The sequence below is a fragment of the Varanus komodoensis genome, unplaced genomic scaffold, assembly GCF_004798865.1.
Source record: "Varanus komodoensis strain SLA01 unplaced genomic scaffold, ASM479886v1 scaffold8, whole genome shotgun sequence".
Lineage (NCBI taxonomy): Eukaryota > Metazoa > Chordata > Lepidosauria > Squamata > Varanidae > Varanus > Varanus komodoensis.
This window is the reverse complement of record NW_025336481.1, coordinates 4,340,445-4,484,623: the sequence shown is the minus strand read 5'-3', so window position 1 is coordinate 4,484,623 and position 144,179 is coordinate 4,340,445. Positions and strand designations below refer to the sequence as shown.

The 144,179-nt window shown below is 47.1% G+C and overlaps 2 protein-coding genes and 1 pseudogene across 3 annotated transcripts; 1 reads left to right on the top strand and 2 right to left on the bottom strand.

Annotated features, from left to right (window-relative positions):
* The first annotated feature begins 61,006 nt into the window (after positions 1–61,006).
* NPBWR2 (neuropeptides B and W receptor 2) lies at positions 61,007–62,313 on the top strand. Its single transcript, XM_044455499.1, has one exon. The coding sequence runs from the start codon at positions 61,184–61,186 to the stop codon at positions 62,180–62,182; it is 999 nt and encodes a 332-aa protein (XP_044311434.1). The 5' UTR covers positions 61,007–61,183; the 3' UTR covers positions 62,183–62,313.
* A 36,246-nt stretch (positions 62,314–98,559) lies between these two features.
* OPRL1 (opioid related nociceptin receptor 1) lies at positions 98,560–135,089 on the bottom strand. Of its 2 annotated transcripts, none has more exons than XM_044455315.1 (3): positions 134,869–135,089; positions 105,023–105,378; positions 98,560–99,083 (listed from the first exon to the last, which is right to left on the bottom strand). In XM_044455315.1, exons 1-3 carry the CDS (start codon positions 135,087–135,089, stop codon positions 98,560–98,562), a joined length of 1,101 nt encoding a protein of 366 aa, XP_044311250.1. The 2 variants fall into 2 exon arrangements, with proteins under 2 accessions (XP_044311250.1, XP_044311251.1); XM_044455316.1 differs by having other exon boundaries at positions 134,884–134,966.
* Positions 100,967–101,085, bottom strand: LOC123036525 (annotated as a pseudogene).
* Positions 135,090–144,179: the final 9,090 nt, after the last annotated feature.

Here is a 144,179-nt window from a genome sequence, read left to right as displayed (position 1 = left end):
CTGGTTTGTTCAGGTCTGTGCATCTCCATCAGATTCTTTCAGTACAGACTTTATATAAACACCTCAATGCCCGCCCCCACAAAACCACCAATTTGTGATTAATAATATGTCTCCTGCCCCATTACTCAGTATTATTTGACACTTAAACCTGTCCCCCTACCAAAAAAAACCAACTTAAAATCACCTGTAGATGTATAAAAGCCTTTAGATTTGCATTCACAGCTAATAGCAGCTTTCCAACACCTTTCTAATTGCACGTGCATTATGTATGCATTATTCCCACACAGTATTTATTTACGAGCAAAGTGGATGTATGGACAGGATTGCTAATTAGAAAAATTACTGTTTTTGCTGATTGTGCTGTTCCTCAAATTACCGCTGCTTGAAACAAGTCGCTTTCAAACTTGACTTCTGCATGGGCGGAATTTCCATTTAAGTGCTCGATTGTGTCACAGAAAGCCAGCAGGTTCTCTGCAGGTGGGGAAAATTTCATAGATGCGCAAGGCGGCAAAGATGTTTGGCTTTGTTACAGCGTATTTCAGGTTGGGTGGATCAATCAGTCTATTTGCAGCTTGGGTCGGTTTCCCCTACTTTTAAGCATAGCTGCTGTGTACGTTTTGTCCACACCAATCTGCACTTTTAAAAACACACGTACACGCACATGCAGGCATACTCAAAATCTGCAATTTTATAAATATAAAATTTTGGCTGAAATACACAATTAAATTTTTAAAAAGATGGCCATGCTGATCTGTGAGAAAAAAAAAATCTAAAATCTACAAACAGAAATACCTTTGTTAGGTCCTCTAAAATATATTGCAAAATGTTGGATTTTCCATTTTTATGTCATTCTCCCTAAAATACACATTTCCCTATATAGAAATTTCCACCCATCCCTCAGATCAAATATTCGAAGAATTGTGCCTCCCAGTAAACACTCCAAATGAAGAGGCATATGCAGCTCAACCACAGGGCTTCCTTCACATGACAGACAGTCAAGTCACAGGCATGCAAAGAAATGAGAGTTTGGCTAAATTTGGCCAATTTATTTACAGAATTACGTTACAGAAACGAATGATGCACAGGCTTCTTTGCTTTCACCACTGGTTGCATTCCCTTTACAATGACATATTAAAATTAAAGTTGAATTACAAGTATAAAATGAAATAATAATTTTAATATGAGTTTGTAGGAACAACTCAGAAAATATTACTTATTTAATCAATTAAGCCACTATTTAAACTGTTAATCACTTAAAGGAAGCTGAATTCAAAACCGCTCCTTTGTAAGAGGATCCCACTTGTATTTGGCATATGGAAGGTGAAAGAAGATGAGATCATTCTGGGGATGTCTGGGCAGGTGTCCTATTGACATAGCAAATCCCTTTATGCTGCAAACTGCTTGGAGATGTCTTCTTCGGATCTCGTTAAGTGCCTTACAAATCAGTTGAATAAATAATAGTACAACCAGGGAACTAAACAGCTGTTCCTGTGGATCTTCCAGGTACAGAACACAGAAGTAGGCAGAGAACTTCTCTGCTTTGATCCTTTTCTCTCCTTGAATCCGGAGTCCTGATCCAGATGCTATCATTGCTTTCTTCCCTCCCTCTCATCCTGGTTCTGCAGCATTACCAAGCAGTGGTAGTTTGGGGAGGAAAACCAACAATTCTGGCAATGAATAACCTTGCATATCCATCACTTTTCGCCACAGGTAAGGACTTGGCCCATGAGTGCATTCCCAATCATTCTGTATAAGTGTGAAAGTTGAACAGCAAAGAAAGCTGACAGGAAAACAACAGATATATTTGAAACATGGTGCTAGAGGAGAGCTTTGCAGAAGACAAATCAAGCCAGAACTTTCCCTAGAAGCAAAAATGTTGAAACTGGGGCAGAACATGAGAAAGCAAAGCTCTCTGGAGAAGTTAATCATGCTAGTAGAAGTTGAAGGCAGAAGAGGAAGGCGAACAATGAAAACATGCAGGAAGCCACAGCTTTGAGCAGAGCCTTCTCAAGAGCTGAGAAGGGTTGTCATAGATAAGACATAGTGGAGGGCTTTCATTCATGGGGTCACCACAACTTGGGGATGACTTGATGGAACAAACCGACAAGGACTTTGTCATAAACTGCACGAGCATTCAGCTATTGATAGAGCTGGAATGAATGTTATGGACATTTGTCAACCGGTTTTCCAGTTACACACAGTTTTCAACCAAGTTTCCAGTTGTCCTTTGGTATGTCTTCTGGGTCACCTCACAGGACCATCACACCTGCTTTCCACAAAGAGTCCACTAGCATTCCTGGGCATTTTAGCTTTGATCTTAGCTTGGTTCACTTCTGTCCAGGACCAAGCATGGGAAAGAAATTGGGTGGGCACAAAAGAGCCAGATCCCGGGCTCATCTTCACTTCCCTTGCCAGGATGTACGTCCAGAGCGAGCAAAGTTGCCACGGGAATTCATGAAAAGTAAGGTCAAGGGGGCAGGGCTGCTTCTACAGGCAGAAGATTGCGACCCTGCTCACAGCCCCCTAGGAGTGGATCCCATTGTTTCTGAGTAGACCAGTCCATGACTGCACTGCAAAACTCATTTTAAAAAGCCCGTCACTTGCGTGGGCTATAGATTTTAATCAATAGCCAACCAAACTCATACTTTGTTCTTGAGGAGTGAGATTAACCAGGCATCTTACTGTGCTGAGCCTGGCCCTGCCTCAGGATGAGAACAGAGAAAGCTTTCTTAAAGTACCCTATAAATTCTCCAGCGTCAACATCTGGAGCCATTAACACGTTAATAAGCTGACGCTCCAACTGAATGTGCAGTAAGAGTATAACAATTACTACTGTTTCTCCTGTAATCTTACAAAAGAGCTGTCTAATGAATGGCTTAATAAAGGGAATTTTAAAACAGCCTTTCCTTTAGATGCATTCCTCCTCCTCCTCCTCCTCCTCCTCCTCCTCCTCCTCCTCCTCCTCCTCCTCCAGGGTGTGTGTTTACATTTTCCACTCTCAATTGGCAAAAGCTGCCAATTGGCCTCTTTCATTCATTTGATTCCTTTGTCACAAATTGCCAATGGTGTCCTCGTCTGGATTTTTATACCATTAGCACACCACTTACTTGGGTTTCTTTCTGATAAAGCATTTCACTCGGCCCTTTACTGAAGCATTTCTTCCATTTTCTTTGCAGGAGGTTACAACATCCCTCACATGAGGATTCCCCCCGGCCCTGGCAGTCCCTTTAGTTGGCTGACCCATCTCTCTGGGTGGCACATCATGGGGTCAAGAGTCATACCAGGCTTGGCCGGCTGCTGAAGCTCTTCTCCTTTGCCCCCTCCCTGCTGCTGTAGATTCTGGCTATTCTCAGAGTCCACCTGGACCCCTGGGGAAGGAGACCTTGAGATAAGTTCCTCTGCTTCTTCCATTTCAACATCTGAGGATGCCGGCTCCCAGGACTACTCCTCATCTGACGGTCCAAATCTGCCTGAGCTTGGAACATACATCAAGAATAACAGCCCCTTTCATTTCCAACTCAAGCGAAAAGGAAAGTGCTCTCCCCTGCCGTTAACATCCTTGAGCTTTTGTCACTGGTCTTTGAAACGGGGTATTATTTGCCATTCTCTGGGCTAACCCTTTGATCCAATTCATTATAAGTCTCCAAAGCACCTCTGCATTTGTTCCCTAACAGCCATGAGTCTCAGCTCTGACAGCACCAATTTTCTCTTCAGCGGGCAAAGAGATAGATATGCTTCCCTGTTGGTGCACAAATCTAAAAGCAGAACACCAAATAGTGTTCAGAGGTTCAGAGTTCCTCCCATCAAGTATTTATTTGCTACATGTGGATGCTTTGTTGCTGACAGCCATTCCTCCAGTTTGCTGGGCTAAGAATCAGGCCGTGGTGATTGAATTGTTCTGGTTATGCGCTATCGAGCCATCTCCATCGCATGGCAACTCTATGACTGAGTTTCCACCAAAGTCCTTGATGTAGCTTCCTTGATGGAGCCATCCATCTCATCTTTGGCCTTCCCTTTTGTCTTTCGCCTTTGACTTTCCCTAAGATGAGGGTCTTCTCCAGTGACTCTTGCTTTCTCAGGGAGTGACTCAAGTATGACAGCCCCAGTTTTGTTCTGTTTTGTTTCTAGGGAAAGCTCTGGCTTGATTTGATCTAGGACCCACAAGATCACCTTCCGGTTGGTCTAGGGTATTCACAAAGCCCTCCTCTAGCACCACGCTTTGAATGTCTCAATTTTCTTCCTGTCAGCCTTTTTCACTGTCCAGTTTTTGCACCCATACGGACTGATCAGGAGTGCTATAGTGTGGGTGATCCTGGCCTTGGTCTCCTGTGAAAGTCCTCACACTCTAGTTCCTTCACGGCTTCCCTTCCAAGTCTCAGTCTTCTTCAAATTTCGTGGCTGCAGTTTCCTTTGAGCCAAGGTATGTGACACCTTCCACAATTTCAGTGTCTAAGAGCCTCTTCACACAACACAAAGATAGGTGTCATAATGAACTTGGGAGCTCAGTCCCATCTTGGGGATCTCCCCTGCCAGGACTCCTGACCCACGCATGCCTTCTGGAGGGTCTGAGAGGGAACGGGGATGTGCGAACAGTTGTGTGCGTGTTGGCTCTTGCATGCAATTGTGCACAGCTCCTGAGGATACGAGCTCAGTGTATGCACAAAATGCTCCATTTGGATGTGCCACCAGAGTTGTAGACTGCAGAGGTGGGAAGACAATTCACCTTGAGAGCTGCTCTCTCCAGCAGTGGCTAGTGGCTACCGTGCCACTGGGCAGGGTAGCCACTCTTCATTGACTCCCCATCCTTACTCTAAGCACTTATGGAGAACCTTGGTCTTAATTTTTTTAAAAAAAGATCACCCTGAACGTTGCATTTTGCTTCAGTCCGAAGGTGGCAGCCAAGGCCGCTTGTGTACCCATGGAGCCCCCCACTAAGACACTGCAGGGCTATTATTGTTATTATTCCATTGCTTTTATACCCTGCCTTTCCCTTTTGTGAGGAACTCCAGGCAGCTGTGAGGTAGGTCAGCCTGGGAGCAAGTGCCTGGCCCAAAGTCATCCAGGGAGCTCCATGGCTGAGGGTGGACTAGAATCCGGATCTTTCAGGACCCAGCCCAAGGCTCTCACCATCACACCACACTGGAGAGCAGGTGTAAGTCATTTCTCAAATGGAGCAGGTCCATGGACCTTGCAGAAGGAAAGTCTGCTGACCTGTCTCAGTCCAGAAACAGGCATTTCAGCTTTTTTATTTATTTAGGCTTTTTTATTTAGACAAAAAAGACATTTTCTTGGAGAAATTTCCTTCATTCTCCTCTTCTTGATCCCATTCTTATCCCCACAACAACAACCCTGTGAGGTTGGTTGGGCTGAGAGTCTGTGACTGGCCCAACATCACGCAGCTGGCCCCGTGGCTGAGCAGGGACTTGAACCCAGATCGCCTGAGTCCCAGTCCTGCACTCTTAACCACTGCACCACACTGGCTCCCCAAAGGTTGCTTTTAGGACTGCTAGATTTCTGTTGTATGGATGATGGACCCCCCAGCCCCACATGGGACAGGTGTGTGACACCAATGCTGTCCACAGTCCTTTGTTCTCCCACAGCTGGTTGTGAATGTTTGACAAAATGCCATTTTAGAGAAACTCTCCAAAGCACAGTCCAGTACTGAGCGGTCAAAGGTGAAAGAGCACTGAGGATCAAAAGTACCAGCATATTTGAGCTGAAAACTTCGACTTGAAGTACCTGAGCCTTTGGAGAAACAATCCACCCTTTTAGAATGGGGAAAGCTGCACAAAAGCTGGGAGACTGCTGAACAATTTGTTGCTAGTGGAGATAGACAATGAAAATCTGTGAGAAAGTGCTTGCAACATTAGACTCCACTTTCAGGTGGGAAGGAGAATTGGGATGGAGGCAGAAGAAGCTGCATCTGCCCACACCACAAAACAGGGGTACTCACTCCTGAGCTTTCAGACTTCCACTTACCTGCAGCAAGCTCCATCATGATTAAACATGCTCAAGATTCCTCTGCCAGGTAGGGGTTTGTTTTAGGGATGTCACACATTTTGCGATTTGTTTGTTGGTCAAAACACATGCATTTGAAATACTTCCCTTTGCAGCCAGCCTGGAGCACTGATTTATGGATTCACCACCAAGTGCTGAATTGACTGCGAGTGTTGGAACACATGCAGTAAAGGAGTACAGATCCTCTTCCTACATTTTCATTTTTTTTACCACCTAGATGCTGCCTCATAATTTATTTCAAGCAGTTTTAGCTCAGAGGAGTCAAAATCTAAGAGTTCTCCGTTAGAACATTTTCAGTGGTGAGCAAACGGCGCATCATGTCTTCACACAGCTGGGTGAGGGGGCACATGACATAGCAGGACACGACATCATGTTGCGCTGTGTGGTTCTGACCCGCAGATCCCCTGATGCACGTCGATATCCTGAATATGCAAAAATTCATACCTGCAGGGTGAGATTTTGTGCTTAAAACGTGTGCTAAAAGAGAGCCAGTCAGGTGTGGGAGACAGAGTGTTGGACTAGGACTGACAAGATCTGGGTTTGAATCCCCACTCAGCCCTGAAGTGCACCGTGTGACATTGAGGGTGAAACTCTTAGCCTAACCTACCTTGCAGGGTTGTTGTGAGGGTGAAATGGGTTGAGTGCCTTACAAGAGGAAGATAGGCCAGGTATAAATGTAAGGCAATAAAAGATATAATAATTGTAACAACTCCCATGTAAGCTCAGATGGATGACTTTGTTACTTTCCAAATAGATAATCAAAAGCTTGGGCAAGTTTGCTCGTCATGACCTATCTTACCCCTCCACTTATCATGATGCACAAAGGGAGACTAAATAATTTCCCAAGTACGGTGGAGATGGAACAATGCGCTTGGCTAAGGAAGAAGATCTTTGGCCCTCTTAGATCCTCTTTGAGAGCATGAGTGAACATGGTTATTGTCAGACTGAGCGTGGAAGAAATATGTTTTTTGTTTTCACATCCAGGTACAAATTGTTTGGTTTATTACACTGGTTTGGTTCATTCTCATAGACGAGGGATAAATCGCCAGCATTGAACTTTAGCAACCTGATTTGAGATTTGATTAATCTCAGCTTTATTAAGGGGTGCAAAAAAACCTTGAATAACATCTTGAGTAAAGTGGCATAAATCACAGCAGAAAACAAATGAAGCTAGATGCATAGATGGTTAATGCTCTGTGCCGCGTTTCATTAGCTGCCTATTAATTTTTCCTTTATAATTGAACTATTGAAAGTAACTTTCCTGCAGCTTATGTACACTAGTAGTGGAACAAACGGTGCTGATTTCTCTTTGCAAGCCCAATATAAAAATTAAATACAAATACGTTCTATCAGGCCTCAATCAAAGAAGTATTCACAGTCATCAAAGGTCTCCAAGTATTTTAGAAGTATTAGGGGTTTTTTTTAAAGCTTTGTAAAGAACAGACGACAATGATGAGGATGATCAGAAGAAACAGTGCTCCAGGTTGGTAATTACATTCAGAGCCTCAACCTTCCACTTCCTTCTATATGCTGAATCTTTTTCAATTGCCATTATTTGTGGGCATCAGTCCTGTTGAGAGAAAGTTATTAGACAATATTAAAAATGTCGCCTCTTTTCTGCCAGCAACCCATCTTCTGGAAGCCCTTGAGGCAGAAGCATTTGATTAAGAATCAAACCCAACTCCAGGAAGATATATGCTGGAATACAATAACGCAGACATGAACATTGCATGCATCTCCTTGCTAGAGAAAAAATCACCCCCCTCTGCTTTTATGGCCTTTAAATAGGGCTGTGCAACAGGGCAAGGGAGCCTCAGACCATGTCTAGTTTTACTGAAAAGGAATTTTTCGGATTCATAGGATTCCACATTTTTAGCTTCTGGAACTACAGAGGCCTCCATAGATGTTGGTCATTGTAATTATCCCTAATAAAGGGGAGAAGAAATTACATGGAAATGGGACAGAAAGGGAAACATCTGCATTTCATCTTAATGGGAAAGAGAAAAGGGCTCCATGGATCTGAGCAACAGCTGAAGATACAAAGAGCTGCCTTTGGCCAGTCTGGGAAAAAGAAAGCTAGTCTGAAGCGGAGTCAGAAAATGGGGTGTTCATAGTGAAGAAAGCATCTCCCAGGCTGGCTTAAAGATCAACACATTTCATGTTAGAAGCCAGATGTGGCAAGCGAATGACAATTGTCTGTGATTGGCAATCAGGTGTTCTCATTCTTAATTCTCCTCTTTGATCAGCTGGGCCCAGGATCACAATCCTTGCTTTGTGATGGTCACAGGCATAGCCCCTTTGTTTATCTCTAGTTGTCTCGTCAGAGGTCCTACTAGTCAATGGAACAAGACCCTATTAGCTCGGTGTGCAAAGACCCAGCCAAAAGCTGCCTCTGTAGTGTTTCTGAACTTCTTTCCTGTACTCGGCCCAGGGCCGTCTGAACAGCATGATGGGCCCCGGGCAAAGCAGTGTGCTGGGGCCCCTGCGACAACTACAACTACTGTTAATTTTGGAAGTTTTCCAATTTTCCAAGGGTTACCATACACAGATTTCTCAGTATGGGGCCCAGGGGCAAGTGCCCATCAGGCCCACGCGTTCAGACGGCCCTGACTCGGCCCTGGCTTAGGACGTGTGTTGAGCTGAGATCAGGCCCGTGAACGCCTGGGAATGCAAGCGGACCTCCTCTTTGCACGGAAATATTCTTGCACAAAGTCAGGTGTGTGAAGCGGAGCTCCACTCGCCCAGCAGGACATGGGCACTGGACGGTGTGTGTGAAGCCAGCCCTGCAGACTGGCCTGGGCCCACTTCCTGCCAGATGCCCATGTGGATGGTCAGGGCAGGTTGGGCTCAGGGCAAAAGCAGAATGGGCCTCAACTTGGGGAGCTGGGCTGGGCAAATCTGGTGGATTCCTGCCCCCAAATTAAATTCCTCACCCTTCACTGCTGCTAACTTATCTGCACATTGCAGGTTAAAAAGGAATCCCGCCAAGTCCAGAGGAACCAAAAGGATGAGCTGCGGTGCATTCCTCGCCAGCTGGAATGCTAGAAATTGCAAGGAAGTAAGGTTTTACTCTACACAAAGGGAGAGAATATCGAGTGGTCCAAAATTATACAGTCCACCTAGACAAAACCGCGGCTGAAATTGTGCCTCTCCTGAAGAGAGGGTTTAATTTCTGCTACCCTTCTGTTCTGCTATTGGGTGCAGCTCGTGGTTTTACTGCTCGGCTCCAGTCATGGTCTTTCAAGGCAAGGGCATTTTGATATGACAAGAAGATTTGGAGTCCCGGAAACGTCTGCCCTGTGGCCTCCCCTCCATGTGGTGCAACAACCCAGTTCCTTTGCATTGTGCTTGTTGGTGTCAGGACAAAAGCTCTGCCAGAAAATGCGCAAAAGCTTTGCTGCAATGCAGCTGCTAAAAACCCAACACTGTGAGAATAGCTTTAGACTTAAGGTGGGGTTCCTGAGCTGATCAGAAACCCTCCTTGCAAGTTTTGTTTCCCAAGTACAGCTTAGGAATGCTAATATCCCAGTCCTGAAAGGCCTGTCCTTTGGGGCACACCTTAGATATGCTAATGTCTGCTTTCCCTTCTCTTTGTATCATGTGCATCTCCATTGTTTTATTCTCAGGTGCCTCTAGAATACTGCCTGCCTCCTGCCTCATGTATTTCTGTATGAGCTGTAAATGTTCTTTTGATCCCACACCCCCAGTGGACTTTGGACGGGTGTTTTCTTCACTCTTGTCATTGGCAAGGAACGGAAAGGGATTTCTCATAGGAAAACACGCCGGAAACTGCTTCATTGTTGGTGTTAGCAGTGGGAAGAGCTGAGGGAGAAGTAGCCACAAGGAAGCTCAACCTGTGCCTGAACAAGCAATTGCTCACAATCGAAGGCTGGCGTCGGTAGCCAGACAGGGCCAGCTGGAAGCCCTGCACCACTTTGCTGTGTTATTTGTTTCTCTCCTAAGTTGATCTGTGCAAGGACAGCTGTTAGCCACCTACAGTAGAGCTGATAGAAGCTGTTCCAGCCAGTAGCTTCCAAATTTGGCAGGCTGCCACTCGATGAAAAGGAGTATCGTTCCTGCTGCATGCATCCTTAAACTCCCAGTGCCTTCTAGCAGGTTTCGGATAGATCCTTTATATCTCTGGGATTAGTGCTTCATAAAAGCGAACTTCCTTGCTGCAGAATTAGAGACATGTGTCCTTGCATTATTGAGAGCTACATATTTGCTTACTTTAACAGGACAGAATCTGTAATGATCATGACACTGAATTGGATGCTCGATATAGAGATGTAGGGAATAGCTGCAATTGTCAGTTTCACTTTTCCCTGTGTCCTGAGAGGGAGAGAGCAAATGAGAGAGAGAGAGTGTGCTTCAGACATAATCTTGGTGGATTCCTTTAACAATTAACTGATCTGAAATATTCCCCCAGCAGCATTGGCAAGAGCGAACTGACAACAGTCATTCTCACCATGGAGAAGAATATAGCTGGCCATATGGTTGTCAAAGATGAGGAACCTGTCAGAAAAGAGGCCAGGGCCCCAATTCTGGTTGATTACATAGGAATTCAAAGCCAACATTTTAGAAGTGGTGCACAAAGCCCTGAATAAGCTAATCCATCAGCTTTGGTTTCTCCCCAATTCTTTACCCCCCTTTTTTGTCCTGAACATGGACAGCTCTGAATTTTGTGTCAATTCACAGCTCTTTCAGTTTGGTTAGGGATGTGGAAGTTCCGTGCAGGGGCTGGGGGCCCAGAGATTCCCTGGGCTTAGCTTCCAAGACTCTGGCTCACTCTGCAGCACCCACGTTCCTGATGAGCTGCACTTGCTGAGCAAGCAAGGGCCCTCTTCTATGTCACCGATGGCACCTTCCTTCCTTATTTATGTATTTATTAAAACATTTTTATGCCGCCCCATTCGCCAAAGCCTCGGGGCAGCTCACAACATTAAGTTAAAATACAAACATTAAGTTATAACATTAAGTTAGAATGTTTGTAAAATGTAAACATTAAGTTAAAATACAAAATAACAATATAAAATAAGTCGCCCTGGCCAGATAAAATCCAATAATATTAACAATTAAAATGACACTTAAATAAAAAGGTCTTCTCCTGGCACCGAAAAACAAATAACGACGGCACCAGGTGGACCTCTCTGGGGAGCGCATTCCATAGATTGGGCGCCACCGCAGAGAAAGCCCTCCTCCGAGTACCCACCCTCCTGATTTCTTTCACGGAGGGCTCCCGGAGAAGGGCCTCTCCTGCTGATCTCAAGGGGCGGGCGGGTATATATGGATGTAAGCGCTCCTTCAGGTAACCTTGCTGCAGAAGAAGTTGCTGGTTGCACTGCATTCACTGCATGGGCATCAGCAGCCTTCTGCTCAGCTCAGCTTGCTTTCCAAGACTCGGCCAAGAAGAGAGGAACGTCTGTGAGATGAAGAGACAACTCATGGGGCTTGTCCCAACCCTAAACTTGGTTCATACTCTTTGGTGAGCAATGGGCTGGAGGTATGGTAGTAAGTAACTCCCCAGTGGCAATGCTTCTCTAGGTATTGCGAGAGTCCTTCCAAGATCCATTTCTCCTCAAAGGCCAACACTCTAAGCGAATGGCAGTTCTCAGAAATCCCCAATTTATGAAAAAGAAAATGCAGATGTTTGCAGCAGTGCTAATCCAAGATAGGAGCTCATCCAACTAATTAAGGTCTCCTGTGCACTAAACAATAAACAAAGACAGAACTTATATGAAGAAAATGAAGCAGTGGAATCAGATCAAATCCCAGTAATGCCTACATTTTCCTGTGCTAAAGAAAGAAATATAAGCACAAATTCACCCAGTTTCTGGAAAGCAGAATAAATGGTTCCCCCCTCCCCAGCTTTAGAACTGGCTAAGTGCAAAAAATGAGAAGCTAGATTTCATTCATTGCCAAAATGTTGGAACACTTGCAGCTGAAAAGATAATTGGGATGAGCGTGTCAAAAGAATGGAAAAATTATGAAATCTCTGCCTATGGAAAGGTGTGAAAGAGCAGTTGCTGTCTTTAAGGGGAAAAAGAAGTAAAGCTCAGGACGACACTTTGGGGAAATCATCTTTCGTAAGGATATCCCAGTTAAATTATTTTGCACAGCATGTAAAGCAGCTCCAAATAACCAGTTTTTCAATAATTTTGAAGATGAAATTCACTTCTCTAGTGCCTGCAGCAACATTTCAGTCCCGTACCTTGTGAAATGAGAAATAAATCAATCAAAAGAATTGTGAAGTTTGATAGCAGGAGCTCCTTCATTATTGATTAATCCAGTGCTATTAGTAAAAAATCTACATTGATTTTTAAAAAACGTGTGGGTTCTTCTCCCAGATTGTGCAATGCACTCCAGTGTGAATTTGTTTCTTAGCTTATTAGAACTAGGTGGTGTAACAGCAAAAGGAAATTTCAGCTTATTAGCCCAACATCTCTATTCTTTAGGAACGACAAAAGGGTACCAGAATGAACCTTTGATTTCTGTTGCTTGTGATGGTTCAGCTAGAGATGTGTCAAAACCCTGAGGAATCCATCCTTCTAGCATCTGCGAATTTTCTCTCATGCTTGGCCTTCACTTAAAAAGTGAGCTGAGCAGAAAGGAAGTCTGTGAATGGCTGCGGAAAGAAGGTGGTGTATCTGGCATCCTTCCATGGCATGTGCAACAGCACGAAGAAAGTCTGTGTGTGTGGCAGAAGAGCGATGCTGCTTGCCTAGCAGTTGTGCACTGGTGAACATGGTGAACATGCTGGGAGGGCTTGCCAGGGGCTGGACTCAGAGCTGCAGAAAACTGGGCCAGATTCCAGGGAGCTAATGATCCAATGGATTGCCATGGCCAGAATGGATTCCTAGCTATGTACAGTAGTGACGCTAGAGACTGTTCTGGATTGAAGAGAGTGTTGCAAGATACATTTCTCTCTGTTATTGTATCACACTGTGTTAATCATGGACCAGAATTATCATGAGTGATGCTGTACGTTGTCAAACTGGACATTTTGTACCAAGCTTCTCCAAAAAATAGCCGCGATATACATGTAAGTGCAAAGATGCTGGGACTAAAATTATTAACAGTTGGAAGTTAATAATTTAAGCACAAATTTCCCGTTTCTAATCAATGTCTCTCAGAGGGAAGAATATGAAGTCTGGGGGTTTCATTTTATTGAAGCTAAATTTGATTGCAACAGAGATAAAAAGAGAAATCCATGTATGTGGGTTTACAAAGGAAGATCTTTTTGGTCAAAATTCAGAACTGATGTGTGAATCTCTATAAGAACAATTGAAACTGATTCTAGAGTTACAAGAACATGACACGGATTTATATAAAGACAATTAAAAAGATACAAAATATTGTTCAAATGTTTAAGGACAGAAAGGAATGTCATGGACCATATTATGAAATTTATCTAACATTGTAAGCTTCAAAAGCATTGCCCTCCACAGAAAGAATTAGCAATGACCCTCCGATCTATCCAAAAGCTTCTTGTAAAAATCTGAAGGTACCTATGGCAAAGAGACTCTGGATGATTTACTGAAATAGGCCCAAATAGGCTCAGATGAGTGATCTAGAATATGCATTGCATTGTATTAGTAGTTGTCCAATATTTTAATACCCTCCATTGAAGTTTAAATGCCATCTACTCCTAGGATATGTAATCCAAGAGTTCTGGTACATTTTTCTCCAGGAAAAAGGAAAAGGAAAAAATGCACTGGATACAAGAGTAATTCATAACTTCCCAGTGCTCTTAAATAGAAGTACGCACAATACCTGCCTCTTTTTCTAGCCTTACCCAGAAATGCCAGGGATTCTCCTGGAGGTGAAACCAGTGGAGGCTCCTGGGTCTTGATAGCTTTCTGAACTTGAAAGGAGCTCTCTCTGGCATGGAAGGCTGGTCCCCACACAGGTTCAGCACCATGGATAGCTCTTTAAAGCTTTGGAATAAGACTCCTGGACTGCCCAAGACTCAGTCAAGGCACAGCCCTGTTAACTGTTGAGTCACCACCCGCCAGGGATGTGCGAGGAATCCATTTGGTGCGGAAAATCCATCAGATCCCCTGGTTTTGGCTTCCAAGACTCCCACCCACTCTGCAGCTGCCCAGAGTCCGAGTTCCTGCTGAGCGCACCCGAGGTTCATGGGGTGCTCGCCCGGATTTGAGCCCCGGGCACTGTGCAAGCAGTGCCATTTTCCTGTGCCTGCCCCTGCTGCTGGCAGGAGTGAGTGTGGAAGGAGGCTGGCTGTAGGAAAGGGCCAGGGGCAGGCCCACGCCCAGATCCCCGTATCCACACGTGCCACCGCCACGGGCAGCAGTGAGTGGGAAAGAAGGCTGGCCACCAGGAACGGCAGCTGGAGTGCCCACTCACAGCCCTTCTTTTCTCGGTCTTGAGGCAGGGGAGGTTGTTGGTTGTGCAGTCAGCACCCACAAGTATTCATGGACTCCCTCTTGGTTCGGCTCACTTTGCCAGACTGGGCCAAGCATGAGAGGAAGTCTGTGGATTCTGGAGGAGCAGATTCTGAAAGGGTTTGTCCTAGTCCTGCCACTGACCTGACTGAGGCCGCATTCTGAGTGAATCCCTGGGATAAGGTTGACTATAAAGGGAAATAAATATATCAGTATTTCTTGGAAGTGCCGTTCTTTCTTTTGCTGTGAAAAAAGGTCCATATTGGCTGCATGAAACAGCTCTCATAAGAATCGTGTGTAGGAAGAACCATTCCAATCAATACAGTGTCAGGAATAATTTGCAGATCTTACGAAGCTTGGCTGTGAAACTGGGTTAGCTTATGGGAAACTGCATGGAAAATCACCGACCAGGAGTTTAGAGCATCCAATGCTGCTCAATGTAGAGAAGTATTATGACCAGGAGATCTTGCTCTCCTTCTGATTCATTCCATCTTTGACTTAATGTATGTGCTTCAAGGTTGGGAAACCAGCATTCCCAAAATGTTTTGAACTAAATCCCAGCCAGCATGGCTGAGGGGAACAGTGGTATTGTGGGAGTGGAGGAAACACGCTAGGGAGTTTCCCCTAAGCAGCTGATTGGTCACTCTGGGAGCAGGATGCTGGGCCAGGTGGCCCTTGGCCCTTACCTTCTTAACACAGAAGACTGCTTTTCACTGGGCGGTCCCTTGGTCCAGCTAGCCAGTTCCAAGCAGGCAGGTCTAATGGGCCTTGGAGCCTGAAACACCAGGAAGTGTTCAGGTTGGGGAACGCTGGGTAGAAGTGGGAACCTCACTTCATGGGCTCAACTAACATTCAGCGAGTCATCCATGTGAGTTCCAACTTGGCCTTTCTTCAAGAGGTTTCCAGTGCTCGTTATACTTGAAAAGAGGCTCTGTGACGCCCCGGTGCCATTCAATGTGCCGTTGCATCCTTCCCCAGGAAAGCAGCTCCCAACCCAGGCTAGCGGCAACCCTGGTGTTGCAACTGGCTTTGTATGGCACTGGTGGATTTTTCAGTCCCATGCCCTCCCTCTTTCGTATTTTTTTTTTTAGTCTCAATTTCTCTCTCTCCTGAACATGAAGAACTTAGTGAATCATGGCACATCCTTAATAAAAAGGAACTGAACTGAATCCTTGCTTTCCTCTAACCTAATTCAATGGGTACAGCTATTCTCAGCATGGAGAAGACCACACTGTACCTGCCTGGCACACGTTTCTTAATGAAGAGTTGCCTGTCAGAAAAATGTTAGAGGTCGCATCCCTTATGTAGCATGAACATGACTGAATCCACAGTGAGTCAGACCCAGACTTCGAAGAGCCAAGCAGCCAAAGCCCTTGGCCTGGATGGACAAATGGTCGATTTCAGTTTCTCTCATACTGACATAAAAACAAAAAACCCTCTAGTTCTTTTTCTCCCAAATATGAAGAAATTTGCAAAGGTTGGCAAATCCTTATCAGAACAAAACTAGAAGGAAATTCTCACTCGTCTCTAGGTAAATTCTGGACACCCACTGTCATGGCCTTCAGAAAAGGTTAAGAAATCTCTCTTTCAGCGTACTGTTTAAATCCTGTTGACTGTGGTCTTGCTTCGATGTTTTAATGTTTTAATCCGAAGGGTGGCAATGCACTGGGTTTTTCCAAAGTCCCGCCTGTTCCTGGGAGATACCCTTGCGTGCTCCAGCTGGCCTGGGTCCCTCTTTCTATTGCCTGTCTCCCTGGGTGATCCAAGCCCCTCCATATGGGCATCTCCACCCACAGTGCAGAATTTGTGTTGCCCACACGACTGACCTGGAATCTTGTAGGAGAGAGGAGCGTGGCCATCAGGTCAGTGGCCAAGGTGGTTTACAATGTCTTCACAAATGCCATTGAAGTGGAACGGCGGTAGGAAGAACTAGACGTCAGCCAGCTTGGTGAGCTGGTGCACACATTCAGCTCAGCATTCAGGAGTGTGGCCAGCAGTGGCCAGTCGGACACCCATTTGAGCACCTGGTAACCCTGCCGGTTTCTATAATGCTTGAGGTCACCCTTGGAGAGATGCAAGAGAGGTAGTGGGTGGTTGTTGTATCAAGTGAGGCTCAGAAGGAGGGGAATACAGAGAGAAGTGAAAGGAGGGAGGGAAATAAAAATGAGAACCAGGTGAAAGAAGGGCAGGATGAGAGAAAATGTAAACTGTGACCCCTGGACTAGGATTGTGTGATGCTGAGAACCTACGCAGACTTTCAGTGAGAGCTGAAAGCAGCTGAGTTGGGCAGGCTACGAGTGTCACAGCTTCCACACTTGCAGTGGTCTGAGAGTTGTATTTTCCTTAATCCAGAGAAATTTGCATAGAATTCAGCTGGACTTTAAACTGGAATTTGCCAAATTACACCTGAATTTTCTGCATAGTTCCCTGGCTCTTAAAAACGCAAATGATGGCCTACTTTAGAGGCAGAGGATGCATGCCAGCTCCACTCTCAGAGCTTTGATGGATTTTTAGATGTATGATCTCATTGTCTGATTCGAGAGTTGATGTCCACCCGCTTGGTGGATTTGGGGCAAAACGGGCAGTACAGAAATACTGCTAAAGAATATATAACTTTAGGAATGCCAGGAAACTGACTGGGGGTGGGTGGGGCATTACGGGGAAGCTAATAAGGAAAAAGTGAGGAATCCAGAAGACAATTCGTCTGCAGAAGAGTAGGAACCATCTTTCCTGCAGCAAGTAAACAGAGTGTTTTACCTTGGGAAAATGTAACAGATCCTCAGATGCTGGCACAATGGGGGCTCTGTGGGGTTGAGAACCAGGAGACCCTGGGAAAGCTTCTAATGTTTCTTGCAGACCATGAGGGACAGGGCTTGGATGTGCTCCTCTCCCAGAACAGATGACTTCATCCATTCCTTACTAAATATCTGGAAGCACTGCTGCTTCGAGGGCAGAGAGAAGATCCTCAAACTTTTCCTGTGCACCAATCACAAAGTCTTGACACAAGCATCGCGTTTTCTTGCACTCCCCTCCTTAATTGGAGGGAGCGTGAAGATCATCCTGCCTGCTTCTCTCTCCAGAAGGCGGCCAGCTATCACGAGCACGACCTCTAGCACAAGATCTTGTGGAATGCGCTCCCTGGAGCGGTGCACCTGGCATCGTGTTTATATTCTTTTCGGCGCCAGGTCAAAAACCTCTTTATTTAATCACTGTTTTAAAAGCTAAAATTTCATCATTTGTCACTTTGCTTTTGTCTTTTATGTAAACTTTTATTGAATCAGGTCATTTATAAATGTGATTTTATTGTATTCCAATTTTATGTACTGTGAGCTGTCCTGAGATGCCTCGGCATAAGGGATGGCATACAGAAGTTTTAAACAAACAAACAAACAAACATCACCGCCACCCGCCCTTGTTTCAGCTTATATTAGAAGTGAGACAAACCTTCGTACTGGTGGCAACCTTTTCAATGCAGTAACTCATTCAGCAACACACTCATGGGAATGCTAATTGGATTCATAGGTGTGATTGCCTGCACAAATGCTGTAAATTATCAGCTAACTCTGGGTGCAAGAGTAACTCATCTGGAGGCCATCACAATTACGGCTAAATGACGGGATGTCACGTTGCATAAAGCAGTCTGAGAGCACGGGAAGCATCAGGTTAAATATAGCTGCTGCCATCCTGCCGGGGAGCCCTTTCTGTACATGCAGGTGATGCGGACACCTGGTTGCTGAACCAGTCTGGATGCATCTTGTGGTCCAGTAGAGAGTGCTCGTTCCCATGTGGAGTCCACTTATTATTGGGATTCATTATTATTTATTGGATTTGCTTGAAGGCCGCCCATTAGCATCTGCTCTTTAGGTGGCCATTACAATAAAATTACCAATAAGTGACATATATAATATAGTACAATTAAAATCATCATAGATAAACAAGATAAAATAGCATGTAAATAATCAAGTAGATAAATCTTACTATATTAAAAGTGGTGCAAATTACTATAAAGATAATCTAAGTGATGCCATAGGTGTGTTGGCAGAGAAAAGTTTCTGTTAGGTGCCTAAAGCTCAGCAAGGTAGGTGCCTGATGAATCTCTCATGGTAGAGCATTCCCGGAAGCCCAGTTTGGATGCCAGGAAGCGCTTCCTGCCAGTTAGGATGCCGAGGGGATGAATGGGTTTCCACGGGAGGTGGTTGAGGCCCCAGTGGATCAGTCTGCAGCTGCCCCATGTGGTGGATCCATAAACGGCAGGGGCAGTGCTCAGTGATCTGCCATCAGGCCTGGGACGGACGTGGTCCTCTCAAGCTAGCCAGTAGTCCTCCTGGGTGGGATGGAGAAGAAAAGGCTGTCGTGCTGCAGCCTGGCCTTGCTTGAGCAACCTACAGGTCACGTGAGGCCGACGTGGAGCCAGAGCTGGTACAGCTCAGAGATAAAGTATATGAAAACATGAATCCTGCCAGCTCAGACTCAGGGTCCATCTAGTCCAGCATGCTGGTTGCACAGTGGCCAGTGGCCCATGAATGCAACAGCACCCTGCTGCCCATGTTCCTCAGCATCCGATGTACACAGACAGGGTTCCACCCTCGAAGGCCCGCTGTGATGACTTTGCCAGGCATTTCAGCGAGAAAATCGCTCAGATTCGTCACGAGCTGGACTCCACTGATGAATCAGAGGTTTCTGGGGAGACACCAACGCTGCCGTCTGGTCCAGAATTATTGGATGAATTTCAGTTACTGCGGCCCGATGATGTGGACAAGGTGCTTGGACGAGTACGTCCCACCACTTGCCTACTGGACCCTTGCCCGTCTTGGTTAATAAATAATTCCAAGCACGGGATTGGGACCTGGATCTTGGAAGTGGTTAACGCTTCTCTGAGGGAGGGTCGGGTGCCTGCCCCTTTGAAGGAGGCGGTAGTCTGACCGGTCCTGAAGAAAGCGTCACTGGATCCAGAGATGGCCACTAATTATAGACCATTGGCCAACATCCCATTTCTGGGCAAGGTGTTAGAGTGGGTGGTGGCGGGACAACTCCAAGCACTCTTAGATGAAACTGATTATCTGGACCCATTTCAGTCCAGCTTCAGACCCGGGTACGGTACTGAATCTGCCTTGGTCGCCCTGTACGATGACCTGTGCAGGGAGAAGGACAAGGGGAGTGCGTCCCTGTTGGTTCTTCTGGACCTCTCAGCGGCTTTCGATACCATCGACCATGGTATCCTTCTGGATAGGCTTGCGGGATTGGGGGTCGGAGGCACTGCTTTGCAGTGGCTCTGCTCCTATCTCAATGGCCGGTTCCAGAAGGTGGTGCTGGGGGACTATGGCTCTGCGCCATGGCAGCTTTGCCATGGAGTACCGCAGGGCTCCATTTTGTCCCCTTTGCTGTTTAACATCTACATGAAACTGCTGGGAGAGGTCATCAGGAGGTGTGGGCTGCAGAATCATCAGTACGCTGATGATGCCCAGCTCTACCTCTCGTTTTCCACCAATCCAGGTGAGGCAGTGGCTGTGCTGAACCGGTGCCTGGCCGAGGTAATCGGCTGGATGTGGGCCAAAAAACTGAAGCTCAATCCAGACAAGACGGAGGTCCTGTTGGTTGGCGGATCGGGCTTCGGAGAGGGTGGATTTGACCTAGTCCTGAATGGGGTTGCACTCCCTCTTAGGGACAAGGTCCGCAGCTTGGGAGTGCTCCTCGACCCAGAGCTTTCACTGGAAGCTCAGGTGACAGCAGTGGCGAGGAGCGCTTTCCTCCAGCTTCGGCTGATCCATCAGCTGCGCCCCTACCTGGAGTACGACTGCCTGGCGACAGTGACACATGCATTGGTGACTTCCCGCCTTGACTTCTGTAACGTGCTTTACGTGGGGCTACCCTTGAAGACGGTCTGGATACTTCAATTGGTTCAAAATAGAGCTGCCAGGTTGCTGACGGGGACGGGGCGTTATGTTCACATGACTCCAGTCCTCCGTCAACTCCACTGGCTTCCCATTGAAGTCTGGGCCCAATTCAAGGTGTTGGTGATGACCTATAAAGCCCTAAACGGCTTGGGACCTGGTTACCTGAAGGAGCACTTACGTCCATATATGCCCGCCTGCCCCCTGAGATCTGCGGGAGAGGCCCTTCTCTGGGAACCCTCCATGAAAGAAATTAGGAGGGTGGGTACTCGGAGGAGGGCTTTCTCTGCGGTGGCGCCCAATCTATGGAATGTGCTCCGCAGAGAGGTCTGCCTGGCGCCGTCGCTATTTGTTTTTCGGCACCAGGCGAAGACCTTTTTATTCAAACGTCATTTTAACTGTTAATACTATTCATTTTTTTATTCTTCGGCCAGGGAGACTTATTTTATATTGTTATTTATTTTATATTGTTAATTTTATATTGTTATTTTTGTATTTTATTTTATTTTATTTTGTGTTGTGAGCCGCCCCGAGGCTTCGGCAAGGGGTGGCATAGAAATGTTATAGTAATAATAATAATAATAATAATAATAATAATAATAATAATAATAATAATAAAGCTGTCAAGATCAGTAGCCATGGATAGCCTTCTCTTCCATGACTTTGCTTGCATTGGTGTCTTCTAGGTTGCCATCCCAGGGATTCATTCTGAATGTCGGTAGCGCTGATCACATTTGCCAGAGACAGAGCAAGAGAGAGGAAAAGCAGACAGCCGCTTGAAAGGAAATTCTAATTTTGCAAGACCTGAGAGCTGGCGGTTTCTCAGATGCAGCTAATTACTCCGGGGACTGAGTGGATCAGTGTTGTTTTCTTTCTTCTGACATGTCCTTGCTCTGACAAGCAGGCTAACTCCTGGTTCTCCTCTTGTTAATTGCAGGCACTCTTAAGAGAGGATTCATGGATGAGTCCCTAAAGGTCCATTCAACTCTCCGGCTCTTCTCTCCAGCAAGCCCACTCAAGCAACAGGCTTGAATAAGCAGTATTTTGGAGATGCTTCCATACATGGAGGGAAGGGAAATCACAACTAGATATTTTTAACTCCCAAGACAGTCTCCTCCAAACTGGTGCCTTTAAGATGTGTCAGGTGACAGTTCCCATCATCTCTAGTTAGCTCAGACAAATGTCTATCCTAAGAGAAGTTTGGGGAATAAGGTTTTTTAAAATTCCTTTTATCATGGCATCCCACCCATCAACCATCCAAGCTGACTCAGATGTTCACTGGCTCTAGAATATTGTCATAAATGGTTCCCAAGTTCGCTTTTTTTCTCCTCCCTCCTATCCTTTTTCATTTGGGATCATGTCTGTAACCTAAAAGCCTGAAGGTAGGGACCTTCATCCAGTAATTTTCAAACTTAGCACTGTTTGCATTTGGGGTGATTTTGTCACCCCAGACCAAACTGCCTCAGGTCAGACAAATGCTGCCTATGGAAGATCTATGTTGGATTCTTTCCCCCTCCCTTATTCAAAGGGAGGTTTGAATAAGTAGAAGAATGGATTTCTCCTAGTATAGATAATTTAAGACTTTCTTTCCTGCAGATACATATCACAGTACATCTGCATAACAGCCCCTGACCTATTGACCTTTGATCTGCATAACAATAATTTGGCCCACAAAGTTCAGAACCATACAAAGCGCTTCTTCTCAGTGGGTTTTAGTTCTTATCTCCTAGAAGTTTTAGCTCCAACTCTTGGCTTTCAAAGAGACTGAGGTGGCCTGTAGTTCACCATCTTTGGTACTTCAAAACGTGTCCCTTGTTTGGGGTCACAAATGACCTCCTCCAGGCTATTTCTTGTGCAAACTGCTGGACATAAACTACCCCAGGAACAGCAAGGTTGCTTAGATCTGGGATTGAATTTTTACCAGCCTAAATTTTATAAGGTCCTGGTAGGACTAGATTGTAGGTAACCTTATGTGGGCACCACCCCATGAATCACAAGGAAAGAAATAGCATTTTCAGCCGACAACCGCAACTTTCCATGGCCTTCTGCAAGAGTCACACAACCCCTGCACACTTTCCCCACATGCCCAACTGTTTGTGTGTGGATCTGCTCTCAGAATCCCAGACTGCTGTAGAAGCAGGACGGGACGCGTTTATTACTGAACATGCCTAAGGCCGACCCAAGTTGTAGGCACATGATCCATCCCTATGTCTGAGCACTTGCTTTTCTGCATAAGCTCAGCACAATCTGGATGCCCGCAGGCATTTGTCCTTCGAGGCACCTTTGCAGGGGACTGAGCTGAATGGATGGACGTTGGAGGAAGGGAGGTATAATCTTGAGGTCATCAGTAAAAGTGTTCTCTGACTTCTGCCTCAGCACAGAAATGCCCCTGCATGCAAGTAGCATGTGAAATAGCTGCCTGGCATCTGGTTCTTTTATATTCTTTGCTCTCCCCTGCTTGGGAGGATGGAAAGTGTCCCACTGAGAATAAAGGAGAAATCCAGATTTTAACAGAGCTGTGATTCAGCAAGAGCACATGTCCCTTTCCTTTTGCAAACAAAAGAGGTAAAACTAGCCAGGTAGGAGTTCTGGGTGATTCAGTTATTGAATTTGCTTCCACGAGATGCAATGATTTATTTATTTATTTATTGTATTTTTCGATTTATATCCGGCCTTTTTCCTACAAAGGGCTCAAGGCAGCTGACATCATTCTCCTCCTCCATCTTGTCCCCACAACAACAACCCTGTGAGGTAGGTTGGGCTGAGAGTCTGTGACTGGCCCAAAGTCACCCAGTTGGCTCCATGGCTGAGCGGGGACACGAACCCAGATTTTCTGAGTCCCAGTCCCAGGCTCTTAACCACTACAACACACTTTGAAAGGCTTTGAAATGATGGCTTTGAAAGGAGATAGGATGAATTCCTGGAGAAGAAAGCTCTCCATGGCCTCCTTTAACAGAGGCAGCAAGTCAATGCACACCAGTTGCTGGGAAACACGGGTGGGAGGGTGCTAGTGGGCTTCCCATGGCAGCTGGGGGGGAGAAAGCTGGGCTGGATGGATCCTGGCCCTGACCCAGCAGGACGCTTCTTACATCCTTAGGGATTCCTGTTTGGTGCCTTCAATGTGAACCCAGAGAGTCAAGACATTTTTAACATATCAAGTACGGGGGGGAGTCTGCTCTCCCATCTCAGTGGTCCAATCCCGCCCCCTCCCCTTAAACCTCTGCTGTTGTGCACAGACTGGAGATCTTAAAATACCCTGTTGGGTATTCCCCTTTGGTGAAGATTCCTTAAAACAGAGCACTACCAAGATGACCTTTCTGGCCAATGGGAGACATTACTGCAGAATTGTCTTATCTCCATGTTCTCCAGTCTTGGGATTCTGGAAGGTCACCACTCTTAGGAGATTTTATTTAGTTATTTATTTAGGAGACTTCTATGCTGCCCCATTCGCCGAAGTCTCGGGGCGGCTTACATCCATAAATAAACTTCCTTAAAATAATATAAATTAACAGTATAAATTAAGTCACCCTGGCCAAAGAATAAAATGAATAAATTTCCCCTGCAGAGGAAGGCAGAACGTGCTGCAACAGAGCAAAGCTCAGGGAGCCAAGGTTCCATGTGGAGGCCAGGAAGCACTTCCTGACAGTCAGGACCCCGAGGGTGTGGAATGGGCTTCCCCGGGAGGTGGTTGAGGACCCATCAGTGGGGGTGTTCAAGGATAGGCTGGACGTGCACATGGTGGGCATGTCGTGAGCGGAGCCGGCTGGAGCCGGGGGTCAGACTAGATGGCCCAGGAGGAGACCCCTTCTGACTCGCTCTGTTTTCTATGTTCTATGTTTTCTAAATACTATTCACAATTAAAATGACATTTGAATAAATGAGATCATGGGAATGCTTGAAAAAGCAAATTATGCAGCAATCCTGTGCAAAGGGGGTAAGCTCTAATGGTCTCTGTGGGATTTCATTCTGTATAGACATAGATAGGACTGCACTGCCAGGATACAAATCCACGTAATTTTACAGACCCGGAAAATCCGGCGCATATATAAGAGCTACCCATTTTTCAAATGGTCCAGTTGAATTTCCAGACTGATAGCATCTGACCACCTGGGTTTACTATTTGGAAAATGCTAGGTACATTGATAGATAAATACAAAATGCAAGCATGCATTCATTCATACACAGCTTTCTTCTTGAAAAGAACACACTGGAGGCCATTTCTGTGTTAACTTGCTCAAAGAATCACACAGTCAGGAAAGGAAATGAAAGAGAAATGCAGGAACTTTTATGTTAGGAAAAGAGATCTATGGAAGTCAGAATTATTCAGTGGCTCTGAGATAATCACAAGAACTGAACTGAGTGACGTATTCCTTTCCCCTAAAAGAAGAACAAACATCATTAAATTACTCCCTGCTGGGGTTCTACTTCACAAGGATTTCCTATCATTAAAAGGTGTTTCATTTATCAGAGAAAGGGAGGAAATGCATCCAAAAATATCCAGTGTGTGCATTGTTTCATTAGTTTTGTAATTTTTGAGAGGAGTAAGGATTATATTAAAACACACACACACCCCAGAAGGAACTCACACAATTGTTTTATTTCTAGCCATTGCTCAAAATTAAAGCGGTAAAACACGTTTCTGCTGAGTTCTGGTGTTCATCGTGGGATCTCAGTCGTGCTTCTTTGTCACTGGGCTTTTTAAAGGGTGCTTGCAGGTGAGTGCAGTTAGTCCTAAAAATGAGGATCAGAAATGAGGCTCTGGCTGAATGTGGATGCCCCAGGCCTCACTGGATTCCCCAGGCATTCTGCTTCCTGGCTGGACTGGAAGATGTTGCTGCCTGAGGCAAAAACTTAGGATGAGGAAGCTGTTCTGTGCCGGGCTGACCCTGGGTCCTTGTAGTGCAGAGTAGCCAACACTGACCTTTCCCTGTCCCTTCGGGGATGCTGGGCACTGAACCTGGCACCTCCTCTTTGCAGAGCAGGGGCTCTGCCACTGAGCTACGCTGGTGCCCTCTCTGTGCCCCAGGCAGAATTGGACCAGACTGGTGATTGGATCCTGCTCCAGTTGTGCGGATGGGAGTCCTCTCTGACCATACTTGTGGGGAGCAAGATGGCTTAGGGAGCACAGAGCAGGTGAGCGAGGGGACTCGGGAAAGACTGTGGGGTGGAGGGGGCTGCCAAAGCCAGCCATCTGCAGGCATTGCAGGATTACCAGGGAGGGGGAAGCCCCATTTCTCTCTCTGCCATGGGGTATCGAAGGATCATCTTGCCAGTTCGACTATCAGAAGAAGAAGAGGGAGACCAACGATGAGATGAATGGAAGCTGCGGCCTTGCGTTGCGAAGAGCTGAGCAGGGCTGCCCCAGATAGGACATTTGGGAGGGCTTTCATTCCCAGGGCGGCTGCAAGTCAGGGACAACCTCACAGCACAGAGCAGCAACCAAATCCAGCTACAGGGGGTCCTGTGTCCCGGATGCTCTCCAAGCTCTTCTGGGCGATAAGCCGGCTATTCTGGTAGGCATCCTTCTCCGCAGGCAGATGGTGACATGGTTCCCTGCTGCAAAGAAGCCCTGCAGGAGCAGCTCTGAGTGTGCAGACTTCCACAGCGCTGGGACACGCGATCCTGCGGCATCCTCCTTCCGTGGAGGCCCGTGCGTGCGTAGGTGCCCCCATGCAGCTGTTTCTACGGCAGAGGCAAGGCCAGACAGAGGCAAGGCTGGCATGCACCCAGTGCAGCGGACAGAGGCTGGACCGAGCGCCTACTCCCAGGAAGAGCAGGAGCTACTATGCACACGAGGCTGGTGTCCCCAGTGCCAGAGGGCGGTGTATCCACACAGGACGTCAATAGGGACTGGCAAGGAGAACCAGGGTGGTGTCGTGGTTAAGAGCATGGAACTGGGGCTCAGGCAATCTGGGTTCGAGTCCCCACTCGGCCATGGATCCCACTGGGTGACTTTGGGCCAGTCACAGACTCTCAGCCCAACCTACCTCACAGGGTGGTTGTTGTGGGGATAAGATGGAGGAGGAGAGATGATGTAAGCTGCCTTGAGCCCTTTGTAGGAAAAAGGCAGGATATAAATCTCAATATATAAATAAATATAAAATCTCCGTGGTGCTGAACCCCAGCTGCCAAATAGGTTCAGCACCATGGTAAGTCCCCTTAAGGTTTGTCAGTGCGGCCAGCGGCTGCGGCTGCAGACACCCAGCCCTGTCCATGCTCTTGCGTGCTGCTTTGAGGGTTTTCACCACCGGTGCAGCCTTGCTGGTTATGCTGGGGCACAGATGAAAGATGGGGCTACTGCCTTAGCTCCACCAGCATAGTGGGGGATTTCCTAACAAGCCAATGCCTCTCGGTGGGATGAAGTCAAGATAAGGATTTACACTTGAAGTGAACAGCTTTAATTTTTGGAAGAAAAAGCAGCTGCTGGGACGAAAGCCACGGCTTGATCCTGGTATGTATCTGGCTCTAGCACCTGTTTCCTCCTGAACCCAATCGCCCTCTCCTAGCTGCTGCCTGCACACACACTTGTCTGGGGAGGTACAGCATTTACGAAATCTGCCCTTCCCGTGCGTTGTGCGTAGCCAGGCTGGGAGGCCGCGAAGCTCTGTGGAATCTGCTCCCCTTCCGTTCATGTATTTCCTTGCATGCTTGGCCCACACCTAGAAAGCAAATTGAGCAGAAAGGAAGCCCACAAGTGCTTGTGGAATGAAGGTTGCGCAACCAGCAACCTCCTTCCATATCACCTGCAGTAACACATAGAAACAGAGGAAGTCAGAAGGAGCCTCCCGGGCCATCTAGTCTGACCCCCGGCTCCAGCCGGCTCTGCTCACGACAGGCCCTCCATGTGCATGTCCAGCACATGTCCTTGAGCATGATTTGGACCAGGTGGTGCTTCCCCACCTTCTTTTTTTATCTGACTGATCATGCCGTAAATGGACCGTGTGCCTTTTTGAGCATCAGTTACTAGGAGCTTGGAGATGCCAATTTTAATCCGCAATCAGCCAGATTTCCCTGCGTAACTGCAAGAGGCATAGAAACATAGAAACAGCGAGTCAGAAGGGGTCTCCTGGGTCATCTAGTCTGACCCCGGCTCCAGCCGGCTCTGCTCACGATATGCCCACCATGCACATGTCTATCCTATCCTTGAACAACCTCACTGATGGGGCCTCAACCACCTCCCGTGGAAGCCCATTCCATGCCCTCGGGGTCCTAACCATCAGGAAGTATTTCCTGGCATCCAAATTGAACCTTGGTTCCCCAAGTTATGCTCCACTGGAGTGTGTCCTGCCCTCCTCCGCAGGGGAAAACAGGTCTCCACCCACCTCCCAGCTGCAGAGACATGGACTGGAACACAGTGAGAGAAGCCAGAAGCATTCAGTGGATTCCTTTCCCCTTGTTAGAGGTCACCGGGGCTCACGGCCTCCCATTTGGCATCCAGTGAGCAACCCAGGGAAAGCCAGCAGCTCAGACGGAATGGAGGAGTTCTCTTTCCCACCAAGAGGCCTCGGGGGGGTTGGGGGGGGCAATGCCTTGCCACAGAGCAGATGGAGCTTGACAAACACCTGGCCGAGGGCATAGAATGGCCAGGGATAAAGGGAGTCTAGGAGAAGGCATGGGGAGGATAGAGGTGCGTGAGCAGAGCGAAGGGCAGGCAGAGGCAGGCCAGGTGAGCAGTTGTCAGCAGCAGGAGGCGAGGAGGTGAAGGCTGGGGCTGTTTGGGTGTCTCGTGGCTGGGAAAGGGGAGCAGGGCTCCAGGCTGGAGGAGCGGGTTCTGGCTCCACAGGGAGGCGACTGCCGAGCCAGGACAACACTTTCCTCCACAAGATTTCGGAAACAATCACCAGAGCTGCTGCAGAGCCAAGAGGAGTGTTTGTCTGGGCTTCTTGCGCAAGTGGGAAGGGAACAGCAGGGACAGAGGGCAGAATGGGGCTCAGTCCTCCAGGGAGCTGGGAGGCTGGGAGGGGAAGGCCAGGGAGGTGTCACTGCCTGCCCTAGACTGGCTCCAAGGACTGTGCATGTTTGTCTCTCCTGGTAAGGCCAGTGGGCCATCTGAGCTGTCAATGGTGCTAATTGCTGACCAAGAGCTAATTCTCCAATAAGCCAAACTATTGGCAGAGCCGGAGCTGCCTTTTGGACAATGACCATGGAATGGGGCAGTGCTGAACTTCCTCTCCCTTCCCCAGATCCTACACCCCGCACACTCCTGTTGTCAGGTGTTCTGCACTCTGCTGCCTGCTTATTTACAGAGCTGGATTATTGTTCCCTTGGCTCCAGACGGCCTGAGTGCCGACGCCCCACTAGCGCCAATCTGCATTGATGCTAATGTGCATTAGTCCAAGGGCATGTTGATTGGCACTGGGCAAAACACAGGAATGCTACTGCAGAATGCAAACGCGCACGAATTGCCTCGCTGTTGTTGGTTGTCGTTGTTGCTGTTCAGTGGCAAAGTTGTGCCCGACTCTCTACAACCCCATGGACAACATTCCTCCAGGTTTTCCTATCCTCCACCATCCCCGGAGCACACCCAAGCCCACACCCACCTCTCCAGTGACCCCATCCAGCCACCTCAACCTCTGCCATCTCCTTCTCCTTTTGCCTTCAATCGTTCCCAGCATCAGGGTCTTTTCCAAAGAGTCCTTCCTTCTCATGAGGTGGCCAAAGTATTTGAGCTTCATCTTCACTATCTAGCCTTCTAAAGAGCAGTCAGAGTTGATCTCCTCCAGGACTGACCGGTTTGATCACCTTGCGGTCCAGGGGACTCGCAGGAGTCTCCTCCAGCACCACAATTCAAAGGCCTCAATCCTTCGACACTCAGCCTTCCTTATGGTCCAGCTTTCACAGCCATACATTGCAACTGGGAAAACCATCGCCTTGACTATACACACTTTTGTCGGCAGGGTGATGTCTCTGCTTTTTAGTATGCTGTCTAGATTTGCCATAGCTTTCCTCCCCAGGAGCAAGCGTCTTTTAATTTCTTGGCTGCAGTCCCCATCTGCAGTGATCTTGGAGCCCTGGAGAATAAAATCTGTCACTACCTCCATTTCTTCTCCATCTATTTGCCAGGAAGTAAGAGGACTGGATGCCATGATCTTAGTTTTCTTAATGCTGAGTCTCAAGCCAACTTTTCCACTCTCCTCTTTCACCCTCATCAAGAGGCTCTTTAGGGTCAAGGTTAGAAAATTGCCCCTAAACACTAAAAAAGTGAGACTCCATGTATTGAAGAGGAAGTGAGGGCAAAATTAATAAAACTCCAGTTACTTTGGAACCCACCACAGATCCCACTCTGGCCCATGACTCTCTTTGCTGCAAAGATCACCTGCCAGGTGAAATTCCCATCAGGGCAGCTGGATTGTCTATAGGAAACTTGCATGCAGTCTTGGTTTGAATGAGGGTTGGGGTTTGGATCAGGGTTGGGGTTGGGGTTGGGGTCGGAGTCAGGTTCCTTTTCTTTGAAATAACATTGCCCCCTTAAAGCATGCATGCAACTGCTCCCCCTCAAATAAAATCACGTGGTGTTGGATCCCAAGGGTGAGTATTGAAATTTTTTGTGTTCTTCCAGAGAGGTTGATAAAACAGAATGACTATTTGTAAGGAGATCCATTCAGAAAATGAACTGCCAATCTCCTGCCTCACTGAAAGAAAAGCAGCAATCATCTGCCTCTTGTTGCAAAGAACCTGAAATTGCTATCCATTGTCCGGTTCTGCAGCACTGCTTATCTGCCAGGTCATAATCATTGCATATGCACAGGAGGCAGGCAAATCGCAGTGGAGGGAAGAAAGTTTTTGCTAATTGCTTTGGACTATTTTCCTCCCAAGGAATGTCTGGGAAAATTATTCCTTCCCATGTGAGTGGTTTATTTAAAGAGGGGAGGCCAAAGTTTCCTTGACAGGAGACAGCTCAAAGCAAACCCAGCACTTCCTTCCACCACCCTGATTTTGCTCATTTTGCCAGTCTCCAGTGAGAATTTATGAGAGAAGTCGGGCAAATATTTGGTTGTTTATTTATTTAAAACATTTGTATGCTGCCCAATTGGGCCACAGAACCTCTGGGAGGTTCACAGTCATTAGATAAAGCTCACAATAAAAAACTAATTGCAACACTTAAAAATGATATTAATAAAATATGGATAAAAACACAAAACAAGAAGGTTGAGTGGAATAGAAGGTTGAGTATTAAAATATTTTTTTAAAAAAGAAGCTCTTTGCCTGGCGCCAAAAAGAGTATAAGATCTACAGATAAGATGCTTGTGACATTGCCCTTTTCTGTATGTGGAACGTCCTGTCTGAGACCATTTCATTTTGACCGTGGTTGCCAGATGTCAAACTTTGATGTCTCCAGGGAAGAAGTGACATCTGGGAAAGAGCAGCTAGAATGGGGAGCAGCTGGCCATTTTTTTGCTTGGCTTGCAAGTGTTTGCTGTTCACTCCACAGTGTATCCACTCTGGATTTCAGCCTGCATTTTAAAAGAGCTAAGCCTATTCTGGGAGACATCAAAGCAACCACAAGTCCAATAGTAATGAAATGTTCCAATAGCAAGCTTGTGAGGGCCTGTGTCTGGAGAGCCCTGGCAGCTTGTGACTGGCGGTATTGGATTGGCCAGAGTCAGGATAAAAACATGGGTTCTGATATCTGGACTTTGTCCGGTAGGCAGATGAGTGCCTTCCACCTCTTCTGTTCTGTCTTTTGATTTAAGCTACTGCTAGGTGGGGATGTGAGCTTCTAAGTCTAGAAGTCATCTGGTAAACATCTACAATCTGATCTACCCTTGACAATGTTCATTGAGTGAGCAAACTTACTATGACTTTCCGCCAGACCTTCCTGCAGGAACAACCTCTGCTGAGAAAGGAGAATGCCCAGAACTGGGGTGTTAATAAATCTTTCTGGAACAGCAGCGATCTGCTCAGCCACCAGCTTGCTCTCATTTGCAATACACCTAATGCACTCTGACATAATTATTTCTTGGATTTATCGCTGTCCTTGTCCCAGCGTCATGGCTTGTGCACTGTGCTTCTTGTGCATCATCCTCATCTTCATCACTTTTAACATGCCTCTCTACCCAGCCATGCAACCACCGAAGCAGTTTATAAATCTGGCCAGTGTTAGAAGAATGAAGGAACAAGTTCAAGGAAAGCTGCGCACATGTTTTTACACAAATTACCACTTCTGCCATGGCACATGCCACTGATACTGAAACTGACTGAGGGTCCCAAAATAGTAAGCTACAGAGTATTGGGAGTGGGAAGAGCAGCTACTTAGGGAAGGCAGGCAGGCAGGCAGGCAGGCAGGCAGGCAGGCAGACCACCTCACAAGGGCTTGATAGCTTCTTGGATAGTAGCACAAATTCTGACTTTTCTTCTTCTCTGCCACATGCTTCTATTTCTCAGGGAGCTGTATGGAACAGTACAGAGATAAGTCCATGAAAAAATTACAAAAGAGAGCAGCCTTGCCTAGGTTATTCCAGGGAGGTACCTGCTGCCAAACTACAGCAGTCGCTAGGTTTGGAGGTGGGAATTCATTGGATTATCTAGGCTTTGCTGTGGTCCAGAGTTCCTGGGGAGCACACCCAGCGCCCCTGTCCTGCATCCTGCTGCTGCTCCTGATGGGGAAGGTTGCCAGCTGTGCAACCTGGGGGTGAGTCTGCAAGAGTTCCAACCCTGGACATTATCCCAAAGAGGATCCAAGTACCTTTGTCACCCCCTGGGTCGGGTTTGACAGCTGTCAAAAGACAAGCTGTCAAAAGACAAACTGTTAAGCCAGGCCAAAGGTGTGAGTGATCTGTGTTCATGAAAAGGGGGTGGTGGGGTTTGCACTCCCTTCATGGGAAGGCCCTCATGGTTGTTTGTTTTTAGGACTCCTCTGTCCATTTTGGGGAGCAAGTAGAAAACTGGGAGCCCCACCAGTGCTAGCTGAGGCACACTCTTTCTTGTAAGGAAAGCTCTTTCTCAGAAGGAGTCTTATTCCTGAAGTGGGCATTTTTTTTACCTAGCCTACATCTTAAGGTGACTTCTATGACAGCTTCTGCCTCCAAATCAGAAAGGGGATTATGCCCTTTTGGAACAAGGACCCTGAGACTTGGTGTGGGTTTGGGCTCTGATCTTCATAACTAACTGAGGAAAACATAATTTCACTGTATCACCAATAGCACTAAAAGACCTAAAACCAGCCCTGCTGCATGAAAGAAAATTGTCTATTGAATCAAGTCAGTTTCTGTTGACATTTCCCTTTTTATAAGTGCCCATCAGGCAAAATGCACCTCTTTTCCTACATGTTGATTTTCCCCACTGCCTCAGATACAATTGGGTGGCGCATTCCTATTCTTTGCCCATAATTACTGGCTCTGGTGGAGCTCTAATAGAAAATTGCAGTCTGCTTAGAGCCTATTTATGCTAGAATGAAATGCGTCTCTGTTGCCCTCAAGAAGGATAGGGCTTTATGCAGGAGTTGTGCAGCACACACCACAGTGAACAAAGAAAAAACTCTTGGTCTTGGTCCTTCAGCCACTGGTGACCACGTGGCACCCTCCGAAAGATGTACAGGCAGTTTCAACCTCTAGCCAGGTGCTGGTAGCCATCTCTTCCCCCCTGATCTGCCATGAGCTAGGGTTTAATGACAAAAAAAGAAAGTGGCCACTCTCTGCCTCCTGGCAGCCTTTCTATTGTCTCATGAAAAATGCTCTGAAATCCAGAAAGGCTTTACCTGTAGTACTGTAATTTTCATACAGGTGCATTCCCAAATCAGGATACAGACACAGGAAAAAAAACCAGAAGTGCTTTTAAATGAAACTGCAAAAGGAAAAAGAAATCAGATTTGGATTATGATGTTGCAGTTTTGTTTCCAAGTTTGCTGTCTGCATTCCAGAAGGGAAGCTTGGCTGCCATAGCCAAAAGGTGTCTGTCTTTCTCACCTTGGGCTCTAACCTGTTGCCCACTTCACTGGCAGTAAGTCCCTCCGAATACATCCAAATTTCCTTTATGGACATCCCATCCAGCGCAGCAGGGAAGCACCGGGATAGGTTGCCTCTGCATTCTCCCACTTTGTGAAACACCAAATGGCCAGTGGTTTTCAAAAGCATAAACTGCAGTCAGCCATATAACTGGAAATCCATGTGCTGCCTCCACTTGCATTATATGGAGAGCCAGTGTGGTGCAGTGGTTAAGAGCATGGGACTGGGACTCAGGCGATCCGGGTTCGAGTCCCTGCTCGGCCATGGAGCCAACTGGGTGACTTTGGGCCAGTCACAGACTCTCAGCCCAACCTACCTCACAGGGTTGTTGTTGTGGGGATAAGATGGAGGAAGAGAATGATGTAAGCTGCCTTGAGCCCTTTGCAGGAAAAAGGCAGGAGATAGATTGAAAAATAAATAAAAATAAATAAATATAGCGAGTTAGTTCCAGCCCAGGGCTGACAAACCAGAATCCAGGGGAGAGGAGCATTGCGGAAATCTGTTGGATTTCAACCCTCCTATCAGATTCCTCCCGCTTTCCTAATTGGAGGAGCTGGACCGCTCGGGCTGGGGCGAGGAGGTGACTCTCCGAGGAAGCACCCTCACATGCTCTGCAGCAGCATCTTCCCCTCCCGTTGTACCAGTGGGGTGATTTCGACTGTTGGTAAGGGAGGGGCATGAGGCACTTCTTCAAATGTTCGGGGGAGTAGCTGTGCATATCTGACTTCTCATTATGTGGTGGGAGAAAGTTCCATGCCGTGTGTCTTTCATTTACGGAGTGCAGATGGCTTGTGGTGCTGCGATGCGATGCCATGTTTCCTGGGAGCTGGGCCAGGGCGTTTCTGGAAATGATGCTCTATGACAACATTGCTTGGATTCGGTGGCATTTGGAAAGCAAGAGGGAGGTTGTTTTGAAATCATTTCTCACTCCAGCTTGCGTGATACGCTTTTGTCTCGCTCCATCCAAAGCGATAGAGCAAACCTTGTTGCAAAGAGCCCAAGGAGCCACAATGTTTCTCCCCAGTCTGACTCCATTTTGCTGGACCCTGAGCTTCTTGCAAGCATCTCCACACAAACACCGATAAACACAAACACAGCACTTGTGTGCTGGAGCGCTCACTCTGTCAAGGCAGCTGCCTTGCCTAGGGACATACGAGAATATTCCCCCCCCAAAAAAATCAGATCACTTTTGGGAATATGATCACTGAATATATCCCCAAAATGCACACTTGAAAATGTGCAGCTTTCTCAATACTCATGTTTGAAATCGTTAGCACTTTTGTCTATAGGAGTAATTTATTTGTTTGCACACCTCTGGGGAGTTTCCCACTGGATAGCTGTTTGTTTGGCACAATTTTGGATTTGCACAAAATGAGCAGTGATTCAAAGGGGGGTGTGACTTGAGGAAGGATGAGAAATGAGATAATATTTGAAGAATCTGGGTGATTCTTATGTGCCCATCTTTAATATTTCCTTCTTCTCATTATAGCCTTTGAACATGGTGCCATCTTCAGTCCGCCTCAGCTTGCTTTGATCTTGCTTTCTTTTTAAAAAATCCTCTCCTTCTCATCTTAATGTTCAGCAAATCAAAGTGTGGGGTGGGGAAAAATTTTGGTCAACGCCATGAAAACGTAAATAACTCACAAGGCTGATGGGGGGTGTGGGTATGGATGGTTTTGGCAATGTTTTTCGTTTGCTTCTGCTAAGGATTTCTTTGGCATGCAGACAGCCAGGGCTTTTTTTATCATAGAACGCACCAGAACAGTGTTCTGGCACCTTTTTTTGACAGATTTTTCCAAGTGATTGTGAATCGCCCTGTTGGGCGTAGCAGGTCAGCAGCAAAAATCATTAACATAGTGCCTGCGGGTTGCTTGTGTGTCAGCGCTGATTGTGAGGGTGCTGCTCGGCTTGGGATCGGTCGTGTGGTCGCGCGCTGAGTGCTTACTGCCGGCGGCGACCATTATGTTTATGTGTGTGTGGAGTGACTGGCTACGTGCAAAAGGTAAATAAGTTCTTTATTTCAAAAAAAGTTGGTGAATTGAAAATCTTTTTTAGTGTAAAAGTGTGACCCCAAGACATGAGTTCCAGCACCTTTTTTTTTTTTTTTTTACAAAAAAAGCAGTGCAGATAGCAATTATTGCACATCAATAAAGTAGCAACCAATTAGCAGTTCTGGGATTAAAAGGGCCTAGGCTTCATATGTAGCTTCGCTTTATCCTGAAATGACAAGGCTGAGACTTAGTTGTAGGTAGGGATGTGAGAGGAATCCGCTTTGGCTGGGGATTCCCTGACCTAGGCTCCCTGAGCTCCCGGTGGCCAGCACCCAAGTTCCCGGCAAGCTTGCTCAGCATTCCACGGGCCCTTGCCAGGAGCTGAGCCCCATGCACTGCAGAAGCATTTCCCCCACGCACTGCCGCCACACTGGCAGCAATGAGTGGGGGAGCAAGGGATGGCGCCTGCCACAGCACCCCTCTTCCACACCCCACAGCTGCTCCTGACGGGGAAGGCTCCTTGTTGCACAGCTGGGGGTCTGCGACCATTCGTGGACTTCCTCTTGGCTCGCCTTGCTTTGCAGGACTGGGCCAAGCTGTGAGGTCCGTGGGTGCCAGAGAGATGTCTTCTGAAAGGATTCGTCCCAACCATGGTTGCAGGGCTTTGGAACAGTGGCCTTTGCGAGGTCCGTGGGTGCCAGAGAGATGTCTTCTGAAAGGATTCGTCCCAAACATGGTTGCAGGGCTTTGGAACAGCGGCCTTTCTCCCGGAAGGGTAGTATAGAGGTGCAAAAGACACCAAACCCGTCGAGTGCTTAAACCCAAAGGGATTGTGAGGAGCTCCAAAGGAATTTCTCCACACTGGGAAAATGGGCTTCAAAAGGGTAATTTTTTTTAAATGTTATATTGTTATTTCTTGTATTTTAATTTTATGTTGTGAGCCGCCCCGAGGCTTCGGTGAATGGGGCGGCATAGAAATGTTTTAATAAATAAATAAAATAAATAAATGCAGTTAGGGTAAACAAGCGCAAAGGGATGCATGTTGGAGGAAAAGATTCCCGTTTCGAGTGTGAGCTGCTGCGATTTGAGCGAGCTGCATCCAGACAAGACAGGGATGTTGTGGTTGCTTGGATGGCTCAGTGAAAATGTTGATCCATTGCTTCCTGCTGTCAAAAAGGCAACCTCCATTTTAGGCATAATGAGGAAAGGAATCGAAAATACAACTGCCAAGATTGCACTCCTCTGATAGAAACCTTTGGTGTGACCCTGCTTAGAGTATTATGTACAGCTCAGGTTGTCATACCTGCAAAAGAACATTATAGAGTTGGAAAAACGTAAGAGAAGGGCAGCTAAAACGATCAAGGGATTGAAGAAACTTCCATATGAGAATTGGTTACAACGGCTGAGATTGTTTAGCTTAGAAAAGTAGGAGGAGGCTTGATAGAGGTGCTTAAAATTATGCCTGGTATCAAGAAAGTGAAGATGCAGAGGTTTTTTTTCTTCCTGTCCCATAATACAAGAACCTAAGATCAGTCTGTGGCAATGATTGGCAGGAGATCCAGGATAGATAAAAGGAGGTACTTCTTCACAAAACTCATAGATAAACCATGGAATTCACACCCACAAGAAGTAGTGATAGCTGCAGTGCTTTAAAATTGGTTTGGACACATCCAAAGAGGAGAAGGCTATCTTGGCTACTAGACCTGATGGCTAGAGGCAACCGTTGGCATCAGAGGAAGTGTACTTGTATATCCCAAAGCTGCCTGAGGAAACCTGTAGCAGATGGTTTCCCACTATCTGAAGAGAAGTCTGGATTAGATGCATCAGTACTTTGATCTAATGTGGCTTTTTTTATCTTCTTAGCATAATGATATAAGAAAGAGCATTTCTTCTTCCATTTTCTCCAAACCTGCATAATTTTACACCAATCCATCAAAGTATTGCAGTCAGTAAACCCACAATTTAAGAAATATACAGTACACTAGAGCAGATTTGAAGTATAACATAAACACATTTAGAAAGCATGCTAACGATCACAGATTGGTCCTTAGTTACAGTCCTTTCAGTTTCAAATACCATGTTGTTCTTTGTGAGTTGCCAGTTGCAGATAAAAATTCAGTTACCGTTCATGACATTGCTGGAATATTATCTTCCACTGGATATTTAGTATCAAATTGTACTGACCTTCCTGGTAGTTTTATCATTAAGAGACTTTTACTGCCTAACTCCAGCACAGAAACTTACAGAACAGAACATGTTCCATGGATTTTTCCTTCTGATTATTGCAGGGGCTGTCTGCATACCTTTGACATACCTTCATATGCCTCTGTCATGGTCTCGCTCTCTCATCTCTTTTTTCCCCGAAGCCAAAACGCTGCAGAAGTCGCAACCCGCCTCTTACAGGAGACTAGCTCTACTCCTTTCATCGTTCTGGTTGTCCTTTCTGTGTTATATAGGATTGCCATGCCTTGAATTAGCTAGGTTTTCAGGCCGTGCCCCAAACACAGCAACCTCAGGGTTTGAAGGGCAGCATCAAACAGCTTAGCCTCTGTATCACTTGTGCAATGAAAAATTCTTGGGTAGCCTTGCAATAATCCCCATGAGATTGGGAAATATATTGGTTTAAGGAGGGATAAATTGAACTTTCTGTTTTGGTTTCTGCAACTTGGAAGCACAAGCTCATTCTGTCTGTTTCTACTTCAATGTCTCCCCCTTCCCTTCCCTTCCTTTATCTTTTCTTTTTTTCTTTTTAGTAAAATGCCCACACACACATTTATGCATGACTTCATATGTACTTTTCCCATTGTTTGCATTTGGTAGGGGAAAAATTGTAGAAATGCGTACGTTTAGGACAATGTATTAAAAGGAAATCGTTCTCATACAATGCATATCATACATTTAAAACCGATTTCAAAAGCTTTTTTTTCAAAAACCCCTGAAATAATTGTAGGGTGCTACCTAATCTAAACTGGGTGCCCATAACTTTCTGAACTAGGTGGAACTTGGGCATTTAATTCATCATGGAAGCAGCCCAGAACCAAAGGTTGCCGCTACACTTCTCCCATGCACCAGGCATTTAGATGACCAGACAATACTTCCAGCTTGTCTCTTGGTTCACATTTTTAAAAAGTGAGAGGAGGAGTTTTCTCTTCCATCTTTTGATCAAGTCTCCCTACCTTCCCAAGTAACAGAAGCAACATAGCCTCGCCCTTTGATACTGCACGTGATTTTCATCCATAAGAACATGAGCTTATCTATTTCCTATTTATAGATTCCACCTTTTTCTTGCAAAGAAGCCAGGGTGGCTTACAAAAGCTACCTCCTCTCCATTTTTTGGAGTTCTGGGATTCATTCCATGGCATCTTCAATTGAAAGAAGAATTAGAGACAAGATGATGAGAATGGCCTTTTCTCTTTCTTTGTCTGAGTTTTTGGAGAACAATTAAACATCGGAGTTAATGAAACAGATTAGATGGACCAGTTGGTTTGACTCACCATAAAGAGGAAGTACTTCCAGAGTAAGCAAAATGCACTTTGGTGCATCATCTCTGACAAGACAGAAAGTGCTCCTAAAATCAAGTATTTTCAAGAGCTAATAAAATGGCACATTTGCTGTAAGAAATGATAAGATTCTGTGTTTATGTAATTAGAAGCACTTAAAAACTGCTGAAATGGGTCACAGTGAGATGTATCATTTATAACTCCTCTATCTACCAACCTCTCTGGGTGTCATGGAAATAAAACACACATCCCTCAAAATCCCCTTCTCCTGAAGGTATCTTTTATAATTTCCAGACTGTGCAAGATGCTTCCTTTCCTATGAAAACAAAGCTGCTTGTATAAATAAATGAATATTGAATTGAGAGCACTAGCTATTATCTGAGCGTTCTATCAGCATGAGAGATGTACACTTTTTGCTAAATCTGTTCTGTCTATGCTTCTCAAATTATCAGACGTCTTTCATTCCATCATCCACTCATTGTGGAAATTGAATTTTTCTCAATTTCTTGAACTTGCTTTTGTGATGGACAGTGTGCATTTGCACAAATATATACATTCAGAAATGACCAGTGCAGTGTCTGATGGATTAGGGCATGGTTGACGTATCAAAAGCAGAGGGTAACTATTAGTGGGGAATCATCAGGATGGAGGTCGGTAATGAGCAGGGTCCCCCAGGGCTCAGTCCTGTTCAATCTTTTCATCCTGTTCAGTCTTTTCATCCATGACCTGGAAGAGGGGGGTGACCAGTCTGCTAATCAGATTCAGAGATGATACTAAAATGGGGCAGTGGCCACAACTGAGGAGCAGGTACTCCAGATCCAGAAGGATCTGGACAGACTGTGGAAGTGGGCAGGAGAGAACAGGATGGCGTTCAATGTGGATCAGTGCAAGGTCTTGCACTTGGGGCATAGGAATGGGTGTCATAAGAACAGGTTAGGTGACAAGTGGCTGGAGAGCAGCACTTGTGAAAGGGACCTCAGGGTGCTGGCGACTGCAGGCTGAACATGAGTCAGCCGTGTGATGCGGTGGTCAAGAGGGCGAACGCCACCCTTGGTTGCATAGCCAGAAGTGTGGCTTCTAGATCAAGAGAGGTATTGCTGCCACTCTATACGACTCTGGTGCGCCCGCAACTGTAGTGTTGTGTTCATTTCTGGGCCCCTCACAACAAGAGAGATATGGCAAGATTGGAATCAGTGCAGGAGAGGGCATGCTGGCTGGTTTGCAGGGTAGGCCAAATGAAGAGAGGCTGAGGGAGCTGGGTCTTTTCAGCCTTGAGAGGAGACTCAGAGGGGACCTGTTTGCAACATTTATTTATGTCTTTAAAGCTTCTATAGACTTTCTACCTACTGGCTTCTCGGGTTGGTTTATAACAAGCAGGTATGTGAGGGGCTGTCGTGCAGAGTTGCGACCTTTTTCCCCCTGCAGTGGAGGGCAAGACGCACTCCAATGGAACCAGGCTCAAGATTCAAGGTGGATCTCATGAAGCACTTCCTGACAGTTAGAACCCCCAGGGCATGGGATGGGCTTACACGGGAGGTGGTTGAAGGCCCATTGGTGAGGGTGTTCAAGGATAGGCTGGGCATGCACATGGTAGGCATGTCATGAGTGGAGACAGCTGGAGCCGGGGGTCAGACTAGATGGCCCTGAAGGACCCTTCTGACTCACTGTTTCGATATTTCTATGTTCCTGTGCATCCGAGTTCCTGGCAAGCATGTCCTTTATTCACAGGGTGCCCACCAGGAATCAAGTCCCATGTGCTGTGCAACCAGCGTCCCTCTTCCACTCCACCTGATGCAGAAGGTTGCAGGTTGCACAAACTTTGTTCTGTAAGCATTGGCAGATTTCAGCTCAGCTCAGCTTGCTTTGCAGGATCCGGCTGAGAATGAGAAGTTTGTGAAATTCAAGAGGAACAGAAGTTTAGTCCCAAGTCTACTTTCAGGCAGTAGTTTTGGCCTGTGATGTCTGCCAGTGATGTTGAAAATAAAAGTGAATTGATGCTTGACAGGTCTATCCCCAGCTTCTGTCTGGAAGTCAAACCTTGTTGTTCAGAAACAAGTATAACTTATTACCCAGCTTGAGGGTTTCTCCTGGATATTGGCTTTGCCGTGATCAGAAGCATCTGCTTTTATTTTATTTACTGGTTGGAATTAATTAACAATATTTCTAAGCCCGCTTCTCCCTGACAGACTCCAGAGCAGCAAATCAGCAAAGGCAGTGATACAGGTAATCACATCAGTATAATTGCAATATGGTAAAGCCACGACCATTTGAACAAACAAAGGGTAAATAGAACGCTAACAACCAGCGAGCAAGCAAAGATGACATTACCACCTAAAACGGCCTGGCAAGTATGTACAGTAAGTATGTATATATATGTATTTAAAAATATTTTTATCTTGTTCCTTAGCCAGAGCAAACAAGCAAAGCAAAGTCTTTGCTGACAGGTTTACCACTGAAGCAAAGCAGGAGACAGAGAAGGGAGAGGAGAAAATTAAGTTGACTTCCAGGAGGGCTAGGGGAATGACTCTGTCCTTCTCTGCTGCTCTCCTGGGGCATGAAGCAGGTCCAGTCCTGGGGTTTCTTTTCCTTGCTCCTGCTTCCTGTGCTCCTCTTCCTTTCCCACAGGACATACGAGCTCTGTAGAAAGGTAGTCCACCTGGAGCTGGCCCTGTGGTCTCCTTCGCTTGGTCCAGTCACCTGATGAATTAAAAAAAGGAGATACCCAATGGATGGGCACGTCATCGCCAGCTGTCCCTCTTGGAGGTTGGGACAGGTCCGAAGTCATGGCAGCACCACAGAAAACACATAAAGCACCTTCTCGCAGGAAGGTACTTGGAGAAGGGCGTCTGCAGAAAATCTTAAGACTCAGATGGGCAGGCAGGTGTGGGAAGATACCTAGGCGATATACCTGCAAACTTCTCGGGTCAAGGGAGGTAGTAGGAAAGGTTTTAGCCCACATCGGTTCTTCTTTCTAGAAGTTATTTCTTGGAACCCTATTGATTTGTAGGGTTAGGATAAATGGAGAGGAATACCTCCCAAAATGCATGCTTCTTTTAAACGGATGCATCATGGGTGGATTCTGTCTATGATCCAAGGAGGGGGCATCCAATTTTAACCCCAGAATGGTTGTGTGGAATAAGACCAATGAATGATCGATCCACTCAGTCAGCTTCACTGCCAAGTGGGGTTTTCATCACTGGCTTCTCGCTTGTCCTAGTCTGACGCCCATATGAGTGAAACAAAGAGGAAATGAGAAGGACCTAAAGACACCCACAGAATGAGTCCAAAGGACCATTCATCCAAGCATTGTGCTTCCCACAGCAGTGGGTCCCATAGGAATCCCACAAGCAGGACATGAAGGCTCGTGGGGGCACAGGTACCAGCTCAACTCGGCCCCAGAGGAGCAGGTGTTCCCTTGCACGGCAGGGGATCAGGTGAGCTGTCACGGGGAGAGTGCGCGGGGCTGGCCTGGACACACGACGATCAGAGAGCAGCTCTGCCGATGCCTCCCTGCAGGCCATCTTGAGTTCGCACGGGTCACCACAATCCACAGACACGCACGAGCTGAGGTACGGGTGTAAGGAAGCTTTTGACATCACTTCCCAAAGCAGTGGACACCCGCTCCGCCCCCATACACGACTGGACCCACTGTTTTTAAAAGACCATGGATGGCGTGGGGGTGTTTTTAGGGTAGAAAGGAATGACATCAAGACCATCATTTAAATGTTAATATTATTGAATTTTATCTGGCCAGGGCGGCTTATTTTATATTGTGTGTGTGTGTGTGTGTGTGTGTGTGTGTGTGTGTGTGTGTTTATATATTTATTTATTTATTCTAATGTATAAATTTTAATTTTTATTTATGTGAATCTAATTTATTGTTGTAAGCCGCCCCAAGGCTTCGGCAAATGGGGCGGCATAAAAATGTTTTAATAAATAAATATAAATAAATCATGTGTGCACTTTATGCACAGAGTGGAGAAAATGGAGAGGGAGGCATTTTTCTTGCTCTCACACGGCACTTGAACCCGGGGTCATCCCATGAAGCTGAGGGGTGGGAGGTTTAGGACAGACAAGAGAAAGTACTTTTCCACACAACTGTAGTTAAAAGATGGAATGCATATTCCATGCCATGGAAAGTGGTGATGGTCGCCCTTCTGGGTGGCTTGAAGAAAGGGGACTGGACAGATTCATGGAGGAGGGAGGAGGCCATCAGTAGCTACTAGCCTGGCTGGCCGTGTGCTCTCTCCTTCCCCAGGGGTGGCCTGCCTGCCTGCACACACCAATTGCTTGGGCAGGTGGAGGTCTTGCTCCCATCCTGCTGGAGGGATCCTGTGGGCAGCTGGTTCCACTGTGTGTAAGGAATGCTGGACTAGATGGTTTTGATCCAGCAGAACTTTTTCTGTTTCTAACACAAGGCACAGAATAACTGTGACTGCAGTTATTTTTTAAGATGAAGTTCTAAACATGTTTGGACAGAAAGTCCAGCAACTCCTTAGATGTCCCAGACAGCCATGGCGTGCTGAGAGGCATAGGGTTTTTTTGGTCTAAATTCTGTGCAAAGGATTGCATCTGAAAGGAAATAATACGGTATTCTGGAAGCTGAAGGCCATTTTTCTCTGACTGAATATGCACAGGGCTGAGTCTTTAGTCTCCCTGCATTTCTCTAGGCACTTAACACCCACCTTCCAAGTTCTGTTTCTTTGCTTCTTATTGAGTCAACCAACATCCTTGTTTATTCTCTCCTGGTGAATCTGCTGACGGCTGAAATATAGACATAATCCTGAATTCCTCACTTCTCAAAGGCCTTTGGACTCTCAAGGCAAGGGAGAAGACCCCCAGTGGCAACGGGTAGCAATCCACTGCTGCTGGCTTCTTTTACAAAGCAGCGCTTTTTTAAAAAAGTCAAATACGTTTGGTTTCTGTTTCCCCTACCACCTACCAACAGAGAAGGGAAGAAAGATAAATGATACTCTGGTTTCTCTTCGGATCATATAAAGATGAATACACAGGCACTGCTTGAATCTCTCAGCTCCCACCAAACTCATGCTTCAGCTGTATAACCCCTGCTGGAGACTGTGTGGGCGTCTTTGTTCGTCTTATTTTTCTCTCCACCTGAAGGGTAATTGCTGGAATGGTGCGGAGTACAGCTGGGAGGGATCAAAATCCGTAGGCCTTGTGCGTGGGAGAGAGAGAGCCTTTGTTTTTTATTTGGGAGCCAAGATATAATATACTAAGATTAAAAATTTAACAGTAGGTCTTATACGCATACATATTAGATTATCGTCATGTCAGACGATATATTCCCAGCTGTGTAACCAAGTTACTCCCCATAGAGTTCTTCTGCATCTGTCCAAGCATGGATTCATTTTCAAGAGATGGAATGAGATAGGGAGAAGAAGGTTCCCAGGGCTTAAGCGTTGGCATCCTCATGCCCATCATACCGATTGTCTCATAAAATCTCTGTCGAAGCTGCTTCTTGAGTTTGGCAGCAGCTGAAGTAAATCAGACAGTTTTGTTTTCTCTGGCATTCAAATTGTAAAACTCTCAAGCTGTTTCTCTCCTGAATAGGAAGTGGATGACCCATTTTGTAAATGATGCTCTAAAATGAATGGAAACAAAATCCTTGTCTCTCTACATCAGCCAAATTCAGTTGGTGCAGCGATTTCCAGCACGGAGGTATACCTGTCGGCTGGGAAGCTGTTAGAGATGACAAAGAAGATGTGGTGTCCCTAATTCAGCATGGATATGGTTGAACCCATGAGGATTCCCATGAGGAGCATGCTCTGATGGTTTGGGTGTCTCCTAGTCTTTCTGGAGATTTGGAGAACATGGAGAACTTTCTTAACTGTGATAAATCTATATTAAATTGGAACAAAGTCCTCAGCTAACCCTAAACAGGAGATCAGAAGAAGCTGGTCAGATGTCAAAGGGAGCATCCTTGCTGAAAGGGAAAATACGAGTCGAATGTGTCTGATGGCAGTTTTGCCCTGATGAAATGGACAGAGGCCTGCACAGCAAGTCTGCAGACTTCTGTATGGCATTTGCCATTTGGTTCCAAATCTGGATTCCATAAATACTCTGCTATTTATTCCTCTGGGTATGTCAGTGGAAATGATGGCCAATCTCTTTCCCATGGCCTTTCTGTCTCCCTGCTTTATTTCTGTTTTCTGTGAGACTGTGCTCCAAAGATCCCCCCTCCCCCGCCACCTTTTTTATCCCGAATGGAAAATGCATCCAAGATGCTGTTGGGGATTTGGCCTTGTAAACTCCAGACAAGGCCTGCCTCTAATTTTATTCACTGTAAGTCCCTTTCGTTTTGAAAGTACTTAGGGATGAGGCTGGTCATTTGGCATGCATTTCTTCTGATACAGGTGGTTGATCTTCAGTGTGTTGATGCACAATGTTCTCAGCCAAAACTGAGATTAATTCCCACTGGGAGAAGAGGGACCCAAGTGAAAACCCCCCAGGCGTATGAGACCCTCCATGTGTCCAGTGGTGCCTTCATTAGTGGTTCTGGTGAGGGCCATGATGCGCTCGCAGTCCCAAGTGCTAGGACCTCCCGTGGGTCCTCCATTTTTGGAACAACCCCCTTGCTGCTGCGTTCTCAGCACCAGGTTATGGTAGTGCTCTTTGTTGAGGCCTTTAAAGATCTCTCTGGTCATCCAGGGACCTGATGGGTTTAGCCAGGAGCCTTGCTTCTTGCTTGAGTGAGTTTTTATGGTATTTTAATGCATTTAATGGCTATTCCAATCAATTTTAAATAGTTTACATGCAATTTTGCATATTACATTTTATTGTTTTTATATCCTGTTTTGAACAACCCAGAGAGCTTTGGCTAAAGGCAGAACAGAAATGGAAATCATAATAATACTCATAATTCTCCACTCCTATATGGTACCTATTAGCAGGTGTGGTCCAAGGAGAATATGTGCAGAATTCTCCTTATGTATGTGCATTGCATCCAAAGAATGGCGAAGAGGATATTAAGGATCAAAGGCAGTGTCGTGAACCCAAGTTTCTACACCAGGTTAGTTTCTTCAAGCAATGTCACAGCCTTCTGGCCTTCAGCTTGTAAGCAACACTATTAGAGATAATTGCCTTCTTTCCCGAACATCCTGTTGATAAGGGTTGCTGTTGCTCTCAGAATGGAAATGTTTGTCTTAATGAAGCTGCTCCCAGAAAGGGAGATTAGAGCTCGTCCTCCTGATGGATGCTGCAGTGGTTTGAGAGAAGAACTTTATAAAATGCATGCACGAGATGCCTTCTTTTGCTCTCAGCCTGGGGAGAAGAATTGATACATCATTCACCCAGGCCACCTTGAGGCATCTCCTGGGCTATCCAGAGAACCAACATGGCCACAGAAAGGGGAAATGTAAGTTTTTCTCCACCATATTTCATCATCGTTTCCAAGAAACTCTAGATCACCTTTGACACAGGCTTCCTCTGAAGAGATGTCGGAAGAATCAACTTGGGCTGGGGAGTCAAAATCTGCTGCTCTGGGCTGGTTTGGCACCCACATATTCTGGCCTGTTGACCCTACACGAGCTGAGCCAGTATGCCATCTCCTGCCACTAAGGCAGGCCGTGATTTGAATATTTTTAAAGACAAATTGCTAATTTTATTGTCTGCAAATTGCAGTCATGTTTTATGCATGTTTTCCTGCCTTAAAAATGCAAATCTTGCCCTGCTTTAACTGTGTCTGCCGCAAACCTCTCCACCCAGAAGCACGAAGATCAACCTGTCCTCCGTTCTTGAGTCAGAGAGGTGAGCTGAACAGAAGGGGGGGGGGGCAGACTCTTGGGTGTCACCTGCCTCAGCTCATCAGGGTCTGCTTATACTTCAGGATGCACGCTGTGGACTTGGTTATATCACTCTCACTACTGCCACTCATGTCGGAAGGTTCTGTGCTTTTATGACAAGAATCCACACAGCCAGGGTAAGCCAACATGGCAAAATCTAGAGCCCATTGAGTTCCAGGGGGAGAAAATGAACTCAGCAACCAAAACAGGACAGAGGGAAAATAGCATTTTTTTCAGTTGATGGACAGATGTTCACCTTGGTGTGTGTGTATGTGAGAAGGGGACTGATGATGATGATCATCATCATCATCCTCACCATCATCATCAATATTAAATTGCATTTATATCCCGCCTTTTTTCATCTTGTGAGGAACCCAAGGTGATTTATGGAGCCCTATTTTATCTGCACAACAACCCTGTGAAGTAGGCTGGGCTGAGAGTAACTGCCCCAACATCATCCAGAAAGTTTCATGACAGAGGTGGGACTAGAGCCCAGACCGCCCAGGCCCAGTCCAGCATTCTAACACTGGCTCTCAGCCACCAGCTTTTGGTTTTTTGCAACTTAATTTTCTTATAGGCACAAGTGGTACCCATCCTGGCTGCATTTACTTTCTTCCAAAACACCCCAGTATTTTTCTGTAGCGCTGTAGCAGGGAGAAGGAAAATGGCAGCTCCCCCAAAATAGTAGCCTCCAGTGACTTCAAACTTCTTTTAAAGGACGGTCTCCTTTTTCCACCCACAATGTTCTGGAATAACTCTGCATTTGTTTGTTTTAAAAAATATATATAATTGATATATTTCAAAAAAATCTCAAGACAGTATACAAAAGAATTAAAAGTGTTAGAATTAGGCAACAGTGCTTGATTTAAAGTATAATAGATAAAATATATGTTAAAACTAATGTTCAAAAAACTGGGTACATAAAAAGGTTTTGGCCTGGTGCCGAAATAAGTAAAGGTCGGCACCAGACGAAACTCTCTGGGGAGTATATTCCACAATTTGGGCACTACTTATGAGCGCTATTTTTAGCGTAATTGGGGTGCTAGTTTAGGACAACTGCCCAAAAGGGGAGGGGAGGGGAGGGACAAGCAGCCCTTTGGAACCGACTGCTCCCACCAGGACCCCTAGTAGCATGCTACAGTCCTTGCATGACCCACATTCCCTCCAAATGGTAGAGGCAAAACTCAGGCTAAAGCTGGCAGATGGCTCTCAATGGGACACGCGAGAGAGCTCTCTAATAGGGAACTCGGTGAGAGAAGGCAAGAAGCTGTCCGACAAGGGCAGACTCCATGCCTCGTGAAGCCAAGCCGGAGTCCCTGCTTTCGCTGGGAAACAAAGCGTGCAGGCTGGGAATAAAACCTCTGTTTGGGGCTGGTTTGCCCATCTCATGCTCTGTCTTGCGGATGAGCCTCGGTTCAGCCTATCTCAACCAGATTCTCCTGGTCGTCTCTTTTCCTGCCCAGATGAGGCCAGGACATTTGGGGCAAGCTGGTGCAAATGTCACCTAGAATTGTGTTTTGAACGAGTCTAGACTGCAGAACAAGCTGTCTGGTTTCTGCAGTCCTAGTGGGAATACCATAATTGAGCAGCTGGCAGGATTTGTGGGAATTGGACCTGGAAGTACTGCCGGGTCCAAAAATAAGATAAGTACAGATTGGGCTGAATTCAATCCATTTGGTCCCTTGAAAAGATGCATCACGATTATCGCCATTAGCTGGTATTCATCAAGTTAAACCTAAAACCTTTACAGAACTGCTTACTGTAATGTTCAAATTCTTGCAGCTTCTATTAAGACTGGAGGAAAATGTAGGTTTCTGGACAATTACAAGAAGGAGAGAGCAGCAATTTCCATTAGGAAGGAAAAGAAGTCAATGACTAGACAAGAAGATCTTTCTTGCAATTGTTTGATGCTTTGTGGATGGATCGTTTGGTGCTACCAAATATGAAACAATTTTCATCATCTTTTCAAGAAAATTGCTGAGCTTGGTACAAGAATACCACTGCTATAGACAAGTTTTTCTGTAGTGCTGCTGGACAGCTAACACAGAAATTCAATATGTGGCTCACACAATGCAAGCAGAGGATTTTCCCCCATATGGTACCTGCTATGTTTTGGTCTTGACTTGGCCCAGGTGGTTAATTTGATGGGAAACTTTTCCACAGAAAGAAATGGTGGAAGCATAGAAAATACTTTCTGCTAAACAGAACATACCTCCTTTTCAGCAATGCCCTCATATTTCCCTTTTAACACATTTGTAGAAGTTCTATCTACTTTTCTTAGATGATGGACAGACTCCTTTTCAATGGGTTTTGAAAAGAATCCATTTTCTTTTCTTTTTTATTGAATGCCAATTTTTATTCAATGGGCTTCAGCAAAAAATGATAGCTGAAATAACATTTGTTTGTTTTCAGGTTGTTGGTGGCTCTTAATCCTACAATTGGTTATATGGTGCCCTGTTTGGAGCAGAATCCTTTTTTGCATTTGATATATTGGTGTTTCTAGGGTTGGGACAAAGCCTAGAGGAATATGTCCCTGTTTTCATGGGTTTCCTCTCTTGCTTGACCCAGTCTTCAAGCCAAGCCAAGCCAAAGTCCATGAATGCTCATGGAACAAAGGATGCACAATTTCTAGTTACAGTCGCACCAACACTCTGCATGTTCTCCAGGAACTCAGACTCAGGGCTGCTGTGTGAGAAATCTGTTTTCAGGATGGGAATCCATCAGATTTCCTGGGCTCAGCTTCCAAGAATATAGCCCACTTTCTTGTGGCTGTGAGTCCGATGTCCTGGCTTGTGCACTGACATTTTGTGTGGGAACCCACCCGAATGCACCCGTCTTCCACAGACATGGCTGGAGGCTTTTGTGTTTGTGCTAGCGTTCCGATAATGACATGCCCTTTCCACGATCTCTCACCAGTTATTAGCCTATTCGTCCCATTACTTAATGGAGTGCATTTCTTCACGTGTTCCAGTCTGGACTTTAAGAAATTCAAAGGCGGCTCCTCTTAAGGAACCATCGCCAAAAGAAGCAAAGGGGATAATGACCAGGAGAAGGGCCTTCTCTGTGGTTGCACCCCGTCTGTGAAACGCGCTCCCCAAGGAGATTCTCCTGGTGCCAACTGAGATCTCCTTCTGGCACCAGGTTAACACTTTTTGTTTTGCCAGTAATTTTAACGATGAGCTAAAGATAAGTCTTAATATTGTTTTTATTGATGTTTTCAAGCTTCTAATGTGCTATACGTTCATTCATTCATTTATTTATTTATAGCAGCTTACAAAGCAGATAAACAAATATAGAATAAACATTAAAAATCCGGAGCATCTCGGCAACACTATAAAACCAATAAATAGAAACAGCAATTAACAGTTAAAATATCATTTAAATAAAAAGGTCTTGGCCTGGTGCCGAAAAACAAATAACGATGGCGCCAGGTGGACCTCTCTGGGGAGCACATTCCATAGGTGTGGAATAAGGATAACTATTATCCTTGTTCTAGTTTTGTTGAGTCGTCAAGTCCCATGTATTCTGCCTTTACTCCTTTTATTGCTTAATATTATTTATTCTGTTTTATATTTTACACAGACCGGAGAGCCCAATGGGTTATGGGGTTGTTTACGAAGGCAATAATAAATAAATTAATAAGTCCTCCTTTGGTAGGAAGCTGCCATCTATGTGAGTGGTCCACCAGAAGATGCAGAGAACATCTCCACTGCTCCTTTGCTACTTCTTCCAGCATGGGATGTAAACACCCCTTCCATGCAAAATTCCATGTGGATGCCATAAGGATGTATTTGCAGGGGGAAGGCATATTAAAGATACTGCAGTTCACAAGGGGAATGCTGTCTGTGAACAGCTCATGGATACATATAAATTACACTTCTTACCTAGGGATGGGTGACTGAGCAATCGTCAAGGTCATCAGAGCTCTCCTTTTCCATCCCCAGTACTCACAGCAGACCCATTCCCACCTGCTGGTGTCAATGCTTTAAAATCAACAGAGAAAATGCAAACTTTTCCAAGCATCCACCCCCATTAAGCAAAGCATGAAAATGCCCATGTTAAAGTCCCATTTTTCTAAAGCAATGCATTTTGGGAACCAGATTGCAAGCTTTTTCTGGATCATGCTCTCACGTACGAGTTGGGACGTACGTTTCCATCACTTTTTTGAACAAGAATGACATTCACATCTTTACCTTGCCCTATGAAAGTGACTGCTAGAATTTCCCGAAGGCCCCAGGCAGCCCTGAAAGTTATCCAGCCGAATGCGGTGATCACATCTCATTTTGCAGCAGTCTGGATAAAGCAGTCTATTGATCTCCTCCCTGCTCTGAAATTAACTCGACTCCTTGACACCACCTAAGGCCCGTTAAGTGAAGGTGCTCTTGCTTCTCAATTACCCAGAATATGCTTGTGTCCAATAAGCAAGGCACATGTGTAGAGCTCTGTCTCACAGCATCACTTAGAACCTTTTCCAAGCTGGAGGGAAGCTGGAAATCAGACCAATCCATATTTTTATACCACCTCTGCTGCAGGAAGAAAATGGAATCCAGGGAAGCCCCATCCCCTGTCAAAAACCCAGCTCAAACTCAGCAGTTTGCAGCCAGGTAAGGCTCAGTGCAGGGGCTCAGCTGGCGAAACAAACTTCTTGCAGTCTTCTGAGCGAAGATGCCATCAAGGAATGAGTAGAACCAGTTGAATCTTCCGCACTGGAAGGTGCCAGGCCAGTCCCAAACATGTGCAGCCAAAGGCAGCGAGTACGGAGTTGGGAATTCCTCCAAAATGTTTTGCTAATTATAAAGCCTTTCTAGAAAAGTCATCCTATGATGTCTGTTTGATTCTAACGTTGCAGGTCTGCTATGATCAAACTTTCTTTCCTTTTGAAGTTTAGTGCATCTCATCGGAGTGGGTTCTTTCTTTTTCACAGAATAAACTTCTTCTGAAATCCCCATGTTTCACATAGGCATGGACCAGTTCTTCAGTAGCTAACACTCTCAACCATGACCCATCCTCCAATTTATTGCGTTCTCTTCCCTTGTGAACCAGCCTCCCTTTCGTCTTTCCATACCCACTGTGCTTTGGAGTATCTTCTGCATCTGAAACTGGACCTCTTCCATTTATGGTCTTCATCTCATGCTTGGCCCTGTCCTAGGAAGCAAGCTGAGCGGAGAATAAATCCATGAATGCTCATGGAAGTCCATTTTCACAACTGGCCAGCTTCTTCTGCATCACATGCAGCGCTGTGGATGCAAACCAGATTTGGAGAAGGGCATTGCCTGTACAACAGTTGCATAGTTCTGGTGAGCACTGCATGAATGCCCATCAGGTTCACCAGGAAGCCAGGCTCATGGCCCCAAGAAAGTAGGGCTGGAAAGTGGCCCAGAGTCCAGAGAGCAGAGCTCAGGGAATCCAGTAGATTCCCACTCCCAAAATGGATTCCTCACATATCCCAATTGTGGTGCTTACCTTATAGTGGTGAGGTGACTAAGGGTACCATGCACCTGGCTTCCTGATCTGGAAAAGGTGCATGGATAGGAATTATTTTTTATTTATTTATTTTTATTTATTAAAACATTTTTATGCCACCCCATTCGCCGAAGCCTCGGGGCGGCTCACATCATTACCTCGTGGCATCTTCCCCCAGACTCTAACTGAAGGGTGGTAAGTCATAGAGACACCCCAAATGTTAAACTGCAGCTGCCTGTTCAAAAGGTGCTTACAAAAGTCCAGATGTTAGAAGAAAGTGTGCACAGAAATGCATAGCATGTAAGACTGCATTGGGTTAGGGGAAATTGCTTGCAGAAATGGATCTATTGGGAGAAAAATGCCCAAGAATATAGAGTATCTGAGAATGTTCATGGGGGATTAATACAAGTGCACAAACTGGTGCAGATATGGAACAAAGGAAAGTTAAGATTGGAAATAAATGAGAACCAATTTTTAATGCATCTTCTTGCATATCTCACCTTTGTTCTTCTTGCAGAAAACAGATAGCTGGTTTTCTTCCTGTCCATTTTATTTGCACAGCGGCCCTGTGGAGCTAAGTGAAACTGCAAGTGAGTGACTCGCTCATAGTCTTCCAGTGATCTTTGTGGCTAAGTGGGGGCTAGAACCTGGATCAGCTGACTCCCAGCCCAGCACTCTAACCACTAGGCCACAATGGCAGGTGTCCATCCCTAGACATGACCAAAGGACTGAAGCTCAAGGCCCTGTTCCCCAGGCATTCCAAGGACCATCACACCATCTGAAATATCAGCCGTGTTTCCAACAGTGATGACATGGCTTTCACAACAGTTATTACAGGAAACTGAACTCTTCCTCATTACATTGGAAGGTGCAAACCTTCCAAAGTCAAACCAAATCTACATGGAGCACGACACACAGAAAATAGTCCTGTTGGCAGCTTCAGGCTTTGAGATGTATTTCAGGTAAATATGAGAGGGTGGGAAGGATCTAGGAACCAAACCATCTCTGGAGATCACATTGAGTTGAATCCATGTTGCCTTTTGGACTCTGTAGGGAAGAGCTAACAGACTCGCTGCATCCGTTGAAGTTGAACCAAAATGTCCCTAACCTGTCCCTTGGAAAGAAGCCCCCTGCCTCCTGCAATCATCACATCCATTTTGCAACATTAAGAATGAAGGGAACTGCAAAGTGAACTGAAGAGAACGGTTTTGCACAAGCCCAGGAAACCAAACAGAGAGAGGCACTTAATAATGAGGCTGACGCGAATGCAGGTGGCAGGGGGGAATTTAATGAGCCGTTGGCTGAAGACTGAAATCATGAGATTTTCCTCCAGACGCTCTGGAGGTCTGAAACAGATATCACCCAAATAGCCCACCCTGCCCCAACGTCATAGTGGAGTCATCAGAGATCAATGCCATTGATTCTGTAATGCCTCAGTGCCAAGCAGCCACCAGATGAACACAGGAGTTCAAGAAGAATGAGGAGATCCAGATGTTTTGCATATGGATATCACCCAACATGTCCTTGAGGGCTGTTGGAATCACATGCAAAGCTTTAGGAGATGGGTTGTCTGCTGGAACACTTTGAGAGGTTAAGATCTTCATGCTTAGACATTCACAAACTTTGCCAGAAATCTCCAGCTCTCACCAAGCCTAAGCAAAGGTTGACTTACTCTCCAGAGTGCAAAATTGCTGGATCTCTCCTTCCAACTCCATTAAGATGGGCAAGCTCTTCCTGAGGACATCACCAGTTCTTCTGTGCCTTCAGAAGACCTGATCTGGCCGACCTGTGGACTCCTGCATTTTGATCATGAAATAGGATCATGCTTTGCTGAGTCATGAAAGCCGATTGAAGAATTACACTTGCTCATTGTCAGGAGTGATCTTTGATGCAAAGGCCCACCAGCGTGGAGAGCAGACCTTTCAGTGCCATGAAGTGACCTCTTCATTGGATCGTTTGCTGCAATGGACAAAAGCTAGATGTGAAGGGCTGGGCAGATCAGGGTGACTTTGATGCTGATGGCAGCTTTAGCACAAAGCAGTCCAAACTCTAAGCGTACTCCTACTTATAGTCATACAGAAATCAGAGGTAAAAATATGCAGCTGGCTGGAGATGTGTATCCAAAGGTGATCATAAAACAGATGGCAGGGAGTTCTGTTCTTCTGTGCTCAGGGAAGCAGATAATGTTGACCTTCACTCTGATACTCGCTAATGAAAATGTATACGCAGTTGCTAGAAGAAGAGCAGCACACAGGGATAACGATCCAGGTGGCTAAGCAGTGCCATGCACCAAAACATCCTCATTAGAGGAGACAGCAGCGGACATGTTGTGGCATTCCGTGACGTTCTTGGTCCAGGGAAGAATACTTGGCAACATGCACACAAAATCTAAAGATTATTCAAACTGTAACCCAGTTCAGGTTTTCTTACATATGAGAGATTTGGAAAGAAAATGAACTGTGTTCATTTGTATTGCACCTTGAATTTCTTTTCATATTGCTAATAAAGTACTGTATGCATTGATATTTATTACTAGTAACTTGCGGTATTTTTTGCTCTATAAGATGCGCTTTTCCCCCCTCAAAAGTAAGGGGAAATGTCTGTGCATCTTATAGAGCGAATATGTTTGTGCAGTAAGTCTGTCAGATGTGCAGCCCATGGGGAAGTGATGGGGAATGTGCCTGTGATTATGTGCCCATTTGATTCAGAATATTATTTTTCTTGTTTTCCTCCTCTAAAAACTAGGTGAGTCTTATGGTCAGGCGCGCCTTATAGAGCGAAAAATACGGTAATTATATTCCCAGCGCCAAAGTAAAGTTCATGCTTTTAGAACAGCTATAATTTTGTTCTTGCTTTCACCTGTCTTTGTTCTGGCTTTCACCTACCCACAAAATATTCATCATTTATACTTCAGGTGATATATATGGGTTTCCCAGGTAATCAAAGACCAGAACTGTACAGCTTCATCAAGGAGGCTATACCAGGTGCCTTGAGAACATATCCTGGGACCTTTTTATAAGAAAAATGTACTAAATTGAGTGCAAGACAGACTTAGGGCAGAGAGAGCACTGGCCGGAGTCTGGGGAACTGAGCTGAGGAAATCCAATGGATTCCCACCCCAAACCAAATTTCCCACGTATCACGAGGGAGACATGGATCATCCCTTGTCAGAACAGAGGGCAGGTCTTGTCCTATAACACTGTGAAAGAGCACAACAGTCCTCCAGTTTTGCACCTCATTGGCTTCAGAATGTTATGGGGGAAATAATTTTTGTATGTTGATGAGTTTCAGCCCATAGTTCAGTGATCAAAACTACATTAATTAGAATGTAAAGGTCAGGAAGGGTCTCATGCTCAGGATGCCATGAGGTTCAGCAGAAGGTCTAGGGAAGAAGGGAAAAAGGTTCAGCTCAGGAAATAGGAGCAGACAACTACTCTTAAGATTGGTTTATTAATTATTATTATTACTCATTTAATGTGTATGCCACCCCATTAGTCATAGGTTGTCTGGGCAGTTGGAGCTGGGGAAAGAATTGATTGATGTTAAAAGATGTGCCAAAGGCAGAGGGCTGAGGAAAAAAAGGGAAGGAAGGAAGGAAGGAAGGAAGGAAGGAAGGAAGGAAGGAAGGAAGGAAGATCGAAGTCTTAACAGAAATTAAAAGGTAAAGTTACTGGAACTGGAGAAATGGTTGAGCAGCTAGACCACAAACTACACTGTTTGCTGGAGGGACCTAGATAAAACAGAGGCATGGTATGGTGATGTGATATGCATGAATATTGTATTGTATTGTATTGTATTGTATTGTATTGTATTGTATTGTATTGTATTCTGCACTTTACAGCGTCTCAGGCACCTGTCCCTAGAATCTGTCCCTTGCTCATACCATTTTGGTTTGTTCTATGTATTAAAACTTCTAAAAAATATTTCCCTATTGACAGTTTTTGCCACTAACAGTTTAAACTGTGTGCTTTGAAATGCTGTGGTCACTTTTGGTGGTGGCAAAACAGCTTGCCCCCACACCTGATACTCAGCTTCTGCAGTACTGTCCCTGCCACAGCTCAGAACATCACAACCTCCAATCTAATCTCCACTCCACAGAGATTAGTGTTCAGGCAACTTAATTTGGCCAAACGATGCTCCCATAAGTGTCCAGGTCTTGGGCTCTGAAAGCAAGCATCAGCACCTTGAATCGTGCATAGACATCCACCAGAATCTTCCCAGTCCTACACTCTGCATGTCCACCCCTTTCCTGGCCTACTTTTTCTTTCCAGCTCTTTGCCAGTTCTTCTTTCTGTCTGTCTGCCTTCTGTTCAGGAAGGATTCACTGCTTCTCGGTCCATTTAATCTCCCCGCCCATCATGATCCAGCTCCTCCTCATTCTTTCCCTATGTCCCCATCTTGCCCTTCTCTGTTTTCTTGTCCCCTTTCAGTCCCTGCTCTCGATCAGCCTGCCTGCCTTCCTCGCAGGCCCTTCTCCCATCCTTTGGCCCACCTATTCTCATCATTCACTGGAGGAGTCAATTGTGCTAGCGAAAGTCACAGGCAGAAAAAGAAGAGGAAGACCTTACAGGACATGGATCGATTCCAAGCAGGAAGCCACAGCCTTGCGTTTAGAAAAGCTGAGCGGGGTTGCCAGGGATGGGACTTTTGGAGGGCACTCCTTCACAGGGCCACCCCGAGTGGGACACAACATGATGCCACGTAACAACACCCCTCTCTTTCCAGTCCTGTCTCTCTGCCTGTCTCTCTCCAAAGGACATCCAGTGAGCGCAGTCACACAGAATGCATCTCTGAGCATGCACAGAGCAGTTCCTTGAATCCAAGTTAGCAACTGCTTCCAAGAGCCCTCCTTTTGAGTACCCCTGGGCCTCCTCCCTCTGGAATGGCCCCTGTGGAGGCGTGCAAACCTCTGCTCCATATACCTCTGGTTGGCCAGCCCTTCTCTCCCAATGCCATGTCAGGGGATCAAGAGTTGGCTGACACCTGGTGCTGCTGTTCCATGCTCTCTCCCAGCAGCTGCAGATCCTGGCTATTGTCAGAGTCTGCCTGAACACCTGGAGAGAAACCCCTCCACTTCCCCCATCTCTGCCAGTTCCCAGGAGCCTTCCTCCTCCTCCTCCTCCTCCTCCTCCTCCTCCTCCTCCTCCTCCTCATGAGTCCGAATCTGCCAGCCCCTGGAATGTGCACACAGAACAACTGTTCCTTTTGTTCCCAGCACTTTCACATCAAATTAAGTTCCCACAGGTGTTTTCCCTGGGTAGAATTGCTTCATCTCCCTCCCCAAATTAGCTTCCTTGTAGGTTCTGGCAGAGAACTAACACTCATGCAGAGTTTTGCTAAGTACACTGAAATTATTTTACCTCTCGTCCACATTCCTATGGGAGGTTTACCCAAGAAGAAGCTTAAGCTGGGATGAATCTGAATTCCGTCGCAGGCAGAAATTAGTATCAACATCCGTGTTGCCCATCACCTCACCCTTTGCCCGAGAACCACCAGATGGACCACCAGCCATAATCATTTACTTGTACTGTTGCCCCTTTTGCACCGAAAATGGGGATGGAAACGGTTTTCCAATTGTCTTCAATACAAGGTACATGCAGGTAAAGAGAACTGAACTTTCCTCCTGTAGGTTTAGGAAGACATGCTGGGAACCCCCAGGTGGTTCAGAACTCCTGCCTAGCTGTTACTTGGCATGTCTATGGCCCAGAGTTCAAGTTTTCAAAGCTGTGCTCTTGCTCTGGAGAGTTATTTATGCTTACCAAAATGTGTTCTTTCATTCCTTTCATTTATTACAGTCACAGACCTGCAGGATTAATCCACAAATCAAAAATAACAACAATAAAATAAAAACCCATTGAAACTAATGCTGTTAAGCAGTATCTTCTCTCAGGAAGATTAAATTTTCCCCCTAATTTACACTTGAAGTTTTAAAAAAATTGGCAACCTTTCCAGAAACATATGAAGATAGATGCCTTAAATTAGTGGATACCAAAGTTGAAAGATTATTGCCATACTGTTCTGTTATTAATGGTATAATCAATTTCTCTCTGCATTCCCTATACAAGCCACATCATAGAAGAATCTGTTTCACTGATTCTACTGCTCCAGCAGCAGAAAAAATGCCACTTACCAAATCCATAATTGTCTCCCTAACCAGGACAGAAAAAATGCTTCCCCACCCCCCAAAAATCCTTATATTTTAGACAGGGAAAAAGAACCTCTTGTGATGACTGCTGGAGAAAGCAAATCTTACAAACCTGCCCTGCTGCAAAAAGAGAGCAGTTGTGTGTTACTGGTCCCAGGAAAGATATCTTGCTGGTGTTTGAAGGAGCAGCATCTGTTTTGCTTATGGCCAAAACGAAAGGTGCTGGCTTTGACCTGCAAGGACTTAAGTGGCTTGGCTGGTGACTGAGACGGGTTGTTGTCCTTCCAGAGGCTGACCTTCCCCCGTGTGTCTGATCACTGGGAGAGACCTCAACGACTCTTGCTCCTGGTAGTCCCATCTTCTGAACTGAGCTGGGCAGTTGCAGGAAGCACAGCCTCTTTGGTCATGGTGCCACAATTGTGAAAGATCATCTCTTGTCCTCTCTCTCTCTGTGTAATTAAAGCACAATTGTTATAATGTAATTTACATGGAGGCTGAACATGTGCAATTCATGCAAGCCTTGAATTCAGTGGAGAACTTTCAGCTTTTTCTTCCTATGCATAAATGCATTCTTGCTCTCTGGTTGTTTTGTTGTTTTTACTATTTGATTCTAGATTAGGGATTTTATTTTGTTGTAAGCCAGCTCAAACACTGAGGTTGAGAGGTATATGGAAATGTGTGTGTGTGTATTAAGAGAGAGAGAGAGAGAGACAGAGACAGCACATTTTAATAAAAATTTCTAAGTTGCCTTAGCTGTTGGAAAAAAATCATTAAAACAATAAATCCTTGAAAACCCAAGAATACCAAAAAAAAAAAGTAAAATCCTTAAAACTGCATATTTTGAACAGTCAAGTTGAAAAGATGAGGTTTTCTTCCTGCCCTTTCCAAAGGCCGACTGCAGTTCTTAAGGGAGCACTTCCCATGGTTTAGGGCCACCGCTGGGGAAGGCCCTTCTATACCATGACTGCATTCACACACATCTGTCTGTGCATACACACAAGTTCCATCCATTTCAGCTCCAGAACAGTTTATTTCAGGGTGAGGTCAGGTGAAGAGCAGGGCATGGTATGACCAGGGCAAAGGAAAGCTTTGCTCCCTTTTCTGGGATCTAAAATAAAACACAGCACAACCTCACCCCCAGCCATGAGCTCAGATATCTGGGCAGCGGTGATGCGTGAGGTGCACATCTCATTTAGCCCTGAGATCGGTGGTTATCTGCTCATTAAAGGGGACAAACCCCGAAAGGCATGCTCCGCAAGGGCATAATTGTGCCCAGTGCACCAGTGTGGCATAGAGGTTAAGCGTGTGAGGATGGGACTCGGGCGATCAAGGTTCTAGTCCCCACTTGGCCATGAATCCCACTGGGTGGCTTTGGGCCAGTCTCAGCCTCACCCTCCTCGCAAGGCTGTTGTTGTGGGGATAAAATGGGGAGAAGGAGAACCTCAAAAGACGCTCTGAGTTCCTCGTGGCGAGGAAGACAGGCTGGGCAGAAATGGAATAGAATGACAACAGCCAGGACAACGGCGACAGTCCCCCCGCCCCCCGCAAATGGCAAGGGGGAGGGCTGCTGGCAATGATGCTGTACACACGTACCCTCACCTAGGCATGTTTTAAAAGGAGCGGGGAGCCTCTTGCCTTCCCTGCGCTCCTGCAGCCCTCGCTTGAAGAGGGCCCCTTGGCTGTGACTGGAGAGATGGGAGGGTGATGTCTATTCCCCCCTCATGGTGTTTTACGCTGTCCCAGGGGGCCGTTGCTTAAGTAGACTAAGCAGGTATAAATAATCGCTTCCCTTCACGGCACCGGTTCATCTATCGGGCTCGCTTGTGCAGAGACACACATGCGCACGCACACGTGTAGCTGGAATACTCCGCGTCGGTGGCGGGGGCAACCTCCTCTGCCCCCGCTTTCGGCAGCAGGCTCTGAGCCGAGCAAAGCAGCCGGGCAGCAGATGTGCCGCTCGGAGCCAGAAGTGCTGCCTCCACTGGGTAAGAGGAGCATGCAGAACTCGGGGGGGGGGGGGGGCCCGGGCGGGGGGGGGGGGGGGGCTCCCTGCCGGGACAGGCTCTTTCCTATGCAGCCCATGGAATGGGACCGGCGCCGGAGGAAGCATCCCGGCAGTTTCATAACTAAAAGCTAGCGTGGGTTTCTTTATTTTCCTTTACTCTGCCAAGCTCGGATGCCACTCCGAAGATGCTTGGAGATCCTGTTTGCCCCACGTTGACAAACTCTGCCAAACTGCAAGGAGAAACACAGGGCTTTAACAAAAGGTGAGTGGGGAATGGGGAGAGAAAGAACATGTCCTCGTTTGCTTTGGTGCTGTATGTCCTCAAATGCTTTGGTGCTGTTTCGTTGGGGGAGCTTGCTTTCTACGGCTACAGAAACATGTAAGTTCAGAGGATTGAGTATATTTTGGGTGGCTGCGGTGCTTGCATTTTGCTGTTGACAGATGACTTTTTCATCCATCAAGACAGATGAGCAAAAGATTTGGAGCACTCGGGTTTTTAAAAGCTGGATTTTTAAAAGCTTTTTCTTTTCTCCTTGTCCTCCCCCTCCCTCCTTCCTTTTTGCAGATTTTAGGAAGTGACTTGCTCCTCAGGTGTGAATGGATCTCAGGATGTGGTGGTCTAATCAGAAAGCAGTTAAAAATGCACCCCTTCTTTCACTTCTAATGCAGCAACAGGGAACAAGGGAAGACTATATGGACTAAGTTTGCTCAGGGAGTTGACAAACTTTAGTTTTGAACAGAAGAGGCTAAGGTTTAGGGACTCGGTTTACAGCTACCGACTTGTGTGTAATGCAAGCCAACTGCAATCTTGTTTTGCTCCAGCCATCCGGCAAACAGTTTCGTGGGGTGGGGCCTGCTGTGCATTAATAGGTCCAAGAAGTTTCAGAAGACCTGCCTATCACCTTTGGTTAGACCTTCTGAAAAACAGACCGGCTGCCTGGACGATGCCTTCACCACGGCCAAACTTCTGTCCACTGGCCACATAATCTGGCGTCCCCCAGTCAACACACAGAGGAGGGATGGCCAACTCCTCGGAGGATGGAGGCCCGCCTGCCACCTTCAATGGGACAAACTCTACCTGTTGCATAGGCAACACTACCAATTCCACCTCCGCCTCTGAGGAGCAGGCGCCAGACTTCTATGTTGTCCTCCCTGTGATTTACTCCATCATCTGCGCTGTGGGTCTGACGGGCAACACCGCGGTCATCTACGTGATCCTCAAGGCGCCCAAGATGAAGACCGTCACCAACATGTTCATCCTCAACCTGGCCATAGCCGACGACCTGTTCACGCTGGTCCTGCCGATTAACATCGCAGAGCATCTCCTGCATTACTGGCCGTTTGGGGAGGTCCTCTGCAAAGTCATCCTGTCCATAGACCACTACAACATTTTCTCCAGCATCTACTTCCTCACCGTGATGAGCATCGATCGGTACTTGGTGGTCCTGGCCACCGTCCGGTCCAAGCGGATGTCCCACCGTACGTACCGGGCAGCCTGCATCATCAGCTTCGGCATCTGGCTCCTGGTCACCCTCATTGTCTCCCCCTTCTTCGTTTTTGCCAACGTCTATAAAGATGACTTGGACATCACAAGCTGCGGACTCAATTTTCCCAGGCCTGAAAGACTTTGGTTCAAGGCAAGCAGGATCTACACGCTCATCCTGGCCTTCGCCATCCCCGTGTCCACCATCTGCATCCTTTACACCTTGATGCTGTACAAGCTGAGGGGCATGCACCTGAACTCGAATGCCAAAGCCCTAGACAAAGCCAAAAAGAAGGTCACCATCATGGTTTTCGTCGTGCTGGCAGTGTGCCTGTTCTGCTGGACGCCGTTTCATCTCGCCACTATTGTGGCTTTGACCACTGACTTGCCCCAGACACCTGTGGTCATTGGCATCTCCTACTTCATCACCAGCCTGAGCTATGCCAACTCTTGCTTGAATCCGTTCTTGTACGCCTTCCTGGATGACAGCTTTCAGAAAAGTTTCAGGAAGATGCTGGAATGCAGAGCTGCTTAAAATATGTAGCATTTCTCCCAGATCTCTGCTAGCATCCTGGGGATGTTGATCCTGGCTTTGGATGAAAACTACAAACTTTTCAGTGTGCATTTCTGAAGAACTTTATGGCTGTACTGTGTTTAATTTTAATTGTGCCTCAAGGCTGTTTATATGTCTTCTCTGTAAAAGCCAATTGTTTGCACTTCCGCTGCTTTTAATTACTCTCAGTTACTTTTGTGTTGCTAGAATGCCTTCTATTGTGAGAAAGGAAATGAAGAAAGATCTTGAACCTGTGGAAAGAATAGGTACAGCTTTTTTCTTTTTCTTGGTCTACAGCCGCCACCTGGTGGAAAACAAGAAAATAGCTGTCTGAATAAATGGCATGAAAACAGCGCTGGGAGGGTTCTGTGTGGCTTGCATTGGGCATTATTATTATTATTATTATTATTATTATTATTATTATTTTATTATTATTATTATTGCTGCTTAAAGCCCCATTGTACAACAAAGCCTCAGCACCCTCTCTAACACGCACATGACTGAATCTTGCCTTCTCTATTTTATCTTTGCAGGCTTGCTTAGGTAGGATAGATGAGAAGCCTTCATCCCGCAGGATGCCCCGTCCAGAGCCCAGTTCGGCCACCCAGCAACTGGGCACCACTCTGGGCAGCACCTGCCCCTAGACCGAGGCCAAGCGAAGAGGGCAGAGACCGGCTACTGGTGCCCAGGTCTTCCTTGGAGTCTCAACGAGAGCTGATGATAGAAGCCCTACTTGGAGAAATCCCACACGGCACTGAGGAGATTTGGGAGGCCTGCCCAGCCCTCGTCCTCCAGGACAGCCATTGATCACCAGTGGAAAGTCTGGCTGGGCAGAGCGCGGCAGCTCCCTCTGCAGGCTAGGGCATGAATCTGTGCCCAGGCCAAGCAAAGGGAAAGCAGCAGGGGGTGGCATGAGGTGGAAGCTACCCTCCCAGCACACTGCCCAGAGGAAGCCATGGCCACCTAGATCGTGTGCGTAGGAACACAAACCCCGCAGTGATGCAAGGAGACACCCACCTCCCATGGCAGGCTGCATCCCATATCTCCCTTTTCCTGAGGAATGGGGTGCAGGACCTGATCCGGTCTCCCATAACGGCACTGACAAGTGGTCCTTTCTTTTCCAGAGCAGGCTCGTTGGAAGGGAGTAGAACTCTGGGAGGAACCCAGGAGGAAAATCAGGGAGGCCACGTTTCGCTCTAACCTTTAGGGAGGGAGTGTTGAGCCTCCTACTGGCAGGCAGATGAATTCACCCTTGGAAAAGCTCTTGAAGGCTGCATTTCGGGGATGGGCAGGCCTGAATCTGAAGCAGAACTAGCATCCTCTGGAGAAAAGCTCTACCTGCTGTAAATGAGAAGCCTTTCAAGTGTTCAGAACAAGAAAAAGGCACAGGAACTTCCAAACTAGCAGCGGCTGGGGAAGGGAGGAGGGCCGGGGGAAGGGCCAGGCCAAGTGGTGGCGGGGGGGCAGGGGCTGCATTTGGCGTGCACACCTGGAATTCCACAGTCCTGCTTCAGGGCGATGGCTGCAATGGACGCGGGCCAAAATCTCTCTGTATAAACCTATGTGTTGTGATAGAGGTGTTGGGCCTCAGTCCCAGTGTCCAGATCTAGTCTGCCTGAGTTTCCAATCCACCGTGTAGGGTTCCCTGATGGCCACACTCCTGCACCTGGACTGCCGCTCTTTCCCCAAGCTCCAGTCCTTCCCTGGTTTCCGGGGACTTGCGCAGCTTCCCTCCCGTGTCCTTAAAGCTTGAGTCGCCTCTGCTAAGTGACTGGTGAGATGCTGAGCCTGAGCCATGCTGGCGGCTTTGAGCTCTCGCAGCCCGCTTCTTTCTCCCCACTGCTTTGCCGCACAGAAGCTGCTAGCGTTCCAGAGTGTTTGCAGACTTGAACGCGGCTCAGCTCACTTCCTGCCCAGGGCCAAGTCTCGGAAAGAAGTCCAGCAAGTGGAAGAGAGCGGGATCCCAGCCTGATCCCAGCCTGATCCCTAGTTCTAAGTTCTTATGGACAAGCATGTATGAGAAGATTTCTCCTCCTCACCCCCTGAGATATTCATGAATGTTCATGGATATTCCATACCACTCCAATATAGAACAGACACCTTTAGGGTGTGTGTATGTGTTTTAAACTCCCTGCTTTTTCATGGGGAATAGCAAATTGTTGTGTTCTTTCTGCACTTGTGTCGCAAATGACTCTTACTGTTGCTCTGTCCTTCTTGTTGCTTTCTTCAGTCTCTCTCTTTTACGACAGTGACACAATTCACATACCATCTTGGCATCATGATTTCTCAGATGTTCAGCACCAAGGACAATGTTCTAAAACTACTGAGCTGCATTCATTCCTCAGTATGATTCTGAAGGCCAAGCATGATTCCTTTCCTCTATATTTAAAAAGGCACTTTAAAATGCCAAGAAAAGCATGTATTTCTGTGTTCGGGCCTGTCTTGTGTAAAAATATTTGGCAACAAGGACTTTTATAGAGAACTTGGTATTCCATGTTGCTGACTGTGTCGCTGCCAGATAAATCACATTTCCTGTCCTGCTTTTCTAATTTCTCAGTGGTCTTCTTTCATTTTCTGTGGCCAGGAATATCCTGGGAATGACCCAGAAGTGGGGAGAACCTGGCAGATTCTGCAAAGCGGTCAGAATGCTTAATCACTGCTCCAGCTGCCCATTAATTTGGATGCCAGGAAGCACTTCCTGACAGTTAGGACCCCGAGGGCATGGAGTGGGCTTCCATGGGAGGTGGTTGAAGTCCCATTGGTGAGGGTGTTCAAGGATAGGCTGCACATGCACAAATAGCATTGTAAAATTCTCCATCCTATTTGTGGGCAGGGAAACTGAATTGGGTGTTGGGCAGTGGAGGGCAGAATTTCACCAAAATTCTTCACAGAGAGGCGAGGTTCTACAACAGTTTCTCTCCTTTTCTTCTATGGATTTTCAGTATTTTGCACTGCTGCTGGCAGCCTGGTCCACACTTTGCATCCCCCACAGTGCAGGTGTTCCTGGTGGGTCTTGATCCAGGGAAGAGGAAAAATGCATAATTCCATTGGCAAGAATCCTCAAACTCCAGCCTCCCCTTTCCTGCATTTTTCCTTCCTCCATGAAAGGGGCTCCCATTGCTCCTCCTCATTCTTTGGGACCCTTAACTAATCACTGAAAGATGCTCACATAGTGCTCTGCATTAGCACGAGCAGAATAAATGTCTGGCGTAAAATCTAATGGGCAGGCTTTCCGGTGACAGTCCCAAGATCCAGTGGAGGCATAGCAGTAGAACTGGGACTCAGGACTTCTGGGTTTGCTAGATATCATCCCATGGCTGGCGTCTTAGGACCATTTACAACAAGCACGATTAAAATAACATAAAAAATGCTGCAGCATCCAGAGAGACATATAAAACCACCGTTCAGACCAATTAACACTTAAAATAAAGGGAGAATAAAAAGTTTTAGCTGGCGCTAAAAAGAATAAAGTGACGGCACCAGGCGAACCTCTCTGCGGAGCGTATTCCATAGTCAGGGCACCACCACAGAGAAGGTCTTAACTTTCAAGGAGGGCTTCTGAAGAAGGACCTCCACCTCCGATCTCAAGGGGCGGGAGGCCAAGAAGAAGGTGCTCCTTCAGGTATCCAGGACCCAAGCCATTTAGGGCTTTATAGGTCATGACCAGCACCTTAAATTGGGCCCAGGCTTCAACTGGAAGCCAGTGTAGATGGTGGAAGGCCGGCATTATATGTGACTTTCTGCTGGTCCCTGTTAACATCCTGACAGCTCTATTCTGAACCCTCTGAAGTATCCGGACTGTCTTCAAGGGCTGCCCCAGGTAGAGTGTGTTACAATAATCCAGTTAGTCCCCACTCAGCCTTGAAGCCCATTGAGTCACTTTGACCAGTCACAGCCTCTCAGCCCAACCTACCTGACAGGGTTGTTGTGAAGATAAAGTGGGGAGGATAAGCCCCTTGTATGACCCCCTGTAGGGAGAGAGAACAGCTACTGGGCACTCATTCTCATGGACTGCTGACTCCAGTTCAGAAGGTTCAGAATCGGAATCTGAAGCGGATCAAAGCGGAATGAGGATGGGATGTTCCAAGATACTGATCTGAAGGAGGCTGATGTGCTTATTTCAAAGATTTGATGGAGCAGGTGGTTCCTGGGAATAACCAAGCTGTGCAGCCAGTAGGAGGAGGGGACTCTGAGAATGAGGGGTACTCAGATGGATAGCAGGTGCCCCTGGCTTTCAGTCCCATGGCACGGCATCAGCAGAGGTGAATAGCTCCCTCTCAGGGAGTCCCCCTGGAAGGCATGATGCCCAGGTGGGCATGTAAGGAGAGTCCTTGGATGGAAACACTAGACTGGCTTCAGCGAACTGCTCAGAGCTTTGTTCTGGGTGATTTGTCCTTGCAAGCAATGAAGAACATTTTGCAAGGAAAACTGTCTGTGGCTTTGATTGCCTGATCCTTGGCTCGTGACACCCCCTTTGATTCTTTGCAAGAAGGGAAAAAGATGGAATATAAATGTCATGGTAAAATAAACATTAAAATCACGACGCATGGGGGGAATGAATCTGACACTCTCTGTACATGTCTGGCTGGTTGGCGCAAAGGTGGGACATTGGCCTATGAAATCCCACACCTGATTCCTGATGCAGGCCTGTTTCGCCTTCTGATTGGCATCTGCTCGTCAGCTGAATGGGATTCCATGTAGGGGAGATCTGTCATTACGGGGCAGAGCAGGAAATGTTACTTGCAACCTGATTATTTTCTTTGTGGGGCATGCTCTTCACTGACTCACTGGGAGGAGGAAATGAAGGCCTGGTGATGTTTGTTCATTGTACTTTAGTATTAGCAAATACAAAGGAAACACAGAAAAAAACCCTTCTGCAAGCAAAACAGAATTACCTTACTGTAAGAAAGTGGTTCATCTGGTTAAGAATGTATAAGAACTTTGCTCCTGTTTGCAAATCATGCAAAGGCACCCTCATTTGCAGCCCAGCTGTGTATATGAGAAGCAATGGAATTATCAGGGAATGTTGCACTACTCCGAATCTGTCCTTGCATTCAAAACTGTGCTTTCATGCAAGTGTAGCCTCCCGAAACTGCATTTTCATGTTTGCAGCTATGAGGGAAAACTGTGTACTTTAAAAGTCCCTATTTTTGTGTCAAGAATGCAGTTTTCCAGTTGAGGAGAGAGAGAAAAAGACAGTCATGCCTGGAAGCAGAAGGAAGAAAGGAAGGACTGAAGGACGGAAGGACGGAAGGAAGGAAGGAGGTTGAGGTGAGCATCAAGGTAAAAAGGAGAGCTTGTCAAATATTGTTTCTTCTCCTGTATCTACCAATCTAATGCATTGCAAATTACCATTCCAGCAAATAATACAGCCCTTTCAGTGAATTATCTGCTGTTTTCCCATTTGTCTGTGAATACTTTCAGATGATGCTTTACCTATTTCAGCTATTTCCAGGAGCTCAATTTCCAGCCATCCATGAACTGTGGGTGGGTGAATTTTCCTCCAGTTCCTAGCCCAAACAGTGTTAGCTTAATGGCTCCCAAACTGCTAAAATAGTTTTTATAATCAACGTTTGTTTAATTAGGTTGCTATTCCTCCCATGCAAATGCTAAGTGGGGGAAGGGCATATTTGCACAGCTGCAAATCTGCACATATGCAAATGAATGGAAGTTCAGGGAATTGGGGGGTGGGATCTAATTCCAGCAGTGAGAGGCACGGGTCTAACAAAATCCCGACACCACATTCACTGTCAACTACTTGCGGGCCGAGAAATGGGTTTTCAAAACAAATTACAATAAATCGTACAGTGGATACACAAAGTTCTGGCTGCGGAGCCTCTAGCAAAGTGCAATCGATCACATAATGGTCAAGGCTAGAGACCGGGCAGGGAAATTTACTGGTGGGCTCCACGAGAGCCTCATTCTTGAAGGGACTCATCCCTGCCTTAAGCACATTCCTCCAAGGCACGGCAAAGTGGCCACGGTGAGCTTTTGCGCCTCAGCTTCTGGTCGCCCAAGGCCAGAGTGAGCATGTCGGGACAGCTCGTTATTTCGAGAATGGGGTCCTTTTATGCTGATGTGGGTGTCAAATCTCATTTATTTATTTATTTATTTATTAAAACATTTTTATGCCGCCCCATTCACCGAAGCCTCGGGGCGGCTTACAACAATTAGTTAAATAATTATAATTAAAAATATAAACATTAAAATAAAATACATACAATATAAAATAAGCCGCCCTGGCAAGATAAAATTCAATAATATTAACATTTAAAATGCTGCTTAAATAAAAAGGTCTTCGCCTGGTGCCGAAAAACAAATAACGATGGCGCCAGGCGGACCTCTCTGGGGAGCGCATTCCATAGATTGGGTGCCACCACAGAGAAAGCCCTCCTCCGAGTACCCACCCTCCTAATTACTTTCACGGAGGGTTCCCGGAGAAGGGCCTCTCTCGCCGATCTCAGGGGGCGGCTGGGCATATATGGATGCCCAGCTTTAGCAAGAAGCTTTAGCAAGCTTCTGTCCTCCACCAGGATCCACTTGTTTATCAAATTAACTGTCCTTTGGACGGAGGCAACTACATCTCTTTCTCATTTCTTTGACAACAGCAAAATTGTGGTGTGCGTGTGTGTGTGTGTGTGGATGAGAGAGAGACTGACTGTGAGGGCCAGGCCGCGGGTGGCAGCAGGGAAGGGCAGGACCTCCGGTCCAGGGAGTGCGCTCAGGCTGAGTCCGGCGTTTACAATGGGCCAGAGGCTGCGGCAAGTCAGCGGGTCCAGGTCAAAGGCATGGAGGAGAGCAGTCCGACTCGGAGCACGCGCAGAGAGAAACAGAGTCCGAGCACAGTCCCAGGCTCGGTTTATCGGAGAGACATCGCTGGGAGGATTGTAGCAGGCTGGAGCTAGTCAGGGTCTACTCTGAGGCAAGATGGGGATAGCAGACCTGGGTGCAGGCTGGGGCAAGGCAGAAACTACCTGGAACAAGACTGAACGAACTGGAGCAGGACTAGAGTGAGGCCGGGATAAACCAGAGCAGGGCTGCACTGCAGAATCGCCCACAGGTGTTTCCTGCACGTGCCCACAGAGGTGGTCCTGCTTCTGCAAGCACTCATGGGACCACTCAGGCCTGGATCCTGGCATTGGCTGTTTCATGGAATGGAGTTTTATAGAAGTCACTTGCTCCAGTTGGCTGGAAAATACTCTTTCTCCCCCTCCCATTGCTATTCAGGAAAGGGGATTTATATAGTGTGAGGCTGGGGGAGGAATCTGGTAAGTCTGAATGAAAATTTTCCTAATCTTGTACTTTCAAATTGCTGTATGAACAAATACAGTTATTCTTTGAAATCCACACTTTTCCAATCTGCAATGTTCAAAACTTGATAATATTTGGAAACTAGCTTAGAAATGGCACACTAGGTAAAAATGCATACATTCGGAAAATATGCACAGAAATGCTTGTTGATTTTCATGCTTTCCAAAAATGCATCTTGAAGTTTGGGATGAATCATTTGAGACAGGAGAAATTATCCAAGTTCAAGAATGAAGAAATGAGAGACTATGGAATGCACTAGTAGACTTTGGGCCAGTCCCTGACTCTCAGCCTAACCTACCTTGCCAGGTTGTTGTGAGGCTAAGGTGGAGGACCATGAGCTGGCTTAGGTTCCAAGACAGGAAGAAAAGGCAGACTGTAATTGTACGCATGCCTTTATGATAAAATAATCCTTGCAAGAGAGGTAATTCATAATGCACTTAAGCACTGTGGCAGCTTGGCCCATAGCAATTCTGAGCCAAGTTTGGGTTATTCACTCATTCTGAGCTGTGGGAAGGGAGTCCCCTTGAATGAATGCGCATCTTCCCCAAACTTAGCAAGCATAATGCGTTCCTGGGCTATGGCATCTCATTTAAGACACAGCAAAGATTTCAGGGAGACGTTTTATCATTCAGAGTTTCAGCGTACGCTTTTCCACGATACCCCATGCCATTATTTATCTAACTGTCACATGCCTACCTGGTTCCCTCCTCCCACCTTCCCATCATTAGCCTCTGAGCTTGCCCAGCCTTTCTTGAGGATTTCTCTCGCCTTGGATTGCCCAGCCAGAGTTCATCTGGGCTCTTTCCAGCTTCCCAAAACATCCTCTTGTGCATGGAAGGCCCCAGTGTGCCGACGCACGTGCCGCCATCACACAACTGGGTTCCCACAGCCGTGCATGGCAGCTCTGCTGCTGCTTCCGCAGGAGCTTAAACGCCATCGTGGCCTTATTGTTATGGTTGTTGACAATCCCCGCAATGAGGGATTGCGCTGCACGTGATGTTGTTTCGTCAGGGCCTGCAGCGGACGTTGTCTGTCAGGACATGTCAAACTATGCGCCCCAAATGCAGCGCTCCAAAGCCATCCGAGTTACAGGATTTTACGTTGTGCTACCAAGTAAGAGCCGCTATAGCTTACTGAAAGAACAAGCATGTGGGCAAGGATCTCTGTTCCAGAAGAGATCCCATCGAACAGCACCTGTCCCGGCCGCTTGTCCAGCGAGCCTTGACTCTTTTTGTGTATATACAGGCGCACTGATTGGTGAGCTAGTTTCCATGCTGAATCCAAGCTTTCCTGTACCTTTGTTCCCCTCCGTTTCTCTTCTTGATGGAGGAGGAATCACTTGATGTGCTCACTTCATCACTATGCATTGCCTCCAGACTGGGTTCTTTCATCTAACCTGGAAGGCATTTAACTATCTTTCTGTCTGGTTTCTTGTTGATCCTGTTACCTGTGGAAGATTTACCAAGACTGTGTCTCCTCTTTCCTGAGCTGGTTTGTTTGATCCTGTCCAGACCAGAATTCATTGCTGATTTTAATTACATTTTACCTTCACCACAGCCTGGTTCCCCTGCTTGTACTCAACACTTCTTCTCCGGTAGGAAGGGTCAAGCTGTCTTGACCTTCCCTTTCTCCCAGCATGTTTTAGCAACTCTCACATTCTGTTGGGAGGCATTAAGGTGATTTCCCAAATAAACCAGGCCAAAGAAGGAGGATTAAATCATGAGGATCATCATTCCTCATGGGAAAGCCCGCTGGACTGGCCGATGAGCCTTCCTTCCTCGTTGCTGATAGAGCAGCATCTTCCACTCCACCCAAAGGCAGCTGGTGAAATAGGAAACAGACAGCAGGTCGCCTGCCACAAGGGCCTTTCCTTTAGCCACCCAACACCAGCTACCTGAGGCACGGCATCATGTCGCCTTTAGGGGGCGCTGGCTCTGCTCCCCCATTTCTTATGGCCAGTTATTTCAGAAATGGAGAGAAGTTTCAAAAGCAGCTTATATTTAGTAAGGCTGGGCCAAAGCTCACATATCCCCAATTTTCACAGGGCCATTCAACCGGGGCAGAAGGAGGGGTCCTTACAGCAGGCTGTCGTGGAGTACAAGGAGCTAGAAAGCACGGTCATTTCTCCAGCCCCGCAAAAAACCACTTGCTTTATGTTTTTTTTCTAATATAGCCATGACATTCTGGGAGTTTTCGGACTTTTTCTGTCTAAACATGCATAGGACTGTGCTGTTAGTTTCATTATCCCACATTAATGGGTGGAAAATATGACTATCTCCCACACAACCACAACAAAAAAAGCAATCTTCTCCTTACAAATTAATTACTCTGCACTGTGATTTGTGTTATTTTTATTGGAGGTGTCCTCTTCAAAATTTCAAAGAAACATCAAGGGTAGTAACTGGGCATGGAGATGCGGGAGAAGAGTTACTCAGCTATTGTGTCTTACAAGGTAAATCAGCAGCTACCTTTCATTTAACCTCTCTGAAATGTAGAAGATGTTTCCTTCCCCCACCCAACAAAACCGCTGAAAACATCTTGTCCCTGTGATGGGAAATTAAGGGGTGTTTCTATGTCACTAATTTGAAGTCAGTTTTACAATAGACGTATCCTGAAACACAATCCTTCAATAAATCCCTTGAGAGACAGTGTGGTGTACTGGTCAGAGTGTTGGACTGGAACTTGGATATCTGGGTTCTAATCCCCACTGGGCAATGAAGCTGACAGGTGACCTTGGGTCAGTCACAACCTCTCAGCCCAACCCACCTCACAGGGCTGGTGTTATACGGCTAATATGGAGCTATGCAAATTATTATTATTATTATTATTATTATTATTATTATTATTAGAACATTTCTATGCCACCCCTTGCTGAAGGGTTCTTCACAAGAGGAGAAGAGGTGGGATATAAATGCAATGTAGTAACAATAACAACAACAACTGGATCCAGGGCAAGCGAGGTTGCTCACCAGAACTCCGAGGGAAAGCATGGAGAATCAGATCTAAATAAGGAACCAAAGAATTCAGATACCCAGTGAAGAGATTAGAAAGCTTAAGTTTGAGGGACCAGTGGTAGGATTTTAGTGTTGGAGTCTCAACATAAATTGTCAGGGTGACACCTAGCAGTACGATCTAGAAATGTTTTGTGGGAATATATGCCACAATTTGGGTACTATTTAGCAAGAATAACTCCTGGTGGAAAAAAAATGTCCTTGACTTCCAACACCATTCCAAGAATGTTCCATAATAAATAAGACCAAGAGTGCATTTGCTCCCGATGCTGGTGCAATGCAGCTGGAGGCAGGAGGCAGCCCTCAGGATGAGCAGCCACCCTAGTTTCCTCCTGGGTGAATATGTCTTGTCTCCTCTTAAGCCATCCCTACATCTTGGGCTGGCAGCTTCCGCAGTGGAACAATACTCCATGTGAAGACGCCCTTCCTCTGATCCATGTTGCACACCCAACACTCAGTGTCTTGGGATGAGTCCAGGAGCTGGTATTAGAAGAGAGGCTCTCCACACGAAGCATGGCCCTCCATCGTCTGCGCCTGCTGCGCATCTCTTATTCCCCAGGTCAGGGAGTCCCTTGCTTTCCTCTCAGGGCACTTGCTCCACCCTTGAGGTCAACCTCTCCCGTGCCTTTCCAGCTCTGCCACAGACTCCTGGGGGCAGACACTGGTGAGGAATCTGTTCTGGTGGTGGGACTCCATCAGCTTCCCTGAGCTCAGCTCCCTGGACCACAGCCTTGCGTCTGACTTCCCGGTGAGCATGTGGCACCTGCACGAACCAGGCACACGCAGACGTGGCGCAAAGGCACCCTGCTTCCATGCGTGTGGTTTGCTGCCTTTGTTTCTCCTCCTTGTGGTGCAGAAGAAAGTCACTGAGAAGGCAACCAAGGATCCATGAGTATTTGTGGACTTCCTCTTGTCTCGGCTTGCTTTCGGAGATGGACCGAGGACAAGAAGGTGTCCGTGAACTGGAGAAGGTCAGATTCCACAGAGCAACGTTTTACCCTTGCTGGACCCGACACAGTATTCCTGATGAGGCTGCACCTTAGAGCTTGCGTTACATTACGGAACCGAAAGCTCTGCTTTCCTGCTCTAGTGCCTGCACTCTTCACATCTCATAGTCTACACACTTCAGTTGTAAAAATGCCCCCCTCCTGCTACCCCAAAAGGAAGAGAGTGGAGAGCTCTCACCCACTCCAACTCCTGATGTATTAAATACTAGGCCGGGGAGATGGTTATCTTTTCTCCAGAAATGTGGGACCCGGTATGCACTGGCCCCTGTCTTTCGTCTCCACTCTTTAACGTGACTCCCAGGCCTGAATAGCAAAGGGTTGTGTCCTGGTTATCTGGAGTCCAAAACAAGAAAACTCTTTTTGCGGGGCAGAGGAAAGCAAGTGCAACGTTTTGTTCCATTCCTTTTCGATATTTTTCCACAGGGCTCAAACCCTCCGAATATGTTGCAATGACACCCTTCGTGCACCAGGGGGTGCACTGCACCCACTTTTCAAAAGCTGCAGCCAGGCAGTGCCCGGCAAGAGAAGCAGGCAAGGTATTCCTGTTCAATTATTTGGTGACACCTCCAAGTCTCGCGTTCGTCAGAAGCAAAGTGCTGCTGCCCAAGACAGTGGAAAAGCAGGTGGCCCCTTGTGTGGAGTAGCCAAATGGACCAGCATTTGAACCTTACTTCCAAACGGACAGGAGCTCCCCTGCGGACAGGCTGCGTGCGCTAAGGGAGGGGGTGCTCAGTGGTCGGAGGGGTGTGTTTCCCCGTGCAACAGAATCTGCGGGTGGACACCCCTCCCTGCCTGGCACCAGGCCCTTCCTGCAGTCTGCAAGTTGGATTGATCAACCTAAAGGTTGCATAATGCAATCCTGCGCTCGAGAATTGGAATGCCATTTAGTTTCGCACAAGTCTCTTTGCAGAACAGTCCGGGGGGGGGGGGGGTGTGAATGGCCTGTCTTCTGTAAATCTCAAAGGTCATACCTTAGGGGCAGGATGCAACCCAGGGGAAACACCCCCCCCTCCCACTTCCCCACAGCATTTGTGGACTAACTTTGACATTTCAACTCCACAAATCCTTTTCTTCCCTGGAGATTTCCTCAGTACACCGTGAGTCTCCAGGGTTCTGTTTTTATCCTTCCTGCTGAATTGTATATCTCTGCTTCAGGCACAACTTCACAAAGGATATCTGAGTGGAAATCACAGAAAAATGCAGGCTATGAATATAATTTGCATACCAGAGTACATTGTTGTGGAACATCAAATGTTCATTGTATCCAGGTATCACTTAGAGAATAATGACCCATCCTCTTCAGCATTCTGTGGATTTTTCCTCTGCTTGTAATAGCCACTTAATTGACTCAACCTTTATTACTCCAGCTAATTGCCATTATGAAGACTGAATGCAATTCCAGAAAAAAATCCAAAGAGCTTGCGCATAACAAGTTCAAAAAAAAAAAAGAAATTATTTGCAATTGAAAGACAACAACAGAAGAAACAATGTTCCCACTAAAATTATCATCCTCATCTTCATCTCCATCATTCCATATTGCCCAAGAACCAAGGGTTTTCTCAGGAAAAGATCCTTAAGCTAAATCCCCTTACTATTAACCTACTCCCTCTTTTTATTAAACAAACAATTAGCCTGTATCTCCTTTGTCAGCAAAACAGCACTTCAGAAAATGGCAAACTCCAATATGATCCTGTATGCCAAGTTCCTATGGAGAAATACTAATATTTATTTATTTATTTATTTAAAATATTTTTATGCCGCCCCCATCGCAACAAAGCCTCAGGGCGGCTCACAACAAGAACAAAATATAACAAATTGTACAATAAAAATATTAAAACCCGGTGCATCTCGGCTTAAAAGATTTAAAATCCTATAAATAACCAATACATTAACAATTAAAATAAGTTTTAAATAAAAAGGTCTTAGCCTGGCGCCGAAAAACAAATAACGACAGCGCCAGGCAGACCTCTCTGGGGAGCGCATTCCATAGGTGGGGCGCCACCGCAGAGAAGGCCCTCCTCCGGGTACTCACCCTCCTAATATCCTTCACGGAGGGCTCCCGGAGAAGGGCATCCGCTGCCGATCGTAGGGGGCGGGCGGGCATATACAGACGCAAGCGTTCCTTTAGATACCCGGGACCCAAGCTGTTGAGGGCTTTATAGGTCATCACCAACACCTTGAATTGGGCCTGGACTTCAATCGGGAGCCAGTGAAGCTGACGGAGGACTGGAGTCATGTGAACATAACGCCCAGTCCCCGCCAGCAGCCTGGCAGCTCTATTCTGCACCAATTGAAGTGTCTGGACCGTCTTCAAGGGTAGCCCCACATAGACCGCGTTACAGAAGTCAAGGCGGGAAGTTACCAACGTGTGTGTCACTGTCACCAGGCAGTCGTTCTCCCGGAAGGGATTTCCTTTCCTACCCAGTTTATTTTCTCCTTCAACCGCTTTACAAGGAATTTCTACCTCGGGGAATCGCAAGAGGCATAGAAAAGCACCATGTTGTAACCCTGACCCTGACCCCAACCACAACTGAACCCCAACCCTAAAAGCATTGGATTTCCTTAAAAAAAATAACATTCCTAACTCAGGACAGAGTGTATAGCCATGCCTGTTCTTTCAGGGGGATCCCTCTATACTGTCCCAGCACAGCAGCCGAAGGAAATAATTATAATTATCTCAGCCAGCATTTTGGGAAGTCCAAGCCTGGTATAGGTTGCCCCACTGGATCTAAAATATCTTCTTTGTCCTGTTATCACTAAAAGGATGGAGAGAATCCTCAACGTGCTTCCTGACTGCTAATGGATGTCATCCCATCATCCGAAGGGGCACCTCCTTCGCTATGTGCTTTCCCGCCCCCTGAGATCTGAGGCAGAGGCCCTGCTCTAAGGAGCCCTCCTTGCAGGAGATCAGGAGAATGACGACCCGGAGGAGGGCCTTCTCTGTGTCGGCACCCCATCTATGGAATACATTCCCCAGAGAACGTATTCAGCTGGTGCCAACATTATATTCTTTTCAATGTCAGCCAAAATCCTTTTTATTTTCCCACTATTTTAATGTTTAGTTTGTTTTAACTGGGGATTTTATCTTCATTGCTGGATGCTGTGTTGTTTTGCTATTTTACTCTTCTTTGTTGTGAACTGTCCCTAGACATCAAAGCGGTGGACAGGGTATGAAAGTTTTAAATAATCAAATAAATTGGTGCATGGAGTACAGGTCACTGCTGGCCGGGAAGGTTTTGGGCCACCTCCAAAGAACAGCTTGATCCTTTATGCCATCTTCCTCAGAGCCCCTGAAGGTGCAGCTTTGATAAAGCAGTTTCTGCCGGGATTAAACAAAGGTTTCCTCCAAGTATCCAAAACGATGCAGGAAGGGATTGAACCTGAATGATGTAAAACATGTTCTTCCCCAAGTATTAAATTTGAGAGGGTTCGTGTTCTAAATTTTAAACAAGACCTTTTCTTTCCAGCATTGCACTGCAGGATTTTTATCTGAAGTGAAATAATCTTGTTTGGGAGAAGTTGAAGGCAACAACTAGAGTTGCGCAAGAATTTTGGGTTACAGAGTCAACAGCTTGTTTCTTCCTCAGGATATTTGAGATCCTTTGGGGGCAGATGCTGAGACTGGAAGCTGCTCTCCTTTGCATCTTGACCACATGTTCCCCCAGTGACCTCTGGACGTGAACTGCTTGGCACTCCGTCACCAGGACATCTCAACTAGCCAGCCTGAATGATCACCTGGCTATGAAAAGGCAGATTTGGGTAATTCACCCCTCCAGGCACTGGAGTTTTGTCCTTCTAGGCACCCTGTGGCACTGAAATCTAGAATCTGTTTCATGCTTTTCACTGAGGAACCCGCGTGTGGTGTTCTCTCTGTGACTCATCACTGCATGAATCTTGCTGAAGAGAAGGCCATGATCCACCTGAATTTCTGCAGCTATCTCTCCCGTTACTTTTCCAAAACTGTGCATAAGCACAAGTATAATGCAAACTGATAAAGATTTAATTATAATCAGGGTGTGTGCTCTTGTTGCTACTGTTCATAATTAACTACAGAGAAGCCCAGCAGTTGCTAATTAATGAAGTCAATTTTTGGTGTAACTGGAAAGGTTGCACAGGGCTCTGTGTTTGGCTGTTTTGTTCTTATGCAAATGACCCCACTAATTGCCTCTTGCTTCTTATCAGTGGAATTCAGCCAGTGCTTCTCTCCAACCACCAAATGGATCAATGCCCACTCCAGGTTCTGCTTCCTTTCAAACGGAATCAGGAAATATTGTGGAAAGGGATGGGGATTGTATGATTATTACTCATATTCTCGGTGTTGTCAGCTGCGTAACTCTGCCTGGCCTCAAAGTATAGCCCTTTCAGTCTCGTTTTAGTCGGGGTCAGCAAAGTACCTTTGGAACACACTAGAAACGCATGGATTTTGTTCAATCCAATCTCCTCCGTGTTTCACGAATTCTCAGGCATCTTGCATGCCTTTGCCCACTCATTGATGGAATCAGCTTTTGAAGGAGAATGTCATTCCTGCACTGCCTCTCCTCTGCCCTTCTACATGCATACAAAAGCACTAATCTGCAATAATTAATGCAAATGTCTGCTAATCTCCACAAAAGTGAGGACAAATGAAAAATAAGCAAGTCCCTTCCAAATCTGCATTTTTCAGGTTTTACTCTATGGGGGACAGGGTCATTTTCAATGATGCTTTTTTTTTTTCTTTATGGCTAAATTTGTGTACAATCAGGTAAAAATAAAAGTCTGTGACTCCAGTCTGCTGTGGAGTGCCTGGATCGGATTCATATAATTCTGAACACCTTTTAATCTCTTGGGGATTTTTTCCAATGTCCTGGATAGTCACAGATTAAAATATGGTGTGAAGCGCTTACCTTCTAGATCACTGGATGCTTTATGAATCCATATGTACCCTGTCATGGCCAAACTTTAGCCAGACTGATGTATCTGGCTACTGAATCCACCAGACCACCTGTCCTTCAGAGGTTGGCTGGTACCAGCTGCATCATGGAGTCCTTCAAAAAAGGCTTGTTGTGAGCCGCCCCCAGGCTTCAGCGAACGGGGCAGCATAGAAGCTCGCTAAACAAACAAACAAACAAACAAACAAACAAACAAACGGCTTAGGTGCATCCCTGACCAGACCTTGCCAAATTTGCAAATGTCTGCAGATTCTGGATGGGGAAAAATCATGATTGAAAACTAACACACTATTGTTCCCCGTTGTTATACATGGTGGGCATGTCATGAGTGGAGCCGGCTGGTGCCAGAGGTCAGACCAGAAGGCTAGATAAGGCCCCTTCTGATTCGCTCTGCTTCTATGTTTCTCTGTTACTATGTTATGTGCCATCAAGTCGTCTCTGACTTATGGTGACCCCATGAATGAAACTCTCCAAAATGCCCAACCTGTGACAGCCCCGCTCAGCCTTTTTAAGTCCAAGGCCATGGAGTCCATCCATCTCACGCTTGGCCTTCGCTTTCTTCTTCTGCCCTCGACTTGCTCTAGCACGACGGTCTTCTCCAAGGAGTCTTGCTTTCTCATGATGGGTTCTAAGCATGAGGGCCTCAGTTGTGCCACTTTTGCTTTTCAGGAAAGCTCTGGCTTGGCTTGATCTGGGACCCACTTGTTGGTCTTTCTGCTTTTTGCAAAGCTCAGCTCCAGCACTGCGCTTCTCCTGCATCCATTTTCTTCCCGTCAGCTTTCTTCACTGCCTAGCTCGCTCACTCGTTCGCTTGCTTTATTTGGGGCTTTTATTGACCATCCATCTGCTGGTATCTTGGGATGGTTTACAAAGCAACAGATAAAATAGGGCATAGCATCCAATAATTCAATGTTATAAAAACCACATTAAAACCAATTAAACATTGAAATAATGGGAAAACAAAAAGGGTTTTGCCTGGTGCCAAAAGGAAAAAAGTGTTGGTGTCAGGCAAACCTCCCTGGGGAGCGTATTCCATAATAGCTTTCAGACCCATCCATAAAGATCAGGAATACAGTAAAGCAAATGGCCTTGGCTTTGGTCTCCAGCGAAACACCCTTACACTGGATGATCTGTTCCAGTTCCTTCATTGCTGCCCTTCCAGTTCTCAGGTTTCTGCAAGCATTTTGTCCTGGTCTGCAGATATGTGGAGGCTCCATTCCTCCATCCCCCGTTCCATGTCACAGGAAAGTCTGCTGTGAGCTTCTGGCATCTGTCCAGGTGCCCTGTCTGAACGCGCACCAGAGGCTGGGTAAGGTAGGAAGGCTGTTAACAGGGTCACAGGGCCATTGGGGAGGAAACAGTCTGACTGTGCTTATTAAAGCAGAAAACAGCCATTTACAAACTTTGCCAGCACCACGAACTGAGCCAGCCAGTACAAATTGAACTGCTCGATTTCATCTGCTTTGCTTCTGGCCCCACTGGAATGCAGCTCCTGAGAAATTCTCCAAAACTCTTGGGTTCAAAGAGATTCTCCATCCTTGTTTGAGCATGTTTTCCATGGAGAACTTTCCATGGAGAACTTTTTCACCAACTCCAAGCCATCCACCTCTTTGATCTTCAGAGTTGGCTCCACATCTTTATACTTCTATCAAAATAAACAAGGAAAAGTACTGATGAAGAAAGGATTTCAGAAGGAACATGATAGGTCAATTGTCAGTAAAGCTGGTTACTAAAGTCATTATGTGGTATAGGTTTCAAATACAATCTTTTTATTTAAAACTTATTTTTTGCTAATTGTTAATTTATTATGGTATTTATAGGATTTTAAATTTTTAAGCCAAGATGCTGCTGGGCTTTTTAATCTCTAATTGTATTGTTTATATGTTTTAATTATGCCATGAGCTGCCCCAAGGCTCTGTTGCGATGGGGGCGGCATAGAAATGCTTTAAATAAATGAATAAATAGAAGAGGTCCGGGGTGCATTCACTTCACTGGCGCCAGCAAAGGACCAGCTCTCGGGATCAGTGTGGAAAGGTCTTGGAAGACCCATAGACAGGGCAGGGCTGAGAGTCTGAAGGAGTCAGAGGAATTCTGCCTTGTACTTGAGAAGAAAACCCCAGATGGAGAAGAGCTCCTCACCGTGTGCTGCCGGTGAATATAGTGAGGGCTGGAAGCACCAAGGAAGGTGAGTGGCATCTCTGTGAAGAAAAGGTCCTTCTCCCCCACCTGCAGGATCACCCTCCGAAATGTGCCCCCCCCCCCGCTCATGATGACACTTTATAGGAGACTTATAACTTTTGGCAGAGACATGGGGCGTGGGGGGGGCATTTTCAAGGCAGGAGATGGAGGCAGGCCAAAGGGTCCATTGTGCCCTTGAAAACCGCGCGGAAGCATCCTCAGGGGGGTCGATCAGCTGGGCCTTTTCAAGGAACAAAGAGGAAGGCCAGCAAACCTTCCTTTCACTTAATCCTCAACAGAAGGTGATTATCTCTCAGAATCCGCTTTGCATTTTATGGGGGGGTCAGGAAAGTACTTTAAAATGGCAAGATTAGAGGTAAATGTCAAATAAATCAGTTGTGCTAAATCCCCAGGAGGTGCTAGCCTTAATATAAAGCTCTCTGTTAAATACACGTTGATGTGTTGAAATCCATGAGTCCTGTTGCATCCTGGAACTGAATGTGTGAGAAAGAGGTATGCAAGCTTGGCCAGGTGCGCCAGACGGGATGAAACGGCTTTTGCGTAAAATATTTATCTTCACTACATCCTGGAAAACAGGAAACATGCCAGACGACTGAAGAAGGACTAATGTTGTCTCCATCTTCAAAGAAGCGTTGAAAAAAAGACAAAACTAGGAGCTACAGACCAGTTAGTCTGACATAGATCCCTGGAAAAATTCTGGAGCACATTATTTAAAAATCTGTCTGCGAGCACCTCAAAGAAAATGCAGTGATTTGTAAAATCCAACATGGTTTTATCAAAATTACATCCTGTCAGAATTTAATCTCATTTTTTGACTGGGTAATCTCCCAAACCGACAGAGGAAGCACTGTGGACATAATCTACCTTGACTTTAGCAAAGCTTTTGACATAGTGCCCCATGACATCCTGATAAGCAAATTAGCAAAATGTGGACTAGATAGATAAATGATTAGGTGGATCCAAAATTGGCTGCTGAATTGAACATATTAAGAGCTCGTCAGTGTCACCCTCTCAAACTGGAGGAAGGTGACAAGTGGGGTCAGTCCGATGTACAGAGCTCTTCAACTTCCTTTTTAATGATTTAGATGAGGAAGTACAAGGAAAGATAATCAAAGCTGCAGACGATACGAAACCGGGTGGAATAGCAAACACCCTGGCAGACAGAATGAAGATCCAGGGCGATCTTGATAAACTGGAATCTCATTGAATTGAGATTCAATAAGCCAAGCTTTCAATAGGGACGAATGCCAATAGGGACAAATGCCAAGATTCAGTATGGACAAATGCCCAGGGAAAAGAAACCAGATGCCTTGATACAAGATGGGGGATATGTGGCTCAGCAGAACTGAAATGGAAAAAGACCTTCTGGGAGTTAATTTTGGCAACAGACTAAATATGAGCCAACAATGTGATGCAGCAAAAAGGGTGAATGCTATTTTGGGATGCATTAACTGAAGGATTACTTCCAAATCACAAGAAGTAGTAGTTCCTCTATACTCTTCACTAGTCACACCTCACCTGGAATACTGTGTCCAGTTCTGGGCATCAAGATCTAAGAAAGATGCAGAAAAATTAGAAAGGGTCCAGTGGAGGGAAGCAAAAATGATCCAGGGTTTGGAAACACTGCCCTGTGAGGAGAGACTGAGAGAACTGGGCATGTTCGGCCCTGAAAAGACTGAGGGGGGCCATGATATCTCTCTATAAGTACCTCAAAGACTGTCACAAAGAGGAAGGCCAAGATCTCTTCTTGCCGATGCCAGATTGTAGGACACGGAATAATCCATTCAAGTTGCGACAACCCAGATTCAGGCTGGACATCAGGAAAAGCTTCCTCACTGTCAGAGCAATGCGACAGTGGGGCCAGCTGCCTGGAGAGGTGGTGGCTCTCCCACACTGGGGACATTCAAGAAGAAACTGGTCAGCCACCTGGGTGGGATGGTGTAACACGGTGTCCTGCAAGAGCAGGGGGTTGGACCCGACGTCCTTCCATATCTACTATCCATAATTAATTGCAGCATTGTGTTAGCTTGGTCAGTTTATTAAAAAAATCAAAACCTTCTTTGGGAAAGGTCTCTTTCTGCAGGACCTCTGCTGGCCAGGTAGGCACTACAAACCCATCAGCAGCCTGTGATGCTAATGGTCTTACCTCTTTGTCCTCTCCAGGTGGAACTGGTGGAACTGGTGGAACCTGGACATGGGGAACCAAACCAGCTATTTTGTTCTGGTGAGCAGGCAGTGATGGACTTCCATGGGTATAGTGAGTGGGCCAGACACTTGCTTCTTGTGGACTTTGCAAGGCCTTGTCTTTTTGGGTTCTGAAGACGACGTTGAAGAAGAAGCGGTGGGAGGACAGGAAGATCAGAGGGGCCTGTGAAGCTCCATCAAGGCTGTTGCCTGCAGATCGTAATAGCCGGCACGTTTTAGAAGAGACAGGAGAGGACCCAGGAGTGGAGGGAGAGCTGCCACTTTGCCCAGTTTTGCCCAGCTGACCCTGTGATGAGGCACTGGGAGAAATGAGCTCCCAGTTAGGGGACTTGCCCAGGTATCACTGGCTGGCTCTCCACCAGTGGGAGCCACCCTGAGGATTGAGCCTGCAGAATGAAAGAAGAGGCAGGATTGGGGAGATGGTCCCAGTCTGGGCTCAGCACTCAATCTTCACCTGGGCAGAGGCTTATTGTTTAGTTTGCCCGAGGGCTTTTGGAGCTGATGCATCTTGTTGGCTGTGAAGTGCCAATGAAGGTCAGTGCTGCAAAAGGATTTTCTGGTGCTTTGGAGCCTCGGGCAAGAAAGGAGGGCTCCGGCTCGCGCTTTTGTTGAGCAATGTTTCCGATCATCAGGTTTTCCTGAACATAGCCCTGCCTTCCAGCTTTCATCTCCTGGCTGATTCTCTCCATATTGCGATCACGGCTTGCTTTGCATAAGCAGGAGATTTGTAAAGACCAAGCAGCGATCAAAAGGGAGACTTGCCTGCATCTGCTGAAATGTGTACAGATTTCCTTCAAGGACTAAAGCAGGGACAGGTCAGGCTGCAAGTCTGTGGAGTGATGCAGCGCCACCTGGTGGCCCGATGGAGAAGGCACCCTGGCCCGCCTTGTGTCAGCATCTGGGTGGTGGAACAGCAGACATGGGAAGCAGGACCCGGGCAACCAAACCAATGTCCAGACAGTAAGGCAAGGCAAGTTCAGCAATCCAAGTCACGGCTGGGAAGGGTAGAGACACAAGGCAAGCACAGTCCAGCAAACAATAACGTGGGCAGGGCAGGCCAAAAGTCAGAAACTGCTGAAGCAAGGCGCCAGGAAAAGAGACCTGGGGACCAAGACAGGAGCCAGGAGCAGGAGGCCAGCAGGAAAGGACACAAGCCACGAACAGCACAGTGACAAGTCGGAAGACCTTCGCTGGCAAGGCAGCTTCTGAGCCAGTTCTAATATAGCTCTTCCCCCAGGATTTCCAGGTGGTGCTCATGAAAGAAAGCCCTGGTAGCCGCAGTAGATGGTGCGGCGGGGGGGGGGGGGGGGGATCCCTCAACGACCATGGCTGCAATTCTGGCACTTGCCCAGCAGATGGAGCCCTGATGCTTCCGTGGTTCCTGACACCTCGCAGGTGCTTGAAGGACTGGCAACCGATCACTAGAGACCGGTGCGATCGTGCAGCCCAGCTGGGAACCACTCTGCAGGAGGCTTCTCAGGCCTGCCCTCCTTCGCCACAGCAACCTGACTGCTGTGTTCTTGCTCCAGATTATGTCTCCAGCCCTGCAGAGTGTGCACTTATGTCCTGAGCGATCTCTGTCCTGGCTCTGCCTTGGCCTCTATTCCTGCCATGTCGTGCTGGTATCTGACCCCTGCCTCCTCCTGACTTGGCTTTTACCCCTGGCCGGATTTGCCTTGCCAAGTTCTCCATCCACCTCCATCGCTTCTTGCCCAGGTGTCCAAGTCAAGGATGCCTCCTGCTGTCATTCTGAAACTGGCACCACGCAGGACATGCGTACAAATTAGGAAATTTGCATTGCTTGAATTTGGGACTGGGAATGAGACAAATGCCAGTCAATGTGATTTGCTAACATTCCCAGCTGGGCTGAGCTTCTGTTTGGGTCTCACCTGAGGCATCTTTTTGTAAGCAGAAGTCAAATGCACAGACATCTGGAACTGGTGCTCCAATTAGCCAACCTGGGCATAGTGCTGTGAGTTTCTACTGGCCAAGAAAGGATTTGGGAATGGGGAAAAGAGAACAGGCAGTTTGGGATGGATGGATGATTCTGCCCTGGTTTCTCTTAATTTCTCTTAGTTCCTCATTTTTCCTGTTTTAAGTTCTATTCGACTTCAGCTTGAGAGTTCTTTTTTAAAGCTCACATGCTCAATCTGAGGTTGATGTGAGTTGTAGTCCAGCACACCTGGAGGTAGTGATAGATTTTATTTTCCTGGGCTCCAAGATCACCGCAGACTGTGACTGGAGCCAATAAATTAAAAGACGCTTGCTCCTTGGGAGAAAAGCTATGGCAAATCTAGACAGCATACTAAAAAGCAGGGACATCACCCTGCCAACAAAAGCGCGTATAGTCAAGGCTATGGTTTTCCCAGTTGCAATGTATGGCTGTGAAAGCTGGACCATAAGGAAGGCTGAGTGCCGAAGGATTGAGGCCTTTGAATTGTGGTGCTGGAGGAGACTCCTGCGAGTCCCTTGGACCACAAGGTAAACAAACTGGTCAGTCCTAGAGGAGATCGACCCTGACTGCTCTTTAGAAGGCCAGATCCTGAAGATGAAACTCAATACTTTGGCCACCTCATGAGAAGGAAGGACTCCCTGGAGAAGAGCCTGATGCTGGGAACAATAGATGGCAAACGAAGAAGGGGACGGCAGAGGATGAGGTGGCTGGATGGAGTCACTGAAGCAGTCGGCGTGAACTTGGGTGGACTCTGGGGGATGGTGGAGGGCAGGAAGGCCTGGAGGAATGTGGTCCATAGGATCATGAAGGGTCAAACATGACTTCGCAACTAACAAACGCCTGGAGGACACCAACTTCAGGGGTGTAATAGATCATAGCTCCAGGCACAGATGCTCTTTTCAGTAGGACCATCACATTCTCTTTGACAAATGCCATGTGGTGGCATCTATTGTAACACTCTCTTACGTGGGGCTGCCCTTGAAGACAGTCCAGATACTTCAGATGGTGCAAAATAGAGCTGCCAGGATGCCGTCAGGGACCAGTCCTTACTCTCGCATAACTCCTGTCCTCTATCAGCTCCACTGGCTTCCTATTGCAGTCCGGGCCCAATTTAAGGTGCTGGTTATGACCTGTAAAGCCCTAAAAAGGAACGCCTTTTTCCCTATATGCCCTCCCACCCCCTAAGATCTGCAGCAGAGGCCCTGCTCTGGGAACCCTCCTTGAAGGAGATCAGGAGACAGAATACCCGGAGGAGGGCCTTCTCCACGGTGGCATCCCAGCTATGGAATGCACTCCCCAGAGAGGTCCACCTGGCACCGTCATTATATGCCTTTTGGCACCAGGTCAAGACCTTTTTATTCACCCAATATTTTAATGTTAATAGCTTTTAATAATTATTTTAATCTGTTTATTTTAATAATTACTTTTATTTATTTCAGTCGTGGGCTATGTAGTTTATTATTGTTTGGGGTAAGTTATTTAAATTTATATTGCTGTATTTATTGATCTTGCTGTGAGCCATCCAGAGATGAAAGTGATGGGATGGGCTAGAAAGACCCCAAATAAATAAATAAATAAAATAATCCTGCATGCTCTGCTTTGTTTAACGGCAGCCCTTCAGTGTCTCCGGCAGCAACACTGATTTCCCTGGAGATGTGGCGGAGAACCTGGGGATGCGTGCAGCCAAGACACGTGCCTTCTCCTTGCGCTTCAGCCTCTCTCCATAGACCTCAGACCAACAGGACCTGCCATTCCAGCCCGCTTCCCCTCTCCCACCCCTGGGCGCTCCACCTGGTGCTGAAGCAGAAACACAACAAAACAGGGAGAATAATTGACTTCTAGGCAGAAATCAAGGTCACAGGAAAGCCTGCCAAATCCACCAGTTAAGAATATGAGCGGGGCATAGCCTGGTGCCATCACATCAGTCGGTTTGTAGCTGAAAGACCCTCTTGAAGAATAAGATCTGCCTGTGTTTCTCTGCCTGTGTTTTGCTAAAAGCTCCTGTGTTCTCATCAAAGGGATGGATTGTAGCTGCAGCCCTACTGTGCTAAAATTGGTTTCAGGCAGATAATTGTAGGACACTTAGCTAGGAGAGTGAATGCAGTAAACAGACTCATAATGATAAATAATAATGCGTTCTTAATGGACTCCATGTCATTTTTATCTTTGTAACCTCACCTTTGAAGCTGACCCTCTCATAAAGAAGCGTCGCTGTGAGAATCACAATGGGAAAGGATCGTTGCGTTGTTGTGGCAAAGCGCTTATGTGTACCTTTTTTGCTTTCCACAAAATGAGTTTGTGAGGTGGAAGGCTGCGGGAATTGCTCCTTCTTTCATACTGCTCCACACAGAGACCCCCCCGGATAAGGAGAGAGCGATTGTCTGTTCTGAGAGCTGGTTACACTGGGAATGCAGGAGATCCAGGTTCTAGTGCTCACTCGGTCATGAAACTTTTGGGTCGCTGTGGGGATAAAGATTAAATGGAAGAGAACTATGAAAGCAACCCCAGGTTTCTTGCAATAGGGAAAACAGGCAGGCTATAGATGCAATATAAGAGTAATATTTGCAGTGGGAATGAATGCAACGTTCATTTTGGTTTGGACTCAGATTCTTGTTCAAATGAATGTTCAACGTGATTTCAGACTGAATTGATAATAAAAGTGCTTTGAATGGCATGCATCCATTTGAGAACTGAGCATAAAAAATTGTTGCTTTTGAAAAAATGTGCAAGAGCGTGCTTTAATCCATGGCAGAAGGATCCACAGATTTCAAAGATGTGCATGACTGATGCAAACATTTGGGAAAAAATAGGCACAAATATGTATGCAAAGAGAAGCACAAAGATCAGGCTCTCAAAGAGCCATGAAATGGGATGCGCTTTTAGGTGGAATTTGAAGGCTTTTTGTGAACGCACATCGCTCTTTTTTTTTTTTTACTGTAAACTGTTCAGAAAGCCTATGGCTAAATATGGGTGGTATATAAAGATTTTAATAGATGGATGAAATTAATATTCCTAGTTTTCAGTAGTTCTGTGCTGAACATTTATTCCACTTTTTTGTCCTATTCCCATTCATTTTAAGAGAAAAACCTTTTGAAAAGATGCTCAAAGGTGAAGATGTCATGGGTGGGGTTTGGGGTTCTTGTGTGTCCCCTACTTATGAGGCGGCAGAAGATTCTCCCAGTTTCCTGCATTTTGGTTCAGGCCCAAGGCAAGAGAAGACTTCCTGGGGTCATTCCACAGAGCTTTTCCAGTTCAGGAAGCCTGGGAGGCCAGGGAGACTGCAGAATGATTGGGAAAGCTGTGCTAGTATGGCATCCGTTGAGCTCCAAAATGCCCCCAAATCAGTGGCAACACAATGCCCCCCACCCCAACCACGAGAGGAGGAGGAGGGCCTGTGCTGCAATGACGGACTTGTGGCCAGCTTGTCCGTGTTTTTGACGATTTGTGTTTTCTGATGGCTAAAATGCATGTATTACAAGAAAATGAGGGAAATGCTCTGGACATCTGCAGAATTTGCAGGACTCAGAGAAACCTGGTCTGCCGCAGAATCTGCAGGTCAGTCCTTCGAAGTTTGAATTCATTTCAGTTTGTTGCAGAATTTTCACTGCAGCTCATGCAAAGCTCCTCTGGGGATCTTATGTATGTATGTATGTATGTATGTATGTATGTATGTATGTATGTATAAAATTTGTATACTGTCCAATTACTTGCGTCTCTGGACAGCTTACAACATAAATATTTGTGAGGAACCTGCCTGGAAATCAGAACCCAGCAAACTGGCCCAGTTTGGCTCCCTGGATTCCAGGCTGTCTATTCAGGGGCTGGTGCTGACGTGCTTCAACACAAGTTCAACCTGCACATGGTTTTCCACTTTTCAAGCAGCCTGCAATTTGTATATAAAGGCGTATATATTTTTATATTAAGTCAGGAACCATCACTTTTGCACCCCACTCTGCACTGATGCCCATTGGCCTCAGAATTCAAAGGCTTCCATGCCTCTCCAGTGAAGGACAATGGATTACACACCACATGGATTCATCCCCGAAGGGAAACATGCAGGCATAATATACAGAAACACGCGCAGAAATGGACTTACATGGAAACACCCCCACAATCCCTCCCAACCTTGGCTTTCAGCTGGCATGGGAAGAATTGCCCCAGTTTGATCTCCAGGGCTGCAAGAGTGACCTCAGAGATGAACTTGCAGGGGAAGAGGACAGGGAAGTCGGAGGCCAAGGGTTATGAAGCATCCTGGCGGCACCTCAGCCTCCCTTCCTTGCTCTCCAAGTAGTCAGCCAAAATTGCCCAAGAGGTCTGCAGGACAGGAAGAGTGCAAAACAGCCAGCTGTGACCAGCTGTGGCACGTTGGATGGCACTTCCTGCGGCACAGGTAGATTGTACCGAAAGTCAACTTTTACAGCTTCCATTTCCCCTAGCCATCTCATTCTCCGAGTCTTGACAATCCTGTTAGTTTTCTTTATTTCTTGGATTGATTAGTTCAATTTAACTTTCCCTAGTTTGAGCTTTGTTTAATCATCATATTCTTCCCTAGATATTTATCACTTGTTTGCACATTATTTTCCCACATATTTGTGCGTAGAAAGCTTGAGAAGACAAGGCCCTGTGGCCATTTAAGCCTGAGAAGAAGGCTCTGTGGATATACACTGCATTTGTGATTTCTTGGAATTCATTTCTGGATCCATCACTTCTTCATACCCTCTGAGAGTTCATTTCCCTCTATGCACATATTAAGAATAAGAAGCACTTTTCATAATAAAAATATCATTTCTCAGTAATGCCACACAATAATGCAAGCATAAAAGCACAGTTATAATAACGATGCCACGGCATTCCAAGTGCAGAGCTTTATTTTTCTGAAAGCACAGCTAGCTGCCTAGGAAATGGCCATTGCACAGCGATAGTCATAAAGCTCAATCATAGCATATCAACATCACAGATTTTCATAAAGACTGCATTTCAACCAGATAGCCAATCACAGCCCATTTAACTCCATAGGTGTGAAGCAATACATCTATGTTTTTCTTCCTTTTCTTTGATGCAGCTCCTCTAAAAACCCCAAAATAGCCCAGTGCTCAGAATTCCTGATTTCCACCTGCCCCCTGTAAATGGCATATTGGAACTGCTGCCAAATTGTCTCCTGCATCTTAGAGCGTTATAGTTAAAATTGTTGTTGTCATTGTTGTTAGTCGCAAAGTTGTGTCCAACCCATCGCGACCCCATGGACAACATTCCTCCAGGCCTTCCTGTCCTCCACCATCCCCCGGAGTCCACCCAAGCTCACACCAACTGCTTCAGTGACTCCATCCAGCCACCTCATCCTCTGTCATCCCCTCCTTCTTTTGCCATCTGTTGTTCCCAGCATCAGACTCTTCTCCAGGGAGTCCTGCCTTCTCATGAGGTGGCCAAAGTATTTGAGTTTCATCTTCATCTTCAGTTTCTGGCCTTCTAAAGAGCCGTCAGGGTTGCTCTCCTCTAGGACTGACCGGTTTGATCGCCTTGCAGTCCAAGGGACTCGCAGGAGTCTCCTCCAGCACCACAGTTCAAAGGCCTCAATTCTTTGGCACTCAGCCTTCCTTATGGTCCAGCTTTCACAGCCATACATTGCAACTGGGAAAACCATAGTCTTGACTATATGCACTTTTGTTGGCAGGGTGGTGTCTCTGCTTTTTAGTATGCTGTCTAGATTTGCCATCACTTTCCTCCTCAGGAGCAAGCATCTTTTAATTTCTTGGCTCCAGTCACAGTCTGCGGTGATCTTGGAGCCCAGGAAAAGTAAATCTGTCACTACCTCCATTTCTTCCCCATCTATTTGCCAGGAAGTGAGAGGACCAGATGCCATGATCTTAGTTTTCTTAATGTTGAGTTTGAAGTCAACTTTTGCGCTCTCCTCCTTCACCCGCATCAAGAGGCTCTTTACTTCCTCTTCACTTTCTGCCATGAGAGTGGTATCATCTGCATATCTGAGGTTGTTGATATGTCTCCAGGCAATCTTAATTCCAACTGGTGATTCATCTAGCTCTGCCTTTCTCATGATGTGCTCTGCATATAAGTTAAATAGGCAGGGCGACAGTATACAGCCTTGCCGAACTCCTTTCTCAAATACGTTACTCCAAATGTCCTTCTGCCTTCATTTTGACAGTTGATTTCAACGTGTGCCTTCCTAAACCTGAAAAGATTGTTGCTTTATTCATTACGTTTGCAACCTGCCCTTTGCAAGAAAATCAGAGCACAACTTATGGGTTGCACAATAGTTCTGTGAGGCACGCTAGGCAGAGAGAGAGTGAATGGACGGCCCAAGATCACCCAGAGACCTTCACGTCTAAAACTGGAATTTAGAGGTTTATGGTTAAAGCTCAGCTTTCTTTCAAATATAGATCAATATGCCTATAATTTTCTCAGAAGGACAGAACAAGACCAGAACATTCATTTAAAGAGCTTTGGCGATCAGGTGGCATCAAAACATAAATATTAATCATAGCACTTTACATCCTGAATAGTGTTGTGTTTGTGCGTATTGGAGAGAGAATCACAACCTTTTCTTAACTAGTATGTGTTTGGTTGGTAAATAAAAATTCTGTTGGGTCTGATCCAGAAAAAATCCAACCCTTTTAGGAAGTCCTCAAGCCTGTTCCCCATTTTCTCACTGAATTTATAACATCTGAGCATATTCGTCTTTAGCTGGATAGTATCCATATGGGATTCAGAAATTCTCAAAAGTTTATGAAAGGGCATAAAAATGTATTCAGTCAATATTATTTTTGGTACAAGATAGGGTGTTTTAAAAAGTGGACCTTAAAATCAGTTCTTAAAAAAATAAAATTTAATATTTTGGAAATGTCAGAGTTGATTTTGAAATGTCAACCAGTTTTAACTTATGAGAAAGCATTCAAGCATATCCTATTGATTAATCTGGACCATTCAATTGAATTTTCCATTTTCCGTACTTGAAATTGATAAGGGACTTAAGCATGCAATCCTATGCATGTTTAGGCAGAGAGCACTCTGGGACTTGTAGTCCTCTTTTCTGCCTAAACATGCATAGGATTGCCCCTCCATTGGAGCTGGATTGTGTCTATTTTCGTTCCTCTAGTTGTTCTCACCACTTGGATTTGCAAGTTCGGATCCAAGACGTCTGCATTCCATGCTTCACCTCACACCAGTTCCCTGGGGGTTGCTGGTTATGGTAATTTCACGTGACAGTAGGCGGGGCTAAGGTAGTCACATGGGCTAGTGGGAGGGCTTACAGAGGCTATATAAAGGGCACTTTGCCCCTCCGCTTTAGCTCAGATGGGTATTGGCACTTGGAGCACATTTCAAGATTGCCAAAGCTGAGATCCATCTGCCCTGTCCCCTGTGGCTGAGCTGCTGTGCCACATGGATCCCCACAGCTTTAAAAAGCAGGCTTTGGAAGTGGTCTGCTCACTTGCATGTAGCCATTAGGTTGCAGGTGAAAAACAGATGAGCAACAGAGAGGCATCAGAAACGATTTTAGTTTGGACAAACCAAACGACAAAGGCAAGCACGTGTAAGTTGCAGCAGGTTTTTTGATGTGAAAAGTAACATGTTGTTAATTGTCTCCCTGTGAAATCAAAAGCCTTGGCTCTTTCTCAACCATTTTCAATTTTTGCAAAGTTCTGAGCCTACTAAAGCAAAGATCGAAAAGACTGTGAAGTGATTACAAGAGGAAACTGCATTAAAATACAGCATTGTAGCTCCGCCAGGCCTCCCTCCAGAAGAAATCCAGGATTTCATCCCAGCCCAATTGTCTATTTTTTCCCTTTTGCACTGATACCAGTCATTCCATGACCACTGAGCCAATTCACCTGGCAGTTTGGGGAATCCAATCCTCCCCGTTTATTTTTATATCTACAGAAAGATCTTGTACCGCATCCAAACCTGAGGCTGCCCTGCTCTACCCCCTTTCTGCACGTTTTGGCTCCATTTCTATTGCTATTCACTCCCTGCATTCACCATCAAAGGGAGTGATCTAGTTAATCCATTACTGTCGGTGTCACGTTGACAATTTTGTAACACAAAGCATTTTGTGGTTGTCTCCCCAAAATTTGTTGTTAGCTGCGAAGTCATGTCTGACCCATCGCAACCCCATGGACAACGTTCCTCCAGGCCTTCCTGTCCTGCACCATCCCTCAGAGCCCACCCAAGCTCACGCCAACTGCCCCAGTGACTCCATCCAGCCACCTCATCCTCTGCCGCCCCCTCCTTCTTTTGCCCTCACTCATTCTCAGCATTAGGCTCTTCTCCAGGGAGTCCTTCCTTCTCATTCAGTGGCCAAAGTATTTGAGTTTCATCTTCAGTATCTGGCCTTCTAAAGAGCAGTCAGGGTTAAATATTGACTGTCATTAACGTGAGAATTGGCTTCTCTACATGAGACATTTCTTGGGTGTTTGTGGTCCCTCCTGCACAGAAGTCTGTGGGTCCTTCACAAGATATTGCCATCATCCAAAGCCTTTCCCATGTTCCCCAGCCATTTTCTCGGCCTTCTTTCTTTTAGAGCAAGGAAAGCGCAGCATCCTCTCTGATGCCACCATGATTTGCTATCAGAAGCCTCTTGTAACTATGCAATTCTGCTCTCTTCTCCAGAACTGCCTTTGCATCGCGTGATGCAACATACAGAAAGGAGAAGCAAGCACCCCAGAAAAACGGGGAAAGCTCTGTAGAGGGCACAAAGAAACTGGAAAAAGCCTTCTCATCTTGAACACCTCATGTAGAGAAGTCCAGTGAGATTTTTACTGCTTACAGTTGTGGGGAACAGAGTTCTTACGGCAACCGGTCTTGTCATTTCGCATCCTCGGAGTTCTCTTGCTCAGCTGAGGCTTTTCCCTCAGCACCTCCTGAGAGCCTCGCATCTTGTTCTCGTCTCATCTTGCATTCCAGCCCTAGCTTGCTAGCTGCGCAGGGATGAGATTCACCATCCCTAATCAGCCATGAAACATTCATAACAGTCTCAGACTTATTGTCTCTCAAAGCTCTGCTTTGCTTCTTCAGTCTCTGTTCCTCCTATAGAAAATGGTAATTCTACTCAGGCGTGTGTGTGTGCGTGCGTGTGTGTGTGTGGCCCTCAAGGAGGCTCTGGACTGGTGGGCGGGCATCTGATTGGCACAGAAACCTTATGCATGATAATTTGTTGCTGCAGTCATCTCCCAGGAGGCTGGTGGGTGGACTAGAATTAGGCAAATGCTTTATTCCGTCTGCTCCATTACGTTACTGGGAAAGTGTGTTCTTCATGGTACAAGCTGGATGCCCCAGCTTCTTCCCTGCACCCCGTGGAAAAGTCTCCAGAGGGGGCAGCACTGGTCTGGTGAACAGGTAATTCTGCAGGTGTTTCATTCAGTCTTTCCCCAGCAGGTTGAAATACTGGTGAAGACAGCCATCCAGAAGAGACGATGGGCACCCAGGAGTGCCCCCGGTTGAAGAGGGATGTATGGAAAGACTCAGAAGCACCCCAGGGGTGAAGGAGGAGAGCATGAAAGTGGCGGCAGGTGGGACTGGGCAAAAAGCAGCATGTTTTGCTTAAAGCTCTTCGTGTGAGTAACTTTGGGGGTTGTATGCTCCCTCCCTCACCTGAGGTGGCGCACTGCACACCCCAGTTGCTGAGGGGCTTGGGCAGGAGGAGGTCTTGCACCTGTCCCGATGGAGGGATCCTGTGGTTTGAAGGACCTTGGGTTCGATACAGCAAAGCTTTTCTTATCTTCTTACGCTCTTATCTAAGCTTTAGGCAAGGTATTTCAGCCTTTGAAAATGAGAGGGGGGAGAATGCAAACATCAGGAAACCACAACATGATGGCCAGTGGAAGAGAATGGTGGGGCCGCGAAGCCCAGAAGGCCAGCATGGATTCCAGGTGGCCCAGATTGGGTCTGCTGCCCTTAAGCAGACTGGGGCATTTAGACTCAAAGCAACATGCCTACCTTATGACAGTACCAAAAATCTATCTCTTCGGGTTCTCACAAAGATGGTTGAAATCAAGTTAATAAACGGCTTGGGTCCTGGTTACCTGAAGGAGCGCTTACATCCATATATGCCCGCCCGCCCCTTGAGATCTGCGGGAGAGGCCCTTCTCCAGGAACCCTCCGTGAAAGAAATTAGGAGGGTGGGTACTCGGAGGAGGGCTTTCTCTGCGGTGGCGCCCAATCTATGGCATGCGCTCCCCAGAGAGGTCCGCCTGGTGCCGTCACTATTTGTTTTTCGGCGCCAGGCGAAGACCTTTTTATTTAAGTGTCATTTTAATTGTTAACAATATTTACTTATTTATCTGGCCAGGGTGACTTATTTTATATTGTTACTTATTTTATATTGTTATTTTTTGTATTTTAACTTTATGTTGTGAGCTGCCCCAAGGCTTTGGCGAATGGGGTGGCATAGAAATGTTTTAATAAATAAATAAATAAATAATAGTAAGCCCATAAAATGTAAAACACTAGCCTGGAGAGGAGAGTTCTGTTTGACTCCTTGCTCGGTCGTGAAGCTGTGAATGTGTAGTTGTGACTCAGTCTGATCTACCCCACAGGACAAGTTGTGAAGAAAAGATGGACTAGTTCAACATATGACTGATTGTATGAATCTTTGTAACATAATTCGAGATTCTAGGAAGAATTATAACAGTGCCTTGAATTATTTGAGGAGGGAAGTTGAGAAGCAAAATTATAATGCTGTGGTTGGATACGGACTAGCAGTGCAATCCTATTTATGTCTTCCCAGAAGTAAGACCTATTGCAATTATTCCCTGGAAGCTGGCATATATCAGACGGGAATGTTGGATAGCTGCTTGAAGTTCCCATGAAAAGATCAATGGGTGAAGTCCATTCAAGCCACTCCACCAACAGAAGACTACCATCAGTGGAATGGGGAGAGGTGAATCCCCAGATCCTTCAGTTCTCCGGGACCCCCCCCCCCAAAATCTGCTCCAGAGGATTGGGGACCCTCTGGATGCAGAGGGAAGGAGGGAGATCGAGAGAAGATCCATGAGTTGGACACAGAACCCTGTTGGCTTCAGCAGTATCTAGCTCACCTCAGTGCTTTCCAACAGGTTAAAGTTGACATAACTTAGCCAGATCCATCCAATCCCTTTGAAATTCAGGTGGGCAACCTAAGGGCCCTTTGGTAATGAACTGGATTAAGTACAACATGCCTTTTGCCTTGCGGATGAACAAGGGAGGTGAGCAGTTTCCCTTCTTTGTTCATATTTTTACAGCTATTTTCAGCCATTCTTTAAGAAATGCCAAGGGAATGCTCCTTCCATCCCTCAGCGCCCGTCATATTTCACGTGAACAGCAAATACCCACAGCTACAGCATGGCCATGGTGTTCAGAGCCCAACAGCAAGAGACACGTTCTACAAAACATAGAAACATCAGCAGCTTAGAGTCATAGAGCAGATAGAAAGTGTTCCAATTACCAACAGCACAACACACACAAGAAAACATCATCTTGTCAAACCAGTTAGAGGAAATAGTTCCATAAGAAGTCTGTACAGTCAAAGGCAAGAGGAAAGGTCAAAGTTCCTTCTTCCTGTTTGGATTCACTTCTGCCAAACTGTGTTTTGAGAGTCTCCTTTCTTTAAAGCAATAAAAAATCCCTTTTCCCTGCAGGCACAGGAAGGAAAGTTACCTTTTTCTCAGGCACATTAAGAGCTTATGTCACACGTAAACGCATTTAATTCAGTTTTGATGACCACTTTGAGTCCAGAAAAGCAGCAATGGGAGAGGGCAGGTTTAAGCAGAGAAACTGGGGGTGAGGCATAATCCTTCCCTGGTCCACAGCTCCCCTCCCCCCAGAAATGCCCTTATCTGATCGCCTCCTCTGGATAGGGAGTTCTAGAGACACATGTTTTACCATGCAAAAAGGTGCAGGACCCACATGGGGGAAAGTGCAGCGTGTGGGGACAGGAGACAGATCGGAGGGGGGGAATGTATGACAGCAGGGAAAATGTTAAGCTCCCGATGCTGGAACAGTGACCAGGAGGTGGACGAAGCCACTGAGCGACAGCCGAGAGAGAGAGGAATGTGGCGTCTTTGCCCATGGGCAGCTCTTGGAGGCAGCCTGCCAACATTCCTGGGGAATGACATCACTGCTCTGTGACATCACTGGCCGATGGCATCATGGCCTGCCTGCCTGCCTGGGTACAGGGACAAGGCTGCCCTCTCTCTTTGCTCAGATGCAGTTGTCAGAACCTCCCACTGCTGCCCCAATTTTCTTAAAGCTCTCACAGTTCGTGCGTCTGATTCTACCTGTGCTTGGTTTATTGGTCAGGAAGCTGCGTGGTTCCCGCTTGAATCCAGGCAAACAAATCTCACCATCTCCCTTTCCTTTAAAGCAACTCGTTCATTAAAATATGCAAAATGTGTTGTTTTATGAAAGGAAGAAGGCTGGTGGGAAACACGGAACTTCCTTGCACAGGGACAGTCTATCTCTAAATACCAACAGACCAAAGCAGGAAGGACCACTGAGCATTGGCTGGAGGAACTGGTGGAATCCACCATGGCAGCAATTCCCATGAATTCTTCTGAGTCAAGCAGTATCTTGAGGTTCCCAGCCCCTGACCATGATGAACTCGAAACATTCGTTCTTTCCAACGCTGAGATGCTTGAATTGGTTTAATTGACTAAATGCCTCATCTCAGGTCTCCATCAGGAGACCTGACTAGAATCCACATTGCAAAATAAAAGGGCAATTAGATTTCAGCAGCAATGAGCACCCGCTTCTACGCTGATGCTCCGTATGTATCAGGAAGAACAGCTGTCTCAGTTTAACGTAAGAGAAAACAGGGAGTGAGGGAGCAAGTCCATCTCTTAATTTTCTGTTCCTCCTTTAGTTGCTGCTTGAACTGATGCTTTGTGTCCCCAGTTTTACATGGCTGCAGTTGCTGGATTGCGTAAAATCTTCCAGCGTGCATTAATCCAAGTGCTGAGCATTTGTCTTGGTGCGGCTGCTTGGAGTAGGCATTTTTAGAAGAGAGGAAGCTGGTGCATGAGGATATTGTTTTTACTTTTTAATGCACCGGATTGTGCGCAACTTTCCACTAGCACATGAGTCTTGACTCTGCTCCAGTGCATGCGTCCACCAAAGGCCGCCATCTTCAGATGGTCCAAGAAAAGTATGATGAAAACCTTCTAGGCCTCCACTGTCCAGAGGCAGAAGTCTGTGGTGCTGGGCCAGCCATTCCATTCCTACAAAAGAATTGTGGGAATTGTTTCCTTCTTAGTACGGTTGCATGCTTCAGCCCCAGTGGACCTCCAGTTTTGGAGTGCATCAAAGGACAAAAGGCAAAGACAAGAAAGCACGTGATGGTTTTCCAGTTTATACCATCTGATGGCCTCTTGAAGCAACTCAATGTGATGAATATTCTCCATCCCTCAGCCTCCAACTGGTGCGGTGGCAGCACTGGGTGCGGCCAATAGCAGCCAGGTTCAGCACAAACTCTCACTTGAAAATGCTTCACGCCTGCATGACAAAGCCAAGAGGACCCAAGAGCTAAATTATAACAGTCTTTAAAGAGAACACGCAGTGTCCCTCTGAAGGACAAAGGTTTGCTTCTCCACACTGTGGGAGAGATGCTGTGTTGGGCTTCTCCTCCCACCTCCCCATGAGTCTCCTATTCTGGGCCAAAGTAACTTGCGCTTTAAAGAGCTGTGATCTGCGTGAGCTCCGACGTGGGTGTTGTCGGGCTCTGCTGGCTGACAGGCACCATGGGGATTTCCACGCCTAGTCATGCCGGGTTGTTAGTCCCGTCTGAATTCTTGCAAGCGTAAGCCACATCTTTGGCGATGCTGCACATCCGGTTGGACATCTGCAGCTCTTTGCGAAAGGCAGAAGGGAAGCAGAATTTCTTGAAACAGGTCTTAAAGTTCTCGTCCAAGAAAGCATAGAGGACGGGGTTTAAGCAGCTGTTAGTATAACCCAGTGCTGTGCAAAAATACAGAATGGCGAGGCTGATCTCATTGTCAGCCTTCGCCCCGAGGCACCGGACCAGGACGAAGATGTGGACAGGGGTCCAGCAGATGATGAAGACGGCCACCACTACAAGAACCAGGCGCGCAATTCGACGGAGATTTCGGTCCTTCTCCTTGGATCCAGAGAGAACGCGGACATTCCTCAGCCGCCGGATCATGAGGCTGTAGCAAATGGTGATGACCATGACAGGGATCATGAAGGAGAAGAGGAAGATGCAGATGCCAAATATTGGATCCCAGTAATCCACAGGTTCGGGGAGTCTAATTAGGCAATCGATTTCTGCAGAGGCAAGAAATAAAGCAGATGGGCCTGAAAAAGAGATGTTACTAGCTACATCTTCAAGAAGGTACTGTGGAAACATTTGTAGTGTGCTCTCTCTCTCTCACGTGCTCTCTCTCATTCTCTTTATAGGGAAGCCCTATAAGCCACAAGCAAAATTTCCGCCCCTTAAGCAGGGGAGCAGGGACAAACCCATTAGCCCTCAGCATATCTCAATTGTGTATAATTAGCTAGGGTTTCTCCTGCACTCATTCAGGGCCACAGGACATCCTTGCAAAATGTTCTTTATCAACCAAAGCATTTTCCAGAAGCGCAGACACCCAGAAGGAATCTCGGAGCATGCACAGAGTGGTTCATTGAACCCAATCTAGTATTTACTTCTAGGAACTCTCCTTATGAGGATGTTTGGGCCCCATCCTTTCAGGAGGGGCCTTCTGGAAACAAGCACACCTCGTCTCTGCATGCCAGTCCTCTAACTGAGTGGCCGTCCTCTGCCAACGTCACATCAAGTGGTCGAGAGCGGTACCTGCCTCACCTGTCTCTGGGAAACTCCTCTATTCCAAGCCCCCTCCCAGAAACTGCATATCTTGGTCACTCTTCAAGGCTGCCTGGGCACTTGAGGGGTCTGGCCTTGAGATGCCTCTGCTTCTCTCATCTTGGCATCAGGAACTGGCCCACATTCAGACCCTCCCCCTCCCCCGCTCTTCCTCCTCTGAGGTCCAGCCAAGCATCCTTGAGAACGTGTAGCAAGAGCAACTGTCCTTCTCTCTCCCAACAGCTGCCATTCCTATCGCTCCCCGTGCATCGCGATCCAGATGTTTGCAGCTGTGAGTCTGTTCTCCTTGGCTCTCTCCAAGGAAGGAGAGCAAAGGAAGATCAGTGAGTTATGTCACATGGGGAGCCTGCTGCAAATGTTTTCCCTCTTCCCTCAAAAAGCAGAGACAATCACTTCATGCAAGAAGCTGGGCAGAAAATCCAGGATGTCTGTGAAAGATGCTGTGGCCAGGAAGAGAGGAAGGATGCCTGATGGTCAGAGAAGAGGTACCTTCCCTCCTCCGCCTTTGCCAACACCTTCCAAGGTTCTCCCAGCTACTTTTATGTGTAGCCCAGTGCCATCCTTCCTCTGACTCCCACAGTCTGGGATGACCTGGTCACTCCTCACTCTCAGAAAAAGAGAGAGCCAGTTCTAAGCCAACCATGGGGCAGTGATTTGCATTAAATCTGGCTGTACTAATTTAAATGCATAGAAGCACATCTGGACATCACTATAATTTGAACAGGGATATGGTACCTATCACCCTAGGCTGAAAGACTGGCCAGTTGACCTGGGTGCTCACCTGTTCACTCTGTTGTCCAGGTGCAAAGCATTGATGGGCAACAGTTTACAAATCCTTACCTTTAACCCCAAATGAGAAGGAAATTTCTTCAAATGGAAAAGAGCTTCCAATGGAGAACTGCAAAAGAGCAGATCTGACCTCTGCATAGGCTGTCCTGATAGCTGAACTGAGTCCTGCTGCTGGTGGGGTCCCTCATCCATTGCAGCTTTTCTTTTCAGCTTTATAGGAGTTACCCATGGTGCTGAACTCTACCCCCAAAATAGGTTCACCACCATGGAGCACCATGGATGCCCCCCATAAAGCTGACAAGAAAAGCTGCAGCAGATGAAGAGTCCAACTGGCCTCGGAGTCACCAGCCTCTTGTGGTTGCCAGGAAGGGGAGAAACAAGAGAAAGTCTCACCAGCGATCTTTCGGCTTGTTTACATTCTTTATCAAACCAGCTAGAAAATGCTTGAGTTTTTCTTGGGCCGTTATTCCTCCTTTTAAAACTCAACTGATCTTGCAAGCTATCAGAGTATTAAATAGGTTTATGGCTTCAGAAGCACAGCCTACAACATCCTATATTCTCAGGTGGTCTCCCATCCAAGTAGTAACCAGGCCTGACCCTGCTTAGCTTTCAAGATCAGACAAGTTCGGGAGTGTTCAGGGTAGTATGACTTTAGGCAAAACGCGAGAAAGTTTATATGGTTCTTTGCAATAAACATCATCCCGTTCCCATTCTTATCAATCTCCATCTCACTTCTATTACATTGACCTTTGGGAGCAAGAGCAGTGAAGGACTCAGTGTGTGTGTGTTTTGAAGGTTGTCTCTTTGTGGGTGTTCACTTCTGTGTCGCAAGAAACTGATCCTTTTAAAGGTGAATGTTGATGATCCCAGAAACAGTTAGTGAAGGCACAGAAATATTTATCTAATTATGACTCAGCTTTCCGCCCTTACATAAGCAGATGCAGAGAGCTTGATTTTGGAACCTACAAAGTTCTCCAGAACTTCAAGGTTCATGGGGGCATTCACTGAACACTTCCTGGGTTTAGGAAACTACTTATGAGAAATCCATCAAGTTTGGTGCTGCCTACAGCAGCCTCCCCAATCTTGGGTTCCTCCAAATGTTAATGCCTGCAGTTCGAGATGGGAGAGAATCTCATTCCTTATTAGAACATCCCAAATTCACAACATTTGTTCAGAAGGGGGATGGAAAGATCTCCATACAAAACAAAGGAGAAGAATTGGAATCTGGGAGACAGTGAAATTGAAAGATTCATCCTCCTTATGGAAGGATGGGTGAATGAGAGGCATTCAAGAGCACCTGGATTCTCCAAACGCCATCTCAGCTCTTGCCTCATGCCCAATTCCCTCTTGTGATTGCTGCTCACTTTGCACAAATAGGAAACTTGTGCAACTCAGAAGATCTAGTGGGAGGTTGGTGCAGAGCTCTGCACATTTGTGGAAATGTCTTCCATAAATTAAAGCAGGGCCAATCCAGTTTACCAAGGAAATTAAGAAATTTGGACAAATCAGACTAGGAATTAGGAACTAGACAAACACAAATGTGTGTTGGAACGTCTGCAAATGTTTTCAAGGCACACATGCCTGCATTGTGCTGAGCTTCAGACGGGGTATTTGTGAGCAAAAATGAGGTTCTTATGTATCCTTATCCCTGCCTGCAACTCCCATCATTCCTGGTCATTGGCCAGTGCCATTTGGGGAGGATAGGTGTTGTAGGCAACAGCAGGAAGAAGTCAGGCTAGGAAAGGCTGGTCTACACCAACTGGCTGTACCTCCCCGGGGGTTCAGACAGGGGTCTTTCCTACTGAGAGACCCCAGGGAAAGAAGCTAGGACCTTCCCAGATGAATGCTGACCTATGCCCCAAAACATACACCAGACAGACAGCGTGGCCCAGTGGCTAAAGCACTGGACCAGAATGGAGAGGTCCTGGTGTACATCTTCAAACTCAGCCATAGGTTGAATGACTGATCATTAGCCAATCAGTCTCTCTCGGCTGAATTTACTCCATGAACAAGCAAGGAGGGAAGGAGGACACACAGTCATTTAGGCTGCAGCTCACGCACACCAGCCCAGTGAGTTCAGTGGGGCTGATTTCTGAGCAAGCAGAGGCAAGATTGCACAGATGTGAAGCGACACCAAGGCGGTCTTTTGCGAATGATGTCTTGGGCTCTGCGAGCCCTCCAAAGGGTCCCCCGCTTTGCCTTCGTTGTTCTGGGAGCTTGAGTGAGATGTCAAGGACGGCATTAAAGCCCCAGCCAGCCCCATCCGGGCTCAAGATTAGTCAGACTTGTTTTACACCTGGCAAGCAGTCAGGAAAGGAAAAATGGGCCCCTGGGGGCTTACAGCAAGCGCCAAGGATAATTCTGCTTTTTGTCACTCCCTGTCATGACAAGCATAGCAGCAAACTGACTTGGCAGGTATTGTCTTGAGTGCTCGGCTGTTGGACAACTCAGCTGGCAGGTATCCTCAAGCCACCAACACCCCGGCTTAAATTATTTTGCCACTACTGTTTCTAGTGAAGTAACACACTTCTGGGGGTAACAGGCTCTTCAACTGAGGGCATACTGTCATCTATCGATATTTGGAGAGGGTTTCTGTCACGGTGGTGGGAAAATAGGTGTTGTTGCTTCCACTGGGGGTCCTTTAGAAGAACCTCCTTGGCTGTGAGCCGTTTCCTCCCTTAGCCCTGAAAATACACTGGATGTTTTGAAAATTGCTGTCATCTCATGCATGAACTTTCTCAGTCCACCAACTGAACTGTAAAGTGGTGAGGAGAGGGGTTTTAGCCCAACCATACAAGTTAAAAATATATTTTCAAAGTGATGTATATAACCTGAGCCAGGTCCCCCTCACACCCAATGCCAGCATACCAGTTCAGAGATATCTTACAACTAAAGACTATAGATTATTGAAATGCTGTGTGACTCCATCTCCCGAAAAGCCTAGAAAAACTAATGGGGTGGGGGAGAGAGAACATGTTACTGCCCAAAATATTGCAGATTGATTGTATGGGATTATTTATGGGTTGTGAAGGGCACAGGAGAGACTATTTGGGTGTCTGAGAAGTGGATGGTGGATGCTTTTAATTAGGTTTTATTGGCTTGGTTTTATGATACAAGGCTTATTGAGCATGTCCACCTCCCAAGTACCAGCTGAGGGCCAGTCCATTTGTATAATGACCCTTCCCAGGTGCAGGGTCTCCTGACGTTCGAACCTGGTCAGGTTGGCTCACAGGCTGACCTGTCCCAGCAAGCCTTTCTCACAGAGTCCAGACGGTGCAAGATGTCGTGGGCTATCCATTAACAACTCAGAGCCCTGGGGTTGTGGGGACTGTGCATGCCAGGTGATCACCTGGCGATCACCTGGAAATTCTAGCTATTTGCATTTGTAGGATCATCTTCTGGTTTATACTGACTTTGCCTTCCGGGCTGCATGGATTATGGGTAGGGATGTGTGAGGAGTCCTTTTGGGGGATGGAATCCATCGGGTCCCCTCCGCTCAACTCCCCAGACTCCAGTGGGCCGGAGGCCTTGTTCTTGGCAAGTGCTCCTAGCTTTCTTGGCTGCCCACCAGCAATTGAAACCCATGTACAAGCAGCACCCCTCTTCCATGCAGCAGAGAGCAGGAAAGAAGGATCTTGCAACCAGGTGTGCTCCAGATGTGTTGGACTGCAACCCTCATCATTTCCAGCCAACATGGCCTTGACCAACACATCTGGAGCACAGAATGGGGCCAGGTGCATCCACTCACAGCGCCCTTCTTCACCACCACTCTGCAGCGCCGGAACACCCACCTGCATTGCCCTTCGTCCGCCCATGCGGCTGTTGGCAGCCCCAGGTGGGGAAGAAGGCTGCTTCCCAGGAATAGCACCTGGCACACCTGCCCACAGCACCCCTCTTTTTCACCTACCAATGGCAGTGGCACTGGGCAGGGAAGTGTGCCAGTGGCACCACTGGGAGTCTGGGCGTGATCACAGACTTTCGCTTGGCTCAGCTTGCTTTGGGTCAAGTCAAGAGGAAACCCACATCCATGCTAGAAGGATGGATTCCACTGGGGTTCATCCCTGAAGGAGCGCCTTCTTCCCTATGCGTCCTCCCACCCCTTGAGATCTGAGGTGGAGGCCCCGCTCCAGAAGCCCTCCTTGAAGGAGATCAGGAGGGAGAGTACCTGGAGGAAGGCCTTCTCTGCGGTGGCACCCTGACTATGCTCCCCAGAGAGGTTCGCCTGGTACCAACATTGTATTCTTTTCAGCATCAGGCAAAACCCTTTTTATTTTCCCATTATTTTAATGTTCAGTGATTTTTATTGAGGTTTTAGTATATCATGGCCAGATGCTGTGGGGCTGTTCTGTTCTGTTCTGTTCTGTTCTGTTCTGTTCTGTTCTATTCATTCATTGTAAGCCATCCTAAGATGTTCTGTAGGGGACAGGATAGAAAAGCTTTTAATTAATTAATAAAATAAATAAACCCCAATTATATGCTTTCTGTATCCTTCAAGCAGATTTTGGAGTGGGAGGCGATGCATAAATGCCACCACTGTGTGTGACGAGAAAGAAATACTTTCCCCTGCATTCTTGGTTACTTTTGCATTACTCACCGTCATTCTCATCCTCGGTTGATCCCATCACCATCGCGGGGATACCAAAGACAGAGGCCAAGGCCCAGATGCAAACGTTGATGACTTTCGCCTTGTGGGGGGTGCGGATGTCCAGGGCTTTGATGGGGTGGCAGATGGCAATGTAGCGGTCGACACTCATCATGGTCAGGGTGAAGGTGCTGGTGAACATGTTGTAGTAGTCAATGGAGATGGCAATCTTGCAGAGGGCGTTCCCAAAGGGCCAGGACCCCAAGAAGGTGTCTGTGCCTTGGAAAGGCAAGGTGATCAGGCACAAGGTGTCAGCCAGGGCCAGGTTAAAGATGTAAATGTTGGTGGCAGTCTTCATCTTGGTGAACCTAGGCCAGAGCAAAAGGTAAGGTACCAAGCAGCAGGGCAGACACGAAATGCCGCACAGTTCTGAACTTCGGGGCCCTGTTCCCAATCATTTCCAAATTCTAAATGCGGCCTCAGTTTCAAATTTTGCTTTATAAACTCCCATCCTGATGAAAGGCAAAGCGATGATTTTATGAATTTGCCTAGTTCAGTCATTTGTGTAACCACAGCTCCCCCATCATTCGTAACTAGCAATGCTTGGAGAATGGTTTTGATACAGGAAAGATGTAATTTTTTGCACGTTTCAGAAGAAAAAAAGGAGGCCTACAGCATGGCTGGCTGAGTCATGCTAGGACCCCCAGGCCTTTTCGCCTGTCCAAACATGCATACGATTGTGTCTTCAAAGTTCTTTGCATGGTTTCCACCAGCTAACATAAGACGATATGGACATAAAAGGAGTCCTGCTACCTCTGAAGGCGCATCTCCTACATCCTGTTCTGATGTTGGACAACCAGATGCCTGCCAAGCAGGAGGCGACCACCATGGTAGAGTCCCACCCACATTCCCCAGCAACTAGCATACAGACTCAACTGTCCCTTGATGTCGGAGCCTATATCTGGTAGACATTAACAGCCTTGCTCTTTGTGAATTGGTCCAAACCCATCCGAGTAGGTGGCCATTGCTGCCTCTTGAAGGAGAGAATGCAAACCCAAGTTTAAGGCTGTGCTGTGTGAGAAAGGACTTCTCTTTATTTGTCCTGAATCTCTTACCCTTCAGCTTCATGGGGGGACCCTGGGTTCTGGTCCATTGTCCATAGGTCAGAGTGCAGAGTGCTCAAATTTTCCCTGCTTGACTTGCCCCTGGGGCAGCCGAAAATGGATCTAACAGTAGTAAGAAAAGCTCAGGATGCAATCTCATTCATTCCAAGACACTTTCAACAGAAAATGTTTAGTCAACATCTGAGGATGTTTCCTCTTTTACTGCTCACAGTCTGCATCATGTGAATTTTAAAACTCAAATTCTGGAATCGTACTTTGAATGAGTCACCTGCAATGTTGGCAGAATTAGAATAGTTCTGGCAAGTTTCAAACATGTGAATGCATAAGCTTGCCAAACACAAATTGTTCACAATGAAATGCTGTCAGATTCTAAATCTTATTGTATAACAGCCATCTAATATGTCCGTATTGCGTATCAGTCATCCAATACAGGCAACAGCTGTGCCATTGCATGTCAGCTATGAAATGCTACCAGATACTAACACTGTTGCATGGCACCATTTAAAAAGTGAGATTTGCAGTCCTGAAACAACTGTTGAGATGTATTGAAATTTAGTTCATTTGATCATTCTATTTTTACTATAATGTAAAATGCTTTTAAGTTTAGTGTAATATGCAGTTTCTGAAATTAAAAAATATTATTTTATTTATTTTATATTATTTTATAAGAGCCAGTGTGGTGTAGTGGTTAAGAGCATGGGACTGGGACTCAGGTGATCGGGGTTCGAGTCCCCGCTTGGCCATGGAGCCAACTGGGTGACTTTGGGCCAGTCACAGACTCTCAGCCCAACCTACCTCACAGGGTTGTTGTTGTGGGGATAAGGTGGAGGAGGAGAATGATGTAAGCTGCCTTGAGCCCTTTGTAGGAAAAAGGCAGGATATAAATTGCGGGGGCGGGGGGGGGATAGGTTCATTTGGTTGAATTCTAACTGAACAATTCAATACTAATTTGGAATTCTGTGTGTTTGGGTTTTGCAGTCTTTTTATATGAGACTGGCCACACAGTAAATCTGATAAGATCTGAGGAGAGACATTTGTAGCCCAATGGATTTTATGGAGGTGCAATCAAAATTCACCACTAAAAGTTAATGTCACTATAATGACACATATCGCAGGTAGTTATTTGGATAAAAAAGATAAATACCTGAAATTTTGGTCCCTAACCTTTATTTAATATTTCACTCTTTGATCGCTGAAATTGATTTGACATTTTTTAAATGGCAAAGAATTTTCTTATGGGTTCCTATAAGAAAAGGAACATGAACTGGGTTCCTAGGTTGCCAGTTGGTTCAAGAATGCCACATAACATCTGAGTTTGATTGGACTTCTGTGTGAGAGAGAGAGACGAGAGAGAATATTTGGCCTTGGAAGGTATTTAATGAAAAGGAGAGGCAGGAATTCATTGACTGCATCTTTACTTTGTAAACTGCCAGAATGGAAATGAAAAAACTAACGAAAAAGTGCTCTTTAATTCATCTTGTCACTTGTGTTTGGCACCAATTACAAACAAGACCAGCACAGGGACCTCTCCTCCATTGTAAATCAGAGATACAAAGCTTGGATCAAAGGCCAAATCGTTGCCACCCCCCACCCCGATGCTGCACCCATTTTCCTGGCTTCACCCACTTTCCCACAACCAGCAATCTCTGTTGTTTTCCAAGCTCTTCCTGATTTTTTTCTCATTCTAAAAGGCTGAAATTCTTCCAAGGCTTAATTAATGTCCATAAATAACTTCCTGTTTGGATTATTGTAATGCGCTCTATGTGGGGCTGCCCTTGAAGATGGTCCGGATACTTCAGTTGGTTCAGAATAGAGCTGCCAGGATGTTAACGGGGACCGGCAGGAATTCACATATAACGTCTGTCCTCCATCTGGCAGCCAATTGAAGTCCAGGCCCAATTTAAGGTGCTGGTGATGACCTATAAAGCCCTAAACGGCTTGGGTCCTGGATACCTGAAGGAGCGCCTTCTTCCCTATGCGTCCTCCCACCCCTTGAGATCTGAGGTGGAGGTCCTGCTCCGGGAGCCCTCCTTGAAGGAGACCAGGAGGGAGAGTACCCGGAGGAGGGCCTTCTCTGCGGTGGCACCCCAGCTATGGAATACAATTCCCAGAGAGGTTCACCTGGTGCCGACTTTATATTCTTTTTGGCATCAGGTGAAAACCTTTTTATTTTCCTGTCATTTTAATGTTTAATTGATTTTAAGTGGGGTTTTAGTATTTCAATTGTCGGATGCTGTGGTGTTTTGTTTTATTCTACTCATTTTATTGTAAGCCATTCGGAGATGCTAATGGGGGACAGGATAAAAAAGCTATAAACAAACAAACAAACAAACAAATAAGAGCTCTCGACTGAAATGTGTTGGTATGTGGGGATATTTTGCCCCTACCTTTTTTGCCTTCAGCCTCACCCATCACTGCAATACGATCCTTCTTCAAAATGGAATCTAGCTTTTGGCTGATAGAGATTTGGCTACCGTAGATGGCATCCCACACACCCAACAGTATTTAGGTCTGCAAGGTACCATAGGAAATGTACTTCCCATGGCTCCCAAAATGTCTTGTTGAGGCCTCAAGAGCTGCAGAGGCTCCATTTCCCAAGGATTCGGATGGACAGACATTGCCATGCACGACTGTATCAACATCTGGACTGACTGGAAATCTACCATGAGCCCTCTGTTCAAGAACTGCTCAGAGGGCTTTGGATGGCAAGGCAAGAGGATGGAAGTTGATGTAAGGAGACCTCAACATGGGACCAGTCTTTTTCGCGTAGTGCACAAACCTTGAAGGAAGCTGGGCCCAATCTGCAATACATTTAAGTTGAAAGTGGAAAGTTCACCTTCCCAATCAGAGAATAAACTGGAACAGCGCTAGCTTGAACTTTATCGGCAATCCACTTATCTGCGCAGCTGTGCACCACTTTGGGGTTTTCTTAGAAAAAGAGCTTAAATTAAGCAATTAAAAGACAGTTTCACTGCTCCGGTTCCCAAAAAGAAATATTATTTGGGAACAGTTGAAGGATCGAAGGCTGAGAAGTCTCCTCTTTGTGCTTGCTACTAATTTGTATCATAGAACCTCAGGTAGCAGCCTTCCCAGCAAGAAACCTGCCATCACCAGTGGGGCGGCTAAGAAGCCACGGGGGAGAACAGGAGAGCCACTCTGGTGGCAGGGAGTACCACCAGAATGGGCAGATGAGCAAAGTCCGAGATTGCTAGGATTCCTCCCTCTGCCCAAACAAGAAAACTGCGCAAATCAAGCATCAAATGAGAGTGGACTTTGTACACATCCCTTCAAATATGACCAAATGTTCTAGCTGGCATAACTTCCCTCTGCAGATCAATGCAGGGCTGATTCGATCTGCAGGAGTTTTTTTCTCATAAGTTTGGACATTTGCACACCAACTCACTGGGATGTTGCACAAACTGAACGTGAGCACGCTTCCAGCCTTTTGCAACCCTTTCCAACCGGTGTGGGCTCGTGCTCACATTTGGGCTCTGACACAGGGCCTGCTTGCCCATTTTGTGAGTAGGAATGACATTCACATATATTCCAAAGGAGGGCAGTGCACCCGCACGGCTGTCGCCCCCTGGTGGAAAGTTCTGCTGGTGCAGAAGTCCCACAGGCAGAGTTCTACCAGAAAGAGGACATGAGGCCAAAATCTGGTAGTGCAGGATGTGTGTGCGCTGAGGCTTAGCATGGATCTGCAGGACCCAGGGCCCTGGGGATGGCCACATATTGCCTGGCACAATATCAGCCTTGAGACTGCTGCAAATAGTCAACTGGAGGGGAAATGAACCATCTTTTTGCCGTCCTCCAGCTGGAAGGGCAGTGGGTGGAGTGGATGCCTTGCCAGGAAACCTTTCCAACCCCACACAGTCAAGGGATTGCTCTGTTCCTCTGGAGTACACATATCCAGTACATTCCCAGAGCCAGTGTGGTGTAGTGGTTAAGAGCATCACACTGGGACTCAGGAGATCTAGGTTCTAGTCCCTGTTAAACCATGGAGCCAACCAGGTGACTTTGGGCCAGTCACAGACTCTCAGTCCAACCTGCATGCCAGATGGAGCCAGGGGTCAGACTAGATGGCTTGGGAGGCCCCTGCTGACTTGCTCTGTTTCTCTGTTTCTATGCTTCTACCTCACAGGATTGTTGTTGTGAGGATATGATTGTGAGGAACAGAAAGTTTAGTATAGGCTAGGCTGGAAGTAGAGTTGGAAGGGGCCTGTAAGGCCATGGAGTCTGACCTCCTGCTCCACTTCCACATGTGGTCACCCATCCTGACGCAGGCCTGTGCCTTTCCGGCTTAGCAAAGGTAACTCAACATGCCAGTTTGACATACAGCTGTGCAGGCAGGCTACGTAAGCCACCCTGAGTGTCCTTGGAAGGAAAAAAGGCAGGATATACATAAGTCAATAAAAGACAATCCCTATAATATTCCGTTCTTCTAAACTTAAGACTTTTACAGTTTTCTTTCCGGAAACTGCCTGTGATCCCAAAGGTGCTAGTTCTGGTTCTGCTTTCATCTCGATCATAATTTATTTCATAAAGAATTTACGTATAGCCATTACTATACCGAAGGGAACAATGACAAGCAATTTCCAGCTTGGAAAGGAGAGCTCATTGACGCTAGAACGGGGTCAAACATTTCGTCCTTACATTAAAACACAGAGAACTGTGTGAGTCATCCGTCAAATCCAATCTCTAGCTCTGTTGGTCCAGAGGAGGGCTGGGCAACAGCTCCCTGGTAAAGGACACGCACTGCACGTTGAAGGTGCGGGACTCAGTTCCTGGCCAGCCCGCTCTCTCAGCCTTCATGCAGCAGGACCGGCAGGTGGGTACAGAGCGGGTGCAGCACCAGGAAGGGCAAGCCAGAGACGGCGGGGTGCTCAACTGCTCCAGAAGCGCCGGTGGGTGACCCTCGGGTCCCTTCCTGCCAGGACCACTGCCTCTTGCCTGCCCATGATCCTGGGAAGGTGGCACTGATTGGAGCCAAACTGCTGGGAGAGGGAAGGCCATATTGTCTCACCGACCCAACCCCTCTGGTGCCCATGAACTCCTGTGCCCCTCCATGATAAGAACTTTAAAAGGGCTGGAAGCCGACCAGGTTAGGGAAGGGAGAGCCATCGGCTTGGGTCACACGAAGCGGCTTTTGCACCCTTGAGCCGCGGTGTAAGCTGAAGCTCCAGTGTTTCAGCCCGGTGACTGACAAAAAATGCATCACATCAGGAATGTTACTTGGACAAAAAGTGCCTCCTAGGCATCAAAACCACATCGCAAAAACGTGTGCCTTTGGAGAACTGTGGACAAGATGCTGCTTTTTTAAAGCAAACCTATTCAAAGACCTCAGTGTTTGGAATGACCCATATATAAGCCTGCAGAAATGAGACAAACTGACCCTGAGAATAAAACTCACAGGTATTCAGCCTCCGACCCTGAAGGAAGCATGTGACCATCTTGACCTGTGACCACTGGCAGACCAGTCTTACAGACAAACCCAATACCTTTTCAAAACCATCTAAGTTGGTGGCTCCGTGGTTTATACAGTGTCAAGACTGACTTTTCCTTCTCCTGAATTTCCTACTGCTCATTTATGCCAGTCCCATCCCTGTGCTTGCACCTCACAGTCTGGGAATCACTGTGTGATAGCACATTCACTGCACACTGTCGCCACAAAATTCCACAGGCCCACAAGAGAAAGTGTGAATGTCCTCAGTCACTTGGCACCCACTTTATTCATGGAAAAGATAGGCAAATAGAGCTGGGGAAGGTGATCTAGCTGAACATGCAAGGCTCTTGCACCCATCAGCTATGATGTAGGGAAGGTAATCTAGGCTCTTGTCATTTATCATCAGCTGTCACCATGCCTTTGAATGCTTTATAAGCTGAGCTGCAAAGAATCCAGGAGCTAAATGGCTTGACCATATCTCATTACTGATTTGGTGGATTATTAGAACAATCCTCCGTTAATTGCCAGACTGAAAGAAAAATATCTCTTCTCATTGTGTAAGAGACTTTGGAATTATAGGTCAGTTCTGAGAATATTTACTCCACGTTCAGTGGAGCTTTCCTCAATCTGTGTTCCAGATGTGTTGGTCAAGGCCATATTGGCTGGAAATTATGAGGGCTGCAGTCTAAAACATCTGGAGCACACCTGCTTGGGAGAGTCTTCATGAGTGAGTGACACATATGTCTCATCAAAACAGATTTTCATTAACGGTTGCCTGCATCAAGAGGCTAACTATGGATGCCCAGCTTTCCAATATCCTGCTCTGTCTTCTAGGGCTGCCACAATCCCTTTGACATCCAGCCTTCTTTTATTTATTATTTATTTATTTATTAAAACATTTTTATGCCGCCCCATTCGCCGAAGCCTCAGGGTGGCTTACAACAATAAGTTAAAAATAAATAGCATTAAATTAAAATATAAACATTAAATTAAAAATACAAAAATAACAATATAAAATAAGCCACCCTGGCCAGATAAAATCCAATAATATTAACAATTAAACTGCCGCTTGAATAAAAAGGTCTTCGCCTGGCGCCGAAAAACAAATAATGACGGCGCCAGGCGGACCTCTCTGGGGAGCGCATTCCATAGATGGGGCGCCACCGCTGAGAAAGCCCTCCTCCGATCTTCTGCTCATTAGACTTCTTCTTGTGCTCAGCCCTTGCTTAGGAAGTGAGCTCAACCAAGAGGGAGTCCTCAGGTGCTCATGGAATTCTGGTCACACAACCAGCAGCTTTCTTCCACAGCGCATGCAGTACCAATGAAGCCACAAGCCACGTGTGTGGAAGACGGAGGCACACATGGAACTCAGTTCCTGGTGGGCACCCTCGTGAATACTTAATACACTCTGTGCCACACCAGGCTCATGGCTGCGAGAGAGCGGATTCGCCACACATCCCTACTCTCTTCCTTCTCTTTCTGGCTTTTAAACCAGATTTGAACTAGACAGCCCCTGAAATGCAGGAGAACTTCAACGAGGGATTGTGTTCTGTACAGAAGGACATGTCCCTACCTGAGGGCCAAATTAGATGCATGTACAGAAGACCTACAAACATATTTATGACTCTGTCTGCAGAGTTTTTGAAATGCAAACCGCATCATAAAATGAGGAAACTAGCCAGGATTTATGACTGTCTGTCAAGGAAAACATCACAGTTTACCACCACCACAACATGCTTGCTTGTTGTGATGTGTGAACCCATGCATTGCCTTTCCCATGCCCAGCCTTGACCTATGCCACCCTGGCACTTCCTCCAACCAGCCCAAAGCACAGCATCCTCCTTGCACCTGAGGGCCTCCGTTGCCCGTGGTAACTACCTGCCTACAAGAACGGTCAGTCTGTGGACCATGAACTTGTCATACCTGCATACAATTGTCTACCGTACTCTTCACCTGCACTCTAGCATCTCATGCACCAAGGCCCCTGGGTCTTCCTGTTTTATCACAAGATTCGTCATGCTTTGCTTCAATATCTTGATTAGGCATTGTGCAAAGAAAGCCACCTGCTTCTTCATATTGAACCATCTACTTGTCGACGTCACTAGATTAACTTACATCTTCAGATGTGAAAGAATAGATTGTTTTTCCATTTGCCACTCACAATTGCATCGTCCCTTCTGCATCACCAAACAAGAAATTTGCCTACAATTTGCAAATACTAATGCCTATGTAGAGATGCCTGTTTAAAAATAACAGCTGGAATGTCATCATTTCTTTTCTTTATCCACTGCCTTTCCATCAAAGGTGGAACATAACACCACATCATAAAAATGCAATCAGGTGTACAGAATTATAAATATCGATGCTAAAACTAAACTAAAAATGTAGTGTAAGTAGATATGTTTAGATGCTGGGAAGTCTGGCTCATTTGAGCTTGATGGACTTCCTAGTCACTTCTGACATGATCTGTGGAGTGATGCAAGTCCCCCTGATTGCCAGATAGAGAAGGCAGCCTAGTTTCCTTGCAAGTATTTGCAGGATTAGCATCACACCCGGAGGTGCTTGCAGGGTTAGGGCCAGTCCAACCATGCAGACCGACTGGGAGCACCAGAGGCTCTGGCAAAGGCTTCTCAGCTGTGCTCTGGCTGCTTTGTGTCCCTGAAGTGGCACCCACCTCAGGCGCCTCCAGTCATGTCCTGAATCTGGCCTCCTCCTTCCTTCTCCTGCCCTTACCTCTGGCCCTGCTATGTTTTTCCAAGCTCTCCATCCATCTCCCTTGCCCCTGATCCTGTTGTTCCAGTTGAGGATGCCTGCTGCTTACATCCTGGAGACGACTTGGCCCAATGATGGCAATCAGGATGAGTTGGGAGGTGTCCACTGACATCTGTCTATCAGAAGAACCATGGTTTGTGTCATTTTTAAAGGGGTAATTTAAGTGGCATTTTAAATGTTAATATTATTGAATTTTATCTGGCCAGGGCGGCTTATTTTATATTGTATTTTTGTATTTTTAAGCTAATGTTTATATTTTTTTAATTTAAGATCATAATTATTTTAATTTATTGTTGTAAGCCGCCCTGAGGCTTCGGCGAATGGGGCGGCATAACAATGTTTTAATAAATAAAATAAAAAATAATCCTATGGCTAGTAGGTCCTAGTAGGCTGGCTACAGGAGTCCTCACCCATGACCTCAGGAAAGTTGGCCCACATGTAGCAGGGACTCCACCCTTGGAACACTCCCTCAGCTCCTCCTCCATCTCCTCCTCCTCCTCAGCTGCTGAGGTTCTTCTGGACCAGCTGATGCCCTAGCCTTGGAAGACCATTTTCAGACCAGGTGCAGGGAGAGCTTGGGAAGCAATGAGGCACTGGCAGCTTTCACCACATCTGGGTGGTGCCTCAGCCTCTCCTTCTCATGAGGAGTGGGGGAAATATTTAGACTAGGGCTGTGTGAAGAATCCCTGTGGGTATGGGAGTCCAGCAGATCCCTGGGCCATCGCCCCACAGGCCATGCCTGCTCCTGAGGTCATGAGCAGGACCTGCACATAAAAATGCATCTTGCTCTAGTGGGGAAGACTGAGATGATCCATGTGCTATGCAAGAGTTCCCTGTGGATGAACAACTGTCCTCCCGGGTCTTTATCTGGAACCTGGCCTTGCTTGGCAGTCCTTCCAACAGAGGACTGTCTTCCCTAAAGCTAAACACATGGTCACCCTACTTCCAGGGTTTGTCTTCAGCATTCTCTTCTGCTGCCAAAGCTTCTTCTCAGATGCCTTCCGTTCAGCACCATAACCATTCTATGCCTGTCCTCATTTATTTCATTTTTATACCTCCCAATAGCCGAGGCTCTCCATAACAGAGACGAGCCAACTTTCTGATCGCTAAGCAATCCTTTGCAAGCATTTTGGATCCTGTTTTTGTTTCTTCATGCATTTGTTTGTTTGTTTGTAAAAGCACATTCAAATCCTCACATAGAAACATAGAAAACAGAGCGAGTCAGAAGGGGTCTCCCAGGCCATCTAGTCTGACCTCCAGCACCAGCCAGCTCCGCTCACAACATGCCCACCATGTGGACGTCCAGCCTATCCTTGAATACCCGCACCGATGGGGCCTCAACCACCTCTCGTGGAAGCCCTTTCCACACCCTCGGGGTCCTGACTGTCAGGAAGTGCTTCCTGGCATCTAAATGGAACCTTGGTTCCCTGAGCTTGGCTGTATTGGAATGTGTCCTCCCTCCTCTGCAGGGGAGAACGGGCCTCTACCCACCTCCGTGTGACACCCCCTCAGATACCTGTATGTCGCTAACATATCCCCCTGGAGTATCCTCTTCTCCAGGCTGAAGAGACCCAGTTCCCTCAGTCTCGCCTCATACGGCATCCCCTGCAAACCGGCCACCAACCTTGTGGCCCTACGCTGCACTGATTCCAACCTGGCTATATCCTTTCTGTAATGAGGGGCCCAAAACTGAACACAATACTCCAGTTGTGGGCGCACTAGAGTTGTGTAGAGTGGTAGTAATACCTCCCTTGATCTAGAAGCCACACTTCTGGCTATGCAACCAAGGGTGGCGTTCGCCCTCTTGAACTGCTGACTCACGTTTAGCCTGCAGTCAGCCAGTACCCTGAGGTCCCTTTCACAAGTGCTGCTCTCCAGCCACTTGTCACCTAACCTGTACTTATGACACCTATTCCTACGCCCCCAGTGCAAGACCTTGCACTTATCCACATTGAACGCCATCCTGTTGTCTCCTACCCACTTCCATAGTCTGTCCAGATCCTTTTGGATCTGGAGTACCTGCTCCTCAGTTGTGGCCACTGCCCCATTTTAGTATTGTCTGCAAATTGGAGCAGCAGAATTGTCACCTCCTCTTCAGGTCATTGATGAAAAGATTGGACAGGATTGATCCCAGGACAGAGCCCTGGGGGACCCTGCTTGTCACTGGCTGCCATCCTGATGATTCCCCACTAATAGTTACCCTCTGCTTTCAGTCCATCAACCATGCCCTCATCCATCGGACAGTGCATTGATCTACCCTGAACCTCCTCAATTTCTCCACCAGGATATCATGGGGCACTTTGTCAAAGGCCTTGCTGAAATCCAGGTATACCGCATCCACTGCATCCCTTCCATCTAACCATCGCAAAACCTTGTCATAGAATCCCACAAGGTTTGTCTGGCAGGACCTGTTTTTGCAGAAGCCGTGTTGTGTGGCTGTCAGCCTCCCTTCCCTATCTAGCATCACTAGATCTCTCTCTATTATGAGCCTTTCCATTGTTTTTCCTACAATGGACATAAGGCTAACCGGTCTATAATTCCCCATGTCCTTTCTACTACCCTTTTTGAAAATTGGGACCACTGATGCCACCCTCCAGTCCTCTGGAACTTCACTTGGCCTCCATTTTTGAGGTCTCAAAAATGGAGGCCAGCGGGTGTGAGAGAACCCCTGCCAACTCTCTAAGTACTCTCGGTTGTAACCCGTCAGGGCCTGGAGCCTTTGTAATGTCCAATGCCCTGAGGAGCCCCTCGACTTCAAGGGGGGGTGACTCTAAATTAATGGATGAATTTCAGTTATTGTGGCCTGATGATGTGGACAAGGTGCTTGGATGAGTAGGTCCCACCACTTGCCTATTGGACCCTTGCCCACCTTGGTTAATAAATAACACCAAGCACGGGATTGGGATCTGGATCTTGGAAGTGGTTAACACTTCTCTGAGGGAGGGTCGGGTCCCTGCCTCTTTAAAGGAGGCGGTAGTCCGACTGGTCCTGAAGAAAGTGTCACTGGATCCAGAGATGGCCACTAACTATAGACCAGTGGCCAACATCCCATTTTTGGGCAAGGTGTTGGAGCAGGTGGTGGCGGGACAACTCCAATCACTCTTGGATGAAACTGATTATCTGGACCCATTTCAGTCCAGCTTCAGACCCGGGTACGGTACTGAATCTGCCTCATTCGCCCTGTATGATGACCTGTGCATGGAGAAGGACAGGGGGAGTGCGTCCCTATTGGTTCTTCTGGACCTCTCAGCGGCTTTCGATACCATCGACCATGGTATCCTTCTGGATAGGCTTGCGGGATTGGGGGTCGGAGGCACTGCTTTGCAGTGGCTCTGCTCCTATCTCAATGGCCAGTTCCAGAAGGTGGTGCTGGGGGACTATGGCTCTGCGCCATGGCAGCTTTGCCATGGAGTACCGCAGGGCTCCATTTTGTCCCCTTTGCTGTTTAACATCTACATGAAACTGCTGGGAGAGGTCATCAGGAGGTGTGGGCTGCAGAATCATCAGTACGCTGATGATACCCAGCTCTACCTCTTGTTTTCCACCAATCCAGGTGAGGCAGTGGCTGTGCTGAACTGGTGCCTGGCCGAGGTAATGGGCTGGATGAGGGCCAATAAACTGAAGCTCAATCCAGACAAGACGGAGGTCCTGTTGGTAGGTGGTTCGGGCTTCGGTGAGGGTGAATTGAACCTAGTCCTGAATGGGGTTGCACTCCCTCTTAGGGACAAGGTCCGCAGCTTGGGAGTGCTGCTCGACCCAGAGCTTTCACTGGAAGCTCAGGTGACAGCGGTGGCGAGGAGCGCTTTCTCTCAGCTTCGGCTGATCCATCAGCTGCGCCCCTACCTGGAGTACGACTGCCTGGCGACAGTGACACACACGTTGGTGACTTCCCGACTTGACTTCTGCAACATGCTCTACGTGGGGCTACCCTTGAAGACGGTCTGGGTACTTCAATTGGTTCAGAATAGAGCAGCCAGGCTGTTGACGGGGACTGGGTGTTATGCTCACATGACTCCAGTCCTCCGTCAGATTCACTAGCTTCCCATTGAAGTCCAGGCCCAATTCAAGGTGTTGGTGATCACTTATAAAGCCCTAAACAGCTTGGGTCCTGGCTACCTGAAGGAGCGCTTACGTCCATATATGTCTGCCCGCCCCCTGAGATCAGCGGGAGAGGCCCTTCTCCGGGAACCTTCCATGAAGGAAATTAGGAGGGTGGGTACTCGGAGGAGGGCTTTCTCTGCAGTGGTGCCCAATCTATGGAATGCGCTCCCCAGAGAGTTCCACCTGGTGCCGTCATTATTTGTTTTTCGGTGCCAGGTGAAGACCTTTTTATTCAAGCATCATTTTAATTGTTAATGTTATTTTTATTTTAAAGATTTTTGGCCAGGGCGACTTATTTTATACAGTTATGTGTATTTTATATTGTTATTTATGTATTTTAATTTATTTATTTGTAAGCTGCCCTGAGGCTTTGGCGAATGGGGGCAGCCTAGAAATTTTCTAAATAAATGAATAAATAATCTGTGCCCCTAAGTCTTAATACATAATACATTTGATCCTGGGGATGCATCCTACAGTGGTAATAACACAGCAGTTCCGTGCTAGCTAAGAATCTTTCAAAAAATGTATTGCTTTATTACAAAGGCCCAGTTGTGAGCATCAAATGCATTCTTTTCATATTTCCCATCATTTCTCTTTTATTACACAGAAAGCTTTTAAAGAAAATAGTTCTGATGTTGGTAGAAGCAAGTGTATTCAAACTTGTATTGACGTGTTTGTTCTCGTATTAAGAATACAAGAACAGCCCTGCTAGACCCACAGAGATCCATCTAGTCCCAGTATCCTGGTTGCCACAGGCTTTCTGGGAAGCTCGCAAATAAGGCATAAAGGAAATAGTCCCATTGCTTTGTTTGTTCCCCACGAGGTTGGAATCAGGACCTTGGACAGATCTTTGCATTAAGTGATGGCTGGATGCATCCAGGAAGAGCTACTGACTCCAGCCGTGCTGGAGCCTTCTGAGGCACTCCGAGGACTGGTTTGGACCTGGTGCTACCCCTCATCCCTCTGAGGACTGGGACCTTTGTTTCCATTGTCCATTTCTGCAACCACTGGCTCCTACGGTGTGGGAGGGTAGGAGGGCCTCTTCCAAGCCTGAGGAGTCTGATAAAACCACTTACTCTGGTCAAGATGGTTGCGGAGTTGCAGACCATGGCCTGCTTGAGAATGCTTTCCTTCCTGCCTTTGGGTCTGGCCCAAGGGGAAAATTGAGGCTGGAGAACATGTTACGTATCATCTCCACTAACCAAAGTCAAGTCTAGTCTCCATTATATCAACCCATTTTTAAAGCTAGCTGAAAAGTATCTCTGACCTTTATTTAATGTTCAGTGGTAAATTTCAAGATACAAGCTCTTATCATGGCATTGCCATAGACACCACAATTAGGGGCTTCTCGTGAGGAAAGTTCTGCCTATTTTCCCTTGTGCAGCCTGAAACACATTTGTGACTTCCTGCTCTGGAGAAGTAACTAAAAAAAACCTACATAAAAATCCAACAGGGTTTTTAGAAACACGTGCAAAGCATCTCAACAAAATGTCCACACCTCATGTCTTGCTGCAGCCTTTGAAGATATCTACTGTTTGTTTCTTCACTGAGGTTGGACCACACAGCTGCTTGACTGCTCTCTATCTACAGAATGGATTTCTCTGCATACAGACATCTCCTCAATGTTAATTGTATTTGTATCTGATCTGCTCCAAATGCCTATTGTAAGCATGGGGGTGGTGGAAACGGCAAAGGAAAATGGAAGATGCGGGAACACTTGAAGATACTTTAGCAAACTCATAAAAAGTTTGCCTTGCTTTAAAGTCAAGTTTAATTCGATTTAATCCCACAATGTGCGTATTGCTTAGCCGTGTTTTTAACTATTAGTGGACCTCTTATTGAGCAGTCTGATCACCCAAAGAATATTAACTTCATTGGTCTGTGTCTTCCTGGTGAAAACTCCCCTTTGCCGTCATCCTCAGAGGTCACGGAATAACGAGCGGAGGCTATACAATAAATTGGCATCATATATTGAATCAGCAGGCCATGTTGCATAAGGCCACCCTGCATTGCCACGATGCCATCCTGAATCGTAACCCACACAGAACGCTGCTTGCTCCATGCACGAGTCTTTTACTTAACAGGATGCCAAGGATATAAACGAAGTATGAACTGGACCCATGACAGACACTAATTCAGGGCTGCATTGAAGGGGGCAGAAAAGGGTCAGGGGGACGAATCATTTTCCGTTTCACTCAGTGACTCATTTTTCCAGTCTTGAGCCTTGGGTCACCTCAGACTTAAAGAACGTGTTTGATTTCTCCCAAATGTTGAGTTTTCTTTAAAAAACAAGAATTCATACACATTTCTGTGCATCTGTCTCCATAAACGCAAGGGTATATACATTCTCTCCTCAGGTCTGTTGCATGCATGGGGGAAACTACACAGGATAATGGAAAGTTTGGCAAGCCACTGTCCTACCATCATGCATTTCTTTACATTCATGAGCCCGTGGTAGAATGGACGAGTTGCAAGGGCCAGAGGGCCATGGGGTGCGACCCCTGCTCCGTGCAGGACCCCAAATCAAACCATCCCTCTCCGAGGGCTGTCCAGTTGCATCCTGAATGCCTCCAGTATGGGAGAGCCCACCACCTCCCTAGGTCATGGGTTCTATTGTCCATTATTCCATTATTTCCCTCTGAAGGTGTGCATCTTTGGACACACTTTTATTACTACTGGAAAACAGCAAAATTCAGAGAAGTGCAAATTTCAAAGGATATTTGAGAATTGTGGTTTGAGAGTACAAAGGTCGAACATAACACCACATCATACAAATGCGATCAGGTATATAGAATTATAAATACCAATGTTAAAACGAAACTAAACTAAAAAGTAACATGAGAAGGGATGTCTGGATGCTGGGAAATCTGGCTCGTTTGAGCTTGATGGACTTCCCAGCCACTTCTGGTCTGTCAGGATCTGGGGAGTGATGCAGGTCACCCTGATTGCCAGATAAAGAAGGCAGCCTAGTTTCCTTGCAAATACTTGCAGGATTAGCATCAGACCGACAAAATCAGGTAAGTGTATATTAAAATGGAACTGGCTATATTTCTCCCTGGTATGGAGTGGGGTCACTGTGATTGCTTTTCTGCCAACTTGATGACAATCAGATTCCAAAATGAAGCTCTTGACGTTCTAATTATGCACAAAGGAGATTCCACAGCCTAAATTCTGGCCAGCCCTACATTAAAAGCAACAAGGTGCCTATGTGCCCCTTATATAACCCAACAAATTTATTTATTGTTCACAAAGCAAAGCATGTGAACATGCCCTGCTTGAGGCATGGAACGTGAGCATGAATGCAAATTGCAAATATGTATGCTCACATTTGTCCCAGTCCAATGGGTCTGCATTTTCTCAGTCAATTGAAAAAGTCTCACTTTCTTAAGTGGAGGGATTTCATGTGCTTTGTACAAATAGCCCACTTGATCACTTTTTGATTTGTGGAAGACTCCTATTTGCATAAAGTAAGCCACAAATGCAAACAGGAATCAGGGATGAGATGGGTGGCAGGGCAAAGGTCAGAAAAATCCTAGCAATTTTGAGCATGGCTCATTTGCTCTGTGCTGCAGCTGTTACAGTTTCTCCAAAACATGGAGGGCGACAAATAGGGAAAGACTGCAATATTCTAACACTGTACATTTGTAATACAATAACATAACGCACAGCAAATTGCCCATAACACTTCAGGGAGAAAAGGCATCCCTTTAAAAACAGAACACTGCAAATTGTTTCCAAAAAATAAAAGCTTCTGCACTTGTTTGTCTGAAACGTGGCAGGCTTCACCCCCTCAGAAATTATGCCTGCAAATTTGATTCAAAGTAAGAAATGAAAATATTATGGGTGTTTGTTGATATTCCCTTTATAGTCAATGGGAAGGCATTTGAGGCTTTGGAAAGCAGCTTTTCTGAAAGGAAGCATGATTTCTCTCAGTGACTCCAAGCTGAACTGCCTCCAGTCTCAGCTAAAAAGTTGTATTGCAAACTTTTCTCCCTTTGCAGAGAGTTTCTTTCCCTATTGCTGGGCAGCCCTCCTCGCTCTTTTTGGTCCATTTTTAATTGGAGTTTATTTGGGGTTCACATCTACCAGACTAAACATGGACTCAGCTGTAATCTGCTGGTCGCAGTCCACACAGTGCCAAGTCATTGCCAAGCTTCCAGTGTGATTCTTGAACAATGCTTTAAAAATGTGTTTGATAGCATGCATGCATTTGGAAAATGCACAGAGAAACACATACTTCTGAAAAAAAATCACCATGGGATGCATCAGTGAGAGACGGATGCATAACATTTCAAAGGTGCACACAGTTGACAAAAGCGTATTCAAAACAGTCTGATTTTCATGCAAAATTCATTTTTACGATGCAGACTTGAAGTGGAACAAGCTTGGAGATGGAATTTAGAGAACTGTGGCGCACTCATCTTGGCTGATTAATACGTCTCTCCTTGCCTCGTTCCTGTAAGAAGCCATTGCAAAGAAGGAGCCTAGAAACACCAGGAGCTGTTTCCCAGCCTCTTCGGTGCAGCTGGGCCTTAAAGACCTTCTGGCACTCAAGGTATCCTTGTCACTCCCCGTCTTCCTTGCAATGGTAAACTTTAGAGAACAGGAGGAATTGGGGCAGTATTATAAGCCCCCCTCATGCTTGGTCTTACTGCACTTCCCTGGGGAAACCTTGGAGACTATCTCAGCTATGCTGGTTGAATATATGAACCTTCCTCGTTGTCTTTCCGACTGATAGGCTTTGGGTTCAACCAATATCCCATCGGCATGAATATCCAGGAGGGGCCATTCTATACATGTGTTCTCTTCCTTCCAGGGTCTGATGGATAACACCCTGGCTGAAAAATGAGAGCTGCACGGGAGAGGTAAACAATCACATGTTGCTACACAACATGTTGCTGCAGAATCATTTTTGAGCTGTCCCTCACAGCAGGACCATTCATCAATTGGATGATTGCTTTTATTGCTGCTCTCTGATAAGGATATTAAACGGAAAGCACGGGGGGAAACGCAGCATCAGCAGTGCTGACAAACGGAGGAATGTTTCCTTTGGAGATGAAACCGGGTGTGTGTGTGTGGACAAAGATAAAGATATACAGAGTATGGATTTTATTCTCCCAGCATACAATAACTTTTTCAGGTGCTCCGCTAGGATATTCCCCAATTCATAGGAAAGAATGGTTACTATTATCCAGGAAGCTAATTCGAGAGGAGAGAAATTTTTGAAGAAGGTAAATGCTGTCCAGAGACTTTTAGTAATGGGATGGCATATTAATTTTATATAAATATAAAAACTTTAAATAAATAAATAAATAACAAAAATACTGGGAAAGGTCCGTCTTTTCTGCTGCTGGACAAAGATCCACCAGCAACTGGTGCTGAGCCAGGTCTATCTGGATTCACAACCTCATTCTGAGCACCTCCATTGCTACAATTACTGCAATTGGGGATCATAGGCTATGTGGCTTTTCTTGTTTATATCCATTGATCTAGGGAGTGGTGGGAATTGGGGTTCAGTTTTGTTTTGGTAAGGATTCAGCCAAATTTGTACATTCAGGATGGAAAATCCCTGAGATTTAAGAAATCAAAAGTGAAGACAACCAGAACTGAAATATGGGTGAACACAAACTCAGAGCTTAGTGCTTCAATCTCCAGGTTTGATTGCAAGACAATGATGATAGTTATATCCCACTGGTTTTCCTTTCATCCAACTCAAGGCAGCTTACATAATTCTCCTCCCCACCCTCCCCAGTCTTATCCTCACAACAACATCCCTGTGAGGTAGGTTGGCTGAGAGGCTGTGACTGGCCCAAAGCCATCCAGTTGGCTCCATGGCTGAGCGGGGACTGGAACCCGCATCTCCCCAGTCCCAGTCCCATGCTCTTAACCACTACACCACAATTTGGCCAATGTAGGTGGAAAGAACTTTGTTTCAATTCCATTTTAATAAGAATCCACTGAAATTTATCTCATTTCTCTTGTTACTACACTGCATTTAGTCTCATCCCTCTTCATTCTCAAATAAGGGGCTCATAGAAGGAAGAATCCCCCCCCCCCGCCCATCCCTTTTCAGCTATAGGGACAAAACTTGACTGAGAAGAAATCCCCAGTTTTTGGTAAACCTTTCCACCATTGCAAAAGCAAACAAACAAAAAGCCCTCCCCTTTCTGGATATTTCCCTGCACCTTTTGCAAAAAGGATCTTATTCACACTGTCTTTTCCTCCATTTCTTCACTGGTCTTCCAAGACACCACCCCTTGGATCTGCTTGGCTATGCGGCTTTGGGAAAAGAGACTGTTCCCTCTGTGTGAGCGCTTGTGCATGTGAGCACGGATTGGGGGCGTCATGCACCTGATTAATGCAGCAAGGAGGAAATTAATGAAAAGCTGGCTCGGGAAGGAGAGACGGTGACGGTGAATGGGACTGACCAAAGTCACGCCGTGTGTCTTTTGCATGGGAGCAGGGGGGTGATCCACGGAACGTGTCAATTTCCAGCTCAGCATCAGAACGGGAGTCTGTTCGGATTGCGAAGTAACACAAAGGAAGGCACAGGAAGAATGCAGGCTGTGCCTTGGCAAGCTGCCCATGGCCCATGCCATGACAAATGGCTCGGGGGCACTTTGATTTTTGCTTGACATTGCAGAGGAGGCAAGATAAGGGGAGAGGCGGGCTGCTGAGAGCAGACTGGCCAGCACCAGCCTCCGTGAGCAAGCGGCTAGCGATCTCACAAGCGCCGGCATTACTATTCCAGATACTGAAGTCTGGGCCCAATCTAAGGTGCTGGTAATGACCTATAAGGCCCTAAATGGCTTGGGTCCTGGAAACCTGAAGGAGCGCCTCCTTCCCCTATGTGCCCGCCCGGTCCATGAGATCTCAGGCAGAGGCCCTTCTCCAGGCACCCTCTTTGAAGGAAATCAGGAGGGTAGCTACTCGGAGAAGGGCCTTTTTGGTGGTGGCTCCCGATTGTGGAACATGCTCGCCAGGAAGGCTGGCCTGGTGCCGTCACTTTATTCTTTTCGGCATCCGGCCAAGGTCTTTTTATTCTCCCAATATTTCAACAGTTAATCATTTTATCCTTGTTTTTATCATTATTTATTGGATGCAGTGTGTTGTGTGTTGTCGTTGTTAGGATTGCTTTGGGGGGTTTTGTTTTTTGTAAGCTGTCCAGAGACTTTTAGTATTGGGACGGCTTATAAAAACTTTAATTAAAGACGTATTCCTGGCCCTAGGCATAAATGTTCTTGGAGTTGATTTATGCATTTTCTCATTGTCCCACCTTTCTCCCTACAAAGTGGCACTCCAGGCGAGGGATGTGAGGAATCCCCTTGCAGACGGCCATCCGTTGCATTCCCTGGGCTTGGCCCCCTGCACTCTGCCTCACTTTGCACGGGCCCCGAGTTCGCGTTCCCGGCAAGCGCGGCCAGAGGTCATGGGGCGCTCACGAGGAAGCGAGCCCCGGACACTGTGGAAGCGGGCCCACTTCAGTGCCCAGGGTGGCTTCCACTGGCTGCCCCAGACGGGGAAGAAGGAAGGTCTCCAGGAATGGTGCCAAGCGTGGGCGCTCACGGCGGCCCCTCCTGCATCCTGCGGCCGCTCGTTGGGTGGCTGCCCCTGACGGAGAAGCTGCCGGTTGCGCGAGCGACTGGGGATCTGCGAGTGTTTGCGTACTTCCTCTCGGTTTGGTTCGCTTTGCAGGATCAGGCTGAGCACGAGCACAAGTCCACAGATGCTAGAGGGAGGGGCGTCGAAAGGATTCTTCCCAAGCGTAGCTACAGCAAGGGGAGTGGCGTTGGCTATATTTGTACTTATTTGGATGTGATCGGAAAATCGTTTGCATCGAGGTTCTTCATGGTGTGCTGCTGAACTGCAGATCAGTAAAACACTACGCAAGAAGCTCATGCGATGAATCGTGCAGGCAACTGCTTCAGCGCTGCGTTCCCTCTGCTCCTTTTTGCAGTGTTTTACTAGTGCATGAGTGTAGCTCAACGATCGTGAAGAGAGGAAGAGGGAGCGGCATGATTTTATCATATATGTATACACAAGGGTTCTTCAAAAAGTTTCCACACTTTTTAAAACTCTATTTATTAAGAATTTCAAAAACAAATTGCATCTCTTTCCTACATACCCCCCTTCCTTTGCGATGCATTTTTCCCAGCATTGTACCAACTTTTTAATGCCATCAGCAAAAATATATAAAATATATTTATAAAATATAAAATATATAAGCATGGAAACTTTTTGAAGATCCTTTGTATATATACATATAGTGCTGTTTTTTATTAGTTAGTTAGTTAGTTATTTATTACATTTATACCCCGTCCTATTGCTTCAAGCGCTCAGGACGGCTTACAAGATATAAAACTACTATATAAAACATTAATTATTAAAACAATACAAAACACATCATATATATAGAGGGAGAGGGAGAGAGAAAGTGCTGTATATGTATGTGTGTGTGAGTATATATATATATACACTATATATACACACACATATATATAGTGCCAAGAGCTGCCCAGAGAGCCTCTGGCTATGGGGCGGCATACAAATGTGGTAAATGAAGGACCCCACCAAACAATAAAGCGGAAGAAGAGTGGGAACCAGCTCCTCTTCCAGATGTTAATGCTGCAGCTCGTGCCTCTTTGCCCAGATTTAGGTCCTGATGAGCTTCATGGGAAATGCTTCCCTGTGTCGACATCAGCATCCCAATATTATCTGCTGCTTAATGCCCCATAATAAATGGTGCATTTGCAAAACAGAGGCCATGTACCGCTTGGGGCTGCAAAGATGCTACTTCAGTTTGTCTTGTTTATAACATTGTATGCATTTTTCCGGTATCTCCTGCGAAGGGCAGTTTTTGAACTGAGCGTGTTCTTGAGGCCTAGTGGCATGCTCTCTGGAATTGGTGGAGGGTGTCAGCACTCGCTTCAATGTCCTTAGTTACTGGGGAACTAAGGCCAAGGAGAAAAGCTCTCCAGCTTGCACAGCTGGCAAAATGGAGGATGGGAATTCAGGAGGGGGGCCACCGGGTGATGAGTCATTCCCAGTCATTCGGGGAAGAAAAAGAAAAATGGCCGTCGTCCAGCAGAACGAGGAGGCAATACCCTGCAGCGCCCCAAACTCATGCCTTTCAGACCCCAACGTTTGCCAGGAGCACTTCCCTGCACTCCCCAGGTTCAGTGCAAGACCATGCACAATGCTGTACATTTTATCTCGATACTTGCACGGCTGGGAGAGAAGAGAAAGGTGGGGAAGAATAGGCTGGAAATGGGCAATGCATACACACACCCCGAAAAAGAGAAAACCCAGCCCACGAGTCTGTGGAACCTCAGGGAAAAGCTGCTCTGCTGAGGAATCCACAGCTCAGATTCACGAAATTACGATTTCATGCAAATCTGTTGCAGGTTATGCCAAGATCCCAGGCCTGCCTACCTTGGATGCTGGCCATCCCTCCCTCTTAAGCCCCTGAATGTTGCCGTCGTGTCCCATCCATGTGCTTCCGTGTGTCGGTCATTTGGAGGGGCAAAAGGCAAATGCAGACCGAGAGCTGCCTGTGTGCGCCCCCCCCCCCCTTCAGCAATGAAGGCTGGCATTTTCCTAATGAAACCAAAATTCAGGAGTGTTCGCCTGCAACCCACAAGAAGATGGAGCAGGGGAAATGGATACATCCCTACAGGCAGGCCTCTTCAGCGGCTCCTGTACAGTGTGCATCCAACACAGAATGTGGGCCCCATTCTGGGACTCTCAGTCCCAGGAATGGGGGGCTTTCCCCAGACATCCTGGTGAATTCCACATCGCTTTCTTAACTAGGGAAACTGACCTATTTCCACATCTCTCCCCCCCCCCCAACCCCCAATTTACAGACTTTTCCCCACACCTTTTTCTTCCCATACTTTGGACTGGGTTCTCTCTCTCTCTCTCTCTCTCTCTCTCTCTCTCTCTCTCTCTCTCTCATATATGTAAGAACTGCAGGACTTTTGTTGGTTTTTTCCTAAATATGCGGAGGATTGTGCCCATCGCACTAAACCTCTTTTCCTTCTGCCTTCATCAGTATATATCTGAAGCTACATACACTTTGCAGACCAATACAAATGTGGATTTCCTTCGAGGAGTCACAGCATCTCTCTCCCCACCGCATCCCTGCTGAGCCTCCCCCGGCTGTTCCCTGCCCCTTTCTCTGATCAGATCGAGGCATTCTGCCACCATCTATTCCTGGACCGGTTTCACTGCAGAGCTGTTTGGAGCAAGTGTACAGAGGATGACGAAGGTGAAAAGCACATACAAGGTGCGTTGCGTTGCGTTGCGTGACGTGCGATGCAAGAGGCACCTGGGCCAGGCCTACAGTGGTGCTCACACAGCTCTCCACTCCATTTTATCCTCACAACAACCACCCTGCGAGGTAGGTTGGGCTGAGTCCGTGACTGGCCCAAAGTCCCCCAGTTGGCTCCATGGTCAAGTGGGGACTAAAACCTGGATCTTCCAGGTCCCCCAGTCCAATACCAGTCCAGCCTACATGTTCTATCACAGCTTTGATCTGGTCCTTCAACGATCTTCATCAGTGAAGTCAAGTCAACACCTGCACCACTTCGCTTGCATCAGGGAAGAACGGATTTCTTGGATCCCGTTCAATTATCTCCCCAAGGGGCAGATTAAGTAGCTTGATGAATTTATTTCTGTGTGGTTCACTCTGCCCCAGTGCCACTGATGTGCTTCAACTTGTGCTAAATTCTAGCTCTGGAATTGGAGATGTGCTATTTGCCATACACAGCACATCGTCCGTCCACCCCCCCCCCGCCCCCACCGTGCATATTTTAACTCTTTCTTCCCCATCCAAACTGGTGCAGGTACCCACGAATGCCACCATTCATTAACCCGTGAGAAGGAACGTGGGGTTGCTCCCTTACTTTAGGTCCCTTCCATCCGTGCCCTCAACAGCCCGGCAGCTCCCGGCCGCAGCCCCCACATACCGGGGCTTCAGGGCCGAAGCTATTCGTCCTACATTGGTAAGCCCCATTTGATGGAGCATCAATATCAAGATTCCAGCTCTCATGAGGGAGCAGTTGCAGGGACAGCCAGGGTGTAGATCCGCTTCGACCAATAAGAACCAAATCCAGTTTTGGAAAGTCTCGCGGGGGGGGGGGGGGGGTGTTCCAATGATGCGCAGGGCCAATGGGAAAAGAGGTAGTCAGGGACTGGCAAAATCCCAGCACCTTTTCACAGAAAGCTCTTTCCTGCTAGTAACTTAGGAGAGGCATGGAGAGTGGGAACATGAGCCAAAAATGGCCGAAACACTGTGGATATTGGGAAAGATGCTGGGGCTTGAGTGATGTGACCCCAGGGCTGAGGTTCTGCAGCTGGTACAGAGTCAGGCTCACTAATTTTAGGGTCCAGCCCCATCCCAGGGATGCTGGAAGGCAACATCAGTGCAACCCCCTTCCCCGTCTTTCTCTCTGGCTGCAGTATTTTCAGCTACCTACAAGGACAAGGCTGAAAGGAGTTGAAATCTCAGCACAAAAGATGGTGACACCCTGGCATGAGGAGGGTCTCTGTGTCCCCCTCCCCCCCCCAAGATTTAAGCAATGCTCTTAAACGCTGGTGACTTACGAGGGAACATCAGTATCAACAGGGGAAGAAAACGCAGCGCATGGCGCATGGGCCATCGTTTGGGCAAAGTCTTGGAATCTAAAATGGAAGCATGCAAGCTGGCTAACTCGCTCCTTCATGCCAGTTCACCAAAAACAATCAGGCCGTTCTGAGCCCCGGCCCAAAGGGAGGAATTTGGAGAGGGAGAATTTAGCAAGCCCCCCCGGATTGGCTCCCATTTCTCCAGGTTTGGAGGAATTTTGCCACCATTCTGCTTGCCCAAACGCCAAGCAGAGAGCACGGTTGCAGTTGCAGCATCCAGATTCCACTGTTGGCCCCTTCCTCCCGCAACAGCCACCCGAGGGGCCTCACCTCGAAAGAACCTCCTCGGCCCAAAAGGAGGGGAGACAGAAGAAGCCGATTAACCCTAAGCAATGCCCAGGGAACCAAATAAGAAGAGGCAGGGTCCCGCAGTGCGCACGCCCACCCAGCAGGAGAAGCCTGGAAGTCTAAGCAGAGTCAGAAGGTATAACCCCAACCGTCCAGGCAATGGAAGCCATCTCAGCCACGGCACAATCTTTCTCCCCCTTCCCACCCTTTGCTTTTCTCATATCTGATTTAGATTGTCAGCCTGGGAGCGGACACTGGCTAAGCTGCGAAGAACATTTTTTTGAAGGGCAGAGCAAACATTAAATGGATAAGAAATAATTGTGGGAAGGGGGCTGTCTTTTATTTTAATTTTAAATTTTTGGAACATAAAAGAGTCCTGGTAGATCAGACCGAGGTCTGTTGCGCAGTGCCCATGGGAAACCCACCAGTGGGACGCGCTTGCCACAGCCGCTCCCATCCATGTTCCCCAGCACCTGGGCATGTGCATCTGAGGATGCCAGTGGCTACTAGTCACTGGTACTAGGCTGGCTCTTGGCTGCATCTGGAAACACGTGCAATGAATAGGTCTGCCGAACCCCTTGCTGGCAACCTGGTTGGATTCATGGAGGAGAAGGTTATCAATGGCTACCAATCTATGTTACATCCAGTGCGCCTATGTACACCAGTTGCTGGGGAACATGGGTGGAAGGAAACTGGCACATGTATGTCCTGCGTGTGGGCTTACACTGGACATAGCACATAGCCATGAGGACTAGCAACTTATTCCTTTGTTGTTAGTTGCGAAGTCGTATCCAACCCATCGCGACCCCATGGACAACATTCCTCAAGGCCTTCCTGTCCTCCACCATCCCCCGGAGTCCACCTAAGCTCACACCCACTGCCCCAGTAACCCCATCCAGCCACCTCATCCTCTGCCATCCCCTCCTTCTTTTGCCCTCTATTGTTCCCAGCATTAGGCTCTTCTCCAGGGAGTCCTTCCTTCTCATTCAGTGGCCAAAGTATTTGAGTTTCATCTTCAGGCTCTGGCCTTCTAGAGAGCAGTCAGGGTCGCTCTCCTCTAGGAACTTATTCCTACACAAATATAAATTTTAAAGAGGTGGCCATCACTCCATCCTGTGGCAGTGAATTCCATAGCTTAACTATGTGCCATGAGAAAAATCCCTTCCTTCGATCTCCCGAGTATCCCTGCAATCTGCTTTTTGGGAAGACCCCTTGGGGCCCAAGTACTACAAGGAAGAGAAAAATGTCTCTCTCTCCACTTTCTCCCCACCTCTCATGCCTCCCCTTACTACCTGTTCTCCAAGATCGACAGTCCCAGTTGCTGTGACCCATCTTTATAGGGGAGTTGGTCCAGCTATTTCCTCATTTTAATACCCTTTTCCCACATGTTCCAAATATTTTTAGGTGCAATGACCAGAACTGTACACAGTATTCTAAGTGTGGTTTGCATAAGGGCAGTATGGATCTTGGCATGTTTATTTTCCATACTTTTGCACAGTAATTACACCCTGGGCCAGGACTTCCACTGAGATATTCACCACAGCTCCAAGATCCTTTCGCTGGTTAAAAGGATTCCTTTGAAATGCTCTTCACCTGAACAACTCCGTTCCCACTTAACTAGTGACCCCTTGACTAGTACAACATGTTCTCGAAGTGATGCAGTCCATTTATTCGTCGGCTTCTCTTTTCCCCACCCCCACCCCACGCAAAGGCTTTTAAAATTTTTGATGTGCACACATGCATTTCTAAAATGCTGCAATAACAGAGCCCACCAGCCCGTCTTGGAGCGACTGCAGGTGCACAAATCCAGGCACGTTTCTGCGCACTGTGACTTTTGTGCAGTGTTATTTTTCACACGCAGATGAAACACCGCACAAAATCACATCGAGGCGATCGTGTAGTTGACTTCGTCTGGAAGGCATTTTTGCAGAGTTTTACAAAAACATCAGTCATGTAAAATGAGAGGAAACAAAGATGCTAAGCAAGGAACCAAACAGATTTATGTCTGCTGCGAACTGATGGCCTGCAGATTTGGAAATGCTCCAAGCTAAACATGAATTCAGGGAAGATGTAGCATGGGGCAGCAGGAAACAGATGAGCAATGAAGAAAAGCTCTCACACCGATGGTTCAGTTCCTAAAACAATCACGGACCATGGTGTGCTGTGAGAGTCCCCGTTTGTGAGGACTTTTGGCACAGCTCCCAGCATGAAATGGAATGGAAGAGCGGTCAACTTGGAAGGGCCTATCAGGCCATCAAGTCCAGCCCTCTGCATTGCTTCTACACGTGGTCACCAATCTGGCTTCAGGCCCCTGCCTTTCTAGCTTAGCAAAGGTGAGCTTGATATATAGCTCACTTGCATGCAAGCTTGATGTACAGCTATGCAGGACCCAACGTTTGGTGGGTCCACCTTCTCACTGCCTCTGGTGCCAGCTCCTCCAGCTCTTTCTCCTCCTTGCCACCACTTGCTTGCGTGACAGGCGGCAAGCCATGAGCAAGGAGGCTGCAGAATCAGCTCTTCCTCAGCACTACCAGTGTCCAGGCTGGGGTGAGAGGCAGGGGAGCAAGACCCTTGCAGAGGCGAAGAAGAGGAAGAGGCTTTTCCCCATGGGCCCTTGCCAAGGTGTGGCTGTAGGTGGATGCCCAGTCATGCATTCCCTTGGGGCCAACCTTGGCAACAAAGTGTCATCAGTAGAACACCAAGAAGACCCACAACCAGAAGGGGTCCGTCCAGTCACCCATTTCTCTCCCCACCCCTGCAGGGACTCAGCATACGTACACTGAACATCCTTGTCTTTTTAGTCCCCCTTTTCTTCCTTTCCTCAGGTGCTCTCCTCCTCAGCCCAATTCATGCACTGCTTCTGCAGACTTGAGTTTTCCTCCCAGCCTGTTGATACCTGCCAAGGTGCATCATCTACCAACAGGCCACACCTTGGCCGAGCTGGTGCCATTTAGACCGCAGAAGAATCAACATTTAGATGAATATGTTTCCTGTTAGTACAGAGGAGTTCGTGCCAGCCTACATGCATTGACACCAAGACAGACGTTTGAAACTGCAGCAATGTAGCGTAGAAATATAAGGGGCACGGAGAAAAATCCACACAAACCTATGCTATATTTATGGTGATTTAGAACCAGTTTGAGGGATTTAGATCTAAGGTCACAGTGATGAGACTTCCTGTAAGCGATCCTGCTTCCCAAGAGCTTCATGGCCCCATGAGGAGGTAGACGGACGCTATTTTGCCCAGCGCAAACTCTTTGAGAGCCATGTCTAACCAGGGACTTGGACCGTGGTTTCTCACCACACTCAAGCAAAGCGATCTGCTTCCATTTTCAAGGCAACCTTTATGGAACGGCTCTCCTATTCAGCTCTTTCCAAGTAATCCGAGCACATGTAAACATGAGCCAAAAAGGTATGACTTTAAACAGGCATCTGTGGGTGCGTTCTTTCTCTTATCACTGGAAAGGCCTCCAGCTGGACCTCCTGCTGCCTCACGCACCACCATGTGCCCCACTTTGGATGGGGAGGGGGAGGGGCTCTCCCGACACCCAGAGTCTATGGGAATGGCGCAGTAGACAGACAGACAGACAGACAGACAGACAAAGGCATTGCTGCTTGATACAGACCCGAAGTAATACAGATCTATTTGACGAGACTGGCACCTTTCTGGAGAACTCGGGGCCCAAACCAACCCTGATCTCATGCCCCTTTTTGCAGGAAATGTGAGCTAGTACATACGCCGAGGCACCGTGCCTCCTTACGTGGGAGTAAATCCTATTGAAATTAGTGGGGCTTATTTCTGAGAAGCCAAGCCTAGGGTGGCCCAGCAGGTCCCCAGTGCAAATTTCAGCCAAGAGCTGATGACACAGCCTCGGAGGAGCTGCTCACACATTGGCTCGGCCCTTCGATCTCCACCGGCGACATGGGGACCATCATTTCGGCCTGCATTGCAGGGAGGTTGGAAAGATTGGACTGAGATAATATGGGAAGGGCTTTGAACAGGCTGAGAGTGGTTCAGAAATCACTGTGTGCTTATCGAGAGCCGGTGTGGTGTGGTCGTGAGAATGTTCGAATGGGGCCCTGGGAGATCCAGGTTCAAGTCCCTGCTCAACATGAAGCTCCCTGGGTGAATCTGGGCCGGCTCAGCCTAGCCTGCCTTCCAAGGTGGTTGTAGTGAGGATAAAACGGAGCTTTGTAAGCATCCCAAAACCAGGCACAGACTTCTCACATATGATGGGACCAACTGCAGCGACGGAGTGACAAGAGAAAGAAACTCAGCAGATGCCCAGAGGCACTCTTGAATTTCTCACTTCTACTGAACCCCTGAGGTTCTCAGACCTAAGCGAGACGTCCTCACACCCCACGGAGAGGGCCACGTTCCACCCAGCCCTCGCTTCTGCGTGACGTGGCTCATTCCCACCTTGGCCACGCACAGGTGTGCTTACCTGATGATCACATACATGACGGAGCAGTTGCCCACCAGCCCGATGATGCAGACGATGGAGTAGACGAACACAATGGTGACTTTGATGCCAACGGGCAGGAAGCTGTCCGTGGTCCTGTTGTGGAACCAGTCACCCAAGCTCAGGTTCCACAGGGATGAATCATTGACCAGCTTCCTCATGTAAAGGAGGTCCCCAGCCTGGGTGTGAAAGAACGGATCCATCCTGGATGCAGGAAGATGGTGGCAAGGAAGCTCTGAATTGCAAGCAGGGAGAGAAGGGCAGAGGGGTTAATGATAATGACTGGGTTTCCTGGCACAAGCGGCATGCAGTTTGGAGGAGATAAGCAGCCTGCTTGCAAAGGCAAAGTGAGCGTGTTGATAATTGCCCATCTTTCTGTCCACTTTGCAAAGACAGGGAGGGGGGTGCATGCTCGGATTAGCTAGGAAGACTTTCTGAAGGGACTTGCAGCTGGAGTTAAGCCAATCGCTGCACACCCCTTTGTGCAAAGAGCGAGGCTGCAAATCTCACCGGATGGCTGGCATCTTCACTGAACCAGCTCATTAGCAAAGCCCCTTTTTCTGCCATGCATGTGTAGAATACCTATTACCCATCGTGCTTTCTGCTGCAGACAGAGCTTCCCTTTCAAATGCACCTCTCCATGCTGGCAGGTGAATTATCATAAAATGCAGGGGTGGAGGTGGCGGGGTCGTGGGGGGGTGAATAATGGCAATTCTTCTTTGGAAAGAGTCGTGCATTTTTTGCTAGACCTGCATGCAACCCGGTCTCCCACGCAAAGATGCCAGTGCCGGGGAAACTTGAAAAGACACGCCGGTTCCCTTACCTTGGCAAGCGCTTCTTTGCAGAAAATCAGTGCTCAGACGGTCTTTCCAGCATGCCGTGTGCCGCGGATGAAGTCCGGAGGAGAATCGGCAGAAGCAAACCCCAAACAGAGCTCCCCCTCCAGCTGCTTCTTCCCGGCTTGGAAGAGCCGAGGCTTCAGCAGAGATTTGGATGCGATGCGGAAGAAAATTCCAACTTGCAGCGGGGAAGGGGGTGGGGGAATGCCAAGGAGAGGCATCCACGGCTCCCGTTCGCGCACACGCACACACGTTCCCAACCTAAGTGGGAGCGGAGGAGGGGAGAATGCAGCGCGATGCGCGGCTGGCAGGCAGGCAGGCAGGCAGGCTGGCTGGCTGGCTGGCTGGCAGGCAGGCTGGCAATCCGAGGAGACGCAGGTCCAGGCGAGCGGCGGCTGCCTCGCAGACGGGCGACTCCGCAGCTCGCAGCCCGCTCAACCCAGGAGTGAATTCTAGCCAAGCCCGAAGCACCTGCGGGGAGCAGAAAGGCAGGTGAGGGAGCCCGCGCGCTCCCTCCTTCTCCCACCCCGCCGCGGCTTAGTTTCTCTGTCCTGGCTGTTTCCATGGACGGAATGGTGACATCATTTCTTGACCGGCCACACAGCAAAGTTGGGGAAGTGGTGATGCTGTGGCCGAAGGCTACGCGTTGCCACCAGGCGTCCCAATATCCAGGCCATGGGGAGAGAAGGGAGAGCGCTATTCTGCAGGGCTTAAATGCCTCTGGGTTCCAGCCAACGGCTTATCTCCAAGCCAGATCCATGAGGACTAGTCGACCATGCAGTCCAAGCAGTGTTTGGACGGCAGCTTGTGCCCTTTGCTTTTCTTTCCGATGTAACCATGACTCAAGCTGCCCCAGGAGTGCCTGTTGAACTGCTTAGGGTTGGGGTTGGTGGCTGCCTTGTCAGAGCCTGGGGTGGAAAAGTACCCCCACCTGCTGCATTGAGCAAACCAGTTCAATATCATTGGAAGCTGCCTCATATGGACAGGGAGCATCGGCCTGCAGAGTCCAGTGCCGGATGCTTGGATTGGCCCCAGCTCTCCAGGGCTTCAGGCAGGGCTCTCTCCCAGCCCAACCTGGAGAGGACAAGAACCTGGAACCTTTGCAAAACCTTCCTCTGTGGCATTCCACCCCCTCCCCTAAAATATGGCCTAGATCACATACAGCAAACAATGTGTGGGAGGCCATGTCCCACCCACCCACGGATCATCAGATGAGCTTTTTCTTCTGCTCGTTCGCAAACGCATCGAGCCCACAGGAGGAGCACGTCCCAAAGAAAGCTCTCCAGCATGCTTCCCTGGGCTGAAACAGCTCATTTGAGAGATGGGCCGCCTAACATGGCACCGGGGACAGATTCCGTGCTCCCTCTTCTATCTTCCTCCCAAGCATGGGAGAGATGTAGCCCCCGCAAAGGCGTGCCCTGCATTCGTTTTCTCTGTGTACATGCCTCCTTGCAGAATGTAACTGCACCTGTGCTGAAAAAACCTGGCCAGCCGCACTTTCCAGTAAGTGCACATGCAGGAAAACGCGTGGCTGTGCGATCACCATATGCAACAGCCCAGGTCTTAAATTGCACATGGTTTTCTGCTGAAGGAGCAATTTCCATGCACTAGCATTGTCGGGCCTGGAGCATCCCTCAGTTTATAGTTATAGCTGTTGCAGATGAATTTTGTGGAATAAAATCCACTTAAAAGCAAGCTCTCTGGCTTAGCAGCTTTGCAGGTCAGACTGTGGCTGCATCCAAGGCATGCTTGCAATCACCACCCCGGACATGGATATGGGAAGGTTCAACAAAGAGGACAGCATTCTTGTGTGCCTTTTACCACCACTTAGGGTGACCTCTTATGCATCATCAAGAAAGCATACATGCCTCATCCAAAAGCGGACCAAAAGGGGCACCAATTTGCATACCATTAGCACAAGCCAATTGATATGCAGATTTAAGCAGAATTAAAATATGCAGAAATGCCATCTTGCCATACCAGGTGGAAATTGTGACCAGTTTATCTGTATGATGCTCAGTTTCTCTTCTAGTTGTTACCTGCTGCTGAGCCATCTCAAGACCCTGAAACTCTCCCTTTGTACTGTTCTCTATCTTTCAACCAGACTCAGATCGACAGCATTTCAGATGCGACAGCTCTTCAGGTGGACCATACTTGCAAAAAGAAGATTGCCCCGGAACAGCTCCTCAAACAGCTCCTCAGACACGGGACACCCGGCTTCAGCTGTGTAAGCAAGCGCTGGATTCGCAGGAGGCAGATGTTTCACAACTTCCCCGTTGTTATTGTTGTGGCTCTTTGAATATTATGGATGCAGGCTGAATCAAGGTGCATGGTATTCGGCAGAACAAGATATGAAAAAGACAAGGCAGAACAAATGCAAGCTTTCCAGAGGAAAAAGCAAAGACTAAGGAAAAGGCAAGAAGATATTACAGCCTGATCAAGAAAACTGTTAAGATATAATTGATTGAACAGTTTAAAACTAAAACGGAGTTAATCCAATTTGTCAGAGGAGAGCTTCCAGCTTTTCTGTCCCTTTCTTTTCTGCTCCTCATTTCTCTGCTGCTGTCTAAGACATAATGTGAGAATGCTCAGATTTGAACCTTTGATCTCAGACAGTGTTTTTTTCTTCTCTTACCTTTATATTATCAAAAGTGAAAGGGCAAACAATAATGCTAGATCTGAAGTCTATTCTGTCTTAACTGCTTTTGTGGTGTTTTTCTTTTGGAGCTTGTTAAGGAAAGAAATGCTATTGTTTTTCAACCAGGATTCTGAATTCTTTGCTATGTGCCAGAAGGTTCCATTGCTGTGTTGTGATATCAGAAGTTTGAGATATAAATTTGGTGGCTCAAACATAATGCTGCTTTGCTTCTTCTTTCTAACATTGGCCAAACCTGTGACTCACACTTTGCTAATTGCTGGCAAAAGACCTTGAAACTTCTCAACCAGGCCGGACCGATACAGTGCAATAGGAAAAGCCTTGGCATAAATATAGGCTAAGCCTGATTAATTTAGCTCAGCCTTTCCCACAGACACCAAGGACAGGTTTGCATGGCACAACAAGCCATGATGGGTTTATTTTACATGTCATCCAAACCCTGTTGTGGCATTTCACAGTGGCACGTTTGGTCCTTAGCACCCGTGAACAGTGAAAACAACAGTCTGCGCCATGGTTTCTGTGTACCAGGAAACACAACTCATTGCAGTATGGAGGCCAGAACGAGAGACAGCCCTTGCCCAGTGGCTAGCCAGAGAATGCCATGAACAGTTGCCATTCTGTGCAGCTGCCCGAGATGTTCTGCCTCTGCCCTCCTCCTGCCTCGAAGATCTTCTTTGGGGCAGGAGCAGATAACCAACGGGATGGCGCTGCAGCAAGAGCGGTGCGGCTCAGCTGATCCCCCTGCTGCTCCATGGCACATGCCCCCAAGAGAAGAGGAGTGAGAATCAGCTGGGCAGCACCTCTCACCTGGTTCCCCCACCTGAGTGCCCCAGAGAAGCCCCCCAGCTTGTGATGGTGGTTGTCAGAAGTGGATCCTGGTGTGAAGTTCCAGGAGATGGATGAACCCTTTCGGCATCCATCCCTCCAGAATCTGCAGACTTCCTCTTTGTTCAGCCCTGTCCCGCAGAACAAAGCAAGCTGAGCCAAGAGGACATCTGCGAATGCCTACAGACCCGCAGCTGGGCAACTGGGAACCTTCCCCATCAGGAGTGGCTGCAGGATGGGGGGGGGGGACTGAGAGTGGGTGTGCCAACTCCCATTCCCAGTGACCAGCCTTTTCCCCCGCTTGCTGGTGGCAGCAGCTGTGGAGGACATGGAAGAATCACACTGTTTGCTCGGCACTTGGGGCTCGATTCCCGGCAGGCACCCTGCCAACCCTGGACATGCTCACGAGGAGCTCAGACTCTGGGCTGCAGCAAAGTAGACCAGAGTCCAGCAAGCAAAAGAAGAGAATCTGAGAGATTTTCCACACACAACCGATTCCTTGCACATCTCCAGTGGAGGGCAAGGCAGACCTCTATGGCAAGAGAGGATGGAGCAACTCGGGGGGAGGCCCACCTTCCTCCTGTGGCCATGGCGGGACTGCAGGAGCGGGCGGCTTGTGGCCCTCAGGAAGTTTCTGCCAACTACTCCCGCCATCCCTCCCTAATTTGCTGTGGTGCCTAGGGATGATGGGAGTTGTAGGCCAGAATCAGCAGTGGGTAACAAATGGCACTGTGCTAGGGCACTGCATCACCGAGGCCTCTGTATTTTTTCCCCTCTTCCTGAGCCAACAAAATCAAATCCCACAAATGAAATGTCCTTGTGAGCTTGCAGTTTCTGAAATCAATCAAGATACTGCTCCCAACCCTTTTAGCAAATAAACTTTCCTCTGTGGTGACAAGCAAGCAATTATGCAAGAGAAGAGATGGAGAGCACACGGGGGAGAATTATGGTTTTAGACGGTAAAAACAGGCGGAAGCTCCTGGCAGGCGGGTCAAGAACACCAGACTGACCTCCTTTGCCAAGTCTCTGGGCTCCTTTCCTGTCGGCCACCTCGCTCTGGTTTCCCCCCTCCCTAATCCCTTTCCTCATCCGCAGGATCCCACCTGATCACTTCGCTGCTTCGCTGCATCGTCACCCTTGGTGCCTTCCCTGCATCCAGTCGCAGCAACAGCAGTGCATGCAGTTGTACACCAAAGCGTAAGAAAAGCGCAGCTGGATCAGGCCCTGGGCCCATCCAGCCCAGCACTCTGCACACACGGCAGCAAACCGGCTGCCCACAGGATCCCTCCCGCAGGATGGGGCAAGGCCTCCTCCCGCCCAGCGACTGGCGTGTGCAGGCAAGCCGCCTCTGGGGAAGGAGGGAGCCCGTGGCCATCCACGTCCAGTAGCCACGGACTCCTCCATCAGTCTGTCCGGTCCCCTTTTAAAGCCCTCCAGATGGGTGGCCATCGCCACTTCCCGTGGCAGCCAAGTCCATTATCTAACTATACGCCGAGTCGAGAAGTCCTTCCTTTCATCTGCTTAAAACCTCCCAGCAGCCAACTTCATGGGGTGATCCTGGGTTCGAGTGTTTCGTGAGAGGAAGGAAAACGTCCCCCTCTCCATGCAACGATCTGGTGCCACTAGCATCTAGTGACAAAGCAAAAGCATTGCCAGCTTTTTCTTTTTTACTGCTCCCGAGCCTTGATTTGTGGACACCAGCAGAAGGTGGATGCGAACGGCACCGCCAACGCTTCTCCTTTTGATGGCTGTTGCACTTCTGGCATTAAAGGCAGGGTAGCAGCCTTTGCCAGAAGAGCCCGCCCAGTTGGCAACCCTCCAGTGCCTTAAATCAGGGGTGCAAAAGGAGCACCCCATGGGCTGCAGGGGCCAGCCCTCCCCGGCCCTTTCCGGTGGCCTCCATTCCCTCAGCCTCTGCCTCCCCCGAAGACACTCCGCCTCCCTTGCCTTGCAACCGGCTCGCTCACTTGCATCTCACTCTGACTGGGATTATTGTAATGAGGAGCGGGAGGAGAAGGCCATACCCCGGACTGCTTGGCTCTCTGCCTGCCAATCAGGCAAGAGGTGGCCATGGTACAGAGCGAGAGCAGCTGGTGGCAAGCAGGTCAGCTCCCTGTGAGAGGAAGCCTGTTGAGGGTGGCTTGCCTCAGGGCCCTCCAGAATCTGGAGCAAGGACTGCAGGAAACGGCGATCAAAGTCCTTTCATCTTTGGATGAGCAGCTAAATTAAGGTTTCTGGCAAGTCATAAATGTCTTCATTAGTATGCAATGCAATTTCACTGTTACCCCTTGAAGTATCTTGCATTCTGCTGCAGTCTAACAGAGAAGAGTGAAAGCGGCTTTTTGGTAGCTTCAGTTTTGTTGTTCGGAACCATTCCTCGCGAACCTTTTCTGCAGCACATGCTCCTCGTTCATGAAGGCTGTGCTGCTTCTGCATACAGAGGGGTTTGGAAGCTGCTAGGGCTGGTGCCAAGCGGAGGCCATGCTTGGGCATCTGCTAGGGAAGCCAAGTGAGGGTGCTTTGCTGAAGCCCCCCCCCCCCCCCAGAACCTGGAGCATTTTCACTTTGGGTGACTGGTGGTGAGGGGAGGAGGGAGCTGCACTGTCTTGATGTTCTTATGGCAAGACCGAAATCTGTGGCAGAGGAGGAGGGAATAAATGTGAGAAGGGTGCACAGGCTTCCAAGCCATACAAGACATGCAGTGGAGTTAACTGGATTATGGACTCCCTTGCATCCCCGCCTGCCCTGCACATGCTCAGCAGCTTCCCAGACCTGAGACCTGCCTCCCTCTTGGCCTTCTGGTGGCAAATGGAACCCTGATTCTGCCATGCAAAGGTCAGGGTTGGCATAAGAGGCACATGATCGATGGCCCAGATGTGTGTTTGAACAGATGTGGAGCTGTCCTTGGAGAGACAGAGCCTGGGGCTCTAACACAGTCCCCATGGCTACCACAGTGACTGTGAAACACTTCCCTGGGTGCCTACCGGGCCCTTTACCCCTCCGAAATGTTTATTTTTAAGCATTATTGACCTAACCAGGGAGGCTGGTTCATGGCAAACTGAGGACCTGCTTCCAGGCATCAGCCTTCTGTGAGTTAGAAAGCAGCATTCTGTGTTTTGGACTCTGCCCCTACTTCTTCCTTCTGCTTAGGTTCCTGGACAAATGACTTCATCTCAGCACTTTGTCTGCTGAGAACTGAGTGTTTTGTGATCAGCCAGGACCGCCATGGTAGCCATTTTACAAACCAGCAAGTCCCATACCAATGGCCACCATTTCGTGGGAGTGCCTACAATGTTCTCTCCAGATTCCAAAATGTGCCCACTGGGGATGTGTGAGGAATCTGTTTTGGGGTGGAAACCCATTGGATTCCTTGGGCCCAGATCCAGTCCACCTTGTGGCCACCCTGAGTCCACGTTCCTGGCAAGCACACCCAACGTTTGCATGGTGCCCACCAGGAACTGAGCTTCAGATACTGCACAAGCACCATCTTTCTTCTGTGCCTTCACTTCTGCTGCGCATGACAAGAAGAAGGTTGCCAGGTGTGAAGCCTTTCTTCTGCAAGCACAGACTTCCTCGTGGCCCAGCTCACTTTGTAAGACTGACCTAAGAACAAGATCAAGTCTGCAAATGCTAGAAGGGCAAATTCTGTTGAGTGTCCTCCCAGTCCTAGTGCCCACGGACTCAGAATATTGGGGACTTCAATCTGAGGTTCTGTCTTCACTATATCTCTAAAGGATGGTTGTCCTAAGTCTGGGTTTGAGACCTTCTCTGGCTTCAGACAAGATTCTTTTCCCTGCCTGGAACTGATCAGGGTGCTGCTCCAGCAGTAAATTGAACTGTTTTATAAGCAAGGCTGATACTTTATCATTGCTACAATTACATCTGTCAGGCTTGGCTTATGCATGCAGCAGTTTGTGGTGGAAGAACAGTCCAAGATACTCCAAAGAGTGCATGTGTATAGGGTAGACTGGAGACACTGAAGAAACCCACATCAGCATCAGCTGAGTTTGGGTTTCTGTTTATCTAACCCACAGATTCTGCAACAGGTGAGTGAGACACTCCAGTCTCCTGGTGGTCCAACTACTCAAACCCTCTCAGATCCCTCACCACACACAGGTGTGCATCCAAGAGGGGGAAAGTTTCTTACCCAATGACAGTTCTGAACTTGCCACAAAATGGAGCAGAGAAGTCAATGAGGACGGGAGTCATTCCTCTCCAGGAAGAATCTTGGGTCCTGTGAAATTCAATTTCGTTTCATGTTGTGTGCCATCTGTTTCATGTTGCCTCTGACTTCTGTGAGTCCAATGAATTAGTCTTTCTCCAAATTCCTTCTCTAAAATGCCCTGCCCTTCATAACCCTGCTCAGCACTTGCAAATTAAAGACTGGCTACCATTATGGAGTCAACCCATCCCATATTTGGTCTTCCTTTTCTTCTTCTGCCTTCAACCCTCTCTGCTAGGATTGTCTTCTTCAGGGAGTCTTGACTTCTCATGATGTTCCCAAAGTAGCATAACCTCAGTTTTGCCTTCTAGGGAAAGCTCTGGCTTGATTTGATCTTGGACCTTCTTTTGCATCTTTCTGCCAGTCAAGGGTATTCGCAAAGCTTTCCTCCTGCACCATGCTTTGAATATATCAATTATCTTGCAAACCAGTGAAGAACAATGTTTGGCTCTGAAGTTCCTATATTTTGCCTCTATGATTTATCCAGTTTTGCATTAGCACTGCTTATGTGATTCATAACAAGTCATTCTTTCCCAAATTGACTTGGAGAAATGATAATCTAGTCTACTGGTACTACCGAGGAATTTCCTTGAGCTTCCCAAGCAGGATCCCACCAGAAGTTTCTTTCATGCAGGGCTACTCATATAAATTAGAAATGTCTCTTAGTTCAATTTACTTCTCACAGTGTTTCACATTATTTGCAGTCTAAGTAGGCCATGTGGGAAATAGTCCAACAAGCTGTTCTTTTCTT

What these genes read in the sequence shown, in the direction of transcription:
- NPBWR2 (XM_044455499.1), top strand. Translation starts at nt 61,184, where the DNA reads ATGGCCAACTCCTCGGAGGATGGAGGCCCGCCTGCCACCTTCAATGGG.
- OPRL1 (XM_044455315.1), bottom strand. Translation starts at nt 135,089, where the DNA reads ATGGATCCGTTCTTTCACACCCAGGCTGGGGACCTCCTTTACATGAGG. An exon ending in GTCATGTATGTGATCATCAG is followed by an intron (nt 105,379 to 134,868) that starts GTAAGCACACCT and finishes GCTCTGGCCTAG; the next exon opens with GTTCACCAAGATGAAGACTG. An exon ending in AACCGAGGATGAGAATGACG is followed by an intron (nt 99,084 to 105,022) that starts GTGAGTAATGCA and finishes TTGCCTCTGCAG; the next exon opens with AAATCGATTGCCTAATTAGA.